We start from the raw sequence: 144179 nt of genomic DNA, 5'->3' as shown, positions 1-144179 counted from the left end.
CTACCCGCCAACCCGTCACAAGACCTAGGCCCATGCCTCTACTGACCCGGGACTGGCATGCCTAGCTAGGTCTGACCTCCCTCTACGTGCCACTATGCGTTGACCTGGTGTGATGCAAGATTACCTACCACTATCAATTGGTAGGAGAATTTTGTCTTAGACTCAGATACTCAGCCTACCAAGTCCCTACCCGCTACCCGTCACAAGACCTAGGCCCATGCCTCTACTGACCCGGGACTGGCATGCCTAGCTAGGTCTGACCTCTCTCTACACGTGCCACTATGCGTTGACCTGGTGTGATGCAAGATTACCTACCACTATCAATTTGTAGGAGAATTTTGTCTTAGACTCAGATACTCAGCCAACCAAGTCCCTACCCGCTACCCGTCACAAGACCTAGGCCCATGCCTCTACTGACCCGGGACTGGCATGCCTAGCTAGGTCTGACCTCCCTCTACACGTGCCACTATGCGTTGACCTGGTGTGATGCAAGATTACCTACCACTATCAATTGGCAGGAGAATTTTGTCTTAGACTCAGATACTCAGCCAACCAAGTCCCTACCCGCTACCCGTCACAAGACCTAGGCCCATGCCTCTACTGACCCGGGACTGGCATGCCTAGCTAGGTCTGACCTCCCTCTACGTGCCACTATGCGTTGACCTGGTGTGATGCAAGATTACCTACCACTATCAATTGGCAGGAGAATTTTGTCTTAGACTCAGATACTCAGCCAACCAAGTCCCTACCCGCTACCCGTCACAAGACCTAGGCCCATGCCTCTACTGACCCGGGACTGGCATGCCTAGCTAGGTCTGACCTCCCTCTACGTGCCACTATGCGTTGACCTGGTGTGATGCAAGATTACCTACCACTATCAATTGGCAGGAGAATTTTGTCTTAGACTCAGATACTAAGCCAACCAAGTCCCTACCCGCTACCCGTCACAAGACCTAGGCCCATGCCTCTACTGACCTGGGACTGGCATGCCTAGCTAGGTCTGACCTCCCTCTCCACGTGCCACTATGCGTTGACCTGGTGTGATGCAAGATTACCTACCACTATCAATTGGTAGGAGAATTTTGTCTTAGACTCAGATACTCAGCCTACCAAGTCCCTACCCGCTACCCGTCACAAGACCTAGGCCCATGCCTCTACTGACCTGGGACTGGCATGCCTAGCTAGGTCTGACCTCCCTCTACACGTGCCACTATGCGTTGACCTGGTGTGATGCAAGATTACCTACCACTATCAATTTGTAGGAGAATGTTGTCTTAGACTCAGATACTCGGCCAACCAAGTCCCTACCCGCTACCCGTCACAAGACCTAGGCCCATGCCTCTACTGACCTGGGACTGGCATGCCTAGCTAGGTCTGACCTCCCTCTACACGTGCCACTATGCGTTGACCTGGTGTGATGCAAGATTACCTACCACTATCAATTGGTAGGAGAATTTTGTCTTAGACTCAGATACTCAGCCTACCAAGTCCCCTACCTTCCTACCTGTCATCTAAAGACCTGAGCCCATGCCTCTACTAACCTGGGACTGGCATGCCTAGCCAGGTCTGACCTCCTCTACACGTGCTGACACTATGGTTGACCTTTTGTCTTTTTTTGATGCAAGATTACCCTATCCATTGGTCTTGGGAGGATTTTGTCTTCCAGCTCAGCCTTAAGTCTACCCGCTACCCGTCACAAGACCTAGGCCCATGCCTCTTAGACTCAGACTTAGACTCAGATACTAAGCCAACCAAGTCCCTACCCGCCAACCCGTCACAAGACCTAGGCCCATGCCTCTACTGACCTGGGACTGGCATGCCTAGCTAGGTCTGACCTCCCTCTACACGTGCCACTATGCGTTGACCTGGTGTGATGCAAGATTACCTACCACTATCAATTGGTAGGAGAATTTTGTCTTAGACTCAGATACTCAGCCAACCAAGTCCCTACCCGCTACCCGTCACAAGACCTAGGCCCATGCCTCTACTGCCCTGGGACTGGCATGCCTAGCTAGGTCTGACCTCCCTCTACACGTGCCACTATGCGTTGACCTGGTGTTATGCAAGATTACCTACCACTATCAATTTGTAGGAGAATTTTGTCTTAGACTCAGATACTCAGCCTACCAAGTCCCTACCCGCTACCCGTCACAAGACCTAGGCCCATGCCTCTACTGACCTGGGACTGGCATGCCTAGCTAGGTCTGACCTCCCTCTACACGTGCCACTATGCGTTGACCTGGTGTGATACACGTGCCACTATGCGTTGACCTGGTGTGATGCAAGATTACCTACCACTATCAATTGGTAGGAGAATTTTGTCTTAGACTCAGATACTCAGCCTACCAAGTCCCTACCCGCTACCCGTCACAAGACCTAGGCCCATGCCTCTACTGACCCGGGACTGGCATGCCTAGCTAGGTCTGACCTCCCTCTACGTGCCACTATGCGTTGACCTGGTGTGATGCAAGATTACCTACCACTATCAATTGGCAGGAGAATTTTGTCTTAGACTCAGATACTAAGCCAACCAAGTCCCTACCCGCCAACCCGTCACAAGACCTAGGCCCATGCCTCTACTGACCTGGGACTGGCATGCCTAGCTAGGTCTGACCTCCCTCTACACGTGCCACTATGCGTTGACCTGGTGTGATGCAAGATTACCTACCACTATCAATTGGTAGGAGAATTTTGTCTTAGACTCAGATACTCAGCCAACCAAGTCCCTACCCGCTACCCGTCACAAGACCTAGGCCCATGCCTCTACTGCCCTGGGACTGGCATGCCTAGCTAGGTCTGACCTCCCTCTACACGTGCCACTATGCGTTGACCTGGTGTTATGCAAGATTACCTACCACTATCAATTTGTAGGAGAATTTTGTCTTAGACTCAGATACTCAGCCTACCAAGTCCCTACCCGCTACCCGTCACAAGACCTAGGCCCATGCCTCTACTGACCTGGGACTGGCATGCCTAGCTAGGTCTGACCTCCCTCTACACGTGCCACTATGCGTTGACCTGGTGTGATACACGTGCCACTATGCGTTGACCTGGTGTGATGCGAAATTATCTACCACTATCAATTTGTAGGAGAATTTTGTCTTAGACTCAGATACTCAGCCAACCAAGTCCCTACCCGCTACCCGTCACAAGACCTAGGCCCATGCCTCTACTGACCCGGGACTGGCATGCCTAGCTAGGTCTGACCTCCCTCTACGTGCCACTATGCGTTGACCTGGTGTGATGCAAGATTACCTACCACTATCAATTGGCAGGAGAATGTTGTCTTAGACTCAGATACTCAGCCAATCAAGTCCCTACCCGCTACCCGTCACAAGACCTAGGCCCATGCCTCTACTGACCCGGGACTGGCATGCCTAGCTAGGTCTGACCTCCCTCTACACGTGCCACTATGCGTTGACCAGGTGTGATGCAAGATTACCTACCACTATCAATTGGTAGGAGAATTTTGTCTTAGACTCAGATACTCAGCCTACCAAGTCCCAAGTCCAAGTCATGCCTCTACTGACCTGGGACTGGCATGCCTAGCTAGGTCTGACCTCCCTCTACTCGTGCCACTATGCGTTGACCTGGTGTGATGCAAGATTACCTACCACTATCAATTGGTAGGAGAATTTTGTCTTAGACTCAGATACTCAGCCTACCAAGTCCCTACTCATAACCCGTCACAAGACCTAGGCCCATGCCTCTACTGACTGGTCTGACCTCCCTCGGGCCACTATGTTGACCTTTTGTCTTTTGTTGCCTTTGTCTTGGAGGATTTTGTCTTGACCAAGTCCTACCCTTTACCGTGCCTGAGACCCTAGGCCAGGCTGACCTGGTTTGCCAAGACAATGGGATGGGCCTCTCCTCACCGTCTTACTTATCAGTGACACTGGTGTGATGCAAGAATCATTTTGTCTTAGACTCAGATACTAAGCCAACCAAGTCCCTACCCACCAACCCGTCACAAGACCTAGGCCCATGCCTCTACTGACCCGGGACTGGCATGCCTAGCTAGGTCTGACCTCCCTCTACGTGCCACTATGCGTTGACCTGGTGTGATGCAAGATTACCTACCACTATCAATTGGTAGGAGAATTTGTCTTAGACTCAGATACTCAGCCTTCCAAGTCCCTACCGCTACCCGTCACAAGACCTAGGCCCATGCCTCTACTGACCCGGGACTGGCATGCCTAGCTAGGTCTGACCTCCCTCTACACGTGCCACTATGCGTTGACCTGGTGTGATGCAAGATTACCTACCACTATCAATTGGTAGGAGAATTTTGTCTTAGACTCAGATACTCAGTCCCTAACCCACCAACCCGTCACAAGACCTAGGCCCATGCCTCTACTGACCTGAGACTGGCATGCCTAGCTAGGTCTGACCTCCCTCTACGTGCCACTATGCGTTGACCTGGTGTGATGCAAGATTACCTACCACTATCAATTGGTAGGAGAATTTTGTCTTAGACTCAGATACTTAACCAAGTCCCTACCGCCTACCGTCACAAGACCCTAGGGGCCCATGCCTCTTCTGACCCAGGACTGGCATGCCTGGCTAAGTCTGACCTCCTCTACACGTGCCACTATGCGTTGACCTGGTGTGATGCAAGATTACCTACCACTATCAATTGGTAGGAGAATTTTGTCTTAGACTCAGATACTCAGCCAACCAAGTCCCTACCCGCTACCCGTCACAAGACCTAGGCCCATGCCTCTACTGACCTGGGACTGGCATGCCTAGCTAGGTCTGACCTCCCTCTACACGTGCCACTGTGCGTTGACCTGGTGTGATGCAAGATTACCTACCACTATCAATTTGTAGGAGAATTTTGTCTTAGACTCAGATACTCAGCCAACCAAGTCCCTACCCGCTACCCGTCACAAGACCTAGGCCCATGCCTCTACTGACCCGGGACTGGCATGCCTAGCTAGGTCTGACCTCTCTCTACACGTGCCACTATGCGTTGACCTGGTGTGATGCAAGATTACCTACCACTATCAATTGGCAGGAGAATTTTGTCTAAGACTCAGATACTCAGATACTGACCTGGGACTGGCATGCCTAGCTAGGTCTGATCTCCCTCTACACGTGCCACTATGCGTTGACCTGGTGTGATGCAAGATTACCTACCACTATCAATTGGTAGGAGAATTTTGTCTTAGACTCAGATACTCAGCCAACCAAGTCCCTACCCGCTACCCGTCACAAGACCTAGGCCCATGCCTCTACTGACCCGGGACTGGCATGCCTAGCTAGGTCTGACCTCCCTCTACACGTGCCACTATGCGTTGACCTGGTGTGATGCAAGATTACCTACCACTATCAATTGGTAGGAGAATTTTGTCTTAGACTCAGATACTCAGCCAACCAAGTCCCTACCCGCCAACCCGTCACAAGACCTAGGACCATGCCTCTACTGACCCGGGACTAGCATGCCTAGCTAGGTCTGACCTCTCTCTACGTGCCACTATGCGTTGACCTGGTGTGATGCAAGATTACCTACCACTATCAATTTGTAGGAGAATTTTGTCTTAGACTCAGATACTCGGCCAGCCAAGTCCCTACCCTACCCGTCCACAAGACCCTGGGCCCATGCCTCTGCAGACCCAGGACTAGCATGCCTAGCTAGGTCTGACCTCCCTCTACGTGTCACTATGCGTTGACCTGGTGTGATGCAAGATTACCTACCACTATCAATTTGTAGGAGAATTTTGTCTTAGACTCAGATACTCAACCAAGTCCCTACCCGCTACCCGTCACAAGACCTAGGCCCATGCCTCTACTGACCCGGGACTGGCATGCCTAGCTAGGTCTGACCTCCTCTACACGTGCCACTATGCGTTGACCTGGTGTGATGCAAGATTACCTACCACTATCAATTGGTAGGAGAATTTTGTCTTAGCCAGATACTCAGCCTACCAAGTCCCTACCCGCTACCCGTCACAAGACCTAGGCCCATGCCTCTACTGACCCGGGACTGGCATGCCTAGCTAGGTCTGACCTCCCTCTACACGTGCCACTATGCGTTGACCTGGTGTGATGCAAGATTACCTACCACTATCAATTGGTAGGAGAATTTTGTCTTAGACTCAGATACTCAGCCAACCAAGTCCCTACCCGCTACCCGTCACAAGCCCTAGGCCCATGCCTCTACTGACCTGGGACTGGCATGCCTAGCTAGGTCTGACCTCCCTCTACACGTGCCACTATGCGTTGACCTGGTGTGATGCAAGATTACCTACCACTATCAGAGTGAAACGCAAAATTGATGTTTGTCGCCATTCAAATTCAAAATAACGGACCGAAAATTCAAGATGGCAGCCGCTTCGGCAAACCAAACTCACATAAAATCGATGTATGGGTGTCTATCGATCGGTGCGATAAGTAGAGCATGAAAATCGATGTTTGACGCCATTTGAATTTCAAAATGGCGGACCGAAAATTCGAAAAATTAAAAAATCATACAATATGTGTCTATCGATCGGATACGATAAAGTGGTCATGAAAATCGATTTGACGCCATTTGAAATTCAAAATGGCAGACTGAAAATTAAAGATGGCCACCGCTTCGGCAAATAAAATCACATAAATCATATATATTGTCCATCGATCGGGTACGATGAGTAGAACATGAAAAACGATGTTGACGCCATTTTGAATTTCAAAGGCGGCGACCAATCAAGATGGCCGCTGAGCAACCAAAATCACATAAAATCAGCATATGGGTGTCTATCAGTCGGCGACGATGAGTGAAACATGGAAATTGATGTTTGCGCCATTTGAAATTCAAAATGGCGGAACGAAAATCAAGATGACCGCCGATTCGGCAAACAAAATCACATAAAATCATGCAATATGGGTGTCTATCGATTGGGCTCGATGAGTAGAACATGAAAATCGATGTTTGACGCCATTTTGAATTCAAAATGGCGGACCAAAAATTGAAGATGGCCACAACAAAATTCTATATAATACCATGCAATATGGGTGTCTATCGATTGGGCTGATGAGTAGAACATGAAAATCGATGTTTGACGCCATTTTAAAATTCAAAATGGCGGACCGAAAATTCAGTGGCCACCTTCGGCAACTAAAATCACATGAAATCATGCAATATGGTGTCTATCGATCGGTACGATGAGTAGAGCATGAAAATTGATGTTTGACGCCATTTTGAATCAAAATGGCGGGAAAATTCAAGATGGCCGCCGCTCACAAACAAAATCACATAAAATCATGCAATATGGGTGTCATCGATCGGTACGATGAGTAGAGCATGAAAATTGATGTTTCCGCCATTTTGAATTTCAAAACGGTGGACCGAAAATTCAAAATGGTCACCGCTTCGGCAATCAAAATCACATAAAATCATGCAATATGGTGTCTATCAATTGGGCCCGATTAGTAAAACACGAAATCGATGTTTGACGCCATTTTGAAATTCAAATGGCGGACCGAAATTCAAGATGGCCGCCGCTTCGGCAACCAAAATCCATAAAATCATGCAATATGGGTGTCTATCGATCGGGTACGATGAGTGAGCATGAAAATCGATGTTTGACGCCATTTTGAAATTCAAAATCGGACCGAAAATCAAGATCCCTTCGGCAAACAAAATCACATAAAATCATGCAATATGGGTGTTTATCGATTGGCTCGATTAGTAAAACACGAAAATCGATGTTGACGCCATTTGAAATTCAAAATGGCGGACCGAAAATTCAAGATGGCACCGCTTCGGCAACCAAAATCACATGAAATCATGCAATATGGGTGTCTATCGATTGGGCCATTAGTGCCAAAATCGATGTTTGACGCCATTTTGAAATCAAAATGGCGGACCGAAAATTCAAGATGGCCGCCGCTGGCAACCAAATCACATAAAATCATGCAATATGGTGTCTATCGATCGTGATGAGTGGATGAAATTGATGTTTGCCGCCATTTGAATTTCAAAACGGTGGACACAAAATTCAAAATGGCCACCGCTTTGGCAATCAAAATCACATAAAATCATGCAATATGGGTGTCTATCGATCGGGTACGATAGTGAGCATGGAAATTGATGTTTGACGCCATTTAAAATTCAAAATGGCGAACGAAAATTCAAGATGGCCGCCCTTCGGCAAACAAAAGCACATAAAATCATGCAATATGGGTCTCTATCGATCAGGTATGATGGTAGAGCATGAAAATCGATGTTTGACGCCATTTTGAAATTCAAAACGGCGGACTGAAAATTCAAGATGGCCTCTTCGGCAAACAAAATCACATAAAATCATGCAATATGGGTGTTTATCGATTGGGCTCGATTAGTAAAACACGAAAATCGATGTTGACGCCATTTTGAAATTCAAAATGGCGGACAGAAAATTCAAGATAATTGCCGCTTCGGCAACCAAAATCACATCAAATCTTGCAATATGGGTGTCTATCGATCGGGACAATAGTAGAGCATGAAATGATGTTTGACGATTTGAAATACAAAATGGCAGACCGAAAATTCAATTTGACGCCGCTTCACACAAAATCACTTAAAATCATGTACAGGTGTTGACTCGTTTTTCACTCTCAATTTTGTCACCCCCGATTTAATCGCGTTTTCGACCGATTTTATCACTCCGATTTTGTCACGTTTTCGACCATTTTGTCCCCAAAATTGTCATTCTTTTTATTTTCGTAAAATATACAAAAACAACAATGATTTTCATGAATTAACACCCCTGTAGCCAACGACTTCGAGTTCCGGGAAATATTCTGCAATTTCGACAAGAAATAATGGGTACCGTTCATGCATTTGGCCTTTCAAGGCATGAAATGATTCATATTGTGGAATGAATTAAAAAAATGAAATATTTTTTTCCAATTTTGTCACATCCCTGTGTTATCACTTTTAGCACCCAATCACAGGGTGATAAAATCAGATATTATTGAAAAACGGTATCTCTGATTGGGTACGATGAGTGGCACGGAAATCAATGTTTGACGCTTTTTAAAATTCAAAATGGCGGACCGAAAATTTAAGAAGACTCCGCTTCAACCAAAATCATATAAATTTATGCAATATGGGTGTCTATCGATCGGTATATGATGATAAAGCAAAATTAATGTTGACGTCATTTTAGATTATTTGCATTTATAATCGTGCTGTGCGTGTTCTGTCCGTAACACGGTAGATCACTTTATGATGTGTTGCGGTGTAAGATCTACCGAGCCTAGTCTAATCCATTTTTCTAGCTAGACAATAAGTTGTGTAATTAAGGTTCATCGTATTTAGTCTCTAAACAGCATCTCAGAAATAAAACATATAATAGTTCCTTGCAGACAGTTGAAAGACTCGAATTTCTTGTTTGAGGCTAGACTATGCAGCGGAAACAACTTTTCAAGCAATTAGTTAAACCTCGGTACCCGGTCCTAGGCTGAACGCTGCTGGAAAAATCGAGTAGGGTTTAAATACGACCTTTTTGCTGGTGAACAATGGTAGTGAGAGGACGGAGTTCTATACTGAACAAATTCTCTTGCTTGAGGGTCTTGTGCAGAGCTAAATCGAGTTTAAGAGTTTCTGGTGATATTCTAGAACAGACAAGGATGTAGGGCTCCGATGCATCCAAAACAGTATTACTGTTCTGTTTTTCTCAAGAAAGATTGATTTCTATTGATAAGGGCGCGCCTTCAATAGTTGCTCTCTATGAAGGGTCTAAATAGCGGGACCTTGTCATGTGGTTGAGAAAACAAAACAACAACTGTATCAAACCGATACTGCTGTCTTTCAATAGCACTGGAGTAATTCGACATGCACTTAAACACATAGGATACGGGTAACGCTACAATAGATCTAAGGTGGTCAGATGGCACACGAACAGGAAAAATAAAAAAAAATGCGTGTTCTGCCTATTAAATCTTAAATTAAAACATGCAGTCAACTTACATCGTTGTTTACTCTAAAGCATGTTCTGAGATAGCTGCATTGACCTAGCTGGTTCCATGATACAGCATTAATTGTTGGTGATTACGAAGTGTGCGATGTGGTACGTTGAAATTTATCTCTTAAAGTTTCGAGGTCGTTAATACTACCTTCCAATACATCAAATACTAACAACCGTTAAATTTTCTTTCCTTCGGCCGACGGCGTCTTCAATTTTATTGAAGGTTATGGCGGTTCACAACTCAAAAATGTTCGAAAGTTCAACTCCTATATGTCTATCAATTTCTTTTTGATGATTCAGATGGCAAAATTTTAGACAATTTGTAGGTGATTAAGGAGTGAGACAAAAGGCAATTTTGTTTATATGGCAATTTATATGAAAAATTGGTTTGAAGTATCCTTCAAATGTCAAAATCGTTATGAATTCAATGTACAATCCAACCTTCATTTTTGAGTCTATATAAACGAAACCTAGGTTAACGAATTGATTTTGAGTTCACATTCCATTAAGTTGAGGAAAATTACATCTTTTTAGCCTTATCTCTGTTCAAAAATCTAAATCAACTGAAAACAAATGAGTCAAGCGCAGGATTCGTTTATTAAGATTCAAAAGTAGTGAGTGGGTTGTACATTTAGTAAAACTATTGACATTAATGCCTTGCCTTTACCCATAAATCACCTAAAAATTGCCTAATATTCAGGACTCCTAAACCATCAAAAAAGAAGCTGATAGAGACTATGGAGATTCCCACCGCACCATAATACCGTTGTCTTCTTCGGACATGAAACATGAACAATGCTCGGGGAGGACTTCAAGCACTCAGTATTCAAGAGACGGTGTTTGGGACCATCTTGGCGGTGTGCGAAGACGGTGTGTGGCGGCGAATAATGATCCACGAGCTCCCAGCTCTACGGCGAGACCCAGTGTCCAGAAGGTAGCAAAAGCCGGAAGGGTACGATGGAAGGACATGTTAGAATGCCGGACAGCAACCCTGCAAAGATGATGTTCCGTTCAATCCGCAGGTACGAGACGGTTGGAGCGCAGCGAGCAGATGGCAGATCAGGTGCAAACGACTTGGCGAGCGTGGGGCGTATTCGAGGATTGAGATGCGGCTCCCCTTTGAAATTCAAATGTCATCAAACATCGATTTCTATGTTCTACTTGAGCCCAATCGATAGACACATATTGCATGGTTTTATATGAATTTTGTTGCCCAAGCGAAACATTTCAATTTTTTGTCCCATTTTGAAATTCAAAATGGCGTCAAACATCGATTTTCATGTTCTACTCATCGAGCCAATCGATGAACACACCATTGCTGTTTTTTTATGAATTTTGTTGCCCAAGCGGCGGCCATTTTCATTTTGGTCCGCCATTTTGAAATTCAAAATGGCGTCAAACATCGATTCTATGTTCTACTCATCGAGCCCAATCGATAGACACACATATTGCATGGTTTTATATAATTTTGTTGCCCAAGCGGCCATCTTCACATTTTGGTCCGCATAAATTCAAATGCGTCAAACATCGATTTTCATCACTCTCATCGAGCCCAATCAATAGACACCATATTGCATGGTTTTATGAATTTTGTTGCCCAAGCGGCCTCTCCATTTTGGTCCGTTATTTGAAATTCAAAATGGCGTCAAACATCATTTCATGTTCTACTCATCGAGCCCAATCGATAGACACCCATATTGCATGGTTTTATATGAATTTTGTTGCGAGCGGCGATTTTCAATTTGGTCCGCCATTTTGAAATTCAAAATCAAAATTCGATTTTCATGTTCTACCTCATCGAGCCCAATGATAGACACCCATATTAGGGTTTATAAATTTGTTGCTCAAGCGGCGGCCATCTTGACTTTTGGTCCGCCATTTTGAAATTCAAAACAGCGTCAAATATCGATTTTCATGTTCTACTCATCGAGCCCAATCGATGAACACCCATATTGCATGGTTTTATGAATTTTGTTCCCAAGCGTCGGCGATTTTCAATTTTGGTCCGCCATTTTGAAATTTAAAATGGCTCAAACATCGATTTTCATGTTCTCTCATCGAGCCCAATCTATAGACACCCTATTGCATGGGTTTATACGTGTTTCTCAAGCGGCCATCTTGAATTTTGGTCCGCCATGAATTCAAAATGGCGTAAAACATCATTTTCATGTTCTACTCTCGAGCCCAATCGATGAACCATATTGCATGGTTTATATGATTTTGCGAAGCGGCGATTCAATTTTAGTCCCATTTTGAAATTCAAAGGCGTCAAATCATTTTTGTTCTACATCGCAATCGATTATATAGCATGATTAAGATCATATGATTAATTTAAAACAGATTTCTCTTCAACCACCTTCCTGCCATGTTTCTGTTTGAATTTCCAGCAGCACTGCGTTCAATTGGACTGCTTTTGCCCAAACCCGAAAACCTGGTTTCTGAAATGATGTTCGGTTTGCTATGAACCGAGCACACGGTTCATGCTGTCGCAGACCTAACTTGAGCACCGGTAGGAACGGTGCTGACAGCCTCACGTTCGGTTTTCGAGAACAGCACCGTGTTGTGGTTCTGGTTTCGTGAACCGTGCAGAAAACCAAAACCGAACTACGCACTGAACCACACGAAGAATTTTGAACCACCAGCACTATGCAACGGTTGGTTCAGTTGCCCATCTCTGGCCCATGCTCTACTGACCCGGACTGGCAGTAGCTAGTCTGACTCCTCTACGTGCCACTATGCGTTGACCTGGTGGTGAGATTACCTACCACTATCAATTTGTAGGAGAATTTTGTCTTGAACTCAGATCTCAGCCAGCAAGTTGCAAGTTCTAGTCTAAATTTCTCTCACCTAAAGAGTCAAAGGACAACAAGGTCAACGCATGAGTGGCGTAGAGAGGTCAGACTAGCAGGCTGCCAGTTCCAGGTCAGTAGAGGCGCATCTGGGTCTTGTGACGTGCGGGTAGGGACTTGGTTGGCTGAGTATCATGGTCTAAGACAAATTCGCCTACCAATTGATAGTGGTGAGGTAATCTTGCATCACAGGTCAACATGAGGCACTGAGAGGAGGTCAGACCTAGCTAGGCATGCCAGTCCAGGTCAGTGAGGCATGGGCCTGAGGTCTTGTGACAGTGTGGCAGTGAGTGGAGTTGGCTGAGTATCTGAGTCTAACAAAATTCTCCTACCAATTGATAGTGGTAGGTAATCTTGCATCACTCCAGGTCCGCATAAGTGGCACGTAGAGGAGGTCAGACCTCAGCCAACCAGTCCAGGTCAGTAGAGGCATGGGCCTGGGTCTTGGGACGGGGTAGCAGGTAGAGACTTGGTGGCTGAGTATCTGAGTCTAAGAAAATTCTTCTACCAATTGATAGTGGTAGGTAATCTTGCATCACGGAGTCAACGCATAGTGGCACGTAGAGGGAGGTCAGACCTAGCTAGGCATGCCAGTCCCAGGTCAGTAGAGGCATGGGCCTAGGTCTTGTGACAGTGCTAGTGGGGTCTTGGTTGGCTGAGTATCTGAGTCTAAGACAAAATTCTCTACCAATTGATAGTGGTAGGTAATCTTGCATCACACGGTCAACCATAGTGGCACGTGAGGAGAGTCGAGACCTAGCTAGGCACCATCCAGGTCAGTAGAGCATGGGCCTAGGTCTTGTGACAGCGGAGTAGGTCTTGGTTGGCTGAGTATCTGAGTCTAAGACAAATTCTCCTAATTGATAGTGTAGGTAATCTTCATCACTCCAGGTCAACATTGGTGGCACGTGAGGGAGGTCAGACCTAGCATAGTCATGCCAGTCCAGGTCGAGTAGAGGCATGGGCCTAGGTCTTGCTGACAGGTAGCGGTGGGACTTTGGCTTAAATCTGAGTCAAGACAAAATTCTCTCTAGACAAAGGTCAACGACCAAGACAAAGTCAACGCATAGTGAAAGTAGAGGAGGTCAGACCTAGGCATGCCAGTTCCGGTCACAGAGGCAGGGCCTAGGTCTTGTGACAGGTTGGGTAGGGACGTGGTAAAAAGTTCTAGTCAAAATATATATTAACTCACATGTTGAAGCCGCATGACTCAATGCTAGGTAATCTTGAATCACACCAGGTCAACATAGTGGCACGTAGAGGAGGTCAGGCCTAGCTAGGCATGCCAGTCTCAGGTCAGTAGAGGCATGGCCTAGTCTTGTAACGGTGGCGGTGGTAGGGACTTTGGCTGAGTATCTGAGTCTAAGACAAAATTCTCCTACAAACAAAAAGGTCAACGACAAAAGACAAAAGTCAGCACCATAGTGGCACGTAGAGGAGGTCAGACCTAGCTACGCCAGTCCAGGGTCAGTAGAGGATGGCCTAGGTCTTGTGACGGGTTGGGGGTAGGAACTTGGCAAAAAGTCTAGGTCAAAATATATTAACCTACGCATGTTGACCATGCAGCTCATGACTCAATCTTAATCTTGAATCACACCAGTCAGCACATGAGTGGCCGTAGAGGGAGGTCAGACTACTAGGCCATGCCAGTCTCGAGTCAGTAGAGCGAGGCCCTGAGTCTTGTAACGGTGCAGGTGGGGACTTTGGCTGAGTATCTGAGTCTAGACAAAATTCTCCCTCAAACAAAGGTCAACGACAAAGACAAAAGTCTCAACGCATGTGGCAGTAGAGGGAGGTCAGACCTAATAGGCATGCCAATTCGGTCAGTAGAGGCATGGGTCCTAGGTCTTGTGACGTGGTTGCGGGTAGGGACTTGGTAAAAAGTCTAAGTCAAAATATAACTCACACGCATGTTGAAGCCGCGCATGGACTCAATGCTGGTAATCTTGAATCCAGGTCAACGCATAGTGGCACGTAGAGGAGGTCAGGCCTAGCTAGGCATGCCAGTCCAGGTCAGTAGAGGCATGGGCCTGAGTCTTGTGACGGGTAGCGGTTAGGGACTTGGTTGGCTGAGTATCTGAGTCTAAGACAAAATTCTCCTACCAAGAAAAAGGTCAACGACAAAAGACAAAGGTCAACGCATAGTGGCACGTAAAGGAGGTCAGACCTAGCTAGGCATGCCAGTCCAGGTCAGTAGACATGGGCCTGGGTCTGTGGGGGTGGCGTAGGGACTTGTTGGCTGAGTATGCAGGTCAAGACAAAATTCTCACCAAGAAAAAGGTCAACGACAAAGACAAAAGTCAACGCATGATGCAGTAGAGGAGGAGGTCAGACCTAGATAGGCATGCCAGTTCCGGTCAGTAGAGGCATGGGTCTAGGTCTTGTGACGGGTTGGCGGGTGAGGACGTAAAAAAGTCTAAGTCAAATATATTAACTACACGCATGTTGAAGCGCGCGCATGACTCAATGCTGGTAATCTTGAATCACCAGGTCACCATAGTGGCACGTAGAGGAGGTCAGACTAGCTAGGCATGCCAGTCCAGGTCAGTAGAGGCATGGCCTAGGTCTTGTAACGGGTAGCGGTAGGGACTTGGCTGAGTATCTGAGTCAGACAAAATTCTCACACCAAGACAAAGTCAACGACAAAAGACAAAAGGTCACACATAGTGGCACGTAGGAGGTCAGACCTGTGGCATGCCAGTCCAGGTCAGTAGAGGCATGGGCCTAGGTCTTGTGACGGGTAACAGGTAGGGACTTGTTTGGCTGAGTATCAGGTCAAAAATTCTCCTACAAGAACAAGGTCAACAAAAAGACAAAAGGTCAACCATAGTGGCACTAAAAGGAGGTCAGACCTACAAGGCATGCCGAGTCCCAGGTCAGTAGCATGGGCCTAGGTCTTGTGACAGGTAGCGGTAGGGACTTGGTTGGCTGAGTATCTGAGTCTAAGACAAAATTCTCCACCAATTGATAGGGTAGGTAATCTTGCATCACACCAGGTCAACGCTAGTGGCACGTAAAGGAGGGTCAGACCTAGCTAGGCATCCAGTCCCAGGTCAGTAGAGGCATGGGCCTAGGTCTTGTGACAGGTTGGCGGGTAGGACTTGGTTGGCTGAGTATCTGAGTCTAAGACAAAGTTCTCCTACAAGAAAAGGTCAACGACAAAGGTCAACGAAATGTGCAAGTAGAGGGATGTCAGACCTAGCTAGGCATGCCAGTCCAGGTCATGGAACTAGGCCTACGTCTTGTGACGGGTTGGCGGGTAGGGACTTGGTTGGCTAAGTATCTGAGTCTAAGACAAAATTCTCCTACCAATTGATAGTGGTAGGTAATCTTGCATCACACCAGGTCAACGCATAGTGGCACGTAGAGGCTCAGACCATGCCAGTCCAGGTCAGTAGAGGCATGGCCTGAGTCCTTGTGAAGGTTGGCGGGTGGGGGACTTGTTGGCTGATATCTGAGTCTAAGACAAGTTCTCCTCGCAAGACAAAAGGTCAACGACAAAAGGTCAACAAGTGGCAAGTAGGGGGATGTCAGACCTAGCTAGGCATGCCAGTCCCAGGTCAGTAGAGGAGCATGTAGGTCTTGTGACGGGTAGCGGGTAGGGACTTGGTTGGCTGAGTATCTGAGTCTTAGACAAAATTCTCCTACCAATTGATAGTGGTAGGTAATCTTGCATCACACCAGGTCAACGCATAGTGGCACGTAGAGGGAGGTCAGACAGCATACCAGTTCCAGGTCAGTAGAGGCATGGGCCTGGGTCTTGTGAGGTGCGGGACATTGTGGCTGAGTATCTGAGTCTAAGACAAAATTCTCCTACCAATTGATAGTGGTAGGTAATCTTGCATCACACCAGGTCAGCACATAGTGGCACGTAGAGAAGAGGTCAGACCTAGCTGAGGCATGCCAGTCCAGGTCAGTAGAGGCATGCCTGAGGTCTTGTGACGGCAGGTAGGGACTTGAGTTGGCTGAGTATCAGTCTAAGACAAAATTCTCCACGCAAGACAAAGGTCAACAAAGACAAAAAGTCAACGCATAGTGGCAATAGAGGGAGGTCAGACTATGGGACAGTAGAGGCATGGGCCTAGGCTTGTGACAGGTAGCGGTGAGACTTGGATGAGTATGCTCTGAGTCTAAGCAAAATTCTCCTACCATAGACAAAGGTCAACGAAAAACAAGGTCAACCATGGTGGCACGTAGAGAGGTCAGACCTAGCTAGGCATGCCAGTTCCAGGTCAGTGGGCATAGCTAGGTCTTGTGACGGGGTGTGGAGCTTGGTAAAAGTCTAGTCAAAATACATCTTACACGCATGTTGACTACGCATGACTGATCAATGCTAGGCATCACGCAGGTCAACGCATGTGGCACGTAAAGGGAGGTCAGACCAGCTAGGCATCCAGTCCCAGGTCAAGAGGCATGGGCCTGGGTCTTTGACGATAGCGGTGGGGACTTGGTTGGCTGGTATCTGAGTCTAAGACAGAAATTCTCCTACACAAGAAAGGTCCGACAAAGACAAAAGGTCAACCCATAGTGGCAAGTAGAGGAGGTCAGACTAGCCAGGACAGTAGAGGCATGGAGCCTAGGTCTTGTGACAGGTGTGTAGGACTTGGATGAGTATCTGAGTCTAAGACAAAATTCTCCTACCAGACAAAGGTCAACGACAAAAGACAAAAGGTCAACGCTAGTGGCACGTGAGGAGGTCAGACCTAGCTAAGCATCCAGTCCAGGTCAGTGGAGGCATGGGCCTAGGTCTTGTGACGGGTGTGGTAGGGACTTGGTTGGCTGAGTATCTGAGTCTAAGACAAAATTCTTAACATGGTGCCACGTGAGGGGCGTAGGCCTGGAGTCTTGTGACGGGTAGCGGGTAGGGACTTGTGGCTGAGTATCTGAGTCTAAGACAAAATTCTCCTTGATATGTGGTAGATCTGCATCAAACCAGATCAACGCATAGTGGCACGTAGAGGGAGGTCAGACCTAGCTAGGCATGCATCCAGTCAGTAGAGGCATGGGCCTAGGTCTTGTGACGGTGAGGGACTTGGTTGGCAGTATCTGAGTCTAAGACAAAATTCTCAACCAATTGATAGTGGTAGGAAATCTTGCATCACACCAGGTCAACGCATACACGAAAAAATAAATTGTGCTATCAAAATTATGCACTTTCATTCAGAAGAAGTATCAAATTTTTTTACGAACTAAAGTTAAATAACTTTAGACGAAGTTATGCGTTTTGTTAAAAAGTATTTCCATCTTTCTGAGTGTAATTTAAAAGTTTTTTCAATTTTAATCAGTATCTATTTCATAAATTTGACAACATGACGCGAGCTTCAAAAATCACCTGGCTGTCATGAAGCTACGATAGCTACGCGCAGTTTATTCAAATTGGAAAGGAACACTGCTTTCATTTGTGTTTACGTATTTTCGATATTCGAGACATAGAAATAATATCTATTTAAAAGCCAGAAATGGCTCGTTCGATGTTTTTACTGCATGTGGTAGGTACCTTCGGAAGATCTGATTAATTGAATATTAATGTTTTGTTTTACCATCCATTTCGATAGCCGCGGGCATATAATGATTCGACCTTGATAAAACTCAGGACATCGCATGGAACACTTCGTTGAATATCATACGATCACAGATGCGACCAGAGCCTGGGATTCCATGGCCTAAATCGTTCATGGAGTAACAGCAGCAGCGTTGAAAAATTGAGGAAGAAGTCTTCTAAGCAACGTTCTGCCACAACAAAATACTTTAAAATAATTGAATAAAGGTGTGTAATAAAACGCAAACATAGCTAATCATTACATTAAAATGAATTTGAAAGAAAAGGAAAATTGAAGAATGAGGGTTCTTTTTTGGTCAAATTTTAATTTGGAATAAAATAAACCCTCTCATTTTCACAGTGTGATTATTGGTTGACAGTTCTAAGTTTTGACTTGAATATTCAAACTTTATTTCAGAGCGATACGTAGCTTTAAACGATGGTGTTGTAAAGTTATCATACTTTTTTTTAAACATACACAACTCTCCTACGAAAAGAACTAACGCAACTTTTTGGTAGCAACCAGAGTTTCTAATTTTAATGATTTTTCTTTCTGTGAGTGGCACGTAAGGACCAGCCTAGCTAGGCATCCCAGTCCAGGTCAGTAGAGGCATGGGCCTAGGTCTTGTGACGGGTGGGCAGGTAGGGACGTGGTAAAAGAGTCGAAGTCAAAATATATCTACACGCATGTTAGGCGGTGACTCAATGTCTAAGCATCACAGGTCAACCATAGTGGCACGGTAGAGGAGGTCAGACCTAGCTAGGCATCCAGTCCACAGGTCAGTAGAGGCATGGGCTTAGGTCTTTGACGGGTAGCGGTAGGACTTGTTGGCTGAGTATCTGAGTCTAACAAATTCTCCTACCATGATGACAAAGGTCAACGACAAAAGACAAGGTCAACGCATGAGTGGCACAGTGGGGCAGTCAGACCTAGCTAGGCATGCCAGTTCAGGGTCAGTGAGGCATGGGCCTAGGTCTTGTGACGGAGGTTAGGCGAGGCAGGACGTGAGAAAAGTCGAAGTCAAAATTATAACTACACATTGAAGCGGGTAGGCTAATGCTAGGCATCACGCCAGGTCAACATAGTGCACTAAAGGGAGGTCAGACCTAGCTAGGCATGCCAGTCCCAGGTCAGTAGAGGCATGGGCCTAGGGTCTTGTGACGGGTAGCGGGTAGGAGACTTGGTTGTGAGTATCTGAGTCTAAGAAATTCTCCTACCAATTGATAGTGGTCAGGTAATCTTGCATCACGCAGGTCAACGCTAGTGGCACGTGAGGGAGGTCAGACCTAGCTAGGCATGCCAGTCCAGGTCAGAGAGGCATGGGCCTGGGTCTTGTGGACGAGGTAGGTAGGGACTTGGTTGGCTGGTATCTGAGTCTAAGACAAAATTCTCTACCAAGACAAAAGGTCAACGACAAAGACAAAAGGTCAACGCATAGTGATGCACGTGAGGGGAGGTCAGACCTAGCTAGGCATGCCAGTTCAGGGTCAGTAGAGGCATGGGCCTAGGTCTTGTGACGGGTTCGGGACACGGACAGTATTAAAAAAGTCAAAGTCAATATTAATACTACACGCATGTGAAGCCGGCGGCAATAGACTCAATGCTAGGCATCACGACCAGGTCAGCACATAGTGGCACATGAGGGAGGTCAGACCGCTGGCATCCAGTCCCAGGTCAGTGAGGCATGGGCCTAGGTCTTGTGACAGGTAGCGGTAGGGACTTGGTTGGCTGAGTATCTGAGTCGAACAAAATTCTCCTACCAATTGATAGTGGTCGTAATCTTGCATCACGCCAGTCAACGCATGGTATGGCGCGTGAAGGAGACCTAGGGCATGCCAGTCCCAGGTCAGTAGAGGCATGGGCCCTAGGTCTTGTGACGGTAGCAGGTAGGGACTTGGCTGGCTGAGTATCTGAGTCTAAGACAAAATTCTCCTACAATTGATAGTGGTAGGTAATCATCATCACCGGGTCAGCACATGTGTCACGAGAGGAGGTCAGACCTAGCTAGGCATGCCAGTCCAGGTCAGTAGAGCGATGGGCCTAGGTCTTGTGACGGTAGCGGTAGGGACTTTGGCTGATTATCTGAGTCTAAGACAAATTCTCAAGAAAAGGTCAACGACAAAGACAAAAGGTCAACACATAGTGGCACGTTGAGGAGGTCAGCCTCGCTAGGCATCCAGTCCCAGGTCAGTAGAGGCATGGGCCTGATCTTGTGACGGGTGTGGAGTAGGGACTTAGCTGAGTATCTGAGTCTAACAAATTCTCCTACCAATTGATAGTGGTAGGTAATCTTGCATCACACCAGGTCAACGCATAGTGTCGCATGAGGGAGGTCAGACCTAGCTAGGCATGCCAGTCCCGGTCAGTAGAGGCATGGGCCTAGGTTGACGGAATTGGCGGGCAGGGACGTGGTAAAAAGTCGAAGTCAAAATAATATTAACTACGCTGTTGAATGCGCGTCATGACTCAATCTAGGCATCACCCAGGTCAACATAGTATGGCACTGTAGAGGTCAGACCTAGCTCATGCCAGTCCAGGTCAGTAGAGGCATGGCCTGGGTCTTGTGACAGGTAGCGGTGATGGGACTTGGTGCTGAGTATCTGAGTCTAAGCAAAATTCTCTTCAAGTAGTGGTCGGTAATCTTATCACACGCCAGGTCAGCATAGTGGCACGTAGAGAGGAGGTCAGCCTAGCTGCCATCCAGTCAGGTCAGTAGAGGGCATGGGCCTAGGTCTTGTGACAGGTGGCAGGGAGGGACTTGGCTGGCTGAGTTCTGAGTCTAAGACAAAATTCTCCTACAATTGATAGTGGTAGGTAATCTTGCATCACCAGGTCAACGCATAGTGTCACATGAGAGGAGGTCAGACCTAGCTAGGCATGCAGTCCAGGTCAGTAGAGGCATGAGCTGGTCTTGTGACAGGTAGCGGGTAGGGACTTGGTGGCTGATTATCTGAGTCTAAGACAAAATTCTCCTACGCAAAAAAAGGTAACGCAAGACAAAGGTCAACGCATAGTGGCCTTGAGGGAGGTCAGACCTAGCTAGGCATGCCAGTCCAGGTCAGTAGAGGCATGGGCCTAGGTCTTGTGACAGGTTGGCGGGAGGGACGTGGTAAAAAGTCGAAGTCAAATATATTAACTTCCGCATCGTGAAGGGAGTCAAGACTCAATCTAGGCATCACACAGTCAACGCATAGTGGCACGTAAAGGGAGGTCAGACCTAGCTGCATGCCAGTCCAGTCAGTAGAGGCATGGGAGTCTTGTTGAGTGGCAGGTAGGAGGACTTCTGGCTGAGTATCTGAGTCTAGACAAAATTCTCCTCCAATTGATAGTGGTAGGTAATCTTGCATCACACCAGGTCAACACATGGTCACTGAGGAGAGTCAGACCTAGCTAGGCATGCCAGTCCAGGTCAGTAGAGGCATGGGCCTAGGTCTTGTGACGGTGGCGGTAGGGACTTGGTTGGCTGAGTATCTGAGTCTAACAAAATTCTCCTACCAATTGATAGTGTGTGGTAATCTTGCATCACACGAGTTAGCACGATAGTGGCACGTAGAGGAGGTCAGACCTAGCTAGGATGCCATCCCGGTCAGTAGAGCGATGGGCCTGGGTCTTGTGACAGGTGAGCAGGTAGGGACTTGGTTGGCTGAGTATCTGAGTCTAAAGACAAAATTCTCCCTACACAAAAGTGGTCAACTGCAAAAACAAAGGTCAACATAGTGGCACGTGAGAGGAGGTCAGACCTAAGGGCATGCCAGTTCGGTCAGTAGAGGCATGGGCCCTGAGGTCTTAGTGACGGGTTGGCGGTAGGGACTTGGTAAAAAGTCTAAGAATCAAAATATATTAACACGAGTTAACGGAAGACCTAGGGTCTCTTCAAAAATAATAAAGCCGAAATGAATTATATGATGGTTAGAACTAACTGATTTATTATATCGATTCTAATAATAAAAAAGCTATTTGTCCCTAAGCTAAGTGATGTCCCACGGTCGTGGTGTCGACTCAGCATCACGGGGTCCCATGGTTAGATGTTTATGAAAAAGTCACGTTACTGTCTTCCACGAAGACGGTTTAACTAGACCCCCTTAGAAATGAGGCTGCGTACAGATGGTCTCCTCGATACGTTGATCCTCGGTTCTCCTTCTTGTCTTTTCTCTGGCCATCGGATGTCTACCTTGGATCCTCAGACTAAAGAAAAGTGAAAAGCAACACTTATGATGATAAGTGACCGAACAGTCCTCATATTGTCCAATGTATCTTGGGCTTATGACGTTAAACGAATGGTTTCCATCTGCTCTATTAGTCTCCAAATGTAGATTGATGGAGATGGTCCAAGCTAGTGACAACTGTTCGTTGCTTTTCAATAGAATTCCATACAACGTGAGTAAATTGGTTACTGTTGTTCTAATTTGATGTGAAAGTTCTGTTATTAATGGTTACCTCATGCAGTTGGAAATTATAAGGTATATTTCCGAGAGGTTCCTTGTCGGTAAACCGATTGGTGTGTGAGAGTGAAATTCTCTTGAAGATTGATGAGGATATGTTGATTGCGATTGAAACGACTTCTTCCATCAGGTTAGGCAGGTATACCATTTGCGAATTTCCATTCAGAGGTTGGGCCACGCGGTATTATCTGGTGTTATGTCTGTTTTCTCGAAGATCTTTGGTTCAGGCTGTGAACGATATAATACTCTTTCATGAGTTAAGGTAGTAGCTATTAGAACAGTTTGTTGATGATTAAAACCTGTTGGAAGAACGAAAATCTTTCTAAAATCCTTGATCCAACTTGGTAGCTTTATCAGTAGAGCGATATCAGGGCGTTGGAACTTATTGAGTGGTGGCATGCGTCATTGCTTCAGCGATGTTCAGACTGTATATTTTCCTAGCTAAATCATTTATAACCGCAATCTCAGATGGACTCAAAACCCTATCATTAAGAGTCTCTATTTTGTAACATTGATTTCTCTTATCGGATAGTTTTCTTACAAAAATCAAGATTTAAATATATTTCAGAGAATATAATTCAGAGGATTTGGAATTGAACAGTTGATGGATTCTTTGTTTTGAAAAGAGCTTCTTTCATCTGTAGTGATATTTCTCTGTTTATTCTAACTTGTTGATTTATTGACTAATAAGGCTATTAATGGAGTTATTTATAATTTGTAAGTCATTTGCATCGGACCTACCTGCAAAAACTCCATGCCGTACCTAGACTATTCCATCTCTTTACTCTCTTACAGGCAAAATCTTTTTAGGTTGGAATCAATATCATTAAATTTCAGAATTAGAGTGGTGCGATTGTCTTCTATTTGTTTAAACTCTGATTTAAATTGTATTAGAATTGAAATGAGCTTAAATTAAAATGTGTATTAATAGTAATAGTCGATTTGCATTCTTCCTATCCTTGATGATAGATAAATAATGGATTTGGCTGTCCGTCTTTTGTAATGAAATCGTCTGCGTATTGCTGAGTCCAACGGGTATAGTACCGAAGTATCCTGAATAGAAACAAATAGACAGCTATCGAATTTTAAGTCATTTTGTGTACTCTGTTGTCTGATGTTATATTGTGCTTTTGCTGCGTTTTGATCTAACTTTTGTATCAGAATTCTTTAATCTTCGTCTTCGTTTTTTTTTCAAATATAGCTTGTCTGAGGGAATGTCATGGATGAAGTTTTCTTAGGATGTTCCAAGTCTTTTCTTGTTCCTTTTCAAATTTTGTATCTCTCGATTATGGTTTGAGGATTTAGAGCGGATGATATTCAATAGGGTGTATTTGTGCAAATGGGTGGAGTTGTATTTGATAACAGACATCTCAATTAGTTAGTGGGGGTTTTTTTGAGGATTTTCTGCTTTTGTTATTCTGATAAATTTCCCTGTAATGTGAATGAAATCTTTCCACAACACCGTTCATTTCCTTCGACCGAGTTGCTACCATAAGGGTAATTTTATTTTGTGAAAAGTTCTGTTCGCCAGACAGGAAAGATTTTCGTTGATTACAACGATTTCTGGTAATTGAATTTTGACGTACTCCTTTAATAGCAGGTACGATCTATAGCATCTTGATTCCAGGAAGAACTTGTACATGTTGAAAATTTATCGACGTATGTGAGAAATATCAATTTTTAAATATTATATCGATGAGACAATTTGAGAAAGGTACATTTTGGAATGGTGTTTTCTGAAGGGAAAGCGAATAGTTTTCCTATCATATTTGTTTTCTTGCAGCACAATTAGCAATTATAAGAAATTCATAATTTTTATCAATTGTGGAAAATAAAAATTTCATAAATTTGAATTTTATTCCTCTGAGCCCGATGAGCTCGATAATGTCTGTTTATAATATCCATTGTTATGGTCATCCGGACGTCGATTCAAAAAGATATTTTAGTTACTAGATAAGATTCGCTGTCGTCGCTGTCCGGAACATCTTTTGCTGGCAGGATAGGAGCTAAATGTCAAGAAGGAAAATCCATACGATTTGACAGGTATGTACCACACATGTTTCGGACAGCAGAACAAAGGAAGAAGCGACAATCTTTATCTATTAATATCTTTATCGACAACAAACCTTGAGTAAAACGAATTTTACAGATTTTCCCCGACCAAATGTTTTATATACTTCTTGAATTTTTCCCATTATATTTTCATCTGTTAATAAACCGTTTAATTTACTTGGTTGACGTGAGTCTTCAGAACCTGTAAAATAGATAATTAATATTTTGCATAAAGTATAACTCTTATAATTTGGAAAAGAATGAGATTTCTATCTTATCAGCACCTTTTTAATAATAAGCTGATGTTGGAAAACATTTAAAGGTGATTCTGTGATGATATGATATAAATTCTAGTTCTGCTGAATGTTGGGTTCGGTCTGACAATACAATTCACTAAGTGCTCGGCCAAACATTAGATTTCAGGTTTGAATTCAATTGTGTGTCATGTTCTTCTAAATATGACTTCCAACGCTTTAATTTAGCATTTGTATTTTTGGCGAGAGAGAAGAACGTTGAGTCTGGTCAAGATTTTAAAACTTGTCCCATACAAATAATTCCGAATGTTTGTACAAGCAATAGATTGTAACATCTCTTTTTCTGGCTCAGGTACTTCTCTTCTGATTTGGAAAAGCTCCTAAGATGCGAAGTGAATAGTTTTATCCATTTCCATTCTCACCTGGGATAATACAGCTCTATGGCATAATCAGAAGCGTCAGTTGTCAAAATAAATGGTTTGCTGTAGTCTGGATTATTAGAATATCAGAAGAGGACCTAAAGCTTTTCATTTTCATGAAGCAATTATTGTATTCAGTTAACTCAAGTTTTTTCTTCGAGGTGGCATCCTTCCCTCCTCAAAGGTTTGTAGAGGTTTTGCGATTTTCATAAAGTCTTTACAACCTTCTAATATCACATCATTCCTAAGAGATCTCAGATCACGAATAGTTTTGGTTCAGGAAACCGTTCGATAGCATCAATTTTCTTTTGGTTGGGCATCAATCCATTGGATGTGATAATGTAAAAATTCAATCTCCTTATGTAAAAATCCAGATTTGTCACTGAATTTTTAAATTTGATATTGAGTTTAAAATTATTTCAAGATTCTGAAGTACTTCTTCTAATGTCTTTCCAAATATGATAACGTCATCAATAGCAGATAACATATTTTTTGCAATGTGATTTCACAATACGTCATCGATTGCTCTTTGAAATATTGCGAGCATTTTTCAAACCAAACGCATACAGAGTGAACTTATTTGCCATTGTTGATAGAAATGCAGTTTTATTAATATCACTCTCCTTCATCTTTATCTGGTGAAAACCAGAGGCTAAATCGAGGTGATGAAATATTTCGACCCTTCACTGATCAATTACAATTGATTTCTGGCATCTTACCTATCTGAAATGTTTTCGTTAAGTTTCAGTAATCAATTACCACGAAACTTTTTTTCTCAGAACATCAGATTTCTTCGGTTATCCAGACTGGATAGATGGCAGCCGCGATGGCCTATTCCATCATGGAGAAGTTTATCAATTTGTTTATTTACTTCTGCAGCGTAAGCAGCGGGTATGGGTATATTTTCTGATGGATGGTTATCGTCACCGTATTTATCAGCATTCGACTACTGTACCACGTGAGCTTGGAGTCAGGTTTATGGAATGCCTCTTTGTGTCAGTTCAACATACTTAGCAACTGTTCCTTCTCAAGTGATGAAAGATGAGATGTTCTGAACGTGTTCTCTGTAGATCTAATCGACAGGCTGTCTGAGTCCATCTCGTGTTGTGGATTATGTTGGGACAGGTTATTTTTGTATTTGTGCATGTTTACATGAGGCGAATACAGAAGGAGTGGAATGTTTAATGTTTGTTATCTTTACTCAAATGCAACATACTTTTCAAGGTCAATTTGGCATTCAAAGCATTTAGTATTCCATTCAGCCAGTTCCATGAAAAAATGAATGGAAATTATGGAGGAGGAACTGAGCAGAATGATCAATTTTGGATGGAAAAAGTAATGTCAATTGCTTTGTCAGCAGTAAGACTTACTATTGGCACTGCCAATATCGTTTGCATTAAAGCGATATGGTTTCGCCAGAGAATAATGATTGCCAACATTGGGTGAATAAGATTTATATTTGCACCCGTATCGACTAAAAGGAACTCCCAATATTTGTTTTAACATAATATGGGGCATCGTTGGAACTACCATTTTGTTATTCTAAAATTGGCTCCCTGAGATTCGAGTTTGATTCTGGTAATCAGTTGAATACTTCTTCTTCTTCATATTCTAATTGAGGAGGCTTCATAAAGGAATCATCTAACAACAATTGCTCGTCGTACCAATCATGCTATTCAGGGTTTATATGTGATGTTTCGAGTGGATGCCCTGCTTGCTGTGGGGTGATATTGTGAGACGAAGGATATGGACGTTTTAAATTAAGCGGAGGCGTTGCTGTAATTCAAGGCTCCTGTTTTAAACTTTGATCAACTTCCATCGGTTGAGCTGGTTTGAGGGTAATTTGATCTAGAGTTTGGCTGAAATGAGTTTGTTCTAAATTGATTCGTTGGAACGTTTTTGTGCAAATAGTTTTTGTTGAAGAGTTCTGTGCGAATAGATTGGTTTGTGAGAAATTTTGTCTAGCTGGGTATGTGTTTGGAATGGATTGAAGAAAAACTTTTCTAATCCACGGATAAAGAGTCGATTGACTCGGAAGTAGAAATGTATGACAGCTGCAGTGGTTCATTTATTATCTGTTTGGATTTGTCTATTATCGGAAAGTAACTCATTCACTCGACTGTAGTAAAATTTGAACTCTATGTTAGCTTCCTAATAGAAGTTAATTGAAGTCAAGGGTTAATCGCTGGTCTTGTGTGGGATTAAGTATCCTTTATTTCGACCAGGATATGAACGTTATTCGCATTAAGAATATTGGCCGCCTACCATCGACCTTTCTTCGAGATAGTTCTCTCTAATACCACTTAGCTGATGCAGTTGCTCCTTTATCTCTATATCCGAAGAATGGATTCACATCTGAAATCCAGTCAACTAATTTTCGATCACCATAAAATGGTCTGATATCCCTCTAAGATCAAGGGATTTTTCAAATTTATAAATTCTTCAGGAGTCATTGAGATGTACTACTGAGGCCATTATTGAAATTATCTCCAGGTTAAATAAATCAAAACCACTGATCGTTTAATAACTTACAACTTATGAAAATAGTTAAATTACTAAAATCACTGGTCACTTTTTATTTTATAAACTTTTGATTTCAAAATTACTGATCACTTTGAAATTTTAATCACTTTAGAATTTTTTTAAAAAGTAAAGAAATCAGGTACCTTACATTAAATTTAGCAGTGCATCGCTGCTGGTTCCAGTTCGTGGTCCTTCTTGTCTTCGGTGGGGAAACGGGAGCAGGCACTTTGGGGATCCTTTTGCCGAAGCTACAGGACCCTAATGCCGATTGAGGTGAATCTGGTGTCTCAAGTTTCGCTTTGCTGGATTGTCGATGCTGGCTCTTGAACCAGAATATGATCAATTCACAGTACGGCTCTTTGAACCGTTGGCGGAGTTATTGTATATTGACTTAAAGATTTTCACTATTCACTGATCACCTGATTTGCAGCACGGCTCTTTCTACCGTTGATTATTTAGATCACTGCAGCTCTTTGAACCGTTGGCAGCTAATTGGAATAAACTCACTTAAAGATTTTCTTGATCACTACTTTTTATGAAGACTTTGAAACAAACACTTTTGAAGATTTTCACCGACCTTGAACTTATACTCTTCCCACTCATCTGGTCCTATTCGGCGCTCAGTTAACGGAAGACCTAGGGGTCTCTTCAAAACATCCGATAAGAATTATATGATGGTTGAACAAACTGATTTATTATACTCGATTCTAACAATAAAGACCTTTATCCCTAGCTAAACGATGACAGATCCCACGGTCGTGGTGTCGACTCACATCACGGGTCCAGTTAGATGTTTGAAAAAGTCACGTTACTGTCTTCCCCACGGAAGACGGGTGTTAATCATACGCATTATGGGACGCCATGGTCTCGGAGAAATTAGCGAAAACAGAGCTGTTCGCAGAAAATTTTGTGGTAATAACGACTTGGTGATCGGGATCGCTCTTCCCTCATCGACCGGTTCAAAGGTCACGTGGTCTCCCAGCTGACGGCTTTACAGAAAATCAAATCGACCACATCTGCATCAGCCGAAAATGGAAACGAGCCTTCTTGATGTACGGAATAAACGTAGTGCCGATACGTCTCCTGATCATCACCTCCTCATCGGCGAAATCGCCTGCCATGCATTGCGGATTCGTCGCAGGAGGAAAGAGTTGACGACGATTCAACACACGCCGACTGGAAGATGCCACGTGAAACGGTCCTTCGTTGAAGAACTGGAGACGCGTGCTGCAGATATTCCGGAAGGTGGCAGCGTGGAAGACAAATGGACCGCCATCAAAAGTCCTTCATCGCCACCGCGAGAACAATCTGGGTGAACTACGCGCAGAGAAAACAATGGATCACCGATGAGACCTGGAGGAAGATGAGAGAAGAGAAGCCAAAGCCGCGATAGAGCGATCGCCAAACCAGAAGTCTTAGCCCGTCAAGCGATACACGGCTCTTGGAAGGGAAGTAAAACGCTCATGTCGACGGGACAAGCAGGCGTGGCAGTCTCTCTGGCCGACGAAGGAGAGAGCCGCCGCACCCGAGGACATTCGCCTCCTACGATATCTCACGAGCCTTGGCAGAGGCGAATGAAATGCAACGATGCTCAGAAGGCGATGCGATCAGGTTATTGACCGACCAACTGACCAGCTGAAACGTCTGTTCGAGCACTTCGAACAACTTTTTCAGAATTGCCAACCACGGCCATCCACCACCTCGGCATGATCCTGGGATCCGACGTATAACACGTGTAATACCGAAGCTCCATCACTGCAGAGATTCAAACACCATCCAAAGCATGAAATCGAATAAACCCCAGGTTCGACCGCATATCAAGGGTAGATCCAAAGCTGACCCCATGACATCCGCTCAACTACTGCATCGTTTATTTCGTAATATCTGGTTGCAACTTTCCGGTCGACTATGAAAGGTATCTTAGTGAAGGTGCCCAAAGGGTGACCTGACGTATGCGATAACTGGCGAGGCATTATGTTGCTGTGTACCGTTCTCAAAGTTCTGTACGAAATTATCCTAGCGGATTCAGGAAAAGATCGATGCGACTCTCCGGCGCAGCAAGCGGATTCGTGCCGGAAGATCCTGTTGGACATATTGTTACGCTCACGCATCATTTGAGCAGGTCAACGAATCCAAGAGTCCCTTTACTTGGTCTTCATTGACTATGAAAAAGCTGATTCGTCAAATCAATCACGAGAATAGTGTGGGGCGCCCTGAACGCAAGGGGGTTCTAGAAAATCATCGGCCTCATCGAAGCAGTACGAGGCCTTTTCGTGAAGTGCTGCACAATGGGTCCTGTCACCCTATCCGGGTCGTACTGGTGTGAGGCAGGATGTATTCATCCGTTACTGTTCCTCATCGTAATCGATGAGATTCTGTAGAATGCGATTGACCGTGAACCAAACCCGGGCTTTTGGCAGCCTATGCGAGCACCTAAACGACTTCGAATTGTGCGGATGAGTTGACTCTGCAATGCGCTCTGATGGCAGAGTAAGTCAACGACCTTGCTGATCGCTCCTCCTCGGCAGTTTAGTCATCAACGTCAACAAAACCAAAATCGTTGGATACACGATGACTCCTTCCAGTTTCCTAGTAGCCGCAACCAGTGGAGAATGTTGGCTTCCAATATCTTGGTAGCCAAATGGCGTCGAATGGGTACCAAGATCGACTATAAACACGCAGATCAAGAAAGCAAGGGCTGCCTTTGCGAGTTTAAGAAATATCTGGAAAAACAGGCAGATAAGTGAACGCACAAATACGAATTTTCAACTCTACGTGAAATCTGTGCTGTTATACGCTAAGCGAAACATGGTGTGTATCAGTGGAGAACACTCAACGGCTGCGTGTTCATTAACAGATGCCTGCGGTATATAATTCGCCTGGTGACTCCACAACTGGATTCAAACAGGCTCCATCGTCGATTGTCACCAAAGGCCGATAACAACAGAAATTGGGATCGGAAGTGGGCTGGGTCGGCCACCTTTACGTAGGAAACGAAATCTAGGCAAGCATTGACTGGAACCAGCGGACATCGCAGCAGAGCGCGCCAGAGGGCTCATGGCGGCGAACCTCAATAAAAATAAAGATCGACCGAAATCTAACTGGCAACAGGTTAAGCGATAGCCGCATCGCTCAGGATGAATCTTTCGTCGGCCCTTTGCACCACCGGAGGTGCAGGATCCATAAGTAGTAATGGTCGTCTCTAATTGTTTCACCAAGTCTCACCCGCTACCCGTCACGAGACCTTGGCGCAAGCCAGAGGAGGAAAAATACCGGTTTCACAGCGGTACGGTTCAACAAAATTCAACACGTGTTCTCGGCTGCTGCACACAGTGTTTAGTAGGTACTCGCGTCAGTTCGGTTTCGGCTCGATTCAAATCTGAACCGTATGTTGTGTACGTACACGGAGCTCCGGTTCAGGTTTGGTTTTGCTGCACCGGTGCACGAGTTTCGCAAGTAGAAGTTGTGAACCTCAACACCGAACCCGGTTGTGTTGCGGTTGTGTGCTCATGTTCATATTATCAAGGAAAGCAAGTGTTTCCAGAAGTTTTATGTGATTACGACTGCTATATTCTATCTTTCTCGAAATTCAAAGTAAATGCAATATGGGTGTCTATCGATCGGGTACGATGAGTAGAGCATGAAAATCGATGTTTGACGCCATTTTGAAATTCAAAATGGCGGACCAAAAATTCAATATGGCCGCCGATTCGGCAAACAAAATCACATAAAATCATGCAATATGGGTGTCTATCGATCGGGTACGATGAGTAGAGTACGAAAATTTATATTTGAAGATATTTTGAAATTCAAAATGGCGGACCGAAAATTCAAGATGGCCGCCGCTTCGGCTACGAAACTCTGTTAAAATCATGCAATATGTGTGTCTATCTATTGGATACGATGAGTAGAGCACGAAGATTGATGTTTGACGCCTTTTTGAAATTCGAAATGGCGGACCGAAAATTCAATATGGCCGCCGATTCGGCAAACAAAATCACATAAAATCATGCAATATGGGTGTCTATCGATCGGGTACGATGAGTAGAGCATGAAAATTGATGTTTGTCGCCATTTTGAAATTCAAAATGGCGGACCGAAAATTCAAGATGGCCGCCGCTTCGGCAACCAAAATCACATAAAATCATGCAATATGGGTGTCTATCGATCGGGTACGATGAGTAGAGCATGAAAATCGATGTTTGACGCCATTTTGAAATTCAAAATGGCGGACCAAAAATTCAATATGGCCGCCGATTCGGCATACAAAATCACATAAAATCATGCAATATGGGTGTCTATCGATCGGGTACGATGAGTAGAGCATGAAAATTGATGTTTGTCGCCATTTTGAAATTCAAAATGGCGGACCGAAAATTCAAGATGGCCGCCGCTTCGGCAACCAAAATCACATAAAATCATGCAATATGGGTGTCTATCGATCGGGTACGATGAGTAGAGCATGAAAATCGATGTTTGACGCCATTTTGAAACTCAAAATGGCGGACCGAAAATTCAATATGGCCGCCGATTCGGCAAACAAAATCACATAAAATCATGCAATATGGGTGTCTATCGATCGGGTACGATGAGTAGAGCATGAAAATTGATGTTTGTCGCCATTTTGAAATTCAAAATGGCGGACCGAAAATTCAAGATGGCCGCCGCTTCGGCAACCAAAATCACATAAAATCATGCAATATGGGTGTCTATCGATCGGGTACGATGAGTAGAGCATGAAAATCGATGTTTGACGCCATTTTGAAATTCAAAATGGCGGACCGAAAATTCAAGATGGCCGCCGATTTGGCAAACAAAATTACATAAAATCATGCAATATGGGTGTCTATCGATCGGGTACGATGAGTAGAGCATGAAAATTGATGTTTGTCGCCATTTTGAAATTCAAAATGGCGGACCGAAAATTCAAGATGGCAGCCGCTTCGGCAACCAAAATCACATAAAATCATGCAATATGGGTGTCTATCGATCGGGTACGATGAGTAGAGCATGAAAATCGATGTTTGACGCCATTTCGAAATTCAAAATGGCGGACCGAAAATTCAATATGGCCGCCGATTCGGCAAACAAAATCACATAAAATCATGCAATATGGGTGTCTATCGATCGGGTACGATGAGTAGAGCATGAAAATTGATGTTTGTCGCCATTTTGAAATTCAAAATGGCGGACCGAAAATTCAAGATGGCAGCCGCTTCGGCAACCAAACTCACATAAAATCATGCAATATGGGTGTCTATCGATCGGGTACGATGAGTAGAGCATGAAAATCGATGTTTGACGCCATTTTGAAATTCAAAATGGCGGAACGAAAATTCAAGATGGCCGCCGATTTGGCAAACAAAATTACATAAAATCATGCAATATGGGTGTCTATCGATCGGGTCCGATGAGTAGAGCATGAAAATTGATGTTTGTCGCCATTTTGAAATTCAAAATGGCGGACCGAAAATTCAAGATGGCCGCCGCTTCGGCAACCAAAATCACATAAAATCATGCAATATGGGTGTCTATCGATCGGGTACGATGAGTAGAGCATGAAAATCGATGTTTGACGCCATTTTGAAATTCAAAATGGCGGACCAAAAATTCAATATGGCCGCCGATTCGGCATACAAAATCACATAAAATCATGCAATATGGGTGTCTATCGATCGGGTACGATGAGTAGAGCATGAAAATTGATGTTTGTCGCCATTTTCAAATTCAAAATAACGGACCGAAAATTCAAGATGGCAGCCGCTTCGGCAACCAAACTCACATAAAATCATGCAATATGGGTGTCTATCGATCGGGTGCGATAAGTAGAGCATGAAAATCGATGTTTGACGCCATTTGAATTTCAAAATGGCGGACCGAAAATTCAAGAAAATTAAAAAATCATGCAATATGGGTGTCTATCGATCGGATACGATAAGTAGTGCATGAAAATCGATGTTTGACGCCATTTTGAAATTCAAAATGGCAGACTGAAAATTCAAGATGGCCACCGCTTCGGCAAATAAAATCACATAAAATCATGCAATATGGGTGTCTATCGATCGGGTACGATGAGTAGAACATGAAAATCGATGTTTGACGCCATTTTGAATTTCAAAATGGCGGACCAAAAATTCAAGATGGCCGCCGCTTGAGCAACCAAAATCACATAAAATCATGCAATATGGGTGTCTTTCGATCGGCGACGATGAGTAGAGCATGGAAATTGATGTTTGACGCCATGAAATTCAAAATGGCGGAACGAAAATTCAAGATGGCCGCCGATTCGGCAAACAAAATCACATAAAATCATGCAATATGGGTGTCTATCGATTGGGCTCGATGAGTAGAACATGAAAATCGATGTTTGACGCCATTTTGAATTTCAAAATGGCGGACCAAAAATTGAAGATGGCCGCCGCTTGAGCAACAAAATTCATATAATACCATGCAATATGGGTGTCTATCGATTGGGCTCGATGAGTAGAACATGAAAATCGATGTTTGACGCCATTTTAAAATTCAAAATGGCGGACCGAAAATTCAAGATGGCCACCGCTTCGGCAACCAAAATCACATGAAATCATGCAATATGGGTGTCTATCGATCGGGTACGATGAGTAGAGCATGAAAATTGATGTTTGACGCCATTTTGAAATTCAAAATGGCGGACCGAAAATTCAAGATGGCCGCCGCTTCGGCAAACAAAATCACATAAAATCATGCAATATGGGTGTCTATCGATCGGGTACGATGAGTAGAGCATGAAAATTGATGGTTACCGCCATTTTGAATTTCAAAATGGTGGACCGAAAATTCAAGATGGCCACCGCTTCGGCAAACAAAATCACATAAAATCATGCAATATGGGTGTCTATCGATTGGGCTCGATTAGTAGAACACGAAAATCGATGTTTGACGCCATTTTGAAATTCAAAATGGCGGACCGAAAATTCAAGATGGCCGCCGCTTCGGCAACCAAAATCACATAAAATCATGCAATATGGGTGTCTATCGATCGGGTACGATGAGTAGAGCATGAAAATCGATGTTTGACGCCATTTTGAAATTCAAAATGGCGGACCGAAAATTCAAGATGGCCGCCGCTTCGGCAAACAAAAGCACATAAAATCATGCAATATGGGTGTCTATCGATTGGGCTCGATTAGTAAAACACGAAAATCGATGTTTGACGCCATTTTGAAATTCAAAATGGCGGACCAAAAATTCAAGATGGCCGCCGCTTGGGCAACAAAATTCATATAAAATCATGCAATATGGATGTCTATCGATTGGGCTCGATGAGTAGAACATGAAAATCGATGTTTGACGCCATTTTGAAATTCAAAATGGCGGACCGAAAATTCAAGATGGTCGCCGATTCGGCAACCAAAATCACATAAAATCATGCAATATGGGTGTCTATCGATCGGGTACGATGAGTAGAGCATGAAAATTGATGTTTGCCGCCATTTTGAAATTCAAAACGGCGGACCGAAAATTCAAAATGGCCACCGCTTCGGCAATCAAAATCACAAAAAAATCATGCAATATGGGTGTCTATCGATCGGGTACGATGAGTAGAGCATGAAAATCGATGTTTGACGCCATTTTGAAATTCAAAATGGCGGACCGAAAATTCAAGATGGCCGCCGCTTCGGCAAACAAAAGCACATGAAATCATGCAATATGGGTCTCTATCGATCAGGTACGATGAGTAGAGCATGAAAATCGATGTTTGACGTTATTTTGAAATTCAAAACGGCGGACTGAAAATTCAAGATGGCCGCCGCTTCGGCAAACTAAATCACATAAAATCATGCAATATGGGTGTCTATCGATTGGGCTCGATTAGTAAAACACTAAAATCGATGTTTGACGCCATTTTGAAATTCGAAATGGCGGACCGAAAATTCAAGATGGCCGCCGCTTCGGCAACCAAAATCACATAAAATCATGCAATATGGGAGTCTATCGATCGGGTACAATGAGTAGAGCATGAAAATTGATGTTTGACGCCATTTGGAAATACAAAATAGCAGACCGAAAATTCAATTTGGCCGCCGCTTCGCCAACCAAAATCACTTAAAATCATGTACAGTGTTGACTCGTTTTTTTCACTCTCCAATTTTGTCTACCCCCGATTTAATCGCGTTTTCGACCCGATTTTATCACGTCCCGATTTTGTCACGTTTTCGACCCGATTTTGTCACCCCAAAAAAATTGTCATTCTTTTTATTTTCGTAAATAATACCAAAAACAACAATGATTTTCATGAATTAACTTTCACCGCCTGTAGCTTATTACAAACGACTTCTGAGTTCCAGGGAAATATTCTGTAAGCAATTTCGACAAGAAATAATGGGTACCGTTCACGCATTTGGCCTTTCCAAGGCTTGAAATGATTCTTATTTGTGGAATGAATTTTACAAAAATGAAAATATTTTTTTTTCCAATTTTGTCACATACCCTGTGTTATCACTTTTAGCACCCCAAAATTCACCAGGAGGTGATAAAATCGGGATATTATTGTAAAACGGGTATCTTACGATTGGGTACGATGAGTAAAGCACGGAAATCGATGTTTGACGCTTTTTAAAATTCAAAATGGCGGACCGAAAATTTAAGAAGACCGCCGCTTCGGCAACCAAAATCATATAAATTTATGCAATATGGGTGTCTATCGATCGGGTATGATGAGTAGAGCACGAAAATTAATGTTTGACGTCATTTTAGATTGCTATTTGCATTTATAATCGTATAGACTATGCGTGTTCTGTCCCGTAACACGGTAGATCACTTTGGCGTAGTGTGTTGCGGTGTAAGATCTACCAAACAGAGCCCTAGTCTAATCCATTTTTCTAGCTAGGGCAATAAGTTGTGGTAATTAAGGATTCATCGTATTTAGTCCTCGCTACCAACAGCAGTCTCAGAAATAAAACATAATTAATGTTACCTTGCAGACAGTTGAAAGACTCGAATTTCTCTTGTTTGAGGCTAGACTATATGCAGCGGAAACAACTTTTCAAGCAATTAGTTAAAAAACCTCGGTACCCGGTCCTAGGCTGAACTGACTGCTGGAAAAATCGAGTAAGGGGTTTAAATACGTACTAACTCTTCTTGAACTGGTGAACAATGGTAGTGAGAGGAACACACGGAAGTTCTTATTACTGAACAAATTCTCTTGCTTGAAATGGTCTTGTAGACAGAGCTAAATCCCGGGTTTTAAGAGTTTCACTGGTGATATTCTAGAAGCAAGACAAGGATGTGGCTAGGGCTCCGATGCATGGCCAAAACAGTATTACTGTTCTGTTTTCTCAAGAAAGGATTGATTTCCTATTGATAAGGGCGCACCTTCAATGGGATTGCTCTCTATGAAGGGTCTAAATAGCGGGACCTTGTCATGGTGGTCTTGAGAAAACAAAACAACAACTGTATCGAAACCGATACTGCATTGCTTTTCAATAGCACTGGAGTAATTCGACATGCACTTAAACACTAAGGATACGGGTAACGCTACAATAGATCTAATAATTGGTCGCAGTGGCACACCCGAACAGAAAAAAAAAAAAAATGCGTGCTCTGCCTATTAAATCTTCAATTAAAAACATGCAGTCAACTTACATCGTTGTTTACTCTAAAGCATGTTCTGAGATAGCTGCATTGACCGTAGCTGGTTCCATGATACGGCACATTAATTGTTGGTGGATTACGAAGTGTGCGATGTGGGACGTTGAAATTTATATCTTGTAAAGTTTCGAGGTCGTTAATACTACCTTCCAACACATCAAATACTAACAACCGTTAAATTTTCTTTCCTTCGGGCCGACAGCGTCTTCAATTTTATTGGAATTATGGCGGTTCACAACTCAAAAATGTTCGAAAGTTCCAACTCCCATATGTCTATCAATTTCTTTTTGATGATTCAGGAGTGCTGGCAAAATTTTAGGCAATTTGTAGGTGATTAAGGGGTGAGACAAAAGGCAATTTTGTTTATATGGCAATTTATATGGAAAAAATTGGTTTGAAGTATCCTTCAAATGTCAAATCGTTATGAATTCAAATGTACAATCCCAACCTTCATTTTTGGAGTCTATATAAACGAAACCTGGGGTTTACGAATTGATTTTGAGTTCACATTCCTATGCTAAGTTGAGGAAAATTACATCTTTTTAGCCATTTATCTCTGTTCAAAAAACCTCTAAATCAACTCAAAACGAATGAGTCAAGCGCAGGTTTCGTTTATTAAGATTCCAAAAGTAGTGATTGGGGTTGTACATTTGAATTCAAAACTATTTGACATTTGTACATAAATTGCCTTTGTCCCACCCATAAAACACCTAAAAATTGCCTGAAATTCTGCCAGGACTCCTAAACCATCAAAAAGAAGCTGATAGACATATGGAGATTCCCCACCGCACCATAATACCGGTTGTCTTCTTCGGACATGAAACATGAACAATGCTCGAGGAGGACTTGCAAGCACTCGGAGTATTCAAGAGACGGGTGTTTAGGACCATCTTTGGCGGTGTGCCAGAAGACGGTGTGTGGCGGCGAATAATGATCCACGAGCTCGCCCAGCTTTACGGCGAACCCAGTATCCAGAAGGTAGCTAAAGCCGGAAGGGTACGATGGCAAGGACATGTTGCAAGAATGCCGGACAGCAACCCTGCAAAGATGATGTTCCGTTCCAATCCGGCAGGTACGAGACGGTGTGGAGCGCAGCGAGCGAGATGGGCAGATCAGGTGCAAAACGACTTGGCGAGCGTGGGGCGTATTCGAGGATGGAGAGATGCGGCCTCCCCCTTTTGAAATTCAAAATGTCATCAAACATCGATTTTCATGTTCTACTCATCGAGCCCAATCGATAGACACCCATATTGCATGGTTTTATATGAATTTTGTTGCCCAAGCGGCGGCCATTTTCAATTTTTTTGTCCGCCATTTTGAAATTCAAAATGGCGTCAAACATCGATTTTCATGTTCTACTCATCGAGCCCAATCGATAGACACCCATATTGCATGGTTTTATATGAATTTTGTTGCCCAAGCGGCGGCCATTTTCAATTTTTGGTCCGCCATTTTGAAATTCAAAATGGCGTCAAACATCGATTTTCATGTTCTACTCATCGAGCCCAATCGATAGACACCCATATTGCATGGTTTTATATGAATTTTGTTGCCCAAGCGGCGGCCATCTTCAATTTTTGGTCCGCCATTTTGAAATTCAAAATGGCGTCAAACATCGATTTTCATGTTCTACTCATCGAGCCCAATCGATAGACACCCATATTGCATGGTTTTATATGAATTTTGTTGCCCAAGCGGCGGCCATCTCCAATTTTTGGTCCGCCATTTTGAAATTCAAAATGGCGTCAAACATCGATTTTCATGTTCTACTCATCGAGCCCAATCGACAGACACTCATATTGCATGGTTTTAAATGAATTTTGTTGCCCAAGCGGCGGCGATTTTCAATTTTTAGTCCGCCATTTTGAAATTCAAAATGGCGTCAAACATCGATTTTCATGTTCTACTCATCGAGCCCAATCGATAGACACCCATATTGCATGGTTTTATATGAATTTTGTTGCTCAAGCGGCGGCCATCTTGACTTTTTGGTCCGCCATTTTGAAATTCAAAACAGCGTCAAATATCGATTTTCATGTTCTACTCATCGAGCCCAATCGATAGACACCCATATTGCATGGTTTTATATGAATTTTGTTGCCCAAGCGTCAGCGATTTTCAATTTTTGGTCCGCCATTTTGAAATTTAAAATGGCGTCAAACATCGATTTTCATGTTCTACTCATCGAGCCCAATCTATAGACACCCATATTGCATGGGTTTATACGAATTTTGTTGCCCAAGCGGCGGCCATTTTAAATTTTTGGTCCGCCATTTTGAAATTCAAAATGGCGTAAAACATCGATTTTCATGTTCTACTCATCCAGCCCAATCGATAGACACCCATATTGCATGGTTTTATATGAATTTTGTTGCCCAAGCGGCGGCGATTTTCAATTTTTAGTCCGCCATTTTGAAATTCAAAATGGCGTCAAACATCGATTTTCATGTTCTACTCATCGAGCCCAATCGATTAATACACATATTGCATGATTAAAGATCAATATGATTAAATATTTAAAACAGATTTCTCTTTCAACCACCGTTCGCACCCGTATGTTTCTGTTTGAATTTCCAGCAGCACTGCGTTCAATTGGACTGCTTTTTGCCCAAACCCGAAAACCTGGTTTCTGAAATACCGTGTTCGGTTTGCTAAAATTGAACCGAGCACACGGTTCAAATTGCGTGTACTCGAACCTAAACTTGAGCACCGGTATGAACGGTGCTGACAGCCTCGGTTCGGTTTTCGAGAACAGCACCCGTGTTGTGGTTCTGGTTTCGTGAACCGTGTGCAGGAAACCAAAACCGAACACGGGCTGCACCGCACACGAACCGCACACGAAGAATTTTGAACCATACCAGCACATGTACGCACCGGTTGGTTCAGTTGCCCATCTCTGGCCCATGCCTCTACTGACCCGGGACTGGCATGCCTAGCTAGATCTGACCTCCCTCTACGTGCCACTATGCGTTGACCTGGTGTGATGCAAGATTACCTACCACTATCAATTTGTAGGAGAATTTTGTCTTAGACTCAGATACTCAGCCAACCAAGTTGGCTAAGTATCTGAGTCTAAGACAAAATTCTCCTACGCAAGACAAAAGGTCAACGACAAAAGACAAAAGGTCAACGCATAGTGGCAAGTAGAGGGAGGTCAGACCTAGCTAGGCATGCCAGTCCCAGGTCAGTAAAGGCATGGGCCTAGGTCTTGTGACGGGTAGCGGGTAGGGACTTGGTTGGCTGAGTATCTGAGTCTAAGACAAAATTTGCCTACCAATTGATAGTGGTAGGTAATCTTGCATCACACCAGGTCAACGCATAGTGGCACGTAGAGGGAGGTCAGACCTAGCTAGGCATGCCAGTCCCGGGTCAGTAGAGGCATGGGCCTAGGTCTTGTGACGGGTAGCGGGTAGGGACTTGGTTGGCTGAGTATCTGAGTCTAAGACAAAATTCTCCTACCAATTGATAGTGGTAGGTAATCTTGCATCACTCCAGGTCAACGCATAGTGGCACGTAGAGGGAGGTCAGACCTAGCTAGGCATGCCAGTCCCGGGTCAGTAGAGGCATGGGCCTAGGTCTTGTGACGGGTAGCGGGTAGGAACTTGGTTGGCTGAGTATCTGAGTCTAAGACAAAATTCTTCTACCAATTGATAGTGGTAGGTAATCTTGCATCACTCCAGGTCAACGCATAGTGGCACGTAGAGGGAGGTCAGACCTAGCTAGGCATGCCAGTCCCAGGTCAGTAGAGGCATGGGCCTAGGTCTTGTGACGGGTAGCGGGTAGGGTCTTGGTTGGCTGAGTATCTGAGTCTAAGACAAAATTCTTCTACCAATTGATAGTGGTAGGTAATCTTGCATCACACCAGGTCAACGCATAGTGGCACGTAGAGGGAGGTCAGACCTAGCTAGGCATGCCAGTCCCGGGTCAGTAGAGGCATGGGCCTAGGTCTTGTGACGGGTAGCGGGTAGGGACTTGGTTGGCTGAGTATCTGAGTCTAAGACAAAATTCTCCTACCAATTGATAGTGGTAGGTAATCTTGCATCACTCCAGGTCAACGCATAGTGGCACGTAGAGGGAGGTCAGACCTAGCTAGGCATGCCAGTCCCGGGTCAGTAGAGGCATGGGCCTAGGTCTTGTGACGGGTAGCGGGTAGGGACTTTGGCTGAGTATCTGAGTCTAAGACAAAATTCTCCTACGCAAGACAAAAGGTCAACGACAAAAGACAAAATGTCAACGCATAGTGGCAAGTAGAGGGAGGTCAGACCTAGCTAGGCATGCCAGTTCCGGGTCAGTAGAGGCATGGGCCTAGGTCTTGTGACGGGTTGGCGGGTAGGGACGTGGTAAAAAAATGTCTAAGTCAAAATATATTAACTACACGCATGTTGAAGCCGCGCGGCGCATGACTCAATGCTAGGTAATCTTGCATCACGCCAGGTCAACGCATAGTGGCACGTAGAGGGAGGTCAGACCTAGCTAGGCATGCCAGTCTCGGGTCAGTAGAGGCATGGGCCTAGGTCTTGTAACGGGTAGCGGGTAGGGACTTTGGCTGAGTATCTGAGTCTAAGACAAAATTCTCCTACGCAAGACAAAAGGTCAACGACAAAAGACAAAAGGTCAACGCATAGTGGCACGTAGAGGGAGGTCAGACCTAGCTAGGCATGCCAGTCCCGGGTCAGTAGAGGCATGGGCCTAGGTCTTGTGACGGGTTGGCGGGTAGGGACTTGGTAAAAAAAGTCTAAGTCAAAATATATTAACTACACGCATGTTGAAGCCGCGCGGCGCATGACTCAATGCTAGGTAATCTTGCATCACGCCAGGTCAACGCATAGTGGCACGTAGAGGGAGGTCAGACCTAGCTAGGCATGCCAGTCCCGGGTCAGTAGAGGCATGGGCCTAGGTCTTGTAACGGGTAGCGGGTAGGGACTTTGGCTGAGTATCTGAGTCTAAGACAAAATTCTCCTACGCAAGACAAAAGGTCAACGACAAAAGACAAAAGGTCAACGCATAGTGGCAAGTAGAGGGAGGTCAGACTAGCCGGGTCAGTAGAGGCATGGGCCTAGGTCTTGTGACGGGTTGGCGGGTAGGGACTTGGTAAAAAAAAGTCTAAGTCAAAATATATTAACTACACGCATGTTGAAGCCGCGCGGCGCATGACTCAATGCTAGGTAATCTTGCATCACACCAGGTCAACGCATAGTGGCACGTAGAGGGAGGTCAGACCTAGCTAGGCATGCCAGTCCCGGGTCAGTAGAGGCATGGGCCTAGGTCTTGTGACGGGTAGCGGGTAGGGACTTGGTTGGCTGAGTATCTGAGTCTAAGACAAAATTCTCCTACGCAAGACAAAAGGTCAACGACAAAAGACAAAAGGTCAACGCATAGTGGCACGTAGAGGGAGGTCAGACCTAGCTAGGCATGCCAGTCCCGGGTCAGTAGAGGCATGGGCCTAGGTCTTGTGACGGGTAGCGGGTAGGGACTTGGTTGGCTGAGTATCTGAGTCTAAGACAAAATTCTCCTACGCAAGACAAAAGGTCAACGACAAAAGACAAAAGGTCAACGCATAGTGGCAAGTAGAGGGAGGTCAGACCTAGCTAGGCATGCCAGTCCCGGGTCAGTAGAGGCATGGGCCTAGGTCTTGTGACGGGTTGGCGGGTAGGGACTTGGTAAAAAAAAGTCTAAGTCAAAATATATTAACTACACGCATGTTGAAGCCGCGCGGCGCATGACTCAATGCTAGGTAATCTTGCATCACACCAGGTCAACGCATAGTGGCACGTAGAGGGAGGTCAGACCTAGCTATGCATGCCAAACCCGGGTCAGTAGAGGCATGGGCCTAGGTCTTGTAACGGGTAGCGGGTAGGGACTTTGGCTGAGTATCTGAGTCTAAGACAAAATTCTCCTACGCAAGACAAAAGGTCAACGACAAAAGACAAAAGGTCAACGCATAGTGGCACGTAGAGGGAGGTCAGACCTAGCTAGGCATGCCAGTCCCGGGTCAGTAGAGGCATGGGCCTAGGTCTTGTGACGGGTAGCGGGTAGGGACTTGGTTGGCTGAGTATCTGAGTCTAAGACAAAATTCTCCTACGCAAGACAAAAGGTCAACGACAAAAGACAAAAGGTCAACGCATAGTGGCACGTAGAGGGAGGTCAGACCTAGCTAGGCATGCCAGTCCCAGGTCAGTAGAGGCATGGGCCTAGGTCTTGTGACGGGTAGCGGGTAGGGACTTGGTTGGCTGAGTATCTGAGTCTAAGACAAAATTCTCCTACCAATTGATAGTGGTAGGTAATCTTGCATCACACCAGGTCAACGCATAGTGGCACGTAGAGGGAGGTCAGACCTAGCTAGGCATGCCAGTCCCGGGTCAGTAGAGGCATGGGCCTAGGTCTTGTGACGGGTTGGCGGGTAGGGACTTGGTTGGCTGAGTATCTGAGTCTAAGACAAAGTTCTCCTACGCAAGACAAAAGGTCAACGCATAGTGGCAAGTAGAGGGAGGTCAGACCTAGCTAGGCATGCCAGTCCCGGGTCAGTAGAGGCATGGGCCTAGGTCTTGTGACGGGTTGGCGGGTAGGGACTTGGTTGGCTGAGTATCTGAGTCTAAGACAAAATTCTCCTACAAATTGATAGTGGTAGGTAATCTTGCATCACACCAGGTCAACGCATAGTGGCACGTAGAGGGAGGTCAGACCCGGGTCAGTAGAGGCATGGGCCTAGGTCTTGTGACGGGTTGGCGGGTAGGGACTTGGTTGGCTGAGTATCTGAGTCTAAGACAAAATTCTCCTACGCGAAACAAAAGGTCAACGACAAAAGGTCAACGCATAGTGGCACGTAGAGGGAGGTCAGACCTAGCTAGGCATGCCAGTCCCGGGTCAGTAGAGGCATGGGCCTAGGTCTTGTGACGGGTAGCGGGTAGGGACTTGGTTGGCTGAGTATCTGAGTCTAAGACAAAATTCTCCTACCAATTGATAGTGGTAGGTAATCTTGCATCACACCAGGTCAACGCATAGTGGCAAGTAGAGGGAGGTCAGACCCGGGTCAGTAGAGGCATGGGCCTAGGTCTTGTGACGGGTAGCGGGTAGGGACTTGGTTGGCTGAGTATCTGAGTCTAAGACAAAATTCTCCTACCAATTGATAGTGGTAGGTAATCTTGCATCACACCAGGTCAACGCATAGTGGCACGTAGAGAGAGGTCAGACCTAGCTAGGCATGCCAGTCCCGGGTCAGTAGAGGCATGGGCCTAGGTCTTGTGACGGGTAGCGGGTAGGGACTTGGTTGGCTGAGTATCTGAGTCTAAGACAAAATTCTCCTACGCAAGACAAAAGGTCAACGACAAAAGACAAAAGGTCAACGCATAGTGGCAAGTAGAGGGAGGTCAGACCAGCCGGGTCAGTAGAGGCATGGGCCTAGGTCTTGTGACGGGTAGCGGGTAGGGACTTTGGATGAGTATCTGAGTCTAAGACAAAATTCTCCTACGCAAGACAAAAGGTCAACGACAAAAGACAAAAGGTCAACGCATAGTGGCACGTAGAGGGAGGTCAGACCTAGCTAGGCATGCCAGTCCCGGGTCAGTAGAGGCATGGGCCTAGGTCTTGTGACGGGTTGGCGGGTAGGGACTTGGTAAAAAAAAGTCTAAGTCAAAATATATTAACTACACGCATGTTGAAGCCGCGCGGCGCATGACTCAATGCTAGGCATCACGCCAGGTCAACGCATAGTGGCACGTAAAGGGAGGTCAGACCAAGCTAGGCATGCCAGTCCCAGGTCAGTAGAGGCATGGGCCTAGGTCTTGTGACGGGTAGCGGGTAGGGACTTGGTTGGCTGAGTATCTGAGTCTAAGACAAAATTCTACTACGCAAGACAAAAGGTCAACGACAAAAAAAAAGGTCAACGCATAGTGGCAAGTAGAGGGAGGTCAGACCCGGGTCAGTAGAGGCATGGGCCTAGGTCTTGTGACGGGTAGCGGGTAGGGACTTGGAGTCTAAGACAAAATCCTCCAAGACAAAAGGTCAACGACAAAAGACAAAAGGTCAACGCATAGTGGCACGTAGAGGGAGGTCAGACCTAGCTAGGCATGCCAGTCCCGGGTCAGTAGAGGCATGGGCCTAGATCTTGTGACGGGTAGCGTGAAGGGACTTGGTTGGCTGAGTATCTGAGTCTAAGACAAAATTCTCAACGCATAGTGCCACGTAGAGGGCATGGGCCTAGGTCTTGTGACGGGTAGCGGGTAGGGACTTGGTTGGCTGAGTATCTGAGTCTAAGACAAAATTCTCCTTGATAGTGGTAGGTAATCTTGCATCACACCAGATCAACGCATAGTGGCACGTAGAGGGAGGTCAGACCTAGCTAGGCATGCCAGTCCCGGGTCAGTAGAGGCATGGGCCTAGGTCTTGTGACGGGTAGGGACTTGGTTGGCTGAGTATCTGAGTCTAAGACAAAATTCTCCTACCAATTGATAGTGGTAGGTAATCTTGCATCACACCAGGTCAACGCATACACAGAAAAAAATAAAATTGTGCTATCAAAAATTATGCACTTTCATTCGGAAAAGTATCAAATTTTTGTTGAACTAAAAGTTAAATAACTTTGAACGAAAGTTATGCGTTTTATTTAAAAGTATTTTCCATCTTTTCTGAGTGTAATTTTAAAAGTTTTTTTTTCAATTTGAATCAGTTATCTATTTTCATATAATTTGACAACATGACGCGAGCTTCAAAAAATCACCTGGCTGTCAAATGAAGCTACGATAGCTACCGCGCAAGTTTACATTTTCAAATTTCCGGAAAGGAACACTTGCTTTCATTTTAGTTTTACGTATTTTACGCCATATTCGGACGACATAAGAAATAATATCTATTTAAAAGCCAGAAATGGCTTCCGGTTCGTGTTTTTACATGCATATGGTAAGTTACCTTCATAAAGAAGATCTGATTAATTGAATATTAATGTTTTGTTTACCATCCATTTCGATAGCCGCGGGCATATAATGATTCGACCTTGACAAACAAATCAGGACATCGTCGGAACGCCTGGTTGAATATCCATACGATCACAAGATGCGACGGAACCTGGGATTTCCCATGGCCTAAATCGTTCATGGAGTAACAGCAGCAGCGTTGAAAAATTCGAGGAAGAAGTCTTCTAAGCAACGTTCTGCCACAACAAAAATACTATTTAAAATAATTGAATAAAATTGTGTAATAAAAACGCAAACATAGCTAATCATTACATTAAAATGAATTTGAAAGGAAAGGGAAAATTGAAGAATGGGGAGGTTCTTTTTTGGTCAAATATTTAATTTTGGAATAAAAATAAACCACTCTCATTTTCCACAGTGTGATTATTTGGATTTGACAGTTCTAAAGTTTTGACTTGAATATTCAAACTTTTAATTTCAGAGCGATACGTAGCTTTTAAACGATGGGTGTTGTAAAAGTTATCATACTTTTATTTTAAACATACACAACTCTCTACGAAAAAGAACTAACGCAACTTTTTATTTTAACCAACGGTTTTCTTAATTTTATTAATGATTTTTCTTTCTGTGTAGTGGCACGTAGAGGACCTAGCTAGGCATGCCAGTCCCGGGTCAGTAGAGGCATGGGCCTAGGTCATGTGACGGGTTGGCGGGTAGGGACGTGGTAAAAAAAGTCGAAGTCAAAATATATTAACTACACGCATGTTGAAGCCGCGCGGCGCATGACTCAATGCTAGGCATCACGCCAGGTCAACGCATAGTGGCACGTAGAGGGAGGTCAGACCTAGCTAGGCATGCCAGTCCCAGGTCAGTAGAGGCATGGGCTTAGGTCTTGTGACGGGTAGCGGGTAGGGACTTGGTTGGCTGAGTATCTGAGTCTAAGACAAAATTCTCCAAGACAAAAGGTCAACGACAAAAGACAAAAGGTCAACGCATAGTGGCACGTAGAGGGCGGTCAGACCTAGCTAGGCATGCCAGTTCAGGGTCAGTAGCGGCATGGGCCTAGGTCTTGTGACGGGTTGGCGGGTAGGGACCTGGTAAAAAAAAGTCTAAGTCAAAATATATTAACTACACGCATGTTGATGCCGCGCGGCGTATGACTGCATCACTCCAGGTCAACGCATAGTGGCAAGTAGAGGGAGGTCAGACCTAGCTAGGCATGCCAGTCCCAGGTCAGTAGAGGCATGGGCCTAGGTCTTGTGACGGGTAGCGGGTAGGGACTTGGTTGGCTGAGTATCTGAGTCTAAGACAAAATTCTCCTACCAATTGATAGTGGTAGGTAATCTTGCATCACGCCAGGTCAACGCATAGTGGCACGTAGAGGGAGGTCAGACCTAGCTAGGCATGCCAGTCCCAGGTCAGTAGAGGCATGGGCCTAGGTCTTGTGACGGGTAGCGGGTAGGGACTTGGTTGGCTGAGTATCTGAGTCTAAGACAAAATTCTCCTACGCAAGACAAAAGGTCAACGACAAAAGACAAAAGGTCAACGCATAGTGGCACGTAGAGGGAGGTCAGACCTAGCTAGGCATGCCAGTTCAGGGTCAGTAGAGGCATGGGCCTAGGTCTTGTGACGGGTTGGCGGGCAGGGACGTGGTAAAAAAAGTCGAAGTCAAAATATATTAACTACACGCATGTTGAAGCCGCGCGGCGCATGACTCAATGCTAGGCATCACGCCAGGTCAACGCATAGTGGCACGTAAAGGGAGGTCAGACCTAGCTAGGCATGCCAGTCCCAGGTCAGTAGAGGCATGGGCCTAGGTCTTGTGACGGGTAGCGGGTAGGGACTTGGTTGGCTGAGTATCTGAGTCTAAGACAAAATTCTCCTACCAATTGATAGTGGTAGGTAATCTTGCATCACGCCAGGTCAACGCATAGTGGCACGTAGAGGGAGGTCAGACCTAGCTAGGCATGCCAGTCCCAGGTCAGTAGAGGCATGGGCCTAGGTCTTGTGGCGGGTAGCGGGTAGGGACTTGGCTGGCTGAGTATCTGAGTCTAAGACAAAATTCTCCTACCAATTGATAGTGGTAGGTAATCTTGCATCACACCAGGTCAACGCATAGTGTCACATAGAGGAGGTCAGACCTAGCTAGGCATGCCAGTCCCGGGTCAGTAGAGGCATGGGCCTAGGTCTTGTGACGGGTAGCGGGTAGGGACTTTGGCTGAGTATCTGAGTCTAAGACAAAATTCTCCTACGCAAGACAAAAGGTCAACGACAAAAGACAAAAGGTCAACGCATAGTGGCACGTAGAGGGAGGTCAGACCTAGCTAGGCATGCCAGTCCCAGGTCAGTAGAGGCATGGGCCTAGGTCTTGTGACGGGTAGCGGGTAGGGACTTGGTTGGCTGAGTATCTGAGTCTAAGACAAAATTCTCCTACCAATTGATAGTGGTAGGTAATCTTGCATCACACCAGGTCAACGCATAGTGGCACGTAGAGGGAGGTCAGACCTAGCTAGGCATGCCAGTCCCGGGTCAGTAGAGGCATGGGCCTAGGTCTTGTGACGGGTTGGCGGGTAGGGACGTGGTAAAAAAAAGTCGAAGTCAAAATATATTAACTACACGCATGTTGAAGCCGCGCGGCGCATGACTCAATGCTAGGCATCACACCAGGTCAACGCATAGTGGCACGTAGAGGGAGGTCAGACCTAGCTAGGCATGCCAGTCCCAGGTCAGTAGAGGCATGGGCCTAGGTCTTGTGACGGGTAGCGGGTAGGGACTTGGTTGGCTGAGTATCTGAGTCTAAGACAAAATTCTCCTACCAATTGATAGTGGATCTTGCATCACGCCAGGTCAACGCATAGCGGCACGTAGAGGGAGGTCAGACCTAGCTAGGCATGCCAGTCCCGGGTCAGTAGAGGCATGGGCCTAGGTCTTGTGACGGGTAGTGGGTAGGGACTTGGTTGGCTGAGTATCTGAGTCTAAGACAAAATTCTCCTACCAATTGATAGTGGTAGGTAATCTTGCATCACACCAGGTCAACGCATAGTGGCACGTAGAGGGAGGTCAGACCTAGCTAGGCATGCCAGTCCCGGGTCAGTAGAGGCATGGGCCTAGGTCTTGTGACGGGTAACGGGTAGGGACTTGGAGTCTAAGACAAAATTCTCCAAGACAAAAGGTCAACGACAAAAGACAAAAGGTCAACGCATAGTGGCACGTGTAGAGGGAGGTCAGACCTAGCTAGGCATGCCAGTCCCGGGTCAGTAGAGGCATGGGCCTAGGTCTTGTCAAAATAAGTCAAAAGTCAAAATATATTAACTACACGCATGTTGAAGCCGCGCGGCGCATGACTCAATGCTAGGCATGCCAGTCCCAGGTCAGTAGAGGCATGGGCCTAGGTCTTGTGACGGGTAGCGGGTAGGGACTTGGTTGGCTGAGTATCTGAGTCTAAGACAAAATTCTCCTACCAATTGATAGTGGTAGGTAATCTTTCAGCACACCAGCGCAACGCACAGTGTCACCTAGAGGGAGGTCAGACCTAGCTAGGCATGCCAGTCCCGGGTCAGTAGAGGCATGGGCCTAGGTCTTGTGACGGGTAGCGGGTAGGGACTTGGTTGGCTGAGTATCTGAGTCTAAGACAAAATTCTCCTACCAATTGATAGTGGTAGGTAATCTTGCATCACACCAGGTTAACGCATAGTGGCACGTAGAGGGAGGTCAGACCTAGCTAGGCATGCCAGTCCCGGGTCAGTAGAGGCATGGGCCTAGGTCTTGTGACGGGTAGCGGGTAGGGACTTGGTTGGCTGAGTATCTGAGTCTAAGACAAAATTCTCCTACGCAAGACAAAAGGTCAACGACAAAAGACAAAAGGTCAACGCATAGTGGCACGTAGAGGGAGGTCAGACCTAGCTAGGCATGCCAGTCCCGGGTCAGTAGAGGCATGGGCCTAGGTCTTGTGACGGGTTGGCGGGTAGGGACGTGGTAAAAAGAAGTCGAAGTCAAAATATATTAACTACACGAGTTAACGGAAGACCTAGGGTCTCTTCAAAAAATAATAAAGCCGAAACGAATTATATGATGGTTAGAACTAAACTGATTTATTATATCGATTCTAATAATAAAGAAACCTATTTGTCCCTAGCTAAACGATGACAGTCCCACGGTCGTGGTGTCGACTCAGCATCACGGGGTCCCACGGTTAGATGTTTATGAAAAAGTCACGTTACTGTCTTCCCACGGAAGACGGGTGTTAACTAGACCCCCCTTAGAAATGAGGCTCCGTACGAATGGTCTCCTCGAGTACGTTGATCTCGGTTTCGTCCTTCTTGGTCTTTTCCTCTGGCTTTATCCGGATGTCTACCTTAGATCCTCTAAGACAAAGAAATGAAAAGAAAACAACACTTATGATGATAAGAGTGACCGACAGTCCTCCGAATATTGTCCAATGTGGCCATTGGAAGCTTGTGGCGTTTAAACGAATGGTTTCCATCTGCTTTCTAGTCTCCAAATGTAGATTATGGAGATGGTCCAAGCTTAAGTTGACAACTGTTCGTTGCTTTTCAATAGGAATTCCATACAACGGTAAGTAAATTGGTTTACCTGTTGTATTTCTAATTTGATGTGAAAAGGTTCTGTTATTAATGGTTACCTCGCAGTTGGAGAATTATATAAGGTATGTTCCTGAGAGGTTCCTTGTCGGTAAACCACAGTTGGTGTGTAGAGTGAAATTCTCTTGAAGATTGATGAGGATATGTTGATTGTCGATTGAAACGACTTCTTCCATCGGGTTGGCAAGGTATACGCATTTGGCAGATTTTCCATTCAGAAGGTTGGGCACACATGCGGTATTATCTGGTGTTATGTCTGTTGTCTCGAAGATCTTTGGTTCCAGGCTGTGAACGATATAATACTCATTTCCATGGTTAAGGTAGTAGCTATTAGGAACATGGATTTGTTGATGATTAAACCATGTTGGAAGAACGAAAATCTTTCTAAAAATCCTTGGATCCAACTTTGGTAGCTTTATCAGTAGAGCGATATCGAGGGCGTTGGTAACTATTGAGGTGGTGGCATAGGTCAGTGCTTCAGCGATGTTCCAGACTGTTTTCCCTAGCTAAATCATTTATAAGCAAATCAATCTCAGATGGACTCAAACCCCTATCATTAAGAGCTCCTATTTTCACTAACATTATTGTCTCTCTTATCTGGGATAGTTTTTCATACAAAAAATCAAGATTTAAATATATGTTCAAAGAGTATAATTCAGAGGATTTAGAATTGAACAATTTGATGGATTCCTTTGTTTTGAAAAGAGCTTCTTTCATCTGTAGTGATATTTCTCTGTTTATTCTAACTTGTTGATTGTTATTGACAATAAGGCTATTAATGGAGTTATTTATAATTTGTAAGTCATTTGCATCCGGACTACCTGCCAAAAACTTCCATGCCGTACCTAGACTATTCCATCTCTTTACTCTCTTTACAGGTAACAATCTTTTTAGGTTGGAATCAATATCATTAAATTTTGTCAGAATTAGAGTGGTGAACTGATTGTCTTCTATTTGTTTAAACTCTGATTTAAGAATTTGTATTTGTAATTGAAATGAGCTTAAATTAAAATGGTGTATGTAATAGTAATAGTCGATTTGCATTCTTCCATATCCTTGATGATAGATAAATAATGGTTGGTTGTCCGTCTTTTGTACTGAAATCGTCTGCGTATTGCTGAGTCCAACGAGGTATAGTACCGGAAGTATCCTGAATAGAAACAAATACGAGTTAGCCCTATCGAATTTTTAAGTCATTTTTGTGTACTCGTCTGTTGTCTGATGTTATTATTGTACTTTTGTTAACGTTTTTGAGTCTAACTTTTTTGTATCGGGGTACTGTCTTTAATCTTCGTCTCGTTTTTTCAAATATAGCCTTGTCTGAGGGAATGTCACATGGATGAAGTTTTCTATTAGGATGTTCCAAGTCTTTTCTTGTTTCCTTTTCAAATTTTTGTATACTGTCTCGATTATGGTTGAGGATTTAGAGCTTGGGATGATAATTTCAGAATGGGGTGTATTTTGTGCAAGAATGGATGGTGGAGTTGTATTTGATAACAGACATCTCAATTAGTTGGTGGGGTTTTGTTTGAGGATTTTCTGCTTTTGTTATTCGATAAATTTCCTGTAATGTGGAATGAAATCTTTCCACAACACCGTTCATTTCGCTTCGACCGGTTGCTACTACATAAGGAGTAATTTTATTTTGGTTGAAAAAGTTCACCAGTTCGCCAGACAGGAAAGATTTTTCGTTGTCCATTACAACGATTTCTGGTAATTTGAATTTTGACAGTACTCCTTTAATAGCAGGTACAAGATCTATAACGGCTCTTGATTCCACAGGAAGAACTTGTGCATATTTAGAAAATTTATCGACGTATGTGAGAAATATCAATTTTTCGATAAACATTATATCGATGTGGACAATTTGGAAAGGTGCATTTGGAATGGGTGTTTTCTGAAGAGGAAAGCGAATAGGTTTTCTATCATATTTGTTTTCTTGGCACAATTGGCAATTATTAAGAAATTCGCGAAGTTTTTTGCTCAATTGTGGAAAATAAAATTTCCTTAAAATTTGAATTTTATTTTCCTCTAGGCCACGATGAGCTCGATAATGCTCTGTTTTTATAATATCCCATTGTGTATGGTCATCCGGGACGTCGATCAAAAAGATATTTTAGTTACTAGATAAAGATTGTCGCTGTCGTCGCTGTCCGGAACATCTTTTGCTGGCGAGGATAGGGGAGCTAAATGTCAAAGAAGGAAAATCCATACGATTTGACAGGTATGTACCACACATGTTTCGGACAGCAGAACAAAGTGAACAGTAGCGACAATCTTTATCTAGTAACTAAAATATCTTTTGTCGATCAGCAAACCTTGAGTAAAACGAATTTTTAACAGATTTTCCCGACCGAAATGTTTTTTATATACTTCTTGAATTTTTCCCATTATATTTTCATCTGTTAATAAACCGTTTAATTTACTTGGGTTGACGTGAGTCTTCAGAACCTGTAAAATAGAATTGTCATTAATATTTTGCATAAAAATTGTAACTCTGGTATAATTTGGAAAAGGATGAGATATTTCTATCTTATCAGCACCTTGTTTAATGATAAGCTGATGTTGGAAAACATTTAAAGGTGATTCTGTGGAGATGATATACATATCATCACTAGTGTCTGCTGAATGTTGGGTTCCGGTCATTGACAATACAATTCGACTAAGTGCGTCGGCCACAACATTAGATTTACCAGGTTTGTATTCAATTGTGTAGTCATGTTCTTCTAAATATGACTTCCAACGCTTTAATTTAGCATTTGTATTTTTTGGCGAGAGAGAGAACGTTAAAGGTTGGTGATCTGTCAAGATTTTAAAACTTGTCCCGTACAAATAATTCCGGAATGTTTGTAAAGCCCAATAGATTGCCAACATCTCTTTTTCTGGCTCAGAGTACTTCTCTTCTGATTTGGAAAGGCTCCTAGATGCGAAGTGAATAGGTTTATCATTTCCATTCTCCACCTGGGATAATACAGCTCCTATGGCATAATCAGAAGCGTCAGTTGTCAAAATAAATGGTTTGCTGTAGTCTGGATATATTAGAATATCCGAAGAGGACAGCAAGCTTTTCATTTTCATGAAGCAATTATGTTCGCATTCAGTTAACTCAAGTTTTTTCTTCGAGTGGCATCCTTCCCCTCTCAAAAGGTTTGTAAGAGGTTTTGCGATTTTCGCGAAGTCTTTTACGAACCTTCTATAGTATCCCATCATTCCTAGGAATGATCTCAGATCCTTAATAGTTTTAGGTTCAGGAAACCGTTCGATAGCATCAATTTTCTTTTGGTTGGGCATCAATCCATTGGATGTGATAATGTAACCCAAAAATTCAATCTCCTTATGTAAAAATTCAGATTTGTCCAGCTGAATTTTTAAATTTGTATCATGTAGGGCTGTTAAAATTATTTCAAGATTCTGAAGTACTTCTTCTAATGTCTTTCCAAATATGATAACGTCATCAATGTAGACGTAACATATTTTGCCAATGTGATTTCGCAATACGTCATCGATTGCTCTTTGAAATATTGCGGGAGCATTTTTCAAACCAAACGGCATACGAGTGAACTCATATTTGCCATTGTTGATAGAAAATGCAGTTTTATTAATATCACTCTCCTTCATCTTTATCTGGTGAAAACCAGAGGCTAAATCGAGGGTGATGAAATATTTCTGACCCTTCAGCTGATCAATTACATAATTGATTTCTGGCATCGGGTACCTATCTGAAATGGTTTTCTCGTTAAGTTTCCGGTAATCAATTACCATACGAAACTTTTTTTCTCCAGAAGCATCAGATTTCTTCGGGACTATCCAGACTGGATAGATCGCTGACCGCGATGGCCTTATTATTCCATCATGGAGAAGTTTATCAATTTGTTTATTTACTTCTGCAGCGTAAGCAGCGGGGTATGGGTATATTTTCTGATGGATGGGGGTATCGTCAACCGTATTTATACAGCATTCGACTACTGTGCTACACGTGAGCTTGGAGTCAGGTTTATGGAATGCCTCTTTGTGTCGGTTCAACATACTTAGCAACTGTTCCTTCTCAAGTGATGAAAGATGAGATGTTCTGAACGTGTGCTCTGTATGATCTAATCGACAGGCTGTCTGAGTCTCGTGTTGTGGATTATGTTGGGACAGGTTATTTATTGTATTTGTGCATGTTTGCTGAGGCGAATACTGAAGGAGTGGAATGTTTAATGTTTCGTTATCTTTACTCAAATGCAACATACTTTTTCCAAGGTCAATTTTGGCATTCAAAGCATTTAGTATTCCTGTTCCAATGATTCCATGAAAAAATGAATGGAAATTATGGAGGAGGAACTGAGCAGAATGATCAATTTTGGGATGGAAAAAAGTAATGTCAATTGCTTTGTCAGCATTGAACTTGCCATTGGCACTGCCAATATCGTTTGCATTAAAGCGATATGGTTTCGCCAGAGAATAATGATTTGCCAACATTGGGTGAATAAGATTTATATTTGCACCCGTATCGACTAAAAAAGGGAACTCCCCAATATTTGTTTTTAACATAATATAGGGCATCGTTGGAACTACCATTTTGGGTGCCATTCTAAAAAATTGGCTCCCTGAGATTCGGAGTTTGATTCTGGATGATCAGTTACAGATACTTCTTCTTCTTCATATTCTAATTGAGGAGGCTCATAACAAAAGGAATCATCATAACAAAGCAATTGGTCGTCGTACCAATCGTAGCATTCAGGGTTTATATGTGATGTTTCGAGTGGATGCGCCTGCCTTTTGGCATTGGGGTGATATTGTTGAGACGGAGGATATGGACGTTTTAAATTAAGCGGAGGGCGGTTGCTGTAATTCAAGGCTCCTGTTTTTAAACTTTGATCAACTTCCATCGGTTGAGCTGGTTTAGGCGGGTAATTTGATCTAAATTGATTTGGCTGAAATGAGTTTGCTCTAAATTGATTCGGTTGGAACGTTTTTTGTGCAAATGGATTTTGTTGAAACGGATTCTGTGCGAATGGATTGGTTTGTGAGAAATTTTGTCTAGCTGGGTATGTGTTTTGGAATGGATTTAGAAGAAAAGGCTTTTCTAATCCACGGATAAAGGAGTCGATTGACTTCTCCCGGAAGTATGTGATATGAGCAGCTGCGCTTAGTTTCATTTTATTATCTGTTTGGATTTGTGCTATTATCAGGAAAGTAACTCATTCACTCGACTGTAGTAAGAATTTAGACTCTCATTGTTAAGCTTCCTAATAGAAGTTAATTGAAAGTCAAGGGTCTTAATGTCCCTTTGGTCTTTGTAATATAGGATTAAAGTATCCTTTATTTCCGACCAGGATGTGAGAACGTTATTCGCATTAAGAATATTGGCCGCCTCACCATCGACCTTTCTTCGAATAGTTCTCTCTAATACACTTAGCTGAGCTGCAGTTGCTCCTTTATCTCTATATGCCCGAAGAATGGATTCCACATCTGAAATCCAGTCAACTAATTTTGTCGGATCACCATAAAATGGTCTGATATCCCTTACCAGATCAGGGATTTTTCCGAAATTTATAAATTCTTCAGGAGTCATTGGAGATGTGCTACTGAGAGCCATTATTGAAATTATCTCCAGGTTAAATAAATCAAAACCACTGATCGTTTAATAACTATACAACTTTATGAAAATAAGTTAAATTATTCAAAATCACTGGTCACTTTATTATTTTATAAACTTTTGATTTCAAAATTACTGATCACTTTAGAATTTTAATCACTTTAGAATTTTTTTAAAAAGTAAAGAAATCGGGGTACTTACATTAAATTTAGCAGGTGCATCGCTGCTGGTTCCAGTTCGTGGACCTTCGTCTTCGGTGGGGGAAACGGGAGCAGGCACTTTGGGGTGATCCTTTTTGCCAGAAGCTACTAAGGACCCTAATGCCGATTGAGGTGAATCCTCGGTGTCTCAAGTTTCGCTTTGCTGGTGTCGATGCTGGCTCTTTGAACCAGAATATGATCAATTCACAGTACGGCTCTTTGAACCGTTGGCGGAGTTATTTGTAATTGACTCACTTAAAGATTTTCACTATTCACTGATCACCTTGATTTGCAGCACGGCTCTTTCTACCGTTGATTATTTTTAGATCACAGTACGGCTCTTTGAACCGTTGGCGGAGCTATTTGTAATTAACTCACTTAAAGATTTTCACTGATCACTACTTTTTTATGAAGACTTTTGAAACAAACACTTTTTGAAGATTTTTCACCGACACTTGAACTTATACTCTTCCCACTCGCGACTACGGGTCCCTATTCGGGCGCCAGTTAACGGAAGACCTAGGGTCTCTTCAAAAAATAATAAAGCCGAAACGAATTATATGATGGTTGGAACTAAACTGATTTATTATATCGATTCTAATAATAAAGAAACCTATTTATCCCTAGCTAAACGATGACAGTCCCACGGTCGTGGTGTCGACTCAGCATCACGGGGTCCCACGGTTAGATGTTTACGAAAAAGTCACGTTACTGTCTTCCCACGGAAGACGGGTGTTAACTAGCGCATTATGGGACGCCATGGTCTCGGAGAAATTAGCGAAAACGGAGAGCTGTTCGCAGAATTTTGTGGTAATAACGACTTGGTGATCGGGGGATCGCTCTTCCCTCATCGACCGGTTCACAAGGTCACGTGGGTCTCCCGTGACGGCTTTACAGAAAATCAAATCGACCACATCTGCATCAGCCGAAAATGGAAACGGAGCCTTCTTGATGTACGGAATAAACGTAGTGCCGATATCGCGTCTGATCATCACCTCCTCATCGGCGAAATACGCCTGCGCATTGCGCGGATTCGTCGGCAGGAGGAAAGAGTTGGACGACGATTCAACACACGCCGACTGGAAGATGCCACGGTGAAACGGTCCTTCGTTGAAGAACTGGAGACGCGTGCTGCAGATATTCCGGAAGGTGGCAGCGTGGAAGACAAATGGACCGCCATCAAGAATGCCTTCATCGCCACCAGCGAGAACAATCTGGGTGAACTACGCACCCAGAGAAAACAATGGATCACCGATGAGACCTGGAGGAAGATAGAGGAGCGAAGAGAAGCCAAAGCCGCGATAGAGCGATCGAAAACCAGAGGAGCCAAAGTCTTAGCCCGTCAACGATACACGGCTCTTGAGAAGGAAGTAAAACGCTCATGTCGACGGGACAAGCGAGCGTGGGCAGTCTCTCTGGCCGACGAAGGAGAGAGAGCCGCCGCAACCGGGGACATTCGCCTCCTCTACGATATCTCACGACGCTTAAGCGGGGCGAAGATGAATGCAACGATGCCTGTGAAAGACGCGAATGATCAGTTATTGACCGACCCAACTGACCAGCTGAAACGCTGGTTCGAGCACTTCGAACAACTTTTTCAAGTGCCAACCAGGCCATCACCACCTCGGCATGATCTGCCTAGGATCCGACGTATAACACGTGTCAATACCGAAGCTCCATCACTGCTAGAGATTCAAACAGCCATCCAAAGCATGAAATCGAATAAAGCCCCAGGGGTCGACCGCATATTAGCCGAGATGCTCAAAGCTGACCCCATGACATCCGCTCAACTACTGCATCGTTTATTTCGTAATATCTGGGACACCGCAACTTTCTCGGTCGACTGGATGCAAGGTATCTTAGTGAAGGTGCCCAAAAAGGGTGACCTGACTGTATGCGATAACTGGCGACGCATTATGTTACTGTGTACCGTTCTCAAAGTTCTGTGCAAAATTATCCTAGCCCGGATTCAGGAAAAGATCGATGCAACTCTCCGGCGGCAGCAAGCCGGATTCCGTGCCGGAAGATCCTGTGTGGACCACATTGTGACGCTCCGCATCATTCTGGAGCAGGTCAACGAATTCCAGGAGTCCCTTTACTTGGTATTCATTGACTACGAAAAGCTTTCGACCGTCTCAATCACGAGAATATGTGGGGCGCCCTGAGACGCAAGGGGGGTTCCTGAGAAAATCATCGGCCTCATCGAAGCACAGTACGAGGCCTTTTCGTGTAGAGTGCTGCACAATGGGGTCCTGTCCGACCCTATCCGGGTCGTAGCTGGTGTGAGGCAAGGATGTATTCTATCACCGTTACTGTTCCTCATCGTAATCGATGAGATTCTGGTAGATGCGATTGACCGTGAACCAAACCGCGGGCTGTTATGGCAGCCTATAACCATGGAGCACCAAAACGACTTCGAATTGGCGGATGACGTTGCACTACTCGCGCAACGGCGCTCTGATATGCAGAGTAAGCTCAACGACCTTGCCGATCGCTCCTCCTCGGCAGGTTTAGTCATCAACGTCAACAAAACCAAATCGTTGGATGTAAACACGGTGACTCCTTCCAGTTTCACAGTAGCCGGGCAACCAGTGGAGAATGTTGAAAGCTTCCAATATCTTGGTAGCCAAATGGCGTCAGACGGCGGTACCAAGATCGACATAGGCGCACGGATCAAGAAAGCAAGGGCTGCCTTTGCGAGTTTAAGAAATATCTGGAAAAACAGGCAGATAAGTGAACGCACCAAAATACGAATTTTCAACTCTAACGTGAAATCTGTGCTGTTATACGCTAGCGAAACATGGTGTGTATCAGTGGAGAACACTCAACGGCTGCAGGTGTTCATTAACAGATGCCTGCGGTATATAATTCGCCTGGTGCCTGGTGGCCTCACAACTGGATCTCAAACAACGAGCTCCATCGTCGTTGTCACCAAATGCCGATAGCAACAGAAATTCGGGATCTGAAGTGGGGCTGGCTCGGCCACACTTTACGTAGGGGCGGAAACGAAATCTGTAAACAAACATTAGACTGGAACCCAGCGGGACATCGCAGCAGAGGCAGACCCAGAGGCTCATGGCGGCGAAGCCTCAATAAAGAAATAAAAGAAGTCGACCGAAATCTAACCTGGCAACAGGTTAAAGCGATAGCCGGGCATCGCTCAGGATGGGAATCTTTCAAGTCGGCCCTTTGCACCACCGGAGGTGTACAGGATCCATAAGTAAGTAAGTAAGTCAGATACTCAGCCAACCAAGTTCCTACCCGCTACCCGTCACAAGACCTAGGCCCATGCCTCTACTGACCCGGGACTGGCATGCCTAGCTAGGTCTGACCTCCCTCTACGTGCCACTATGCGTTGACCTGGTGTGATGCAAGATTACCTACCACTATCAATTGGTAGAAGAATTTTGTCTTAGACTCAGATACTCAGCCAACCAAGTCCCTACCCGCTACCCGTCACAAGACCTAGGCCCATGCCTCTACTGACCCGGGACTGGCATGCCTAGCTAGGTCTGACCTCCCTCTACGTGCCACTATGCGTTGACCTGGTGTGATGCAAGATTACCTACCACTATCAATTGGTAGGAGAATTTTGTCTTAGACTCAGATACTCAGCCAACCAAGTCCCTACCCGCTACCCGTCACAAGACCTAGGCCCATGCCTCTACTGACCTGGGACTGGCATGCCTAGCTAGGTCTGACCTCCCTCTACGTGCCACTATGCGTTGACCTGGTGTGATGCAAGATTACCTAGCATTGAGTCATGCGCCGCGCGGCTTCAACATGCGTGTAGTTAATATATTTTGACTTAGACTTTTTTTTACCAAGTCCCTACCCGCTACCCGTCACAAGACCTAGGCCCATGCCTCTACTGACCCGGGACTGGCATGCCTAGCTAGGTCTGACCTCCCTCTACGTGCCACTATGCGTTGACCTGGTGTGATGCAAGATTACCTAGCATTGAGTCAGATGCGGAGAGGGTTCCACATGCGTGTAGTTAATATATTTTGACTTGGACTTTTTTTTACCAAGTCCCTACCCGCCAACCCGTCACAAGACCTAGGCCCATGCCTCTACTGACCCGGGACTGGCATGCCTAGCTAGGTCTGACCTCCCTCTACGTGCCACTATGCGTTGACCTGGTGTGATGCAAGATTACCTAGCATTGAGTCATGCGCCGCGCAGCTTCAACATGCGTGTAGTTAATATATTTTGACTTAGACTTTTTTTTACCAAGTCCCTACCCGCCAACCCGTCACAAGACCTAGGCCCATGCCTCTACTGACCCGGGACTGGCATGCCTAGCTAGGTCTGACCTCCCTCTACGTGCCACTATGCGTTGACCTGGTGTGATGCAAGATTACCTACCACTATCAATTGGTAGGAGAATTTTGTCTTAGACTCAGATACTCAGCCAACCAAGTCCCTACCCGCTACCCGTCACAAGACCTAGGCCCATGCCTCTACTGACCCGGGACTGGCATGCCTAGCTAGGTCTGACCTCCCTCTACGTGCCACTATGCGTTGACCTGGTGTGATGCAGGATTACCTACCACTATCAATTGGTAGGAGAATTTTGTCTCTCAGATACTCAGCCAACCAAGTCCCTACCCGCTACCCGTCACAAGACCTAGGCCCATGCCTCTACTGACCCGGGACTGGCATGCCTAGCTAGGTCTGACCTCCCTCTACGTGCCACTATGCGTTGACCTGGTGTGATGCAAGATTACCTACCACTATCAATTGGTAGGAGAATTTTGTCTTAGACTCAGATACTCAGCCAACCAAGTCCCTACCCGCCAACCCGTCACAAGACCTAGGCCCATGCCTCTACTGACCCGGGACTGGCATGCCTAGCTAGGTCTGACCTCCCTCTACGTGCCACTATGCGTTGACCTGGTGTGATGCAAGATTACCTACCACTATCAATTGGTAGGAGAATTTTGTCTTAGACTCAGATACTCAGCCAACCAAGTCCCTACCCGCTACCCGTCACAAGACCTAGGCCCATGCCTCTACTGACCTGGGACTGGCATGCCTAGCTAGGTCTGACCTCCCTCTACGTGCCACTATGCGTTGACCTGGTGTGATGCAAGATTACCTACCACTATCAATTGGTAGGAGAATTTTGTCTTGAACTCAGATACTCAGCCAACCAAGTCCCTACCCGCTACCCGTCACAAGACCTAGGCCCATGCCTCTACTGACCCGGGACTGGCATGCCTAGCTAGGTCTGACCTCCCTCTACACGTGCCACTATGCGTTGACCTGGTGTGATGCAAGATTACCTACCACTATCAATTGGTAGGAGAATTTTGTCTTAGACTCAGATACTCAGCCAACCAAGTCCCTACCCGCTACCCGTCACAAGACCTAGGCCCATGCCTCTACTGACCTGGGACTGGCATGCCTAGCTAGGTCTGACCTCCCTCTACGTGCCACTATGCGTTGACCTGGTGTGATGCAAGATTACCTACCACTATCAATTGGTAGGAGAATTTTGTCTTAGACTCAGATACTCAGCCAACCAAGTCCCTACCCGCTACCCGTCACAAGACCTAGGCCCATGCCTCTACTGACCTGGGACTGGCATGCCTAGCTAGGTCTGACCTCCCTCTACGTGCCACTATGCGTTGACCTGGTGTGATGCAAGATTACCTACCACTATCAATTGGTAGGAGAATTTTGTCTTAGACTCAGATACTCAGCCAACCAAGTCCCTACCCGCTACCCGTCACAAGACCTAGGCCCATGCCTCTACTGACCTGGGACTGGCATGCCTAGCTAGGTCTGACCTCCCTCTACACGTGCCACTATGCGTTGACCTGGTGTGATGCAAGATTACCTACCACTATCAATTGGTAGGAGAATTTTGTCTTAGACTCAGATACTCAGCCAACCAAGTCCCTACCCGCTACCCGTCACAAGACCTAGGCCCATGCCTCTACTGACCCAGGACTGGCATGCCTAGCTAGGTCTGACCTCCCTCTACGTGCCACTATGCGTTGACCTGGTGTGATGCAAGATTACCTACCACTATCAATTGGTAGGAGGGTTTTGCCTCGGGCTCAGATACTCAGCCAACCAAGTCCCTACCCGCTACCCGTCACAAGACCTAGGCCCATGCCTCTACTGACCCGGGACTGGCATGCCTAGCTAGGTCTGACCTCCCTCTACGTGCCACTATGCGTTGACCTGGTGTGATGCAAGATTACCTACCACTATCAATTGGTAGGAGAATTTTGTCTTAGACTCAGATACTCAGCCAACCAAGTCCCTACCCGCTACCCGTCACAAGACCTAGGCCCATGCCTCTACTGACCCGGGACTGGCATGCCTAGCTAGGTCTGACCTCCCTCTACGTGCCACTATGCGTTGACCTGGTGTGATGCAAGATTACCTACCACTATCAATTGGTAGGAGAATTTTGTCTTAGACTCAGATACTCAGCCAACCAAGTCCCTACCCGCTACCCGTCACAAGACCTAGGCCCATGCCTCTACTGACCTGGGACTGGCATGCCTAGCTAGGTCTGACCTCCCTCTACGTGCCACTATGCGTTGACCTGGTGTGATGCAAGATTACCTACCACTATCAATTGGTAGGAGAATTTTGTCTTGGACTCAGATACTCAGCCAACCAAGTCCCTACCCGCTACCCGTCACAAGACCTAGGCCCATGCCTCTACTGACCCGGGACTGGCATGCCTAGCTAGGTCTGACCTCCCTCTACACGTGCCACTATGCGTTGACCTGGTGTGATGCAAGATTACCTACCACTATCAATTGGTAGGAGAATTTTGTCTTAGACTCAGATACTCAGCCAACCAAGTCCCTACCCGCTACCCGTCACAAGACCTAGGCCCATGCCTCTACTGACCTGGGACTGGCATGCCTAGCTAGGTCTGACCTCCCTCTACACGTGCCACTATGCGTTGACCTGGTGTGATGCAAGATTACCTACCACTATCAATTGGTAGGAGAATTTTGTCTTAGACTCAGATACTCAGCCAACCAAGTCCCTACCCGCTACCCGTCACAAGACCTAGGCCCATGCCTCTACTGACCTGGGACTGGCATGCCTAGCTAGGTCTGACCTCCCTCTACGTGCCACTATGCGTTGACCTGGTGTGATGCAAGATTACCTACCACTATCAATTGGTAGGAGAATTTTGTCTTAGACTCAGATACTCAGCCAACCAAGTCCCTACCCGCTACCCGTCACAAGACCTAGGCCCATGCCTCTACTGACCTGGGACTGGCATGCCTAGCTAGGTCTGACCTCCCTCTACGTGCCACTATGCGTTGACCTGGTGTGATGCAAGATTACCTACCTCTATCAATTGGTAGGAGAATTTTGTCTTAGACTCAGATACTCAACCAAAGTCCCTACCCGCTACCCGTCACAAGACCTAGGCCCATGCCTCTACTGACCCGGGACTGGCATGCCTAGCTAGGTCTGACCTCCCTCTACGTGCCACTATGCGTTGACCTGGTGTGATGCAAGATTACCTACCACTATCAATTGGTAGGAGAATTTTGTCTTGAGCGCAGATACTCAGCCAACCAAGTCCCTACCCGCTACCCGTCACAAGACCTAGGCCCATGCCTCTACTGACCCGGGACTGGCATGCCTAGCTAGGTCTGACCTCCCTCTACACGTGCCACTATGCGTTGACCTGGTGTGATGCAAGATTACCTACCACTATCAATTGGTAGGAGAATTTTGTCTTAGACTCAGATACTCAGCCAACCAAGTCCCTACCCGCTACCCGTCACAAGACCTAGGCCCATGCCTCTACTGACCCGGGACTGGCATGCCTAGCTAGGTCTGACCTCCCTCTACGTGCCACTATGCGTTGACCTTGTCTTTGTCGTTGACCTTCAGGTGAGATTGTCTTTAGACTCAGATACTTAGCCAACTTGGTGGCTGAGATCTGAGTCTAAGACAAAATTCTCCTACAATTGATAGTGGAGGTAATCTGCATCACACCAGGTCAACGCATAGTGGCACGTAGAGGGAGTCAGATCTAGCTAGGCATGCCAGTCCGGGTCAGTAGAGGTCATGGGCCAGAGATGGCAAATGAACCAACCGTTGCGTACATGTGCTGGTATGGTTCAACTTCGTGTGCGGTTCGTGTGGTGCAGCCCGTGTTCGGTTTTGGTTTCTGCACGGTTCACGAAACCAGAACCACAACACGGTGCTGTTCTCGAAAACCGAACCGAGGCTGTCAGCACCGTTCATACCGGTGCTCAAGTTTAGGTTCAGAACGCAATTTGAACCGTGTGCTCGGTTCAATTTAGCAAACCGAACACGGTATTTCAGAAACCAGGTTTTCGGGTTTGGGCAAAAAGCAGTCAATTGAACGCAGTGCTGCTGGAAACAAACAGAAACATACGGTGCGAACGGTGGTTGAAGAGAAATCTGTTTTAAATATTTAATATATTGATCTTTAATCATGCAATATATGTATTAATCGATTGCTCGATGAGTAGAACATAAATCGATGTTTGACGCCATTTTGAATTTCAAAATGGCGGACTAAAATTGAAAATCGCCGCCGCTTGGGCAACAAAATTCATATAAAATAGCTATAGGGTGTCTATCGATTGGGCTCGATGAGGTATGAAAATCGATGTTTACGCCATTTGAATTTCAAATGGGACTGCAAGATGCCGCCGCTTGAGCAACAAAATTCGTATAAACCCATGCTATGGGTGTCATAGATTGGGCTCGATGAGAAATGATATGTTTGACGCCATTTAAATTTCAGGCGGACCAAAATCGCTTGGGCAAAAATTACGCCGTATATATTCGATGGCTGCCGTGAGAACATGAAAATCGTATGCCATTTGATCAATGGGACCAAAAATGAAAATGCCGCCGTCATAAACAAAATTACGATATTGACGCCATTTTGAATTGAAACGGACCGATTGAGATGGCAGCCGCTTGGGCAACAAATTCAAACCATGCAATATGGGTGTTCATTGATTAGTACATGCTGTTGACGCATTTTGAATTTCAAAATGCGGACCAAAATTGAAGATGCGCGCTTGGCAAAAAATTCATATAAACCACAAATATGGGTGTCTATCGATTGGGCTCGATGAGTAGAACATGAAAATCGATGTTTGACGCCATTTTGAATTTCAAAATGGCGGACCAAAATGAAATGGCCGCCGCTTGGGCAACAAAATTCATAAAAACATGCAATATGGGTGTTCTATCGATTGGGCTCGATGAGTAGAACATCGAAAATCGATGTTTGAGCCATTTGAATTTCAAAATGGCGGACAAAAATGAAAATTGCCGTCGGGCAACAAAATTCATATAAAACCATGCAATATGGGTGTCTATCGATTGGGCTGATGAGTAGAACATGGAAAATCGATGTTTGATGACATTTTGAATTTCAAAAAGGGGGAGGCCGCATTCCCAATCCCTCGAATACGCCCCACGCTCGCCAAGTCGTTTTGCACCTGATCTGCCCATCTGCTCGCTGCGCTCCACACCGTCTCGTACCTGCCGGATTGGAACGGAACATCATCTTTGCAGGGTTGCTGTCCGGCATTCTTGCAACATGTCCTTCCATCGTACCCTTCCGGCTTTAGCTACCTTCTGGACATCTGCGCTGTAGAGCGGCGAGCTCGTGGATCATTATTGCCGCCACACACCGTCTTCTGGCACACCGCCAAAGATGGTCCTAAACCCGTCTCTTGAATACTCGAGTGCTTGAAGTCCTCCTCGAGCATTGTTCATGTTTGCATCGAAGAAACCGGTATTATGGTGCGGTGGGGAATCTCCATATGTCTATCAGCTTCTTTTGATGGTTTAGGAGTCCTGGCAGAATATTAGGCAATTTTTAGGTGATTTATGGGTGGGGCAAAGGCAATTTATGTACAAATGTCAAATAGTTTTGAATTCAATTGTACAACCCCAATCTCTACTTTTGGAATCTTAATAAACGAATCCTGCGCTTGCTCATTTGTTTTCAGTTGATTTAGAGATTTTTGAACAGAGATAAATGGCTAAAAGATGTAATTTTCCTCAACTTAGCACAGGAATGTGAACTCAAAATCAATTCGTTAACCTGGTTTCGTTTATATAGACTCAAAATGAAGGTTGGATTGTACATTTGAATTCATACGATTTGACATTTGAAGGATACTTCAAACCAATTTTTCCATATAAATTGATATAAACAAAATTGCCTTTTGTCTCACTCTTAATCACCTACAAATTGCTCAAAATTTTGCCAGCACTCTGAATCATCAAAAAGAAATTGATAGACATATGGAGTTGAACTTTCGAACATTTTTGAGTTGTGAACCGCCATAATTCCAATAAAATGAAGACGCTGTCGCGAAGGAAAGAAAATTTAACGGTTGTTAGTATTTGATAGTTGTAGTATTAACGACCTCGAAACTTTACAAGATATAAATTTCAACGTACCACATCGCACACTTCGTAATCCACCAATAAATGTGCCGTATCATGGAACCAGCATGGTCAATGCAGCTATCTCAGAACATGCTTTAGAGTAAACAACGATGTAAGTTGACTGCATGTTTTAATTTAAGATTTAATAGGCAGAACACGCATTTTTTTTATTTTTCCTGTTCGGTGTGCCACTGCGACCAATTATTAGATCTATTGGCGTTACTCATCCTTAGTGTTTAAGTGCATGTCGAATTACTCCAGTGCTATTGAAAAGCAATGCAGTATCGGTTTCGATACAGTTGTTGTTTTTTTCTCAAGACCACCATGACAAGGTCCCGCTATTTAGACCCTTCATAGAGAGCAATCCCATTGAAGGCGCGCCCTTATCAATGAAATCAATCCTTTCTTGAGAAAACAGAACAGTAATACGCCTATGCATCGGACCTAGCCACATCCTTGTCTTGCTTCTAGAATATCACCATGAAACTCTTAAACCCGATTTAGCTCTGTCTACAAGACATTTCAAGCAAGAGAATTTGTTAGTAATAAGAACTTCCGTGTGCCTCTCACTACCATTGTTCACCAGTTCAAGAAGAGTTAGTATGTATTTAAACCCTTACTCGATTTTTCCAGCAGCGTCTAGCCTAGGACCGGGTACCGAGGTTTTTAACTAATTGGTTGAAAGTTGTTTCCGCTGCATATAGTCTAGCCTCAAACAAGAGAAATTCGAGTCTTTCAACTGTCTGCAAGACAAGAACATTAATTATGTTTTATTTCTGAGACTGCTGTTGGTAGCGAGGACTAAATACGATGAATCCTTAATTACCACAACTTATTGCCCTAGCTAGAAAAATGGATTAGACTAGGGCTCTGTTTGGTAGATCTTACACCGCAACACACTACGCCAAAGTGATCTACGTGTTACGGGACAGAACACGCACAGTCTATACGATTATAAATGCAAATAACAATCTAAAATGACGTCAAACAAATTCGTGCCTCATCATACCGATCGATAGACACCCATATTGCATAAATTTATATGATTTTGGTTCAGCGGCAGTCTTCTTAAATTTTCGGTCCGCCATTTTGAATTTAAAAGCGTCAAACATTGATTTCCGTGCTTTACTCATCGTACCAATCAAGATACCGTTTTACAATAATATCGATTTTATCACCCCTGGTGAATTTGGGTGCTAAAAGTGATAACACAGGGTATGTGACAAAATTGGAAAAAATTTTCATTTTTTAATTCATTCCACAAATGAATTTCATGCCTTGGAAAGGCAAATGCATGAAGGTACCCATTATTTCTTGTCGAAATTGCTTACAGAATATTTCCCTGGAACGAGTCGTTTGTATAGCTACAGGCGGTGAAAGACATGAAAATCATTGTTGTTTTTGGTATATTTACGAAAATAAAAAGAATGACAATTTTTGGGTGACAAAATCGGTCGAAAACTGACAAAATCGGGACGTGATAAAATCGCGAAAACGCGATTAAACGGGGGTAGACAAAATTGGAGTGAAAAAACGAGTCAACACTGTACATGATTTTAGGTGATTTTGGTTGGCGAAGCGGCGCAAATTGAATTTTCGGTCTGCATTTTGTATTTCAAATGGCGTCAAACATCAATTTTCATGCTCTACTCATTGTACCCGATCGATAGACTCCCATATTGCATGATTTTATGTGATTTTGGTTGCCGAAGCGGCGGCCATCTTGATCTGTCCGCCATTTTGAATTTCAAAATGGCGTCAACATCGATTTTCGTGTTTTATAATCGAGCCCAATCGATAAACACCCATATTGCATGATTTTATGTGATTTTGTTTGCCGGGGCGGCCATCTTGAATTTTCAGTCCGCCGTTTTGAATTTCAAAATGGCGTCAAACATCGATTTTCATGCTCTACTCATCATACCTGATCGATAGAGACCATATTGATGATTTTATGTGCTTTGTGTTTGCCAAGCGGCGGCATCTTGATTTTCGTTCCGCCATTTGAATTTTAAAATGGCGTCAAAGATCAATTTCCATGCTCTACTCATCGTACCCGATCTATAGACACCATATTGCATGATTTTATGTGATTTTGATTGCCAAAGCGGTGGCCATTTTGAATTTTCGGTCAGTTTTGAAATTCAAAATGGCGGCAAACATCAATTTTCATGCTCTACTCATCGTACCCGATCGATAGACACCATATTGCATGATTTTATGTGATTTTGGTTGAAGCGGCGGCCATCTTGAATTTTCGGTCCGCCATTTTGAATTTCAAAATGGCGTCAAACATCGATTTTCGTGTTTTACTAATCGGGCCCAATCGATAGACACCCATTGCTGATTTCTGTGATTTTGGTTGCCGAAGCGGTGCCATCTTGATTTTCGGTCCGCCATTTTGAATTTCAAAATGGCGTCACATCGATTTTCGTGTTTTACTAATCGAGCCCAATCGATAAACACCCATATTGCATGATTTATGATTTTGTTTGCCGAAGCGGCGGCCATCTTGATTTTCGGTCCGCCATTTTGAATTTCAAAATGGCGTCAAACATCGATTTTCATGCTCTACTCATCGTACCCGATCGATAGACACCCATATTGATGATTTATGTGATTTTGGTTGCCGAAGCGGCAGCCATCTTGAATTTTCGGTCCGCCATTTGAATTTCAAAATGGCGTCAAACATCGATTTTCGTGTTCTACTTATCGAGCCCAATCGATAGACACCCATATTGCATGATTTTATGTGATTTTGGTTGCCGAAGCGGTGACCATTTTGAATTTTCGGTCCACCGTTTTGAAATTCAAAATGGCGGCAAACATCAATTTTCATGCTCTACTCATCGTACCGATCGATAGACACCCATATTGCATGATTTTATGTGATTTTGTTTGCCGAAGCGGCGGCCATCTTGAATTTTCGGTCCGCCATTTTGAATTTCAAAATGGCGTCAAACATCAATTTTCATGCTCTACTATCATCGATCGATAGACACCCATATTGCATGATTTCCTGTGATTTTAGTTGCCGAAGCGGTTCCATCTTGAATTTTCGGTCCGCCATTTTGAATTTTAAAATGGCGTCAAACATCGATTTTCATGTTCTACTCATCGAGCCCAATCGATGACACCCATATTTGCTGGTATTATATGAATTTTGTTGCTCAAGCGGCGGCCATCTTCATTTTGGTCCGCCATTTGAAATTAAAATGGCGTCAAACATCGATTTTCTATGTTCTACTCATCGAGCCCAATCGATAGACACACCATATTGTGATTTTATGTGATTTTGTTTGCCGAATCGGCGGCATCTTGAATTTTCGTTCCGCCATTTTGAATTTCAAATTCGTCAAACATCAATTTCATGTCTACTCATCGTCGCCGATCGATAGACACCATATTGATGATTTTATGTGATTTTGGTTGCTGCTGGCGGCCATCTTGATTGGTCCGCCATTTTGAAATTCAAAATGGCGTCAAACATCGTTTTCATGTTCTACTCATCGTACCCGATCGATAGACACATATTGATGATTTTATGATTTTTATTTGCCGAAGCGGTGGCCATCTTGATTTTCAGTCTGCCATTTTGAATTTCAAATGGCGTCAAACATCGATTTTCATGCACCACTTATCGTATCCGATCGATAGACACCCATATTGCATGATTTTTTAATTTTCTTGAATTTTCGGTCCGCCATTTTGAAATTCAAATGGCGTCAAACATCGATTTCATGCTCTCTTATCGCACCCGATCGATAGACACCCATATTGCATGATTTTATGTGAGTTTGTTGCCGAAGCGGCTGCCATCTTGAATTTTCGGTCCGTTATTTTGAATTTGAAAATGGCGACAAACATCAATTTTCATGCTCTACTCATCGTACCCGATCGATAGACACATATTGCATGATTTATGTATTTTGTTTGCCGAATCGGCGGCCATATTGAATTTTGGTCGGCATTTTGAATTTCAAAATGGCGTCAAACATCGATTTTCATGCTCTACTCATCGTACCGATCGATAGACACCCATATTGCATGATTTTATGTGATTTTGGTTGCGAAGCGGCGCATCTTGAATTTTCGGTCCGCATTTTGAATTTCAAAATGGCGACAAACATCAATTTTCATGCTCTACTCATCGGACCCGATCGATAGACACCCATATTAGCGATTTTATGTAATTTTGTTTGCCAAATCGGCGGCCATCTTGAATTTTCGTTCCGCCATTTTGAATTTCAAAATGGCGTCAAACTATCGATTTTCATGCTCTACTCATCGTACCCGATCGATAGACACCATATTGCATGAGGAGTTTGTGCCGGCCGCCATCTTGAATTTTCGGTCCGCCATTTTGAATTTCAAAAGACGACAAACATCAATTTTCATGCTCTACTTATCGTACCCGATCGATAGAAACCCATATTGCATGATTTATGTGATTTTGTTTGCCGAATCGGCGGCCATATTGAATTTTCGTCCGCCATTTTGAATTTCGAAATGGCGTCAAACATCGATTTTCATGCTCTACTCATCGTACCCGATCGATAGACACCCATATTGATGATTTTATGTGATTTTGGTTGCCGAAGCGGCTGATCTTGAATTTTCCGCCATTTTGAATTTCAAAATGGCGACAAACATCAATTTTCATGCTCACTACTCATTCCGATCGATAGACACCATATTGCATGATTTTATGTAATTTTGTTTGCCAAATCGGCGGCCATCTTGAATTTTCGTTCCGCCATTTTGAATTTCAAAATGGCGTCAAACATCGATTTTCATGCTCTACTCATCGTACCGATCGATAGACACCCATATTGCATGATTTTATGTTTGTTGCCGAAGCGGCTGCCATCTTGATCGTGGCCCCATTTTGAATTTCAAAATGGCGACAAACATCATTTTCATGCTCTACTCATCGTACCCGATCGATATACACCCATATTGCATGATTTTATGTGATTTTGTTTGCGAATCGGCGGCCATATTGAATTTTCGGTCCGCATTTTGAATTTCAAAATGGCGTCAAACATCGATTTTCATGCTCTACTCATCGTACCCGATCGATAGACACCCATATTGCATGATTTTATGTGATTTTGGTTGCCAAGCGGCTGCCATCTTGAATTTTCGGTCCGCCATTTTGATTTCAAAATGGCGACAAACATCAATTTCATGCTCACTCATCGTACCCGATCGATAGACACCCATATTGCATGATTTTATGTGATTTTGTTTGCCGAATCGGCGCCATATTGATTTTCGGTCCGCCATTTTGAATTTCAAAATGGCGTCAAACATCGATTTTCATGCTCACTCATCGTACCCGATCGAGATACACCCATATTCGATTTTATGTGATTTTGGTTGCCGAAGCGGCGGCCATCTTGAATTTTGGTCCGCCATTTTGAATTTCAAAATGGCGACAAACATCAATTTTCATGCTCTACTCATCGTACCCGATCGATAGACACCCATATTGCATGATTTTATGTAATTTGTTTGCCAAATCGGGCCATCTTGAATTTTCGTTCCGCCATTTTGAATTTCAAAATGGCGTCAAACATCGATTTTCATGCTCTACTCACGTACCGATCGATAGACACCCATATTGCATGATTTTATGTGAGTTTGGTTGCCGAAGCGGCGGCCATCTTGAATTTCGGTCCGCCATTTTGAATTTCAAAATGGCGACAAACATCAATTTTATCTCATCATCCGATCGATAGACACCCTACGATTTTATGTGATTTTGTTTGCCGAATCGGCGGCCATATTGAATTTTGGTCGCCATTTTGAATTTCAAAATGGCGTCAAACATCGATTTTTTATCTCTACTCATCGTACCGATCGATAGACACCCATATTGCATTTACTTTGAATTTCGAGAAAGATAGAATAATAGTCGTAATCACATAAAACTCTGGAAACTTGCTTCTTGATAATATGAACATGACACAACCGCAACACAACAGGTTCGGTGTTGAGTTCACAACTTCTACTTGCGAAACTCGTGCACCGTGCAGCAAAACCAAACCTGAACGGAGCTCCGTGTACAACACACGGTTCAGATTTCTGAACCGAACCGAAACCGAAGAGCAGTACTGAACACTGTGCAGCAGCCGAGAACACGTGTTGAGTTTTGTTGAACCGTACCGGTGGAAACCGGTTTTTCCACCATCGGATGGGCCTAGGTCTTGTGACGGTAGCGGGTGAGACTTGGTGAAACAATTAGCGGCAGTCAACGGAGCCTGTAATGCTCCACTTTTATAGTGCTATATGGAATAAGATTTACTCCACTGTGCTCTTTAGTTCTTACTATTCTATATGCTTATGAGTGATGGTCGGAATGTAGGAACGACTATAATTTGCTTTTAGATGACCCATCTTTTCCTCTCTTTGGATGAAGAAATGGAGTAAACTATAAAAACGTAACTCAATCTTAGGCTGGTTTCGAAGCCGACGACATGAATCTTCAAGCTCCAGAGCGCTGATTAGTTAGAAAAGCGGATACGAATTTGGATCTGCTGAACCCTCTGATTGATTAGAACTGTAAAGGTGAGATTCAGAAATGCCAAAACGCAATGAAATCAGATCTCTGTACAAAACGAATTGGAACTATAAGAAGAAGCAAAAATATGTTTGAACTTCAGTACCGATGCATGGCCAAAATCAGTATAATATCTCACTTATTGTTGAGCCGAAACTGATTCAGAAGCGCGCCTTTGAGAGTACCTTAATACCTTAATCTAAAGAGGCCTTACATTAAGCTTGGGAAAATATCTGAATAAAAAAGACTACTTCATTTCTTCTCAATAGAGAAATGGAGCAGAAAGACATGCACTAAACAAATGACACGGGTATACTACAAAAGTTCAATGAAACAAACAAGTGGTTCACACAGAAAAAAAAAACATTTCGCTCCGGCCATTTGGGGCCACACAATGTTGAGCAGCATTCTCTGGGAAAATAAATGCTAGAGTGCTTTTCACCGTCGTCTCACTGCACATTTCGACTGTTGACACTCTCAGGAGTGAACCAATGCGTCTTTTCACAACGAGATGTGATTGTCCACTGAAAGGGATTGTTCGGAAACTATCATCAACGCATTTCTTTCACTGAAACTGTATTTTTGTTTCTATTGTTTATACTCGCCATTACATTTTTTTTTAGTTTTGTAACGTATCTTATTCACATTCACTTCTCGTATGCTAGCTAGTTTTTATTTACTACTAGTTCACAGTTGCTTTTATTTCTTCTTTCTCCGTTAACCCAGTGAGAATCGAGATATTTAGAATCTAGCCTTCAAACAACCAAACTATATTTCATCATTGATTTATGGGTAAAACGAATGTAAGGTTGCTAAAAAGCCAAATAAAAACGAGTGCATACTGCTGTTCGACATGAATTGAACCCTAGCGAAAAGCATACTCTCGTACATATTCGGCAAAGTCCAATTTGGACAGATTTTTCTTCTAGAGCAAATACAAACGTGAGTTACAAATTGGTATGTGTATGTTTGTAATTATTCTAATTTATAGCAATTCGATTGTGGTCTCTAATTCTAAAACCAAAGTGGTGGTCACCCAGAAACAATCAATAGAACAACAGTCGACGTATCACCAATCTTTTTCTTTTGGTTGCAATAATATATGCCTTTCATTTCCTTCCTATCGTACGAATAAATGTGCTCTAGTTTGACAAAAAAAAAATGTCCAGTTTTAGATAGCAATGCAAACGGAATATCTTCAACTAGTTTTTAGAACACTGACAAACAATGAGAATAGTACTACCAAATTCGGAGCTCTAAAAATCCCCAAACAATAGAGGGGTAGCTTTGCGTTCATTTGTAAGGTAAGGTTTTGTTAATGCAATTGCAGAGATGGTAATGTCATTTAAAACAAAACAAATCGACCCTTCACAGCGACCTACACGCAAGACCATATGGAATCGCAAACAAAAAAAAACTCCTTTTACTCATCTGTTCCCGCTCGTTCGCTCAGTCGACAGTAATGGTTGTTACAAGTTATGGTAGAATCAGTAGTTGGCGTTTGGATTGGGGAGTTTACTTATTTCGCTTTCCCTTCACCACGACCGGACGGTTCTTAATGAGACCTTTCCTCCGCTTGGAGGTTTTACGCGACACGAAGTCACCGGCCGGGACAACCCGTTCGTCCGCCTTCAAGGCGGGCCGGTTGAATTCGTGCGGTTTCTTCACTCGGTAGATACGCACCAGCCAGTGCTCACTGGTGTACGCTTCCTCCAGATAGGTTAGCTCGAAATCTTTGTTCCCGATGACGGCATTTCGGGTGCGGTCGTACCCTGCTGGACCTCTGTAATTGAACGAAATGAGTTTCAGTTGTGTTCTACGAAATCCTGCGATATATGCACTTACCTATAGTCCAGTTTCAGTTCTCCGAATTTGTAGTAACTCAGCTTATACATCAAACAGTTCAACAGGGCCGGAGCTCCTTCGGCGTCAATTCGAAACTCTCCCCGATCGGTGAAGTAATCGCTCTCTCTAATGTCTTTCGGATGTTCGCCTTCCGCAATCCTCACCATCCACAGGAACTTGTTAATGTCGTCGCCACTGTAGCCGATCACACCTCCGAAGATTACCAGCACGTAGTCCACATCCAGCGAGGTCATAATTTCGTAGGCTTTGTCCTCCGGGGATGACATGGCCTTACCCACCAAGGCGATGTGACTGTTGTTCCACGTATTATTGTCCACTAACGTTGTTCTATTGGCCATCCCCGCTATCTGATACCCGTAATCCCACCAGGACATAACACGAGCGTCCGGAGCAGTGTTTTGCCAGAGCCAGTAGTAAGCCTCACGGAAGTCATCAAGGATGTTGCGGGTTCTAGAAAAGGGCAGGGTTTATGTTGCATAATGTTAACTGGGTTCGGGTTCAAAACTGACAATGGAGACACTTACCCATCATTGCTATTGTAGAAAGCAAGCACAATCGAGGGACTGCTGTAGGCATTAGATGTGACCCAGGTACAGTGCACGGCAAACATCATCAGAAGCATCAAAATCGCCACAATTACAATGCTTTTCACATTCGATCCCATTCCTGTATTCTGCTCGCCGTGGGCTCCATGGGCCGAGCTGTCATGCTTCGGTCGGTGCTTCAATTTTCCAGCCTGTAATTTTATGTATTTCCATTTAAAACCTTCCAAATAATTCCTACAACTCCATTTTACCTTGTCGTAGAGTTGCTTTTTTTCGCCGGCCCCCTCTTCCTGCTCCGAATCATTCGCGTCTTTGTTGTTCGGAGTTACATCTTCCTTCAAGTACACTTCCAACAGTCCGGAGAATGCCACGCCAGCCAGAATACAAACCACCGGGGTCAGAGTCAGCATCAACCGCACCATTACTCCGGCGAAATAGACGGCACTGATCGCATACAGCACCACAAACACACGTTCGTCGTTGATCTTCTTGATGCAGTACCACAGTCCAACCGGGAAGGTGCAAACCAGAATGTGCAAATCGAAAAAGAACGAAAACCACGTCGTCGGCTGGTGTTCCGATACGGAAGCGATGATTGGGATGTGAATTTTGGCATACCCGGTGTCCCAAAGGGAGTAGAAACGTCCACTCCAGGGAGCAATCACTCCCAGCATTGTCAGCAATACGACACCAGCAAACACAAGGCCAGCCGCGGCCAAACCTCCAATGATAAACAGTTTCTTGAACTCCTGCTTGGAGAGGACCGTCTGGAGATGCTTCAGAGCGGCGACAGCGAAGAGCAACAAGAACACACCAGATGCAGCCATGTGTTCACTCGTTCGAATCGGTTGGAATCCAACGAACGGAATCTGCATCGACAGGATCAAACCCAGAATGTAGAACGTAGTGTACGAGGTGAACAGCCGTGGTGAGTAGCGTCCCATGATGAGCAGAACAAACACGTGCAGAGGAATCAGATTGATGATGAACACGTAGCCTCCCCAGGCGGAAACCATGTAGAAGTAGGACAACGCAGCGCATGCGGCCCAGTAGACGCTTCCTGTTTTGACAGACTTTACCCAGAGGTAGTAAGTAAACTGGAGAGCAAAGATAGCAATGCCCTCGTTATCATAAGATCCGGCCACGGAACGGCTAATGTATCCGGGTACGATGGCAATGAAACTAGCCGCAAACAGCCCAGCCCCAGCCGACCAGAGCTCCTTGGTCAACAGGTAGGTCGAGATGGCCGTCAGTCCGCTGAAGATGGGTGCCAAGAACACACAAATGTCCCGAATGTGCACCGGAATGTTCAACGTATGCAACAGCCAATGGATCCCGCCGGAAGTGATCATCAGTCCGGGATAGACAGTTCCGCCAACGATACGACCCAGCGGATACCAGGCCGATTCATCGAACCAGTTCAGGAACTTGTAGAATCCATTCTCGACCATATGCGCGGTGGCACGGTAGTTGAACCTGCAAGAGCAATAAAAATAAACTGTTAGAGCATGGCGTTAACTAGCGGTGATTCGGATTCATCGAGACCGAGAGCAGGGCTGGTGGCGATGAATGTCGTTCAAAATAGTGACTTTTGTATGCAGTTGGGTATAGAACTACAAGCTGCATTAGCATTGTTACGGTATAATTCGTAAATAGCAAACTAGTGTTTTATTATTGAAATCCTTATCTAAAATGGTATCAGAAATCAAGAAAAGGCAAAAACAAGCATGAGGCCAGTGAAACTCTCATTAGTACCACGGAGTTGGATATTGAGGATGGTATTCGTTGGATCAGCCAGAAGCTAGTAATGTGACCATGGTACCTCACATTAAGTAACACACCCAGCGACACGGGACCGGGTAGTAAGTCACAAGTGGTGTCACAAAATTATGTTGAGAACTACAACAACATTACCGTTGTTCGATATGAGCTGGAAGTTTTCTGTATAACAGCCAAAGAATTTTAAAAAATCATCTAATTGATTCCTAGACGGTGAACTATTTTTACTCTCAAAGCTGATAAATCTTTGGTAGGACCATTTATTTGAAAAATATAAAGTAATTAAAATAATGAAGAAATTTAAAAATACAATTAAACCCGTTATCCAACTATGGTTTAATAACAAATTTAAATGACGATTTTGAGGCTAGCATTCTAAGAAAAAAATTTAAAGTCCAATAAAACCATGGTCTCTTATTAGAAATGGGTGTCCTACGAAAGGCGGAAAGCACACAAGGCGGAATACGAAAGGCAGAATGAACGAAAAGCGGAATGATACAAAAGGCGGAATCTCAAAAAGCAGAATAAATTGCATTAAACTGTTTTAACTTATGCGGACATTTTGAACCAACAGATCAAATGGCGTGATTCTCCTTTTGCTATATAAAGATATACTTTGGCCGTTGATCGGCCAGATGCATGTTTTCTTATTGTTTAGCGGGGAGACCTTCCGTACCTCAGGGATAAGGCATATGACTTTGTACGAAGCATACCATGCTGAAGGTGACTGAAATCGAATCTCTATATGGTCTGTTTTTGGGTTTCAAATTTTCTCCCCTATCCGACCGAAGCATGGCAATCGTACACTTAATAACTCTGGATGTGCTAGATACTAAGCTAAGAGGCTGTTAGTGTTTCAGTTGTGAGATGAGATTTCAATAGATAGAAAGGGGCTACCCCGTTTTGCATAAACTCTTTTGATATTAAGCCGTTTGGCATATTGGTCATTTAGCATAATAGTCGTTTTGCATCATGGTCGTTTGGCATAACGCAATGAAAATAATCTGATTTTCAATAATCATATTCTTTACGCAACTTAAAGCTGGACTTCAACTTAGACTTCTTGGTATTTACAAAGAAAAAGGCAAGATGCATGCTTTCAAAGAAGGCATCATCAACTCTTTTGCATTATCCAAAGCAATCGCGTATATTTTAAGAAGAAATAATCTCCTACCTTTTTGCATTGCACCGAACAAATGCGTGCTAGTTTCATGGGAAAAAGAAAAGAACCTAAATCGTTGATAAGAATATCAATTATTAAAGTGTGGCCATCTAAATTGAAAGAACAGCTGATGTGCAGATGAAGGGAAAAATCACATTGTAATTATAATTTATATAAATGCCAATAATAACTATTCTGAAAGAATTTTTTTTTTTTTTCGAGAGTTGACCAGTTGTAGTCTTAATAGACTGGTATCTCGGCTGGGCTCTCCATGTGATACACAATACTAGCAGACGACTCAAGCTATGTTGCTCACTAGGTCACTGCGGCCTGGGTTTGTATTGTGATCATACCGATACATTATTCTTTCTATCTACAGTCTGTCAATTATAAACCGAACAAATAATGGAAGCTCAACATGTACATAGATGTTTTCTGAATAAGTAGTTAACATGTAAATTTAATTATTAGTTACTTGGAGCCGACATTCAATACCTAATAGTAGTCTATGTTGACAACGGGTGGTACTGTTGCCATTTCCAAGTAACAATTTCGAATAAAGATGTAATGATATCATTCTGGTAGGGTAGTTTCAAAACAGATTAATTTAAGTACTATTGTAATAAATGGACACATTGAGGAGCTTCCCTTATTTTAACACGGTTGAGTATCGGATGTTTGTCAATACGTCGTCGAGTTAATTGTATCCTATCAGTCACAGTAATGTCATATGTTAAAGTTTCAGTAGTCTAATAGTGATCATTATACAAAATTTCTGTCCATTTTTTCCGTAATTGCTTTTTTTTTGGTCAAGTTCTATTCCCTTTTCTAATATTCAATTTATGTATGAATAAATATTATTAAAATAATGAGGTCTAAAATTCAGTTATTCAGATTCAGGGTATACAATATTCAATATAATAGTGGATGAACGCATCATATGGTCTATCCTCATTTCCGTAAGTGGTCAAGTTATTAGTCTTGTAGCAATAATAGTGGTACTAGTTATTCTCTATCTTGTGAGTGCAATGGTCTCAATTAACTATTCTAAACAGAACTCTGTCTCTTGTCTTTCTGTCCACCGATGGTCATGTATTTATTTTCGGTTTTATTATTTATTTGATATCATTAAATTTCAGTCATTTATTTTACTATCGGTCATTTATTTTATTATAAGGTAAAAGGTCAGCGAATTTGTCTTAATACGAGAAACACTAAGTCATGTCCCCTATATATCCGCTAATTTTTCTAACTAACCTAATAGAAGGAAGAGAGAAACAGTTTTTTGCGTTGATCCATGCAGCTAGAGAGACTAAAATAAAAAGATTATCGAGAAGATATAATAGATACATTCACTATCTCCAATGCCAAATTAGTAAATCTACAAATTCTACTTTTCACTACTAAAATTCTACTTCAGCTATTATACGGGTACAAAATGAATTATTGTTAGCTACTACTACAAGTATAAATAGATGTATGCTATTTGGATAAGCGTTTGTTTCAGGGTCTTGTTAGTATTAGAGTTATGTTAGTTAGACCCCTACTGAGCCCTGCCGGCACCTCCAAATTTACCAATAGGCAGTTGTTGTTAGATCGTGCGACACTAACCATTAGTTAACTTGGAGGCATGGTACCTCAAGTGTTTGGTATAACTGTTGACCTTATTTAAGTAAGATGTGATAAAAGTTTCTCTACGGAGCTTATTTTCAAACCATTACCATTAAAATAACGATATTCTTGTGAAGGAGATATAAAAATGGAAAAATATCTTAATTTTTTAATTTAGTGTTGAATTTAACCTTTGTTTGAAAAAAGCACTCTATTAAACAACAAAAATAAAAATAAAATAAAAATCTTTTTAAGACACTTGAAATATCAACGTCAAGCCCCTTATCCATGGACAGGGAACTATTCTGAAAGAATTGTAATTTTTCTGAGAATATATTATTTTTAATCAATTATACCAAACGATCATTATGCCAAACAGCTATTATGCCAAATAACGTGCCCCGATAGAAAGTAGACAAATATACGGAGGGCCGTGCTTTTAAAGAAGGAAGGGTATTATCCTCCTGCAACTTAGACCGGGCAGATGCGAGCCTTCAAAAATAAAATAAGTCCTCCTTTCCCTCAAGCAGGCGCCTGTGTGAAATTAAGAAATGACAGAATTCTGCCTTTTGAAATTCCGCCTTTCGTATTTCCGCCTTTTGAAAAATGATATATTCCGCCTTTTGTTACAAGTATAAAAAAGTCTGCCTTTCGAGATTCTGCCTTTTATGATTCCGCCTTCCGTGTTTCCGCCTTTTGTTAGAGTCCCGTTAATCTTTATTCTTTGAATATTACTTACTAATATTTTCGAAAAGATGTACTTTATTTACTTCGACTATATAAATTTGTCATCGGATAATATTTTTTTATTTATTTTATCATCAGACTAAGGCCGGAGTGGCCTGTGCTGCACATAAAAGACTTCTCCATTCAGCTCGGTCCATGGCTGCACTTCGCCAACCACGCAGTCTGCGGAGGGTCCGCAAGTCGTCCTCCACCTGATCGATCCACCTTGCCCGCTGTGCACCTCGCCTTCTTGTTCTCGTCGGATCGTTGTCGAGAACCATTTTCACCGGATTACTGTCCGACATTCTGGCTACGTGCCCGGCCCACCGCAGTCTTCCGATTTTCGCGGTGTGAACGATGGATGGTTCTCCCAACAGCTGATGCAACTCGTGGTTCATTCGCCTCCTCCACGTACCGTCCGCCATCTGCACCCCACCATAGATGGTACGCAACACTTTCCTTTCGAAAACTCCCAGTGCGCGTTGGTCCTCCACGAGCATCGTCCAGGTCTCGTGTCCGTAGAGAACTACCGGTCTTATAAGCGTTTTGTAGATTGTCAGTTTGGTACGCCGGCGAACCCTATTCGATCGGAGCGTCTTGCGGAGTCCAAAGTACGTACGATTTCCAGCCACTATGCGTCTCCGAATTTCTCTGCTGGTATCGTTATCGGCGGTCACCAGTGAGCCCAAGTACACGAATTCTTCAACCACCTCGATTTCGTCACCACCGATAGAAACTCGTAATGGGTGGCTCACATTGACCTCTCTTGAGCCTCTTCCTATCATGTACTTCGTCTTCGACGTGTTGATGACTAGTCCAATCCGTTTAGCTTCGCTTTTCAGTCTGATGTAGGCTTCCTCCATCCACTCAAAGTTACGTGCCATGATATCAATGTCGTCGGCGAAACCAAATAACTGGACGGACTTCGTGAAAATCGTACCACTCGTGTCAATCCCTGCTCTTCGTATTACTCCCTCCAAAGCGATGTTGAATAGCAGACACGAAAGACCATCACCTTGCCGTAACCCTCACGAAGGGACTCGAGAATGACCCTGATACTCGAACTACGCACATCACCCGATCCATCGTCGCCTTGATCAACCGTATCAGTTTATCCGGAAATCCGTTTTCGTGCATTAGCTGCCATAGCTGGTCCCGATCGATTGTATCATATGCGGCTTTGAAGTCGATAAATAGATGATGTGTGGGCACGTTGTATTCGCGGCATTTCTGCAATGCCTGACGTATGGCGAACACCTGGTCTGTGGTAGAGCGTTCACCCATAAATCCCGCCTGGTACTGCCCCACGAACTCTCTTGCTATTGGTGTTAGTCGACGGCATAAAATTTGGGAGAGTACCTTGTAGGCGGCGTTCAGCAATGTGATTGCGCGGTAGTTGCTACAATCCAGCTTATCGCCCTTTTTGTAGATGGGACACACGACACCTTCCATCCACTCCTGCGGCAGAACCTCATCCTCCCAAACCTTGGTAATCACCCAATGCAGCGCTCTAGCCAGTGCTTCAACACCGTGCTAACAGCTCTCCTGGTAGTTGGTCAACTCCAGGGGCTTTGTTGTTTTTCAGCCGGCCGATCTCCTCCTGGATTTCCTGGATATTCGGAGCCGGAAGTCGCATGTCCTGCGCGCGTGCTCCTAGGTTCATTACCATACCGCCACCGTTGTCTGCCATATCGCCATTCAGGTGCTCTTCGTAGTGCTGCCACCACCTTTTGGATCACCTCACGCTCGTTCGTAAGAAGCTTCCCGTTTATGTCCTTACACATATCGGGCTGTGGCACGTGGCCCTTACGTGAACGGTTCAACTTCTCATAGAACTGTTGAACAGTTCACGTAAGGGCCACAGCCCGATATGTGTAAGGACATCGGATAATATTACAGTCCCCGAATAATGTTTTGTAATATCAAATGGAGCGGATCCAATATACCTCACCGATAGTGTGGAGGTCAGATAACAAAATCGTTCAAAAATGTCTCTTATAATTCAGTTTTCTTGTCCTCAGGTACATTAAATCTTTTCTACAAGCATTCTATGTAGATGGAACAGTGACCTATTCTCACCCCCATTTTACCAATCGTCACCCCCGGCGGCGGTAGCCTTTTACATCCCAAAAATGCGTATGCTTCTTATGGATCCGGCTATGGTTTGATCACTCAATCTTCGAAGCGTTATAACTTTTTTCTGGACGTTCCGGCAACGTACCTTTTTCGGCAAACTTTCTCTGCATCCTTCGGGTTATACTTTAACGCAATGTGCCACTTAGTTTATGATCTGAACCCTCTAGAAGTAAAAATGCAAAAATATACGTTCTCCCATACTAATTTTCTAACAAACTTCAAACGCCATGCGGAAAGCGAGGAAGCATCCAATCCACTATGGTCCAGGATACAGATTTACGCGGAAAGATGAATTTTACGCCAAAACTATATTTTTTAGAAAAAACTGACTGGGTGGCCCATCATATAAAAAAATTAAAGAATATTTTTTTTATTTCTTGGAATATTGACATGTTATGTTCTACAAAGTTGTAGCGTAGCTTATTCCAATCAATTTTGCTAAAAAAACTTTTTCTGTAGCTCTTAAGTTGGCTGATTTAGAGCAATTTTACCTAATTGGATTAGGGTGTACCTCAAAAAAACAGTATTTTTGATCTATTTTTTTTGTTTTAGATTTCTCGAAAAAGTCGTCTTCAGGTGACTTTTAGAGGTCGAAAAAATGCAACTTTTGATGGGTAAATATGCACAATATCTTTTTCCGATCAAAAGTTATAATCGTTTTTCTGTCAAAATTACATTTTTTTCATAAGTTGATATCTCCAGTTAGGGCAGACCAAAAAAAATATGTTTACACGGCATTTGAAAGATAAATTAATATTCTTTATTATGTCAAAAAAATGGGGATATGTTATTTTTTTATCTCAAGTTTTACCAATTTTACTAAAATCATGTTTTTTCAAATAAATTAATATAACTCAACAACGGAAAAAGATACAGACGATATTCTTATAGCAACACGCGTTTTGAAAAGCCTCAAAAGTCTTCAGAAGATGACATTCGTGAGAAATGAAAAATAAAAAATTTACAGCTCTAACACTTTTTATAAGTTTTATCATTATCATCGTATTGCAAGTGTAAGGAAGAAAGATGCAATTTCGGTCTGAAGTATAATTTTAAGAAACAAAATTTGTTCTACAAAGTTTTTCTGGATACTTGGGCCCTTATTATAGAGTTACCGAAAAATAGAGTGGGCCATTTTATAAAAATGTAAAATCTTCATTTTTTTTATTTTGCGGAATATTGACGTAAAATGTTCTACAAAGTTGTAGCGCAGCTTTTTCAACTTTGCTATATAAACTTTTTATGTAGCTCTTAAGCTCACTTGTTTAGAGTAATTTTACTTACCAGGATTAGGGTGTCCCTCAAAAAACAAGATTTAAGATCTGCTCTTTTCATTTTTTATTTTTCACGGTTGTCACCTTCTGAAGACTTTTGGGGCTTTTAAAAACGCGTGTTTTGCTATAAGAATATCGTCTGTATCTTCTTCCGTTGTCGAGTTATATCAATTTATTTGAAAAAACATGATTTTAGTAAAATTGGTGAAACTTGAGATAAAAAAATAACATATCCCCAATTTTTTGACATAATGAAGAATATTAATTTCTCTTTTAAATGCCGTGTAAACATATTTTTTTGGTCTGCTCTAACCGGAGATATCAACTTATGAAAAAAATGTAATTTTGACAGAAAAATGATTATAACTTTTGATCGGAAAAAGATATTGTGCATATTTACCCATCAAAAGTTGCATTTTTTTGAGCTCTAAAAGTCACCTGAAGACGACTTTTTCGAGAAATCTGAAACAAAAAAATTAGATCAAAAATACTGTTTTTTTGAGGTACACCCTAATCTAATTAGGTAAAATTGCTCTAAATCAGCCAACTTAAGAGCTACAGAAAAAGTTTTTTTGGCAAAATTGATTGGAATTAGCTGCGTTACAACTTTGTAAAACATAACATGTCAATATTCTGAGAAATAAAAAAAATATTTTCTATTTTTTTTATATGATGGGCCACCCTATTTTTTGGTAGAACCATAATGATGGCCTTACTATTTCGAACAATTTTGTAGAACAACAGTTTTTTCTAAAAAAATATAGTTTTGGCGTAAAATTCATCTTTCCGCGTAAATCTGTATCCTGGACCATAGTGCAATCGGACCCAAATTCTACACAGTTGTTAAGGGCCCAGAATGGCTTCGAAAAACCATTGATTGAAAAAAAATGACCATGACGCCCCACTCTATTGTATATGTAGTTAATAACTAGGTCGTGAGTGACAAATTGTTAGACAGAATTAAGTTTGATTTGAAAAAAAAATCCAGCAAGTTCTACACTATTTTGTAGGGAACAATGATTTTCCTACAACCTCTGTATGTAAAAATGTTTATTAACGATTGAAAATCATGTAAATAATTGATAGATATCAAATAATTTCGACTTACTTAATTCTTAAATAGGTCTAACCCCTAATTTGGAAAACTTTTAAAAATTGAAAAACAATATTCTGTACAAGAACCAACCAAAACCTGTATGATAACTGGGCATATGCGAAATTGTTAGATTCTTATACAAAAAAAATAGCTCACAAACAAATTGTAAGGTCTCATACAATATTAATAAAAGAATCTAGCATTTTTGCATACGCCGAGTTCTTCTACAGGGTTTGGTAGGATCTTATACAGAATTGTTAGATAATCTAACAATCACCGGTTGGGTGATACAGTATATAGTTTTTAAAATTTAAGGCTCGACGTAAGACACGAAGGAATTTTTTTGAAGCCCCTTCAAAATAAACCAAGGGGTTTCTTATACTTAATCAAGGAATTTTAGTAAACAATAATTTCTAAATGAGAGACTTGAACACATCAAATTTTGCATCGGTATTACATAAACTCACAATTAACCATAGCACAGATTCTTGCCGGAGGCCAAAGAATCATTGTTAAACCTTAATTGTTTGTTCAGGCTTCCAAACTTTTTTTAATAAACGTTAGTTCAAATTCAAAACATCAAAATATTTAAAATTTAACAGTTATTTTAAATTCAAAGTTTTTTATGCAATTTTAAATGTATCAAAACATCATCAGAATAGATTTTGTGAAATCTTCAAGTATTGATCGTTTGAGCAGTTCCTCGCTCACTATTGGTTTCTTCGAAACATCAGGGCCATGTAGCATAATCAGACTAATAACATTAGCTACAAGTTACAAGTCGAAAAATTACAAGTACTTGAAATTTGTGTTGCATAAACGTGATTCGCCAACTAATAATATTAGTCTTTTTCTTATTGGCATTACATCCCCACACTGGGACAGAGCCGCCTCGCAGCTTAGTGTTCTTTTTTAAGCACTTCCACAGTTATTAACTGCGAGGTTTCTAGGCCAAGTTACCATTTTTGCATTCGTATATCATGAGGCTAACACGGTGATACTTTTATGCCCAGGGAAGTCGAGACAATTTCCAATCCGAAAATTGCCTAGACCGGCACCGGGAATCGAACCCAGCCACCCTCAGCATGGTCTTGCTTTGTAGCCGCGCGTCTTACCGCACGGCTAAGGAGGGCCTCAATAATATTAGAACATACTTGTATTATTAGTAAGGTTGAAATGACAAGTCTGTCAGGTTCATTTACCTGTCAAAATTCATCCGACAGTTCACTGCCATTGCTGAGATAAATGATTTGTTTATGTTTTTCTGCAAGTTTGTGCATAGAATACTGCGATAGGAATACACGGAACACGAATTTATTATCCTTCTCTCTGTTAATCTATTGATTCCGCGGTTCAATCCGGTTTTGTGGTATTGCCATATTTTACAAAGAGAAAGTAATGCACACTGGAGTGGTTTGTTACGTGGTTTTTATAGGCGGATTTAGGGATTGACATGGGTGTTAATTTGGGCGATTGAACGTATCTTTCATGAAAAATCTAATCTCGCTAGACTCGTTTGACGCGGGTTTTAATTTACGTGTATTGCGGGACTTATGCGGGTTTGTATTTTGTTTTTAGTCCAATTATGAAATGTAGGCGATTTTATTAAAAAAAATATATTATAAATTATAAATAATTTATTAAAAATTTAAGTGGTTTTTCCTCTCTTTTCCATGATTGTTGTCAAAAATAGGGCAAGATGCATGGCCCCACCCGAGATTGTTCAGTACAACAACCCACATTTGAGTTGAATAAAGTCAACTTTAGGTAAACTAAAGTTACTAAACTCTGCTTTGGGTAATATGTTTTACGTGGATTGAGGTAAACTACATAGTGTTAGGAGCAGGTATCTGGCACCCCCAATTCTACCCACTACGTTTGACAATAGCCAACATCTTTGAGTTGCCCATTGAGGTCTCCAAGCAGATTTTACCAACACTATCACAGAGTGAATTTTTTTACTGCACACTGAATCAAAATGAAAATTATCATTTTCACCTGATGTCTGGTTCAAATTTGCGATATTTTTCTTAGTGTTTCCACGCATTGTTTGTTGTTTTCTACCAGCAAACAAGAAAAATATGACAGTTCTAACAGCAAACAAAGGAAAATTTTGTAAACACAGCACCAACACTGATGGGGATGGAGAGGGCTATTGTTCGGTTGAAATTGGGTTTCCCACTGACAATTCTATTTTGTAAACAAACTATTGTTCCGAACTTCCGCTTCGCAGACCCCTGGTTAGAAGAGTCATTTTACGCAAAATTGGGTTATTGAGCCAAAGTACGGTTTAAGCGAAAACAAACCTCTTTTGAGTAGTTAGCGCCCCACCATTTGATTGCTTGATGTCAGCACTATAAAGTATTTCTGCTTTCTCCAGAGTTATTTGAAAAATTTCATAATTCTCAGTTTTGTATTGGAACGAGAAATTTATTCTTAGTGCATAGTATTTCACTGTATGGTAATTTAAAGCACTTTGAATAATATTTTCTTTCTCTTTTGAGTCGTTAAAAACAGTAAAACGATGTATATTTACTTTGCACAGCTGAAATAATGAAATAAAAGCTACTTGTAAATTGATACTTGTAGATTAATTATGCAACGAAAAAATACAAGTTACAAGCTACTCTACTAATGTTATTAGTAAAATTTCGATTATGCTACAGGCCCCAGAGGAAGTTCATGTAAAATTAAAAAGATTCAATCTAAATAAGTTTTATTGATTATGGAGATTATAGCTTGGAAAACTATTGGGCAGAGCTAATAAAAGACGCGTGTGTTCTAGGTAAAGGACAAACTAGTAATGAATTAGTATAATATTAAACATGGGTAATGGGTTGCTACGAATGTAGATTTGCATCTGCTAACACTCCTCCTCAGCCCATGGGACGTTGTAAATCCATAGCTTCACGACTTAAATTCATCTTTGCAGCTGGTAATGGTTTGGTCAATCCGTTCCTTCATTTTTTCCTGTTTGACGCTCGGCCATGTTTTGGAAGTTTTTGAATTTTTTAAAATTTTACGAGTTTTATCGTCCGTAAATGAGCTCCTCCCAAAGATGTTTCTTCCATTGGCCCGCAAATGTCTGAGTGGACCAGTTTGAATACCTGCTTGGCCCGTGATCCAACGTGTTTGAAAGGCAATTGTGTTTTCTTTCCAACGGCACAAATTTTACAACTTCCATCGTTCGTGCCATCGTAGTTGACACCACTTGCAAGCCCATTCTTGAGTTTTGCCAATCCTCTAGGACTCAGATGTCCCATGCGTTGATGCCACAGCTTGGCAGTCGCTCGAGATGAACACGTCAGCACTTCAGAGTATTTTTGCACTAACTTAAACAACCCATTCGAACGGCATCCAGTAGCGATTCATTTTCCGCTGGGGTTTATAACTTCGCTACATTTTTCATCAAATTTTTGTTCGCCGCGTAGATACTGCCTTCCGTTTCACACATGTTTTCTAACAGATTTCCGTTGTTGGTAAGATGTTTGGCAGATCCCGATGCAAGATACCAATTGATGTCCATGGCAGCTTCACGAACAGACAGAACAGTGCCAAAAAGCATCTCCTTTATTTTCTTGTTGATTTCGCTTCGGTGGTAATTTAGCTTGACAATTTTTCGCTATGGTACCATATTTTTCACAACGTCGACATCTCGGTCCTTTACCCTTTACGTTGGTACTCGCGTTGCTTTGGTAACCGTGTAAATATTTCTTTGCCGAAATAAACGGCGCTCACAAATCCGTCTCCTGGGGCAACTTGGTTTTGATGATGTCACCTGTTATGTGTATTCCAGTCCCATCACCATGGGTCGATATTCCTGCGGTACCCCTGTCAACAGCATGCTGTTGCTGTATGCTGCAGCATACCAATCCATCGGTCGTCAAGAGGAAAGCCGATTCCAATCAGCTGGGGAGCAGTCGAAATCATCCGATTTACATACGCCTCCATTTATCCAGAGTTTTGCAAATTCGTCGTGATGAGCTTGTACATATAGTAATGCCCACTGGCGGGTCAAACCAGTGTCTTCGAAGGTGTTCCTCAGCTTCGTCTAGACTTCCGCCGCCATTTTGACTTCTTCAACGTGAATGTAGTTCACCGGATCGATCAACAGTATTATTTTACCTCGCAGCAGCTTTTTTTTACAGCTGGGATTGTTCCGTCTGGATTGAGTGTCGGCTCCACCGCTTCCTAGGGATCTTCCACTTCCAGATAGGTCTTGACTGCAAACTTCTACGTTCTCCAGTTCTCGCGACAAACCAGCCGCTTAATGGCTCTGTGTGTTGAAACTCTGCGGCTGCGCTTCTTCTCGCACGCCATCACAGGATCCACCACTTTTACGGACCCTACGTATTTTTCACTCCATGGAGATTGCAATCTAACTTTTTCACTTCCGCATCCGCTAGGTACGTTTCTCTGGGCCCATAACCTATTGGGCAGAGCTAATAAAAGACCCGTGTATTCTGAGTAACGGACAAACTAGTAATGAATTAGTATACCTATTGTAATTACAAATATTAAACATATGTCATAAGTTGCTACGAATGTAGATTTGCATCTGCTATCAAAAACTAACTAACAATACCGTTCGAAAATCAAAAGGTTTGCAGTTGGCCTTTCGAATATGTATAACCCTCTCTTTCCCACGCCTTTTTTCAAAGATTTCATTTGGAAGGAATCACCTATGGAAAAAATGCTAGAACAAAAGTTATTCGGTATGGCTCAAATTAGTGCAAAACAAAAAAAAAGTTTTTGATTGTAAATCAATAGTTACTAGATTGTTTTCAATAGTTTCACTATTTTCACTCAAAATTGATTATATTTGCAATCTAGTTAAACCATAGGGCCCATGCCCACGTAGCGTTTTTTCACGCTGCGTGCACGCCGCGTTCACGCAAGGTACCCAGCATGAAATGGAGTAATGCACACGTAAACGTGTGCACGACTACATTTGATGCCGGGTTGTTGTTAATAAAGTTGTGCCAAATACTGATTTTCGTTGTTGATATAATTCGATGTTTACCCTGAGACAAATCCTTGATAAATTCCGGGAGTACAACTTGCAGACACATCATCTGTTTATTGATTTCAAGGCGGCGTACGATTCAGTGAAACGGAATGAATTATGGCAAATTATGTTTGAACATGGTTTTCCGGCGAAACTGATACGGTTGATTCGTATAACGTTGGACGGATTGAAATCAAGTGTAATGGTTGCGGATGAAATATCGACGTCATTTGTTACCTTAGATGGATTAAAGCAGGGTGATGCACTCTCGAACCTACTGTTCAATATAGCGCTCCAGGGAGCGATTAGGAGAGCTGGTGTGCAAAGAAGCGGTACCATTATCACAAAATCGCATATGCTCCTGGGATTTGCGGACGATATCGATATTATCGGAATTGATCGCCGTGCCGTGGAAGAGGCTTTTGCGCCTTTTAAGAGGGAGACAGCGAGGATTGGACTCACGATCAATACCAGCAAAACGAAGTACATGGTCGCTGGCAATCAACGTGGGTTCATTAGTGGTGGTGGTAGCGAAATAGTGCTGGATGGTGAAAAATTTGAAGTGGTAGAAGAATTTGTGTATCTTGGAACATTAGTGACGTGCGATAATGATGTTACCCGCGAGGTGAAAAGGCGTATTGCAGCTGCAAATAGGGCTTATTACGGAAATCGTAACCAGCTTAAGTCCCGTAGTCTGCAAACGAAAACAAAATTCGCGCTGTATACTACTCTGATTCTTCCGGTGGCTTTATACGGCCATGAGACATGGACGTTAAAGGAGGCTGATCGGAGAGCTCTCGGAGTGTTTGAGCGTAAGGTGCTGCGGACAATACTCGGCGGTAAACAGGAGAACGGTACTTGGCGGCACCGCATGAATCACGAATTGTACCAGGTGTAAAAAGGGCTGGATATTATTAAGCTTATACAACACGGCAGACCACGGTGGGCTGGTCACGTTGTTCGTATGCCGGAAGAACGACAAGCGAAGATAATATTTAGTAGAGAACCCGGAAGAGGCCGCAGGCTTCGTGGAAGGCCGCGTACACGATGGCTTTTTGCAGTTGAAGAGGACCTGAGGGCGCTCAATGTTCAGGGCGACTGGAAGCGATTGGCCCAGGATCGAGTCCAGTGGAGAAGGATACTCCATTCGGCGTAGGTTCATCGAAGAGCTGTAGCCCATCAACTCAACAACTGATAATTCGATGAATGTTGAAAAGTGCAAAATTTGATGGAGCTCTACAGCTACCATGGGGAGGAAAGAGTTAAGTTCTTGATCGCATTTTGCTTACCTCACAGTATAAAAAAGATACTTTTAAAGTGACCTACCCGAAAAAAGTGACCAAGTCACTAAAAAGTGACCCGCTACCAGGCCTGTAATTTGGCCGAAAATAATAGTAGGTACAAATAATCTTTATTTTAAGCTTTTTTACAATAGGCAATGCTTTAGTGAGCATTTTCCGAAAAATAGTGACTTTAGTGACTTTTGGGTGCAAATAGTGACTTTTCAAGTGACTAGACTCAAAATAGTGACCAAGTCTCTTAAAAGCGACTCGCTACCACGCCTGTGTTATACGTCTTCGACCGTGTCGAAAAAAAACACGATTGCCGCACGTTTCCAATTTCCATGCTCTGTATACACACCAGGAATTCCTCCGAAAGCTCCTCCAGGGATTCTTCCGGAAGTTCCTCCATGAATTTCTTCGGAAGTTTCTCCAAGAATGTTGCCAAAAAAATCTACAAGAATGCCTCGGAAAGTATAATCTGAAATTTCTCTGGTATTTCCTCAAGGTTTTCTTTTGGAAATTTCCGCAGCAATACCTCAAGAAGTACCTCCAAGCATTCATCCAGAAGTTCCCTAAGAATTCCTACAAAAGTTTCTTCAGGAAATCCACCGGAAATGTCTTCAGTATGTTGTGTTCAGTGTATATAGGTAAATATAAGACTATGTACAATAAATAGAATTTAATGTGTAAATCCAATAAACTGAAATTAGAATTGTAAGCTAACAGTCGTAACTCCTCGGGAGGTTTTGTAAACACAAAACGAAGAATAAATGTTCTCTTTCGATTCTGGACGTTGGACAGTAAACATCGTTTTTCTATTAGCTTATCCAAAACTTCTGCTCATCCTTTGCATCTGGGCCAGCTTTTGGTAAATTATATCACCGTTGAGTTTTCAGGTTGTTGAATCAGGTAAGGTAGAAGTAAGATCAAGGACAAAACACAAAACAGTAATTGTTCCGGGAGATAAAACAAAACGCACTGATTCTTGTTAGCAAATCGCCAAATATACGTTGCGATACAGCTTAAAGCTGAAATTTATTCTATGTTAAAAGTTGAACAAATATTATAAGAGTTAACTTACATTTATCAGTGTCGAAATCAAATGTTTGAACTAAAACTAATAATTGATTTTACTGGTGTAGAGAACAAACTTTTTTCCATCCGGCTCGATGCACGTTCTATTGAAAAATGGCTGCAGGTAGATTTTTCAAACTCAAACCACTTCCGCTTAGCATACGTACGATGATCTGACAGCTTTGTTGTATTGGGCGTTCATCGGCAAGCTGATCTATGCTGTCAGTTGCCGACATCGTCCCCCCCGTAACACTGGTCATCGCCACCAGTTTTACCCTCTTTAGCCACATCCAACACAGCCAATTTTGATACCGACCTTCTCAGTAACCCCTTCGCAGTTTGAACTAGTGCCTGCCTAACTCGACCATCTCCACTCACAATCACTTCTAGTACTCGTCCTCTCTCCCAGTGACCTCTAGTTGAGCCATCCAAAATAAATACTAAATCTCCCTCGGATATAGGCTTAACATCTGCAAACCATTTTTCTCGTCTTGTAAGAGTTGGCAAATACTCTCTCAACCAACGTGTCCAAAACACCTGCAGTTTCCGTTGTATTTCATTCCACGATCCTTTCAAAGCCCCAGCGAAATCATCCGGTTCCATTCCTGGTTGTCGACTCCCTGTAGAACTGCCCAATAAAAAATGGTTAGGAGTAAGCGATTCACTTTCTTCAGAGTCAATGGGAAGATATGTTAAAGGTCTGCTGTTCACGATCCACTCCGCTTCAACCACCATTGTTTGGAGTCCTTCATCATCCAACTTTGGATCGATATACGCAGATTGCATTGCCGTTTTTACCGCACGAACCATTCTCTCCCAGGCACCGCCCATATGTGGGGTACCTGGGGGAATGAATAGCCACTTCGTAGCTGTACCAGTGAAACTAGCCGCCAAATCACCATTGATGCGATCCCGTTGTTCTCTTAGTAATCTATCTGCTCCTTGGAAGTTAGTACCATTGTCTGAATATATTTCAGACGGTACTCCACGACGACATATAAATCGTCGTACGCACTTGATACACGATTCAGAGGATAAATCATGAGCGACTTCTACATGCACCGCACGTACGGTAAGACATGTAAAAGGGCGATCCAGCGCTTAACGTTACTTCTGCCCACTTTCACCAAAAGGTCTAAAATAATCGAGGCCCACATAGGTGAACGGTTTCGTGAAAGATGACAAACGTGCTAATGGGGTGGTGCCATCCTAGGAACCTCTGGTTTCGTCTTTTGTATTTTGCACCATTGACAGTTCCTAGCAACATGCCTAGCAACCGTTCGCAACTGAGATATATGGAACTGCTGCCGTAACTCGTTCACCACCGTTTCGGTATTTCCGTGTCGAAAGGTGCAATGAAACGCTTCAATAAGAAGTAGGGTGACTCAATGCTTCCTAGGCATGATAACAGGAAGCTTAACATCTTCTGAAATAATAGGTGCTGCTCCGATTCTTCCGTCAACACGAAGGATGCCAAATTGATCCAAAAAAGGGGAAAGATTATATATTTTACTCTCTTTTTGCAGTTGTTGTGGTTTCATTTCAGGGTGCATCTGGTTATTAGTAAGTACAACCATTTCGTCTGGGTAAGACATCCATTGTACCATGCGGGTCACATACGTTTCCCCTCGCTGTAGCTCCGATTGTTTCAAATGACCGCTTTCTAAGATCTCGTTACTTCGCTTTCTTTTCAGGTTGTCAACGTACCGGTATACATACGCTATTGTCCGTACAATTCGCTTCCATTTGGAAAATCTTTCGAAGTTCAACAAAGACTCTGGAATCTTGATTCCTTGATGAACATAGCATGAACGCAATTCTTCTGTGGTGTTGTGTAATCCAGGTTGTTGGGGCCACTGACTCTCTGGACTTCTCAAGAACTTAGGCCCAATGAACCATTCGCTATTTGGCTTCAATCTCACTTCTGGTCCTGATCCCCATTTGGTTGCAGCATCAGCGGGATTCATTCCACTCGGTACCCAACGCCAATCTTCAATGTTAGTAGCTGTTAATAACTCACCAATTCTGTAAGCAACATACTGCTTATATCGACGATGATCCGCCCGGATCCATGCTAAGACAGTTGACGAATCACTCCAAAGAAATCTTCTTTTTACGATCACGGTATGGCTATCCAGAACAAAGCGCATCATACGTGTACCTAACACAGCGGCCTGCAATTCCATGCGTGGGATTGACATTGGTTTAGTGGGGCAACTTTTGCCATTGCCGCAACTAATGAACAGACCGCAGTACCATCAGCGCCAATCACACGGAAATATGCAACAGCAGAAAAAGCTTGCTCGCTGGCATCCACGAAAATATGCAGCTCAAGATTATCGTACGCAGCATTTTGGAAATAACATCGCGGTATTGTCAACTTTCTTACGATTGGAAACAGAGCTGTCCACATATGCCAGTTTTCACATAATTCGTCGCACACCTCGTCATCCCATTGCAACCCCGAACGCCAAGCCTCTTGCAGCAGAATTTTACCGTGAATCGAAAACACACTCAGTATTCCCAGCGGATCAAAAAAAGCCATTAGACACTTCAGCATTTTACGCTTAGTTGGCCGTTCTCCACCCTCCAGCATAGCTTGGATGTCATCCTTCATCGTTACGGGGAAACTCAAGGCATCAGCTTTTGTTGACCAAAGCATACCAAGTACACGTTCGAATTTATCGTTCTTGTCCACTATGAGCAGTTTCTCACCATCATGTACCTCTGCCTCTCCTAATTGGTCCAACACGGATTTGCTGTTAGACAGCCAGTTTCGTAATTGAAAACCGCCTTCCTCATGAATCATTCTCACTTCATCTGACACTCGAGCAGCTTCTTCTTCGGATTCGAAGCTATCCAAAAAATCATCAACGTAATGATTTTTTATAATGCCAATAGCCGCACGTGGGTAACGATCTGCAAACTCTTCAGCATTTTTGTTTTTGACATATTGTGCTATTGCTGGTGCGCAGGATGATCCAAAAATAATTACATCCTTCAAATATACTTCTGGCGGGCTGGAGGGATCTGCTCACCAGAGAAAACAGTGGGAAGGTTTATCAGTGTCCCGCAACAAGATTTGGTGGAACATTTCTTTTAGATCTGCCACCACTGCAATTGAGAACTTACGAAATCGAGCAAACGCCGCCGGTAACTATGTTAACTGATCGGGTCCTTTGGAGAGGAACGAGTTGAGCGAAACACCGTCGACAGTAGCCGCCGCGTCCCTGATAATGCAGGTTTTACCAGGCTTACGTGGGTTAACCACTACCCCCAATGGTAAAAACCAGACTTTTCTCGGATCCATGTTATCCAGTTCCACTTTACTTGCACGATGCGCATAACCTTTAGATTGGTACTGCATTATTTGCTGATGCAGGTTCTCTTTAAGCTGCTGATTTTAGACATTCTTCTTTCCAGACATTCGAGTCGACGTAAAGCCATCCCATACGTTTCTGGAAACTCCGCATGATCGTACTTCCATAAAAGACCTACTTCAAACTTCTTCCCAATGCGCTTAGTCGTTGTGTTCAAAATCTTCTTGGCCCTTGTCTCCTCATGTGAATCTATTGTCATCGGAGGTTGACTCCTATTTCTTCCATAGCAAAATAATTTTCACTGTTTCATGTAGCGTTTTATTTCCTCACATTCACATGAATGATAATTCAACGATTGTTGCAGTTTCGAATCACCTTTACCTCCGAAAACACACCACCCCAATCTCGTACGTACTGCCACAGGTTCTCCAAATTTTCCCTCTTTCGTTTTCAATGGGACAGACAGATGTAGATTGTTAACCCCACTAGCAAACGAGGCATGGCCCTTTCGTAGCTTTTAACTGGAATTCCATGGAGATGTTGAAACCGTTCGATAAGTTCCTCAAAGCGAAGATTCTGCTGAGGAGAGCAAGCTCCCTCACTGTCTGAACGTCATTCACTTGGAAACTTTTTCCGTTAATTCCAGATATGACTAGCTGTACGATTCTCGAATCCGACTCTACCCTTGACATATTACCCGTCCACTTGAGACACAACGGTTCGTTGGTTCCTATTGCCCCAAGTTGTTCAGCAAGGCTGTCTTCTATCAACGTCAGCGATGACCCATCATCAAGAAACGCGTATGTATCAATAGTCTCGCGAGGACCGTACAAGGTGACCGGAATGATCCGGAATAATACTTGTTGTTTGACTTGCAAGTGGGTGTGATTCTCTGCGGGAACCGGGGTACTCAAAGTTGGTGCATATTTATTAGCGTGAAGCAGCAGCCGATGGTGACGATATTCACATTCGTTGATACCACACACTGATGCATTCCTACAGCTCCTTCTTCCATGTGCATTCAAGCAGCTTCGATAGAGTCCATTGGCTTGAACAGCTTTCCAACGTTCATCTACGGATAGAGATACAAACAATTCGCAATCGCTGACTCGATGAGCAGATTCTTTACAAATATAACAAACTCGTTGCTGATCCTGCCCTTTGCATTTCCTCAGTACTATGAGCGAATAGTGATCCTCTTGACGATTTAGATTTTGACTTCTCAGAAACACTACTTTTCGCTGCCCCAGTATACAATGTAACTTTACTCGCAGACACCACTACACTAGACATGAACTCACCGAACGTCTTCAAATTAACTACCGGATACTGCTGCATATATCCAGCCCACTCAAGCTGCACATGAGCAGGAAGTTTGTCAACAAGTTCCATTAAAAGGGTTGGGTTTGACATGTGTGCTTCTTGTCTTGCTGCTTTGTACCGCCAAACCAAAGTCGATTAGGCTGTCCAATCGCTCAGATTTTTTTTTTTTTTTTTGTTTATTATAGACTCTTTAAAATTTTATTCGAGTCTGTCAAAAGTTTACAGAGTTTATTTACACTGCCTAAAGTACTAAGTTGTATGGCATCGATCGTTTTCGAGCGGTTTCATCTTCATCAAGGTGTTTCCATCTTCTTCTTCAAGGTTTCACTTTGGGGTCAAATCGCGTCGATCAGCGATATTTCTTTAAAGAACTCCAGTACTCTTTTTGCTTGACTGTTGTCGTCGGCTAATGCTTCCCTCATGTTTGGTTGGAGTCCGATTTTCTTTCTTGCGTCGTCGTATCCAGGGCACTGAACGATAATGTGTTTAATGGTGAGTGGGTGGTTACATTTTACGCACTTTGGTGGGTCTTCCTTTTCCAGTAAGTATGCATGTGTTAGCCGGCTGTGGCCTATTCGTAGTCTGCTGAGTATGACATCTTCTTTGCGATTTCCTGTTAGCGCCTCTTTGAATGGTTTGGTAGTGTTTTTATCTCTCTAAGTTTGTTGTGGGGTGTTGAATTCCATTCGGATTCCCATTTTAGTCATACTATTTTAATGATGGTTTTATTTCGCGGTGATCAACTGTTTTCCGCGTAATTGTGCTCATCTCTAGCGCACTCTTTGCTTCTTTGTCCGCTTTCTCATTTCCTGGGATGCCTATGTGACTAGGGACCCACATGAATGTTACCGATGTACCTTTCTTCCCTATGTTGGTGTACAGATGAACTATCTCGTCTTTCAAGCTGGTTCTGATTTTCTTCTTTTCTAGTGATGTGACAACACTTAAAGAGTCGGTGCAAATAATATATGCGCCTACTCTTTCCTGGTTTGAAATCCAGTTTAGGGCCTCTATTATTGCAAGGCTCTCCACACTATAAATACTGAGTAGACTATGGGTTCGCTTTGCATGTGATTCCTTCGTCGGTTACTATGCTGTATCGCGATTTAGAGTCGTTTTTGATCCGTCCGTGTATATCAGCTTGCAGAACTTATATTTGGTTTGAATTCTTTCAGCAAACAGTTTTTTTAATTTCATTTGGGTTTATCCATTTCTACAAGCGGACATCTATTAGAATATCTTATCCTATCCATGGCGGAGTTTTTGGTATATTTAGGGATTTGCTTGGTGGTAGAGGAATTCCAATATTTTCGATAATATTCTTGTTTCTTGTTCTGATATTGTTTGGCTCTGATGCTCTGATGCAATTCTCCTGAGCTGTTGTTATTCTCTTCGTCTGTTGCACTATTTGTTAAAGCCTGTTCATTGTTTGTTTGCTTTGTTGCGAAGATAGCGAGTCTTTGACTGAAGAAACTTCTAAGACTTGGTATACCCGATTCGGCTTGTAGGCTTTCTATTGGGCTGGTTTGAAAAGCTCCTGTTATTATTCGCAGTCCTTGGTTATGTATGCTCTCTAGCTGCTTCATTGTAGATTCACAGGTTGAGGAGATGATTGGCGCGCCGTACAGCATTTTCTCTAGTACAGCTGATTTGTATATTTTTGATAAAGTTTGCCGGTCTGCACCCCATTGTTTGGTGGTTGTGCAACGTAAAAACTGTATTCTTTGCTGGCATGCTGCCTTTATTTCTTCGATGTGTATTTTGAATGTTAGATGTTGGTCTGAGTGTTACTCCAAGACATTTATGACTGAGCTTGTACGGTATTATGTCGTTGTTAATTTTAAGGTTTACGTTGGCTTTTTTTTGATCTCGCTTTTTTGAATACTACGGTTGCACTTTTTCGGCTGAGATCTTGAATCCAGTGTGGGTTTCCCAAGCTTCAATTTTTTTCAAAGCAAGTTGCAGGTTGTTAGCTATTTTCTTCTGGTTACTGTCGCTGGAGATCAAAGCTACGTCATCTGCATAAAGTAAAGACTTGGACGTTTGGTGGTAGGTCTGAGCATATGGTGTCTATAGCTATCAAGAACAGGGTCACGCTTATAACTGATCCTTGACACAAACCATTTTCCATTAGGGTGTCGCGGGAGTATGTGCCGTTTACTTTAACTTTGAAGCTCCTTTTCATCAGCATTTGTTGAAGATATTTGATGAGGTTTCCTCCTATTTTCCATTCGTTTATTCTATTCAGAACTAATCTGCGCCAGGTTGTGTCGTAGGCTTTTTAATATCCAGAAAAACTGCTTGTGTTAGCCGCTTTTTATGCATTGCTTCTCTCACGATGTTGTCAAAATGGCCCAGATAATCGGTAGTAGATCTACCTTTCCTAAAGGCATACTGGTGTTGATTGATTAGATTTTTTCTTCTAAGATGAACATTAGCCTGTTGTTGATCATTCTTTCCATGATCTTTCCAAGACAACTGTTTAGGTAAATAGGTCTATAGTTTCCAGGGTTGTTTCTTTCCCTTTTCCTTTGTAAATAGGTACTACGAATGATTTGGTCCAACTAACTGGATACATGGATTCATTCCACAACCAGTTGTATGTTTTCAGCAAGAGGTTCTTATATTCTACTGGCAAATGAGTGATCATGGCATAGTGTATGTTGTCTGGACCAGGAGATGACCCTTTTAATCCTTCCATTGCCTCTGCTAGTTCGTTTTTGGAGAATGGCGCGTTGTACTCTGCAGTATCCTCATTTCTTATTTCGAGAGGTGTTTGCTCGATCCTGTTCTTCAATGGTATAAAGTTTTGATTGTACTCTTTATCGCTTGATATTTTTCCAAAGTGGTCGGCTAGGCTGTTTGCTATTTCAATGTTTGTGTTCATGCGTTGGCCGTTAAAGTTGATTTCTCTGATAGCTGATGATTGGTATTTTCCCTGAATTTTCCTAAAATTGCTCCACATCTCTTTGGCCGGAGTATGAACGTTGAATTTGCTGACGAATTCTTTCCAAGAGCTAGTTTTTGCTTCTATGATGATGATTTTTTGTGCTCTGTCATTGGCGTCTTGATATTCGCATATTAGTTGCGGGCTTGGAGGTTTGTTCTTGTTATTTTTAAGTTTACGTAGAGCTTTTCTTCTAGTTTTTACAGCTGTGGCTACTTCTTTGCTCCACCATGGCACACGTTTTCCAGCAGTTGTTGGTTTAGTTTTTGGAATTGATTGTTCTGCTGCTATTATTATTTGTTTAGTTATTTCTTCTACTTGATCGATGACATCATTTTCGTCTCAATGTTAATGTTATTTTGGAATTTTTCCCAATCCGCATCTTCTATTTTCCATCTTGGAATACGATCACTTGCTGGCGATTTTGACGGTGTCGACATAATTAGTGGAATATGATCACTTCCGTGTGAATCCTCACAGACGGTAAGTTCCAGTATTCCCGCTAGTTGATTAGAGCAGAGGCAAATGTCGATACAAGATCCGATTCCTGTGCCGCTGTTTATGTAGGTTTTCTCACCGTTGTTCAGAACTATCAGGTTCTTCTCGTTTATTATTGATTCTATTGTTGTACCTCTAGTGCTGATATTTTCCGATCCCCATAAGGGATGATGGGCATTTATGTCACCTACCAGGATGAAAGGTTCAGGAATTTGTTCTATTAAAGCCATAATATCCTCTTTTGTGATCTGTTCCCCCGGAGGGAGGTATACGTTTAGTAAGTTTGCGTTTAGTGGTGCTCCGATGTTAACTGCAATTGCTTCTAGATCTGTATCAATATCTATGATTTGACTATCGATGTCGTTACTGCGATTATTACACCGCCTGCTGCTCTTGCTCCGTTTGTTCTTGGACGATGGTATGTTGAATATCCTCTGATTTCTGATTGGTTGTCATTTTGGCACATAGTTTCTTGAAGGCAAATAGCTATTGTATTGTAAGTGCTTGCAAGGATGTTGAGGTCAGGCCTTCTTCCTCTTAAGCCTCTTACATTCCATGAAATTATATGGTGTTCACTGCTGATTGTACTTGAGTGGTCTTGTGTTGTTTGTGCTATTTTGTAATGCTTTTTGGTTTTGCTATTATTTTCTAGGATTTCATTTTCTCGTTTCCGTCATCTGAGTTATTTTCTGGGTCTGTGGAAATATATCCTACTTCTTCGGTAACTGCTTTCATTTTGTTTCCTTTTTTTTCCTTGGAGGTGAACTTGGCTGCTTCTCTTGACTTCTTGTGTGCTTAGTTGGGTTCTTCTGTCCGCTATGGGAGGGTGCGTACAAATTTAATGTTGCTTGTAGTTTACTGTTGTCTTTTTTCAGACTTTCAAGTTCGTTCTCGGCTGCTTTTCTTCTTGTTTTCTCCTCTTTGTAGACTGATACCAGATGTTCGAATTTGTGGTTCAGTGCTTTGTATTTTTCCTCCATGGATTCCATCTTTTTCTCGTTTTCATTTGTGACTTTTTTTGATTTCTTCTTTGTATTCCTTCAGCTTCACTTCGAACTGATTTTTGATGTCAGCTCTGATATTTTCTTCAAGAGTTTTCTTTTCTTCGTTTAGTTGTTTCACTTGGTCGGCGTAAGTATTCGAGCTTTGATCTTCTATCATTTTTCTGGCTTCCCAGAAAGACAAGTTTTATCCACTTTGATTTTTATTATATCCTTTTCTCTTTTTAAGACGGGGCATCCATTAAAGAACGCTCCGTGCTCGTTTCCACAATTTATACACTTTTCTCGGTTTTCATTCTTCATGATAGTTATTTCCACATTTCCGCACTTTTTCTCACTTGAACAGTTTCTTCCAATGTGGCCAAACTTTAGGCACTTGAAGTAACGGCATCAGTTTGGATACCATGGTCTTGTTTCCAGCACAGTGTATCCAATTTTAACTTCTTTGGGGGTGTTTTTCCTTTAAGCGTAAGTACGAAAACTCCCATCGAGTTTTAACATTGTCGCGCATTTTCATCAACTGTTTGACTTCCGTAACTCTTTGGGAGGATAGGTTTTCCAGAAGCTCGTCGTCACTCACTTCCTTCAAGTCCTCGGCAGACTATCACTACTTTGCTCGAATTTAAAGTTTTGTGCTCGTACACTTTGACGGTAATTTCGTCACACAATTTTTCAATTTTAGCCAGGTTTTTTGCCTGATGTTCGTTCCTCACCGTCACTAGAATTTTTCCATCCTTCGTTTTCTTTTGCGCTGGTTCCGCTTCCACAGTAACTTTGGATTGTTTTTTCCACAAGTATCGGGACACTCCGTGGAAATTTTTATCCTCTTCCATCCTTTCCATCACCATTATCATTTCTCTGGGGTTTCAGAGGTTTCCAGTCGGGGAAATTGGATGCACTCATCCGGCAAGTTGGTGTCGCCGGTGGCGCAGGGTTTATTTTAGAGTTCAGAGCCCTATGTATGTTGTTTACGCTTCGGTCGACGGCACTAGTAATTGGTGATTCGACACTTTCACGGTCTCGGTCGGGGGTAATATGATACTTTCGCGATCGCGGTAGTTGGTTTAATTAATTGCCAGTAAGCGTCTATACTCGACCGGGGCAGAACTCGGACTGGCTCAGATTTCGGAGCAGGTACCGCACGAACTTTGTCTAGAAGAACGTGAACTAATAGTTCTGGTCGACCGTAGAGTAGTTGGAGAGTTTGGAGCACTTGAGGACAGACTCTGGGAGTAATGAAACGACTCTTTACAGACTCATATGCATTGCCTTTAAGGCAGCGTTGAAGGCGGGACAAATTCTTCCACATTGCTGAATCCACAAGCAGCTGTAGAATTTGTATAGCTGCTTATGAATATAGACCAATCAGCTTGAGGGTCACCACTAAACGGTGGTAAATCACGCGGCAGAACTTGTCTGGCAGCTAACTGCGAGGAGCTGAGAACAAAATTATCGATTGTAGGCTGATCTTGGGTGATCATCCTGACTGTTGGGTCAGAAGGAAGTTCCTGAAACCCACATTCCCGAATTGTGATACCATGTCTTGGAACGTCTGATTATAACTCAGGTGATATGTATTGGCTTGGGTAGGATTAGGTGTGGCTTACCTGGTTGTGTTGGGGGAAGGAACTGCTTCGCTACTTACTGCACCACCTATCCGTAAAGATGGTAAATGACGTGGTATGACGCCTTCCGGACTTTGTTCAGCAACTTGTTTACCAGATGACATGGGGTAAGAAGTAGCTGCTGCGTTTCTCAGTACTGAATCCGTTCGATGGAGGTGAGGGTTTTCTGGTGTGATGGTTTCAAAATCTTTACGCTTTTCCCATAGTCCAAATCGATTGACAGGTCGCTCCAACTCTGTCGGATTTGTGTTTGAAACCGCGCTAGTAATTTGTTGCCGCTGGTCCCAGTTTATATCCGCCGGATGAGTATGAACTTTCTGTACTTTCAATGATAGCGACGTAGACGGCGATGCTGCATTTCGGACACTAGCTACAGGTTGCAAAATCCGCGTAGCTGCTACTTGGTCTTGACCTTCGGCGCCCTCTGCTAGATTCGCTGGATTGGCTAGCCACTGCTTTTTACATGATTCATGCTCGTTCGTCTGCTCACTCTGCTACCGGTTGCTATGATTATCTTCCTCCTCATCGTCGATTAGTTTTTTGATTGCAACAGCTCATATTTCTCTTGAAGAAATTGTTTTTCTGCTTCTAATTCACGCTTCTCAATGGCTCTTCGTTCTTCCAGCTGTTTGAGCTTCAAATCAATCCTTGCTGCACGAACACTAGCTGAGGTAGAGAGGAGCCGCTGGCGGCGGATTAGAATTTTGACAATTATTACAGGCCCACTCGTCACTCGGAAATTGATGGCGTCACTGATGCACACCTCATGTGCCACCAGCTGTTGCATTCGTCGCATTGCACTAAGATCATCGAAAGAATCCGGCCGGTCGCATGCAATGCAGTTTTGCTCCTCAGCGCTGGATTCAGCAGAAGTACGCTTTGCTCCTTCACGTTTTCTTGCTTGCATGATAAATCTTTAAGTTTTTGTTCCGGGAGATAAAACAAAACGCACTGATTCTTGTTAGCAAATCGCCAATTATACGTTGCGATACAGCTTAAAGCTGAAATTTATTCTATGTTAAAAGTTGAACAAATATTATAAGAGTTAACTTACATTTATCAGTGTCGAAACCAAATGTTTGAATTAAAACTAATAATTGATTTTACTGGTGTAGAAAACAAACTTTTTTCCATCCGGCTCGATGCACGTTCTATTGAAAAATGGCTGCAGTAGATTTTTCAAACTCAAACCACTTCCGCTTAGCATACGTACGCTGATCTGACAGCTTTGTTGTATTGGGCGTTCATCGGCAAGCTGATCTATGCTGTCAGTTGCCGACAGTAATTCCTCAGGAATTCATCCTGAAGTTTAAAAATTTCCTTTTTAAGGAATACCTGCAGGGATGAGGAGTACTATACCAGATAAATGGTGGAGATACGTCGACGACATTTTCAGAATCATCAACCGGAAAGACCTAACTAGGATTTTCGAAACGATAAACAACGTGCATAAGGACAAATCCACGAGGAAAAAAATTTAAATCGAAGGAACAAATGCAACATTAGGCTTCGATATCTACATGAAGCCCACCAACACCATGAGAGTCAGCCCATTTACATCGAACCATTCGTATCAACATAAAATGGCAGCATTTCATCACGTGATCCACAGAATGCTGACGGAAAAACAAAGGAGCCACAACACATTTAGGATACAACGAAAATCAACAGATATAAGGAGAGGACTCTCGGGAGAGGACAATACAAGCAATTATCAACAAAATAAAAGGGAACCTATGGAGAAACGAACTGACAACACTAACACCGATCGATGAACCGCTAAAGAGAGTGTCAGTACCCTATGATCAACACATCACCAACCAGCTACGCAATCGACTGAGGAAATTCGGCATCGATTTAGTTTTCTCCAGCAGAAGCGATCAACTTGAGACTTTGTTGGGCTCCACAAAAGGTTTATGAAATTAATTGTTCACAGTGTGATATGTAAGTCAAGCAAAAACATCTTTAGATATCAGGTTCGAAGAACATATTGCAGAAGTAAGTAAGACTGAGAGAGAAACTGATAAGGGATTGAATTATGAATTTAGATCAATTATGACATCAAACAATCAAATTTTAAAAAAATGCCTTTTCCCCGTGGAAACTTTATGTTGCCGACAGCTTGGAAATCTACCGACAGATACAAACTCGGTTGTTGAATAAAGATCAAGAAAATTGTAGCTCTTCAAGTTTATACCTTAGCATTAAGCGTAACAAGCGAGTAGAAGTAAGCACCGTAGAAGAAGAAGTTAATGTACCTAGATAGTACCTACGCCTAGTGTAAATAGTAAATCGAGACAAGTACGAGATACTGAAGGCGGCCTTACTGTTGAGATCGAAATACGTATCTGTCAAAGGTACAATAAAGTAGTGGAATTAAATGGAATAGTACAAACTTCTCTTATGACAAGTCAAATTTCCAATCCAAAAGTTTCCTGGGCTGAACAGAAAATTGAACCCACCTTCAGCATGGTCTTGTCTTAGAGCCGCACGGATAAGAAAAAGCCCTTATTTTAAAGCTATAAATATTACATTCCAGTACTACTTTGGTTAGTTCAATGAAATGATTGACGTTTTCAACAAAAGTGTACCAAGTTTGATGTGGTAGCCGAAAAGAAACCGCCATTAGTAACGAATGCTGATTGAATCAATTGTTGAAAATTTTCGAGCATTCTTTGAACTGTAGTCTTAAACGCAACTAATCCTATGAGGTACTTAATATATAACTTATTCATCTATACAAATACGCATTTTTAAACTCAACTATGTCATATTTAGCATACAAATTTAATTAAAGTATATTGGAAATAATTACGTGAAACTTTTACATTTAAAATGCTTAGGTGAGGCGGAACTGACAAAAAATTCTGAGATTATGCAGTTTCTCAATTTATTAGTGGAGAACTCGTAAAATGGTACCAAAAGTTATTCAATAAACTAAAAATATAACCAGAAATAGTATGATCGAATGCCGATAAAGAACAACGAATGGCTTGAGAATATTTTAGAAAGTGATCTGGTCATTAATTACCATAATACACACGCACCCACAGTCCTCTAACACCCTTGCTACGACACTGAGCATACCTGTCCAACTAATAACAGAAGCCCCATTCATTGATTGAAAATTTCGAAAGGTGTAGGTACTGCTGCTTCTCATCAGAACAAAACATTCGAACGCAAGGTACACGTAATCCAGACACTGCTTCTTCTTCCTTCCCATCCCACGAAATCGATGTGCCCCCTCGAAAAAGAGTAAACATCCAACTCACCATGGATCGAACTCGTGGATGATGCTCTCGAAGCGGATCACGGCAAACAATCGGCTGGAGAATCCGCACAGCCAGGCCAGCAGCAGCACGGCGAAAGTAATCAGGCTCGAGTAGCCGGCCGTTTTCCGATAGTTTATCTTGCCCATTTTTTTTCCTTCGATCCAAACCCCCGTCCCGTTGTCAATCACGTCTCGACAGCACAAATTAGTGGTTTACAGATTTTCTTCCCTCTCTCAAACGAAAGTATCGCCGGCTTTTGACCGCAGCCGCGTTCAATAAAAACCGTACACAATATTCACAGAATTAACACCGATTAGATGGCCATTTCAATGACTGGAAAAAACTGCACTTTCTTCCGACCGTCCGTTTTCCGGCACTCACTCGGAAACTTTTGAGAAAATTTTTGAGGAGTGTTGTCTTGTCGGTCGGCGAAAAAAGCGATGACGATGACACGTAGTTGTTTGTCAAACCAACCGGGCAGGGTTATGAGCACTGCTCAATCGAACAACAGTAGCGCCGGTTACAAATTTGGCTGACGAAGAGCTAACTTCGCACATCAATCCAGGGGTGGCATTGCGCATCTCGAATCGAATCACTCGATTCGTATTGTCTGATTTTGTCAAAATTGCACGCGGCGAACCCTTCAGGAAAGGTACCGCCGCGCTTTCTGCACCCCGTTTACTTGATTCTTATGGGTGAATAGCATTGCGGTGTATCGTTTGGCGCGGCCGTACCTTTCGACAGTCATTCGCCGCGTGAAGTTTTGTGCAAATACCCATTTGGAAACATTACAAAAGCCGCGCAGTGTATCACATTCAGAGAATCTGACAATACCCCGAATAGAATGAAATTATACAACTATTTTTCTAGTTATCGTTTTTTAGATTATAGTGAATTGAAATTGAATTATTGATGGAATCATAAAAATATCGAACGTTAATTACACCATGAATAATATTTATGATAAGCGTTTATAATAATTTGATTTTTAGACGATACGCTGAACGGGTTGTTAAGTATCGTTACTATTCGGAAAATGTCAACATTTCCATACATTTTTGTTAAGCGATTTTACCAGATATCGTTAATTTATCATCATTATTTTTCTTGTTATGATACGGATTATAATTGATTTGAACAAAGAAGATAATTAGTATGATTTTTCGGAAAAAGATGTATAGATGAAATAATGATTCAGTGGTTAATCCAAATTGAAAGGTGTATAATAAACATTCAGTTATATGATAACCTTATTATAGGATGTATCATGCTGTTCTATGAGCAACGATACTGAATATGATAGTTAAAGGAGGTGCTTTCCAGTTATTAATAAATCATTGAGCATTTAACAAGTTTTATTTACATTGTATTATCTTTTTTATATTTTTTTAACTGTTTTCTTATACTATTCAAAAAGATCACCGGGATGTATGTGATTCTCTTATTATCGATGCAACACCGAGCCGTACCGGTCTCATAATTCCTAAAATTGTTTCTTTTTAAGTTTTTCTAGCTTTAAGTTCACTTGTTAAACTTCTACCTCATGATTATTTGAAAGCTATGCGCTTTTGTGCGTTACTTGGATAACCTTCCATCTTCCATCAGTGACTCTTCGCAAATTTCGATCGTGCTGCTTGATCCTGTGAACAAAAATCAAAGAAAGCAATGAATAAACATATTGGTGTTGAGTCCAGCGGTGAGCATTTTTTATGCCTGTTTTCTTGATAGGCATACCCCGGAAATAAGACCATTTTAACTAATCAAATTTTGGTAGTAGAAAAGAATAAATCTAATAACGAGATCACGTCAAAATTTGAAATAGACTTCTGATCCATCATCTTGCGCTTCATAGGCAATTCTTACCGTTTTTTCGCGGCTCAACCAAATCCGATCGTACAATGACATACACTTCGAGTTTTTTTTTGCATCTGAAAATAAACAACAAATATATAATATTTATATTTTATATAATATTGTTTCCACTTACATGAATTCTGATCCGTTTTATTTTCGTTTTCGGGCATACATATTTCGTTTTATATGCTCCACCTCGTGCTCCACATCGTTGTTGACTTTGTAACTAAAACTTAAATGGCAGTTGGAACTGATGCCGGTGCATTTGTCACTACTTCACTGAAAAAGAAAACAACTAAGTTTTTGTGTTGGTGAAAAGTTATCCAAATTATTTATGGTATGATATGTTTACAATGAAATGATATCAAGTAATCCTTATTACAGCATGTATAATCTGCAAATAATTGTATATGATCGGGTTGTTATTTCTGTCAATCAAAAAATTATACAAGTATCATACAGTTTATAATGGTTACAAGTGGAATGGAAAGCTAATAATATCAACCATTAGGCGTACAATTTATTTCTATTCGGGACGTTTTTGCATTCGTTTCGAAAAAATTGCGGCATTATGTATTTCATTCGACTTCATTCAGTCGCAGTACAAGATTTCGAATGGTGCTGTACTAGCTCAATCGAGTATGTTCTGTCAAACGAAATGTAAACAGAGAGAATAAGAGATAGCTGTCTCCATGTTTAGTATGCCGCCTGCTGGAGAGACAACCTTCAGCGCATGGCGAATGTGAGTAAACAGAGAGGTAAAGAGTAATTTCATCTGCGTGTAGCATGTTGCCTGTTGAAAAGGAGTCCTTCGGGGCATGAATTGGCAGTTAATTTATAAACAAGCAAAATGTGCTCAATTACTATAAAAAGCAATATTCCTTCCCCTCGGATATGTTACCTTGCCGCGGTGGGTCGGCTTAAGCCCCAAACGCAATACAACGGAACGGCGACGGAAACGGAAAATCTGACAGAAAATATATGGGCTAACTGTCCAAATTTGCCGTTTCTGTCGCCGTTCCGTTATATTGCGTTGGGGCTTTTACGCCATTAGCACTGAGATGGCAACACTACTAAAAATCCACACATATTTATTGGCAAAAATCCATAGATTTTACTTATGATGTATCAGCACACATAACCATTCTCCACGCGAACTACTTATAAAATATATATCCAAATAAACTTTATGTGTGGTCTCGAATTAGCAATTATTTAATTTATGTGTGGTTCCATATCGATTATATTAGGGTGGAGCTATTGCAAAAATTTATAACGGCGACACATATATCTTATATAGATATTTTTGGCAGTGAACCAAAGACATATCCTGTCGTGGTGGTGACTATTTTTGTTTGGTGCCGCGTTACGTATCTGGCATTGACGCACTAATTTACGGCATTTGCATGTGATCCAACGGACATCGTTGTCGTATTCCAGCCGAAAACGGCTGAATGGAATCCGCCGTTGAAGAGCGGTGCGACTGTTCGTTTTAAAATTCGACAACAAACTGCCGGTGCAATCTTCGTCGTTGCTACTCAACCCGATGGCGCTACCAACACCATCTCATACGGCGGTGGCAGCAATGCGCTAGCATTGCCATACCCTGCCGCGCAACCTCTATCAGCCCCTCACAAGCTACCGATTCATTCAAAATTCAATATGTTCCTCTCAATACTCTCAAATACCCAGTCATGCACAGATTCTTTCACGATAGAGATCAATATAAGTGCATATGCAAAATTGAGAGTTCGAATCAGAGTCTCAAGTATAACTTGTCACATTGTACAGTAAATTGGGGCACGCATGAAATATGTGATTTCACGATTGGTACATTTGATTGCTTATGTTTAATGTACTATCCAGTCTAGAATCACTTATCCAAACTAAAATCATTAGCCGCTTACTCTGAATACTACATCTTTCTCCTTCCCTACTCTTTCAACTTTATAAGAATATGATTTCAATTTTATAAATATTTCAAAATAAAGAAAAATCATACCTAAATTGCTTCAAAATAAATTAAATCATTTCATAATATTGTAGTACCATCAACATCCAATGCAAAGAAGAACAAACTTGACGGTACTTAACGTCACATTTTAGCTAAAAACTAATAATGATTGTGGGTTACATTTCATTGAATTTTTTTTTGAGTTCTACTTGCCCCTGCACAATTCGGAATACACAAAACATGCCTCGGAGTCCTGATCCGTACTCGCAAAGAGCAATCCTCTATAGAACTTGCAAACGTAGTCCTACGTCACCATTCTTTGGAGTTTACTCACTCTGGAATAAATAAAAAAAACGCCGCGGAGTCCATTTGCAAAATGTATTCCTTCATCGAGAAGCCACAGACGTAATCCTACGTCAACATGTCTCAGTTATACTCCTGAAATTTTCGATAGTTGCAACAGTTTTACAGTTATCGGACCGCTAAACTTCAAACCGATGTCAGACTCAATGACAGCTGCATTGCGCTGCACATTTAGATGCACTTTTCTTGCATTTGACGTCGATTGACAACCGTTTGACGTCTAGAGTGTGTTGCGGTTATCGAACGGCATTCGAAAACTGAAAAGTAACCCTTTTGCAGTTATCGAACGGCTACTATACTAGGAATGTATATTCACTCAGATGAGGTTGACCCGATTTTGTCACTCCCAGATTTTGTCTACCCTGATTTTGCCTTAACCCAGTGGTTCTGAAACTTTTTCTTGAGAGGTACCCCTTTGTGTTTTTGGATTAATTGAAATTACCCCTATGTAAAGTGGTCAACATACGTAGTTCGACGTCAACATGCCTCGGAGTTTTACTCACATTCACAAAATAAATGCGTCAGGTCTGCATTCGCAAAGTGTACTCCTCTATAGAATGCCCAGATGCAGTCCTACGTCGAAATGTATCTGATGTTTACTCGCTCCGGAATGAACACAAAATGCCTTGGAGTCCTGATTTGCATTTTCAAAGTGTACTCTTCTTTTGAATACACAGACGAACCCCTACTCCAACATGCCTCAGGAGTCCCACGCTCCGGAATAAACACGAAAATGCCTCAGGTCCTTCACATTCGCAAAGTGTAATCCTCTATAGAATACACAGCCGTAGTCCTACGTCTACGGAATGAACACAAAATGTCTTGGAATCCCTTCTTCGCATTTGCAAAGTGGTCACAGACGTAGTTCGATGCCAACATGCCTCCAGGTTCTAATCGCATTCATAAAATAAAATGCCTCAGAGACCTGCTCGTTCCGGAATAAACAAAAAAGTGCCTCGAAGACCTGCTCGCTCCGGAATAAACAAAAAAAAATGCCTCAGCGACCTGCTCGTTTCGGAATAAGCAAAAAATGCCCTCGAAACCTGCTCGTTCAGAATAAACAAAAAAAATGCCTTGGAGACCTGCTCGCTCTGGATTAACAAAAAAATGCCTCAGAGACCTGCTCGCTCCGGAATAAATAAAAAGAATGCCTCGAAACCTGCTCGTTCCGGAATAAACAAAAACTGCCTCAGAGACCTGCTCGCTCCGGTATCTTTTATTTTATCCTCAGAGACCTGCTCGCCCGGGGATCATGTTTTATTAAAGCACTCGAAGACCTGCTTTCGCTTCGGTATTTTTTCTATGATTTCGGAGACCCTGCTCGCTCGAAATCCACAACGAGAGCATACTCTACCATTTAGTAACCTTTAGCACATTAATGGATGTGGCAAGCACCATTTTCATGCGCCTAGTTACAACCATAAAACTCATCATCTACCGACTGCGACATGTCGTATTCCAGCCGAAACGGCTGAATGGAACTCCCGCTACGTTGAAAGATGCGGTGCGACTGTTCGTTTTAAGAAATTCGACAACAAACCGACGGTGCAATCTTCGTCGTTGCTACTCAACCGATGGCGCTACCAACATTCATCTCATGCCGGCAATTGGTGGCAGCAATGTAGCTAGACATTGCCATACTCCTGTCGCGCAACCTCAATCAGCCCCTCACAAGCTACCGATTCATTCAAAATTCAATATGTTCCTCTCAATACTCTCAAATACCCAGTCATCGGTAGCTTGTGAGGGGCTGATAGAGGTTGCGCGGCAGGGTATGGCAATGCTAGCGCATTGCTGCCACCGCCGTATGAGATGGTGTTAGGCGCCATCGTCGAGTAGCAACGACGAAGATTGCACCGTCAGTTTGTTGTCGAATTTTAAACGAACAGTCGCACCGCTCTTCAACGGCGGGATTCCATTCAGCCGTTTTCGGCTGAACATACGTCGCAGTCGGTAGTGTTTAGTTTTATATTTGTAACTAGCGCATGAAAATGGTGCTTGCCATCCATTAATGTGCTAGTTACTAAATGGTAAGTATGCTCTCATGTTGTGGATTTCGGAGCGAGCAGGTCTCCGAAATCATAGAAAAAATAAAAATACCGAAGCGAGCAGGTCTTCGAGTGTTGAATAAAACATGATCCCTGAGCGAGGTCTCCTGAGGATAAAATAAAAGATACCGGAGCGAGCAGGTCTCTGAGGCAGTTTTTGTTTATTCCGAACGAGTAGGTTCTTCGAGGTTTTTTTTGTTTATTCCGAGCGAGCAGGTTCCGAGGTATTTTTTTTAGATCTATAGGTTTGCGGCATTTTTGTTTATTCTGGAGCGAGCAGGTCTCTGAGGCATTTTTTTTTTGTTTATTCCGGAGCGAGCAGGTCTTCGAGGCACTTTTTTGTTTATTCCGAACGAGCAGGTCTCTGAGGCATTTATTTTGTGAATGATGATTAGAACTCGAGGCATGTTGGCATCGAACTTCGTCTGTGACCACTTTTGCAAATGCGAAGAAGGATTCCAAGACATTTTGTGTTCATTCCGTAGATGGTGGACTACGGCTGTGTATTCTATAGAGGAGTACACTTTGCGAATGTGAAGGAATCCTGACGCATTTATTTTGTGAATGGAGTAAAACTCCGAGTAAAGCGACGTCGAACTACGTATGTGACCACTTTATAGGGGTACCTCAATGAATACAAAACACAAAGGGTACTCTCAAGGAAAAGGTTGAGAACCACTGGGTTAGGCAAATCAGGGTAGACAAAATCTGGGAGTGACAAAATCGGGTCAACTCATCTGAGTGAATATACGCATTCCTAGTATAGTAGCCGTTCGATAACTGCAAAATGTTTACTTTTTCAGTTTCGAATGCCGTTCGATAACTGCAACACACTCTAGACGTCAAACGGTTGTCAATCGACGTCAAATGCAAGAAAAATGTAATCGAAATGTGCAGCGCACGTAGCTACGCTGAGTCTGACATCGGTTTGCTGGCGTCCGGATAACTAAACTGTTGCAACTATCGAAAATTCTTGTGGCAGCACCTGAGACATGCTGACGTAGGATTACGTCTGTGGCTTCTATGAAGGAATACATTTGCAAAATGACCTCATGGCGTTTTTTTTATTTATTCCAGAGTGAGTAAAACTCAAAGAATGTTGACGTAGGACTACGTTTGCAAGTTCTATAGAGGATTGCCTGCGAGTACCGAAACAGACCTGAGGCATTTTTGTGTATTCCGAATTGTGTAGTACAAGTAGAATTAAAAAAAATAAAATGTGCCCACAATCATTATTAGTTTTTAGCAAAAATATGGACGGTTTCTAACATATCAAGTTTGTTCTTCTTTGCATTAGATGTTGATGGTACTACAATATTAAGAATTGTTTTAATTTATTTTGAAGCCAATTTGGGTATGATTTTTCTTTATAATGAAATATTTATAAAATTGAAATCATATTCTCACAAAGTTGAAAGTAGGGAAGGAGAAAGATGTAGTATTCAGAGTAAGCGGTTAATATTTAGTTTGTATAAGTGATTCTAGACCATACTGCACAGGCCACTTCGGCCTTAGTCTGAATAAATAAATAATAATTGTTATCGGTATTTGATGGCTTTTATGTTGCTCGGCACACAATATCCACCGTAAGGACATCATCTGCGGTATCTATGTCTATATACAATACCTTTCATAGAAAACACCTGAACACCTCTGCCGACAGCCGATCGACCTAGGGAGCCCCTTTAGATTTCATGCTTCGGATGGCTGCTTTTTGAAAAACACTGGCTGAGACTTGAAGAAGCTGTTCGAAGTGCTCGAACCAACATTTAAGCTGTCCAAGTCAGAGAGTAATAGAGGCAATAATCTCCGGTTGATGCAGCTATCCTTTCCTCATCGATCAGGAAGTCCACCCATGCCCGCTTGTCCTGTCTACAGCAGCGCCAGACTCCCACTTGATAGAGATACATACCGTTGACGGGACTTGTACTTATCTCTGTAGTATTCAGTAGCTGTTATCCAATTCAAATTTCATCGCTCTAGATATAAATATATCAACATTAATTATACAATCATTACACCAATTCTACATGAATTGCCAGTCCCCAATGTGCCCTACTATCTAGTACGGTTTAGAATAATTATTGTTATGTTGCACAATCACCTTGCTGCAGTTTGGTATGACAATGAGGTGTTGTGTTGATTTTGTTTGCAAAACCATACTTTCAGTTTATTGACGACTTTTGCAACGCTCGTATCGGCGGACTTCCTGATCGATGAAGAAAGGATAGCTGCAGCAACCGGAGATTATTGCCTCTATTACTCACTGACTTGGACAGCTGAAATGTTGGTTCGAGCACTTCGAACTTCGAACAGATTCTTCAAGTCTCAGCCAGTGTTTTTCAAAAAGTAGCCATCCGAAGCATGAAATCTAAAGGGGCTCCCTAGGTCGATCGGCTGACGGCAGAGGTGTTCAGGTGTTTTCTATGAAACGTATTGTATATAGACATAGATAACGCAGATGATTGGGCTTATTCCACGATTAGAGTGAAGTGAGGTGAGAAGAGCTACTTCACTCTCACTTTGTTCTTTTCTTTAGCGATTCCGACACTTCGACTCGAGTGACGTGAGTAGTTCATTCCATCACGAGAAATGAAGTAACACTACGTCAAATTGCGTTCATTAGTCAAACTGTCGAATCGATGAACCACGCCATTTTCGATTATGGCGCATAAAGTTTTGAGGAAAGAACTGTATACTCAAAGGAATAAAACATATATTTCACAAAAAATAATCGAAAGCGTTGAGATCGTGTTTATTTTATCGGATTGAAATATATTTCTGCAGTAAAATTGAAGTTATTTGCAAATTTTGTAGAAAAAAAAAAATCATTCGCCATAATTAATAATAGGTCAACTGCTGTATACTTTTACGTGGAACAAATTATATGATAGTTTCGTGTTCGAAGTTTCTATTATTTTTTGATAAAACAGAAATTCCTGATGTAGCTAAGTTATTTGTACTTTTGGTATTTAATTGTTCATTCAATTTGAAATCAAATACTGTTCTAGGTGCGTAGAAAACTTCACGATTAACAACTTAACCATGAGCTGCTTTGACTTCTGGTTTGATAGCGATTCCGAGGGTGATAATATGACTAACGAAGATTTATGCACAGTTAGAGTTGAGCGTCGAAAGCTTCGAGATGCATCAAATCCTCTAGATTTGCCATCTAATACGTAAGTTTCAGTAAATTCTCTGTGATTATAGAAATGGGTCAACGCTCTCATAGTTAGTTTATAGATTTTGAAACAAAAATTGAACAGTTGTCTTCTTAAGTGCATTGCAACCGTCGAGCAGTGACCCATTTTCACCCACATATGCCTCATAATCGATAAAGCTAACAATCAAAACCCAATATTCAGGTTCGTGGAGTATTTCCGAGTTTCCAAAGATTTATTCAGACACCATTTTATATTCTCGATGGAAATTTGGGAGTAGGATCGTCCACAGTTTTACCTATCATTAAACTAGCGGCTGCCCTCAGATTTTTCGCTGAAGGCAGCTATCAAAAAGGAGCTGGAAATGACCTCTTCGTTGGAGTTGCTCAGCCAACAATGTCAAAAATGTTGTCTAAAATTATCGATGTTTTTGAGGAACAAATTTGCAAAACAGCGATTAAGTTTCCTACGAATGACGATGAAAAAAATGCAATTAAAATGGGTTTTTTCGAGAAGTCTGGAATTCCTGGTGTCATTAATTGTGTTGATGGAAGTCACATAAAAATAATCAAGCAGAAACATGATGTGCAGCATCTATATTCCAATCGTAAAGGTTATCACAGTCTGAACGTTATGATGGTATGTATGCTTAGTTTATCAATTTTGTACGAAGAAAATAATTTTAACTGAACCTTAGGTTTGTGACCATAAGATGATCATTCGATACGTCGATGCAAACCATCCTGGGTCTTCACATGACTCATTTATTTGGAACACAAGCGCTCTAAATCAAATGCTGGAAACACATTCCATTAATGGCGATCGGAATTCATGGATCTTAGGTGAGTACTAATGGGTTTCCGGTTAGCGTTGCCAACAAGAGCGTAGGATTGCTAATCGGGAGATGGCGAGTGGATTCTATATTTCCTGAGCATAGTGTGCATTGTACACAAACAAGATACAAACTCTTGCAATAGGGCATAGAAAGGCTTTCGATAAATAACTAAGAAAATGCTTATAGAACACATTGAAAAACTAGCAAAGTTATAGTTGGGATGTAGTACCATTGAAGGAGGTAAAGAAGAAAAAGAGCTACAGTCACATTATGCTCATATGGAATAATTTTAACTGAATTGAAGTTTAAGAAATTTGTTTTTAAATCCTTGAAAAATGATTACTTAATTTATATAAGAATAAACCAATTTATTTTCTATTCGACAGGTGATGCCGGCTACCCTTTGAAACCATATTTGATCACGCCTTATAGAATATCGGGAAACATGCAGCATAAAGTAACCGAAGATCTTTCCCCGCAAGATTATCCATCTTTAAAGGGCGATAGACTCAACTCATGGCAACCCACGGAGTACCCCGATGCGACTGTTTTTTATGAATTTCACGAAAAATTTTAACGAGTCTGTGAAGGACGATAGACCGCGTTGACCACCCCAAAGGAAAATACGGTGAAAATTTCAGGAAATTTTGAGAACTTGTCGAGGAAATTCGAAGAAATTATTCATGAAATGGAGAAATTTTCCTTTTCAATACGGTTTAATTTCCTTTGGAAACCCGGATAAAAAATATCATCAAAGTATACATTAGGGGCCATCCACAAAGTACGTCACGCTCCTAGGGGGGAGGGGGGGTTCCGAGCAGCGTGACGACTCATACAAAAATTTTAGAAGTTTAATACAAGAAGTGTGACGAAGGGGGGAGGGGGGGTTGTAAATCGCCAAATTTTGCGTGACGTACTTTATGGATCTTCCCTTATTTTATTGTTACAGCACTATTTAAAACATGTAGCGATGTAAAATAATTTGATGTAAGGCAGTGCGATGTATTTCGTTGTACATGCCAAATGAATATGATAAATTAGTTTTCTTTAATTAATTAAATTATAAAAAAAACATCTCAAATTTCACTCTGATTTGCATTATTTTATTTTTCCTAATTGAAATTGATATAAACACTTTTTTACAGGGTTTTTAGGGGTTTGCACTGGGCAGTGGCCAGCCTGGAAGTTCTGCGGTACTCTGCGAAAAGGCTGTTTCTCGAGTTTTTTTCTGGTTAATGATCACCGAGATAATTTCTACATCAGTGCCACACTTCATCTGTGAGGGATATCAGGCGTGAAGATGATGATAATGCCAGCATAGGCAAAGCATGTTCTTCTAGAACACGCCGCACAGAGCCAGGGCCTTGTCTTGCGGCATGGATACAGTTGAAAAACCAGGTCATGTAGCCCACGTTTTATAGCGTTTGAGTTGATCCAGTTGAATATTACCAGAAGGCCGCTGTAGCACTCTCGGCCGATCGTTAAGTTCTCCGCTACAGCGGTAAACACATAATCGATTCCCTGTAAGATGCTTTGGATATCTTGTATCTCACTTACTTTTATGAGGATCAGAGTAGAAAAGTAATCTGAAAACGGAATGGTTACGATTGATGATACACTCAACCCTCTTTTATTTGCAGTTTTTATACGTCACTTGTTTTACAGCCTCCTTTTACGACACGTGTGACGTAAAAAAGAATTTGAAACATTATTGACATCCAAAAGTAAGCCTTTCAAGAAGGCACTCTTAGAAACTCCAAAGAACAAAAGCAGATGCTTTGTATATTCATCATTTGCCTTCAACAATTGTTCCATTCCAGCTGTTCCAAGCTGTTCAGGCCTTTTGTTAAGCCACCCCAAATTTCGGAAAAGTTCTGCTTAGAGATTTGCATCCCTTCGCAGAACTTCAATCCTTTGGCAACATGTGGATTTTCCTCCATTCTCGTCACCAGCAACTGGAATTGCTTCCTGTTTGTGATTCGTATCCTGAAATTTTTGTTTCATTTAGACCGGGTTATATATAGATAGAAACAAATAAAACTTACTTTTTCACCTCCATTGCTACTCGACAGATGAAAACATCACGACTGTAGTCGTTACTTGAAAGTCACCCCACAGCGACATCCGTCGTTGAAAATCGACTGTCAGAATACAGTGAGTTCATTCCTAGTTCATTCACAACGACTCTTCTCACTGAATTCGACTCAGGGAACCGCCCAGACAAGCCGAGTCTACTCACCTCACGTCACTCTAATCGTGGAATAGACCTAGATGTCTAAAATTTGTAATTCGGACGACCTAACGGTGGATATTGTGTGCCGAGCAACATAAAAGCCATCAAATACCAATAACAATTATTATTTATTTATTCAGACTAATGCCGAAGTGGCCTGTACAGTACTGTCGTATTCCAGCCGAAAACGGCTGAATGGAATCCGCCGTTGAAGAGCGGTGCGACTGTTCGTTTTACTTTTATTGAACTTAGTATCGCAGCGCATTGCTACCAACACCATCCCATCTCATACGGCGGTAAGGCAGTACGCCAGCATTGCCATACTCCTGCCGCGCAACCTCTATCAGCCCCTCAGCAAGCTACCGATTCATTCAAAATTCAATATGTTTTCCTCTCATACTCCTCAAATACCCAGTCATGCACAGATTCTTTCACGATAGAGATCAATATAAGTGCATATGCAAAATTGAGAGTTCGAATCAAGTCTAAGTATAACTTGTCACATTGTACGGTAATTGGGGCACGCGAAATATGTGATTTCACCATTGGTATATTTGATTGCTTATGTTTAATGTACTATCCGCAATTCATAGTCTAGAATCACTTATACAAACTAAAATCATTAGCCGCTTACTCTGAATACTACAATCGTGTCTTGGAGCCTTGAATGGTAGTGCAGTCAGGCAGAGGCCTTTTCATCAGTGATAATGATGTGAGTTCTCTTCTTTTCGGCAATACTTTTCTGATGCGTTCCCTGTGACGCTGAGTCGTAGCCACGCTTACATTTAGCTAGCTAGGTATTTATTGAAAACAAAAGTATTCCAGATATCTGTAGGAATCGACTGCTGGATTCACTGAGTAGAAGTTTTTTCAAAACTATGAACGTGGTGCCAGTTTTATTTTGTTATGCCTCACTTCGAAGAGCAATAATAAAAAATACCACACATTATAATGATGGTATATAAACAATCTTATAACGGCTTCATTCTCGATAATTTTTACAAACAGATAGGCAATAGGCGTGATGAAGCTTTAGCTTGCCACCTAAAAGTGAATCCTATACCTGACCTTGATTAGAACTTAATAGATAATCACCGTAATTAATCAACGATAAAGCTACATGTTAGAACAGTTTAAAGCTATAGGCAACCTTGACAAAAAAATATAATGCAACAAACTAAGTTCTTTAGCAGTTTCCACTTTTACATTATACAACTTACATTGAGTTTGTAGTGTCGACACAGCTTAAAAACATTGACGAAACAATGACTTAGGTAAACAAAGTGATTTGACGAACGCATAACCTACACGTAAAAAAATAACCTTATATGTTTTGGCAAAAAACCATTCGAAAATACTTATACTCTTTATTATGCCACCTAATGAATGATCCCATACCAAAAAGCTAATAACATTCATAAGTTAATGAATGTATGTGACTAATGCGATGTATAAGTTTTTTCTTATACATATCATTAAGAGCCTACTTTGGCAAAAAGGTATTAGAAATATTAATAATAAATAACATTAAATTTTTTTACGTGTACACTCAGAGCAAACAAAGTCATTTAATTTTCATTCTGCTTAAATAAAAGTTGAAAATAGAACACTAATTCGCAATATTTTTTTTATATTTTCAATGTGGTCACAAAAAGCTAACACATTAAATAACTTATAATTGTACTATATGACTAAGTGGTCTTCAAACCACATCAGATGCTTCTAAGGCAAAAAAGAAGACATTGCATTTTAAACATTGCTTTTAATAACTAGAAAAACGTTGTACTAGAAATCTTGAAATTATCATTTTAGCCTTTGATCATTGACTAGTTTGCATTCAATTACATTTTGCATTAGTGTCGAGTCGATTCCAAATCCGAACCTCTCTCTCTATTATCGGCTTTGGATTGACTTGCGCTCTCATTGCCCCATCAAACGCTGCAAAATGAAAATGAAATGAAATTACTATAAAAAGCAATATTATTTATTGAGCAGTTGCAACCGATTAAAACATTATGCCGATACGATATGTTTTGTAAATTGAGATATAGTTACGACACAAATTATAAGTTTTATGTTTATTCAAGTTTATGCCACATATCCAATTTTGAGCTAAATAATTTAAAGCTAAAGAAGGATTCGATAATAAATTACTTTGATGTTTCCATGTGTTTTAGTTAAATGCACTTGGGTCATTTCTTGCGCATTTTTTCTCAACTCAACTATTTTTACGTAGATTTTGGAATATACACGTTTTTACGCAGATTTCCCCAAAGATTTTTTCACGCGGTTTACGTGAAATACGCGAAATACGTGAAAACTGCAAAAAAAACGATTTTAGTTGAAGTCGTTTTTATGCGGATTTCGGGATAATTAGATATTGCATATGGTCAGGAAGCTATAAAAGTAGATATACTAATGACATTCTTTCCTTCAAGATACAATAATTAAACATTTATTCTCTTCCCGTAAGCAGAAATAATAACAAATTTAATTAAAAACTTCCAGCAAGAAATTATTCTCGATTAACATTCGAAAGCTATAAAGGTGACGAGTGTTTTTCATTCGACTTGAGTCGTTTTCAGTGTGCTATCGAGCTTCCATGATGCCAAAACATCTCGTTATTCTTGTACCTCCTCGAGCATACTCGAACGATGAGTCGTTTTCGAGATCGAATCGAAAGCCATAATGCCAAATATGTTCGACTCGATAGAATTACGTTCGAATCGAGATGCGCAATGCCACCCCAGTTTTCCCGAGCCGGTGACAATTAAGGATCCTATAATGAGAGATATGCAAATACTTTTCCAGATGATTTAGCAACGCTGTTACTTTTGTTAGCAAACGCTTCCAGCACTTGCCGCAGCGCAAAATGTTGAAGCTTGTGTATGACTTTGCATTTAATAACAATTTGGAATATGTTTGTCTGTCCACAAACAGCTTTTAAATAAGCATTACAATGATCGTTCGCTAATTGGGGCACGACCTCACCCCAACTAGCGAATGCCGTTCGCTAATTGGGGCGCTTTGACAAGCGTCAATGTTGTTTACTTTTTGCATTGAACAAAAGAAAATTTTACGCGCCAGAAAATATCGATCCTGCTTTTTAATTGGGTTTAGCTGCTTTTTAATTGGGTTTCGCCCCAATTAGCGAACCCCCAACTAAAAAGCGCCCCAACTAGAAAAACCCCAATTAGCGAACGTTCACTGTACATAAATTAGATTACTTCTACTCGCGAAAGTAAAACAAATTGTTTATTCGATGAAACTTTTCTTAAAATCTATCTCAATACCTCTCAACCTCGTCTCAATCTGCAACAATAACAATGTTCATTTGGCTCACGTTTTGACAGTTCTCAATGCTCGATTGGCTTACAATGGCCACTTTCGCATATCTCTCATTATAGGATCCCTAGTGACAATACTTGAAACGCAGTATTGTCTATCCGGAATAAATTTATACCGCTTTTTATACCGAAGTTGGATTTTTCTCCAGATACAGGCAACTTTCTCAACTTCGGAAGTAGTGCGCTGGATTCGCCTAAAGATGCGCTAAACAACGCATCAATTAGTTTGACAAATAAAACTTCGGAAGAAAGTTTGGTTCGGAAGTCCCGATTTCCGAATTCTAACTTGGTGCTACGCCGACAATATATGAAAAAAAATATAGCCCGGGACATCTTGGCTACGATCTGGCGATGGGCTGTCAATAGCCTGAGTTTTCCAAAAGGCAATCTCACACCTCGGGAATTTGGTCCGCGGATTTTTTCCCCATGTATTTTTGCATATGCGATCGCATCGATCTGGGAGCTGCGGATAGAGACGAAACGACTGTCAAAAAATCTCCAAAGCAATCTGTCAAAAAGTATCCATCGCATCGAGAGAGTTTTTGAGCATTCTGAGCGCAGCCGAGAGAGTACACGCGCAGACAGACGTTTAAGCTCATACATTTGAATTCGATTTTCTTGTGTAAATTTTCAAATCTAAATACGTTGGAATTGCATAGCACGCTAGCGCCGCCTATACAACTTATTGCTACATGAAAACTGACGTTTTGCCGATCGCCTTCTATCTCACCCACGTTTGCCACCCACCGAACCATGGAAGCAAAACAGAAACACTCAACAAAGATCTCCCCGCACGGCCGCAACAATCTTTTTTTATCTAAACGACTTTACAATCGACTTAAACAAGGTAGCTAAGCAAATCACTTTACTTGCAGTTCTTGCCAGCATATAGTAAAGAAATTGTGAAACACCGTGTATGTTGTTACCATCTTTTCGGAACATCTCGTTGGATATTTTACCTAGATCCTTGCTTTACATGCGTTTTTTGCGATTGTGCATGGTCCGAAAATTGTAGATTTTTTCATTGCAAATCCAACGAATAGTCCAGTCAATTAGGGCATGGAAAAGGATTTAAAATCAAAAATGAAGTAACTTGTCATGAGTAACATATATCATCTCGGGCGTGCTGAGCATTTTTCGATTCATTTTTCAACAGCGCGTGTGTGCGTGATCATGCATTTTTATGAAGAGTCTCATCCAGCAGATCCGATCAAGAAACTAAAATATTTTGATGAATTAAAAATCAAAACAAAACGGCAAATAACGTTTGCCGGGTTTGCCGTTTTGACATGTGGCGCCATCTCTTCGCTTATTGCCACTTGGAAACCCGACGGCCATGTTTTTTACACAAGTTAGCGAGTCGAACTTGAACGTCTGTCTGCGGTACACGTGTATATCAATTCATACTAATTATAGTTCATTTCTAAAAAAAAATAAATTATTTTGTGTCATTTCAAACCTATCGAGGAATTTTAATAAGTTAACACAAGACAAAATTTTCAAAACGACTTATCTGCTTTTGTAAACAAAGATTCAAACGACGATTTGACGAATCTGATAGCTCTCTCACGCAAACCATCACCATCAATAGGTAGGTGAAGGATGCCGTTACCTGTTGGTGGTGTTGGTATGCGTGGGAGAGCTATCAGATTCGTGAAATCTTCGTTTGAATCTTTGTTTACAAAAGCAGATAAGTCGTTTTGAAAATTTTGTCTTGAACAGCATGATTTAATTTTACGATCGGCACAATAATTTATGCAATTCAGTAAATCGACGAAATCTTTGAAATTATTTTTTAAAAGATAAACATAATGATAATTCGATGTGAGAAAATCGTAGCGTGTACATTGAACGCCTAGAGGAAATTTTCGGGCTTCAAGCAAAATATCTTGAAAATTAGAATCGATCGAGTCCGCAGCTCCCAGGCATCGATGTTTTCTGGATTTAAACACGGAAAATAAAAATCCCGGCCCCATTTAAAATGCACGGGGACCAAAATCCGGCAGAAAATTTTCCTGAGGTGTTGGAGCCGGGATTTTGATTTTCCGTGCCCAAATCCCGAAAACATCGCATACCTGGGAAAAAAAATCCGCGGACCAAATTCCTGAGGTGTGAGGCTATCTTTAAATATGATTTAAGCAATCGCGGAGTGTTGCTGTTCCGTGTATGCTTGTAAAGGGCTAACGCTGATGCACTCGGCTAAATTCACTTCCTTCAACAAAAATGACAACACTGCGATGACAGCTGATTTTCGCGCCAAATCAACGCAAACAGTCCAAGAGCCCGGTACCGATACCGAACAAGCGCGCGTTTTACGGCAACATCCAATTTTTTGGAGATATCAGTTGGTGTGACCACGAAAGTTCAGGGCAAAAACGTAAAATAGTCCACAAATTTAAGTTCAAAGTAGCCCCGATTGTGTTTGAGTCTAATCTGTTCAAGTGAATTCATTAGAAAGCATGGAGGGATTCGACGATGCAGGAGTATTCTTCTCGGACAACTTTGGCGACGACGGGCAGCAGCAGAACTCGAATCAGATCAACCTGCAGCAGCTGAAGAAAAAGTACCGAGAATTCATCCGGACCTTCTGCGAGGCCAATTTCAGTTATAAATATCGGTAAGCTTTTGATATGGCATTTTATTTTAGTTGGGATGAAGATCATTTTGTCTTTTGTGCAATTACAGAGATACCTTGAAGCGGAACTATCTGCTGGGACGATACTATCTGGAGGTGGAAATCGAAGACTTAACGGGATTCGATGAAACCCTGGCGGATAAGCTTTACAAGCAGCCGACGGAACATTTGCAAATTTTCGAGGAAGCAGCTAGAGAAGTGGCTGATGAAATCACGGCTCCCAGACCGGTAGATGAGGAGCAGATTCATGACATTCAAATTCTGCTCACTTCCGGTGCCAATCCGACAAATATTCGCGACATGAAGTCGGAATGTGTTTCGCGGTTGGTCAAGATCGGCGGTATAATTATTGCAGCCTCCGGGATCAAGGCTAAGGCGACCAGAATTTCAATTCAGTGTCGTTCCTGCAGCAATGTGATTCCGAATCTGCCGGTCAACCCAGGTTTGGAGGGTTACCAGCTTCCAAGAAAGTGTACCACGGAACAGACCGGTCGCCCAAGCTGCCCTTTAGACCCCTATTTCATCATGCCGGACAAGTGCAAATGTGTTGACTTTCAGGTAAGAGTATTGCAATAATGTTGCTAATGTCTCAAACTTTATCCAATCCCTAGAAGAATCTTATACGAATATTTTATTGTTAATACTTAATGTTCCATTTTCCAGGTGCTGAAGCTGCAAGAATTGCCGGATTTTATTCCCCAAGGAGAGATCCCTCGGCACATGCAGCTGTTTTGCGATCGTACCCTTTGCGAGCGAGTGGTTCCGGGTAATCGAGTTCTGATTCATGGAATCTTCTCGATTCGCAAAATTGGAAAGCCAAGTAGACAGGATGGTCGCGAGAAGGCCATCATTGGTGTTCGAGCTCCGTACATGAGGGTGGTTGGAATCACGGTTGACACCGAGGGCATGGGATCTATTTCGCGGTTCAGCAACATCACGACCGAGGAGGAGTCGCTGTTCCGCAAGTTGGGGGCCAATCCGAACATTTACGACACCCTGGCTGAAAGTTTGGCTCCGAGCATTTTCGGCTCGCAGGATATAAAAAAGGCTATCGTGTGTCTGTTGTTTGGAGGATCGAGAAAGCGTATGCCGGATGGGTTGAACCGTCGTGGTGACATCAACATTTTGCTTCTCGGAGATCCCGGTACGGCAAAGTCTCAGTTGTTGAAGTTCGTGGAGAAGGTAGCACCGATTGCAGTTTACACGTCCGGCAAAGGATCCAGTGCTGCTGGTTTGACGGCTTCGGTGATCAGAGATCCGGCGACGCGCAACTTCGTAATGGAAGGAGGTGCCATGGTACTGGCTGATGGCGGTGTGGTCTGTATTGATGAGTTTGATAAGATGAAGGAAGACGATCGCGTCGCTATTCACGAAGCTATGGAACAGCAAACGATTTCCATCGCCAAGGCTGGCATCACGACCACTCTTAACTCGCGTTGTTCCGTCCTGGCCGCTGCCAATTCCATCTTCGGTCGCTGGGACGATACCAAGGGTGAGGAGAACATTGATTTTATGCCAACGATCCTGTCCCGTTTCGACATGATCTTCATCGTGAAGGACGTTCACGATCAAACCAGGGATATTACGTTGGCCAAGCACGTCATGAATGTCCACATGAATGCCAACAAGACAACGCTGGAAACGCAAGAAGGGGAGATTCCGTTGGCTCAATTCAAAAAGTACATCAACTACTGCCGGATGCATTGTGGACCTCGCTTGAACGAGGAAGCAGCTGAGAAGCTCAAGTCCCGCTATGTGCTGATGCGCAGCGGTGCTGGTGAACATGAACGCATGGCGGACAAGCGCCTCTCTATCCCGATCACCGTTCGTCAGCTGGAAGCCATCATCCGTATTTCGGAGTCTCTTGCAAAGATGCAACTTCAGCCGTTCGCCACTGAAGCGCATGTCACGGAAGCGTTGCGCTTGTTCCAGGTGTCAACCCTTGATGCCGCCATGTCCGGTTCGCTGGCCGGAGCGGAAGGCTTCTCCACTGAAGAGGACACCGAAGTGCTGCACCGGATCGAGAAGCAGCTAAAACGTCGCTTTGCCATCGGCTCCCAGGTTTCGGAGCAGAGTATCATTCAGGACTTTGCCAGACAAACCTATCCAGAGCGGGCAATTCTGAAGGTGATCCACACCATGATCAGGCGCGGTGAGCTGCAGCATCGCCTCCAGCGCAAAATGTTGTACCGATTATCGTGAGCCGGTGATGTGGGCTAACTGTGTACCTTTTTCATTATATTTTTAGTTGCGTTTTGACCCATTTTTATATTACATAATTTTAGGATTAATTTGAATAAAAAAAAATCTTAAATTGATTATTGGTTCCTCGAATTGCCTAGTCCTGGATGGCTACCATTCTGTTTCTGAACGTGCACCGCGGACCAGCCATGCATTCGACGTTGCTTTGTTGATGTTTTCCAGCTCCAGTTGATGGAGGAGCGATGCGTTCTTCTAAAAGATATTTTAGTTACTAGATAAAGATTGTCGCTTCGGTTCCCTTTGTTCTGCTGTCCGAAACATGTGGTACATACCGGTCAAATCATATGGATTTTCCTTCTTTGACATTTAGCTCCCCTACCCTCGCCAGCAAAAGATGTTCCGGACAGCGACGACAGTGACAATCTTTATCTAGTAACTAAAATATCTTTTGTTCTCCTGCTTCCACAATGCGATCCCATCAACAGTTTAGATGTCGCAATTCAGCCTAATAGTCTTTCTGTACCAGAAATGGGCACTTAATCCGTGGACAGCTTCACGCACAGGGCGAAGATGTTTGTACGGAACTGCTGGCTCTGGAAAACACATATGGGAGACGGAATATACTTTTTCCATTTCCGATGTATCCCAGTCAAAAATAAATAAACTGGCGTGGTTTTCTCAATTCATCGCCAACCACGCAGTCTGCGCGGGGCCCGCAAATCGTCTTCCACCTGAACCATCTACCTTGCCCGCTGTGTACGTCGCCTTCTTGTTCCCGTCAGAACACTCTGCGCGTTTCGAAGAGACTCAAGAATGCCCCCGAAACTCAAACTAATCCGTATCAGTTTATCCTGAAATCCATTTTCGTGCATTAGCTGCCATAGTTGGCCCCGATCGATTGCATCATATGCGGCTTTGAAGTCAATAAATAGATGATCTGTGGGCACGTTGTACTCGCGGCATGTTTGCAATACCTGACGTACGGAAAACACCTGGTCTGTGGAAGAGCGTTCAACCATAAATCCGGCCTGGTACTAACCCACGAACTCTTTTGCGATTGGTGTTAGCGGTTTTAGCCGATAAGAGTATATCTTGTAGGCGGCATTCAGCAATGTGATTGCGCGGTAGTTGCTTCAACCCAGCTTATCGCCCTTTTTGTAGATGGGACACACGACACCTTCCATCCACTCCTGCGGCAGAACCTCATCCTCCCAAACCTTGATAATCACCCAGTGCAGAGCTCTAGCCAGTGCCTCACCACCGTGTTTAAACAGCTCTCCTGGTAGTTGGTCAACTCCAGGGGCTTTGTTGTTTTTCAGCCGGCCGATCTCCTCATGGATTTCCTGGAGATTCAAAGCCGGAAGCCGTATGTCCTGCACTCGTGCTCCCATATTAATTAACATACCGCCACCGTTGTGTACAACATCGCCATTCAGGTGCTCTCCGTAATGCTGACGGATTGGATCACTTCACGCTCGTTCGTAAAAAGGTTCCCGTTCATGCTCTTACACATTTCGGGCTGTGGCACGTGGCCCTTACGTGAACGGTTTTGTTACGTCCAATCAAAACATTACTCCACTTCGAGTATACAGTCCACCCATACAGACATTTGTAGTCACCCTCACATACAAACACACACACATTATATACACCATTTTTGTAAGAACAATTTTTATGTTGGAATAAAGTGAGCTTTCAACCCGTACGGACGCAAGAATTTTTTTTGGTTCCCGTCTTAGATCATCCAAGTTGTCCCAAGTGAGCTATTCGGAGGAACATTTGGTCCCATCGACCGGATTAGTGGACACTTCGATGGTGATCGGTTGCCGTTGACGGGATGCGGAAATAGCCGTGGAAAGCAAAAACTACGACGCGTGTGCTACGCACAAGCGATAAACGACGCGTTTCGGCGTGCTCTTTGTGGACGCCATATTGGCGATTCGAATGTTCGTGAACGATAAAACGCACCGGCGTTTTCTTTGTGGACGCGATAATTTGGCGATTCGGTTTCGGCGCGTTTCGGCGTGTTCCTCGTAGACGCCATTTTGGCGATTCGAATATTTGTTAACGCGATTTGACTTTATCTGTAGACGCCATATCTTGGCGAATCGATTGATCGCACACGTAAAACGGCGTGTTCTCGCGGACGCCGAGTTTTGTGAACGCTACTGAGCAGTAGCATGAAGCGAACGCCAGTGCGTATACGAAAAAAGCAAAGTGACGACAGTGCAACGCGGAAGAAAGATCGGATTCGAATCCGCTCTCCGTGAGCAATCAGAAAAAAACAGCACAAAGAAGGAGAAGAGAAGAAGAAAATGGAAGCGAAGATTCAAACATTGGTGAAGAAACGTGAAATAGTAAGAAGAAAAGATGCAAAGGTTTTTGTGGCGGTGTTGGATCCAGAATGGAGCCAATAACAAACAAGAACCACTCATTCCAGATGCAAGTGGAAACGATGTTATGATTTCAATGACTTCCAAAACGAAATCTACGACTTTCCTCTTAGCGAAGAGCGCCAAACGCAAGAAGAAAAATGGGTGTACAGGTTCGTGCTAATTGGGCACGGGCGACCTCAACGCCCCATTGCGAATGCCGTTCGCTAATTGGGGCGTTTTGACAAGCGTCAATATTTGTTTACTTTTGCATTGAACAAAGGTAAAATTTTACGCGCAGAAAATATCGATCCCGCCACAAACACGGAAACAAAATGTCAACGCGTTTTTGACATCACATTATGACGTTTAGCTGCTGCTTTTTAATTGGGTTTCGACCCAATTAATCAGTAGGAACCCCAACTAAAACGCCCCAACTAGAAAAACCCCAATTAGCGAACAGTCACTGTATATCGAATTCGAGCAGGTTTATAGCGACTTGATTGTTCAGCTGACACAGATGATCGAAGATACGATGAAAGTTGATCTTCAGCTAGCCCCCTCTCGACCACAGCCACAGAATCAGGTAATGCAATCGAATCTTCCGCCGTTGAAGGTACCATTGCCTATACTTTCGACGGTTCATATGAGAATTGGTACGCCTTCCGCAGTATGTTTGAGAATATTATGGCCCGTTACAACGCAGAATCGCCGGCTATTAAGCTCTACCACCTTCGAAACGCGTTGGTAGGAAAAGCAGCAGGTATAATAGACCAGGATATCATCAATAACAATGATTATGCCGAAGCCTGGAAAACGCTTCGAAATAGATTCGAGGATAAACGGCTCATTGTCAACAAGCACATTGAAGCTATTCTAAGCCTTCCAAAAATTACTAAGGAAAGTGCTGTTGATCTACGAAGAATGATCGATATTTGCAACAAAAATGTCGATGCACTCACCAAACCTGCCAGTCGTTGGGTTGGGTGAGATGGTTATCTTGAATATTCTAACATTAAAAATGGATTACGAGACACGGAAGGTTTGGGTGAGCTTCCCAAGTACACAAATATGTTGGACTTCTTGAATGACAGATCCAAAGCTTTGGAGAAAATTCAACCAACAACAAAGACGTTCACTGAGCCGGCGAAGCTAAATCGATCGGCAGTAAAGACAGAGTTGAAAGGTCATGCGCTCATCACTGCGTTCATTGCAAAAACCGCATCCATTTTGGAAATGTGATGCATTCAAGAAGGCTGATTTTATTACGCAAAAATCCATCATGCTTCAATTGTCTACAAAGAGGACATACAGCAATCGATTGTAAATTAACACATACGTGTAAGAAGTGTACCCAGAGACATCAGCTACGTTGCTTCACCAGGGAGAACCGAAATCAATCAACCACACCCCTGCACAAAGAAAATCAGCAAAAAAGGACGATGTAGAATCCAGTTCCCACCATTAAATGGAGTACAACCACCACGCTTTGCACCGTGGGTAAAACAGAACAGACACAGGGTCTACCAATTGCGACGGCCGTGGTATACGTTCATGGAAAAGGCCACTCGAAATTTGCTTGTCGAGCTTCGCTGGACTCAGCTTCCCACTTACACTTTGTTACGGAACAGTTTGCCACTGTTTGAAACGAAAGCCTGCATGCTGTGTCATCTCTGGAATCAATGGACAGCAAGTTAACATCAAGTTCAAACTTCATACGTTTTATGTCCTTGAGAATTACTTAGAGTCAGGCTTGGAGTCTTGCTATTAACCGTGATATCGGGGAGTTCAGGCAAGAAACGACTGATCGGTTACGAGTCTACAGAACTAATAATCCTTTTATTCGTGTTATATGGTCCGATGCCTCGCTTGTACCTTGAAGGTAAACATCGCAGGCGAGATTTCTGACATTACTCGTTCTTATCGAATGCGCAGGGTCGTACATAACAATTCTCCCTTCAGGAGAAGTTCTATCTTACTATATCTTGACATTTGTCAAATCTTTGATCGAATTCATAAACTAGAAAATGAGTTGTTAACATATAACAAAATCATATAATCAATTCGAAATTCAATTTTGAACTATATGCTTTATCTGTATCATCGTATGGCCTTTGAAATTATTTATAATAACAATAATCATCACTTTTGTTCGATTTCTTTTTACGTTTAGATTTTTCTAACACTTGGGCTTTTCCTCAACGTTTTGGTGCTTCCGCTTTTTCACTGCTTCCCCTGGAAAGCCCACGCCTTCAAATCTTCACGGCCTTCCTCTTGTTCTGTCGGCGCCTCTGGCATATGGTTCGTCTGTACGCCGGGCTCTAGCCTACGTATTAAAGATCGTTCGGCCTTTTGCCAGGATGCCGCGTCCTTGAATCTTGATCTGCTCCCGATGCACCATTACGTTTGTGCTTCCAATCCGTATCTGTGTCACTTTCGTCCTCCGAATCCACCGTCCGCATTCTGCTTAGCAATTCGTTGATGTGTCTATCCGCTGATGGCCCCAGCTTTGTAGCCAGCTATCACCCAAATTTACTGCATCGCAATGCAAGTTTTTTAATTTAAAGCATTTTTTTTAATATGTCTCTTAACGCCACAGTAGTTGCAGACCATCTGTGAATAATCAGGACGCTGCCTTCCATTTACGTTTTCCCTTCTTCCTCGCGAACTAGAATAATACCGTCCCCTTTCTGCCTGCCCTGTCCTTTCGTAAGGTCTGTAGCCTAACCTGCTCTTTACTGGACCACGGCTGCTCCCAGCTGCTTCATCTCTCTGGTGTGGGAAGTTATCACTGAGGCTTCCCACGGTACACAGCGGAACCGACACAACTCCCGGCGGGGTATTTCGGACGCGTAAAGTGGACGAGAAAACACAAGCGATTCGCTCTCCGCGGTGGTCGTTTTATTTACTATTTACATACATACACATGACAACAACAACATATATTCACAGGGCTGGTGAGGGATGACAAACATCGCAAACATAAATTAGACTGACCCAACATTCAACACTCCTCCCCTCCACGGTTTCATCACTGAGTTAACACAAAGTCCATAGTTTACATACACAAAGTCAATAGAGTTTTATTTGGCTTTTGCACACAGTCGTTTCAGAACTTCCCTACACCATCTCCTCCTGCTTGGTCTTCTTTACCGCTTCGTTGTCTTCTTGATTCATCCGGCACTTAGCATCGGTATTGATCTTCAGTCCACACAGTCATCGTAAAGTTTTCTTCTTCTTCTAAGCTCCTCCTCAACAGAACGCTCGTCTGAATTTCTGAGCTTCCTGCGGCTCTCACAGCATACAATCCACCACAAAGTTGGGCAACAGCTTCCACTTTCTTCTTGCTTACAATTTCGCATCTGGACTTCACAAAGTTCACATTTAGTCCGTTTTGTGCTAGCTTCCGGACCGAAATCAAACCACTGTCCAGTCCCGGAACATACAGCACACATCTTTCACGATCACTTCATTTACTTTTCCGTTACCATCGATGCACTTCAACAGACCTTTCCTATTCCGGCGGATTGTGCCGTGGGTGGACCATTCGCCAAGGTCACATCCAGCTTTACGCTTTCGTCCATCTCGCTGAAAAAATCCAGGTTGCTGGTCATGTGGCTCGAGCAGCCACTATCCACATACCAGCTCTTCTGCTGCCGCTTCCTCCACGCCGAAACATATTCAGTTCCCTCTTCGCTGCCGTTTTCGCTTCCGGCTCGTTCATCTTCTCTGCAGCACTGGGCAATTCACACGGATGTCCCTGGTTTCCAGCACTGGTAGCATATCCGCTTTATCATTCGCTGTCTACCTCTGTTCAGCACTTTCAGCGCTCGGTCATCGCACTCACCGGAAACCCCTCGCTTCTCCATTCGTCGGTGGTATTCGTCCAACAGCCGCTGCTTCACGAACTCAATCGTCTGGTCGGCATACGACAGCCTATCGAAAAGCTCTTCGATTTTGAACAAGTGCTCCTCCATATCCGCACCTTCTTCGTAGTTCAGGCTACAGAGCTTCTTCAAAAGCGACACTCGCGACGTAACTGTAGCCTTTTCGTGGTACTTTTTAAGCTTTTTCCACACTTCGACCGCCGATTTGGCGTCTCTCACCAAACGGCAGCAATCTGATTATCTTCCACATTCAGAATAATCATTGCCCTCGCCTTCTGATCTTCTTTCGACCATGCTGCGGTCACTGGCTCCGGTTTCTTCTCGTTAACCGTATGCCACGGTCGACACTGATCAGAAGCATTTCCTATTTAATCTTCCATGTTTGGTAATTCTATTACCCAAACGCGCAATCAGAAAACTTTCTTACCTCATTTCTATTCCGATCGTTTTTCTGGCTGACAGCCTGTACTCAAATTAATCGAACGCGAACACACAGTCACTTCGATCACCACTGCTACAATTACGGCCTGTAGCCTGACTCGCGGCACAAATGGTAGTTTTCAGTACGGCCAACACCTTTGGCTTCTGAACTCGGCCGACAACTGGATAACAGCCTAACCAGCCCTACTAAATACCAGACCCAGAGACAGGTGCTGCTTTCACTTGCTTCCAAACAATTTTTGCTGCATTTACCACCCCAACAGTCCGGAACGAATGTATTCCCTTGCCGAACAAATGACACAAAAGGAATTGCGCGAGACAGCTTCAACACTCCACGACTGTTTTATGAGCAACTTTTCACCCAGATTTCGCTGTTTTCTTCCACTTGCACTGGGCCCAATAACCTGTGGGAAGTTATCACTGAGGCTTCCAATGCACGGTACACACATCGCGAACTGACACAACTCCCAGGGTATTTCGGACGCGTAAAGTGGACGAGAAAACACAACGATTCGCTCTCCGCGGTGGTCGTTTATTTACTATTTACATACATACAATAGACAACAACAACATATATTCACAGGGCTGGTGAGGGATGACAAACATCGCAAACATAAATTAGACTGGCCCAACATTCAACATCTGGTACCTATCTGCTAAACTGTAAACTTTTGCCATTCTACCCAACGCAGTCCCATATTCTGGTCTGGGCAGTTGTCCGGATCGCAGCAACCATTGCAGAATCCTGGGAATTTCAGCCGTGCCCGCATTTGCCTTTCGCTACTTCCCATGTAGCAACTATTTTTTTCAGCTGAAGTTTAAGCTTAACTTTTCCTCACTAAGGAGTCTCTGTCGTAAATGTTTCTCTGCAACCTGCAATAATGCGATCAAGAACTGCGACCTCCTAAAATTATCGAAGTTACAAACTCCGCTTGCGGAGTGCAAGGACGAAATCCTTAAAGTAGTCTCTCATCAGGTTGTTGCACTCTGATGCTTAATTTATATCTTTGCACTATGAGCGAATCTGCCTTTGTCTAAGCGGTTTTTCAACTTGGCTACCTAGATCATCAAATGGAATTTCATCAGTTCCCCGGGATATAAAAGTTTAATTTCTTCAAAATTATCAGGCCACTAAGGGTTATAAAATATTTTTTCGTCATCAGTTATCTTATTCCTACTTTAAAAATATCTGAGTCGTGTAAACCAATCATTGAAAAGCTGTTACCCTGCGATATGGTTCAACTATGCAGAAGCCATAGCGAGAGTGACTCAATCGATGCGTGGCCGTTGCCAAACTCGCGACCTTTGCTACACGTGAAGGAGGAAGACCGATGGAAAACTTTACGCTGAAAACTTTTGGATATCAAAGGTTCTGAATTCGGTCCGACAGCCTTGCTGATCTTCACCGTCCTTTGGCTTACGGTGAATGAAGGTTAACCACAAATGCGCCTTTCAACGAAACTAATCAACAGCTTGTAATCTGGAATTCACACCAAATAGCCTTTCGTTTCCTCCGATTTATAAGCCTTCAACCACTGCGACTCACCAGGCGGTTGCGATATGCTCACTGTAGTATTATAGATTGTACGATTTCACAGCAACGGCTGGTTTCTTTATCACACTTCACTAAGCACGCGTATTCTTAGATTATCCTTCGTCCGCCACTTTTTATGTCCTTGAGAATTACTTTAGAGTCAGGCTTGAGTCTTGCTATTAACCGTGATATCGGGGAGTTCGAGCGCAAAACGACTGATCGGTTACGAGTCTACAGAACTAATAATCCTTTATTCGTGTTACATGGTCCGATGCCTCGCTTGTACCCGAAGGTAAACATCGCAGGCGAGATTTCTGACATTTCGTTCTTATCGAATGCGCAGGGGTCGTACATAACAATACGAAGGTGGAATCGAGAATTAGCGAGTTTTCTACGAATCCATTAGAGCTGCTAATAGTTCCAAAAATAACTGGAGACCTTCCCTTGGCTAAATTCGACGCGAAGATTGTACACATTCCGACTGGCGTTGTTCTGGCAGATCCAGCATTCAATTTGCCAGACAGAGTTGATCTATTGATTGGTTCCGAAGTTTTCTTCAAGCTTCTGAAATCGGGTCAACATGAATTCGAGGATCATCATCCTTTTCTTCAAGAAACACAATTCGGTTGGACTGTAAGGGCATCTTTAGTAGAGTTATAAACTGTATGGGAGTTAGGAAATGAAATTGAAACTGTAAAAATGCCATCTTCAACAGACGTTATAGTTTTCAAAATTCGAACAGTTTCGTCGGGGAATTTATAACTGAATACTGTTTTAGTTGTATTTTTTGCACGAATGCAACAGATTATACTCGAGTTTTATTTCGTTCAAAACAATAGAAGATGACGTCATCAGCTACAAAAAATACTATTTCATCGACATCATAACAGTATGACATTTGAATTGGTCTCGGAAGATTATTTTTTCGTTTTCCAGTATAAAACATGTGGAGCTTATAACTGCTACTGAATATGCATTTCGTGTTTTATATCTTTGACAGTTATAAAATGTAAAACTCGGGAAATAAATGTAACTATAACTGTAACATTACTAAAGATGCCCTAAGCGGACTAGTTCCTATCGGATTCCACACTGTAAGAAACAGTTTAACAAAAGATATTTTAGTTACTAGATAAAGATTGTCGCTGTCGTCGCTGTCCGGAACATCTTTTGCTGGCGAGGATAGGGGAGCTAAATGTCAAAGAAGGAAAATCCATACGATTTGACAGGTATGTACCACACATGTTTCGGACAGCAGAACAAAGGGAACCGAAGCGACAATCTTTATCTAGTAACTAAAATATCTTTTAGTTTAACCAATATGGTTGAAGAAGACAATTTGAACAGAATTCTCTTCAAATTTTACGAGGTGGAAACATGCACGGAAACATCGATCAACGGAAAGGAAGAAGAGTCCTGCTTGGCTCATTTCAAAGCGACTTACCAGCGGAATTTGGCAGGGCGCTACATTGTGAGGATTCCATTCAACGATTTAAAATTGAAGCTGGGTGATTCCCGGATTATGGCGTTTCTTATCACTCGAGAGGCGGTTAGATCGAGACCCTTTGTTGAAGGAGCAGTATAAGGGCATTTATTTGTGAGTATGAGCACTTGAATCATTTACGCGAGATGACACCCATCGATCAGTGAGGATGCAGGCAGTGCCTTCTACCTGCCTCACCATTGCATCTTGAAGCCATCGAGTAGCACCGCAGCTACGCCACAGCGTTGTCTTCGACGGATCACCGGAGAGCAGTACTGGTGTTTCCATCAATCAAGCACAGCGTGCCGGTCCCACAGTACAAAAGACCTTACTTCCATTTCAGCTCAACTTCTGATCGTACCCGTTACGCGCTATTAGCGCCGACATTCTAAGAATGTATCGACAGGTGGCGATACATCCTGACGATCAACCATATCAACGGATACTTTGGAGAGAGAATAGTGATCAGCCATTGAAGGTGCTATAGTTGGACTTAACAGTGACGTACGGTTTGAAGTCGTCACCACTTTTGTATAACTATGTCTTACTACAACTAAGTAGAAGATGATGGTCAAGCGTTTCCCCTGGCAGCGCACGCTATCAGTAGGTCAAGTGTTACATTGACGATATGCTTTCAGGCGCTGAAAGCGTCCCCAAACTATTTGATTTGAAAGAGCAAATGGACGATCTATTGGCCAAGGGAGGATTCAGCCTCCATAAGATCTGTCGTCAAACTCCATTGAACTACTGGAAGCGACTCCGGAACATCAGCGTGAAAATAGTCTGGATATCACAGACAAAACCAACAATATTCCAATTAAAACTCTGGGAATCGCATGGCAATCACTCAACAATATCTTCAGAAGAAGTATTCCAACGCGAATGAACCAACGATAGGCTAACTAAACGAAGTATCCTCAGTGAAATCGCCCAAAATTTTCGATCCTCTTGGATTACTTGGGCCGAGATTTTGACTACAAGCAAAACTTTTGATGCGGGAGTTAATTGAATCAAAATATGGGACGATCCGGTACCACCAAACATTGCAGTACTGGAGCTCATTCCGCGAAGAATTAAATTCACTTCTGGCGGCATGGATTTACCTGGGCGTTTTATCGTGGACGGTGCTGAAATTGAGCTTCATGGGTTTTCGGATGCATCCGATCAAGCGTGTGGCGCTTGTGTCTACGCGAGGTTCAATTTTACACGATGGAACATCACAACTAGTGTTGATGTGCAGTAAGTCAAAAATTTTGTCAGAAGAAGAAGAGGAAAAGCCTAAACGATATCCACTCACGCGCAGAATTAGAAGCTGCATTGTTGCTTGCCAATTTGCTCAAGAAAGGTAACTTCAGCGCTTGATTGTACTTTGCTTCAACGACTTTATGGAGTGACTCACAAATCATGCTTGTTTTTTGGATAACCAGAAAACCAGAGCAACTACTAGTTTACGTAGCAAAACCGAGTGAGAAAATCAGAAATATCACCAGTGAGACTGATTGGCGAGTACATACCTTCATCATCAAATCCAGCTGACCTCATTGCAAGAGGTATCACACCGAAGCAAATAATCGATCACAAACTTTGGTGGACTGGGCCACCAATTTTGTGCATCATCGAATCACTTCAACTTCTGACGGACGATAAATTGCCAGAGTTGAAGCACACATCTTTAGCAGCAACTAAAACTGCAACTTACAGATTAGAAATATTCGATCGTGTCAGTCAGTATTCAATTGTTGAACGAGCAATGGCTTACACGGAAACAAATTCATTTATATTGAAACAAAAATACCGCTTGTTACTTTTAAATAAAGATTTATTTTTGAGTTTACCTTGAATATTGTTATTTCGACAAGAATTGTCATGCTGATTTCAACTAGAGAATATTATTGTTTTCAAAATATAGTTAAATTGAGCTTTTCCGAAAAGCTCAAAAGGTAATTACAGATATACATTTGATGATGGCCTATTGATTAATGAAAATAAACAAGCTTCATCAAAACAGGCTTTTTTTCATCTGTATGTAATAAGCAGACATCGTAATTGACATAATAAAACATATGGATATTTAAACCGTCTAAGACGAATTAAGTACTGTCCATTTAATTCCACCAGTTAATTTTCGTTATCTTTGCAGATACGTATTTCGACCACAACTGTGTGGTCGTCTTCGACTTGACCTTGACTTAAGTCGACTTCGGTCGGACTCGGTCGAAGTCGAGTCAGTCAAGTACATAAGATTACCACGATTTGACGGTTGTGGTCGAAATACGTATCTGCAAACTAGAATAAATTAAAAATGAACAGTGTAACGAAACATGGATGAAAATTTAATTGTCTTAGACGGTTTCAATAACTATTCCACTAAACGAGCTTAATATATTTTTCTGATATGGATATTTTAAAATTGTAATTTTATTGCGTGGATGGGTGAAAATAGCATTAACAATGTCAAAAATAAACTTGTTTTTAAACATTGGATGGGACATTTCAGTAAGTTTTACTTGAAATGTGTTGTGGTAAACAAAGTTGTGTATCTGTGGAAAAATTTGATAATCCAGGAAATGGACAAGATTTTGCCGGTGGGAAAGTTAATGTTTCCGATAAGGTACGTTGCTGCAATTTCTGATGATCATAGACTCTCAAAAGTTTATTATAATGTTGGTTTCAGATGCCGAAAACTGCGCGGTGGACAAAACAGAATCCACCATTCAGAGGAACTAGAATGGGGAACATGAAAATCTGTGGAAATGATTTTCTACGTTCCGTTCGACATTGGGGTGAAGATTGGAAATGACGTAAGTACGCTATTCATTCTCATAAATAAATATTTCAGCAAATTCAGTTTTGTTTCAGATCTCATCAGCACACTCGGGATCACTGCCGATTTGTATTCACGGAGATGGAATGAGAGAGAATAAATGAAATATGTTTCTCCAAATTCTCATGAAAGAAAACATGTATTTGAAATTTGAATTTCTATTTTAGATCGCCATTCAAACGAAATTTATTTGAAATGAAAATAAAAAACAATAAAAACTATTATTAAAATCAAAATCTTACCACTATTTATTTCAAAAATAAATATTATAATATCCAAAAGAAATTTCTTTTAAAAACAACAATATTATTATTACATTGAAGACGGTATAGGAGCTTTTCAATATCGGTAAGCTTTTGAAGCTTTTATGAAAACAACAATACAATGTCAAATTCTTGTTGAATTTATATCAAATATGTTTACATTTACAAGAGATTTTTCTGCGTGTATGTGGTCAGATTTACTGATTACATTCGAAGTCGTCGAAGTCAATTGACGAAAGGGTCGCTTACTGTGAACGAACTCAAACGGGCCACACTTTTGATCGTTCGATTAGTGCAGGTTGAAGTTTTCCAATCCGAAATTCAACTGCTGAAAAAGGATCACACTTCTCGACACCCACTCCGTTGTCTGAACCCCTTCATTGATATCAACGATTGAATTCTCCGAGTGGGCGGCAGAAATAAACATGCAATCATTCCGTATGATAGTAAGCACCAGATGTTACTACCGGAGAGACATCCACTAACTGTTACCCTTATACGGCATCTCCACAAGCGCAATCATCATCTCGGCCAGCGTGGATTGTTAGCTGTTGTACGGCAGCGCTTCTGGCCCTTACGAGCAAAGAACGTTATCAAGAAGATCATTCACCATTGCATTCCGTGTTTTAGAATGCGACCATCACGAGCTACTCAGCTTATGGGGAATCTTCCGGACTATAGGGTCCAACCCGCGCCGATTTTTTCTACAACCGGAGTCGATTTCGCTGGTCCATTCCTTTTCAAATCATTGACGCAGGCAAGGAAACCCATGTACACCAAGGGGTATATTTGCGTTTTTGTATGTATGAGTACACGTGCGTTGCATCTAGAACCAGTATCGAACCTGACGAGTGAAGCATTCTTGGCGGCGCAACAACGATTCGTGAGCCGTCGCGGTTTGCCTAGTAAGATGATATCTGATAACGCCACCAACTTTGAAGGAGCGTGTAATGAGCTTGAGCGCCTATCGGCACTTTTCAAGGAAGAACAGTTGCAGAAAAAACTAGATCAGTTTTGTACTCAACGAAGTATTGAATGGTCTTTTATTCCGCCTAGAAGTCCTCATATTGGTGGAATTCGGGAGACAGGTGTAAAGTCGGTTAAGTTACATCTTAAGCTGATTTTAGCCGAGCACAGATTGACGTTCGAGGAATGTGCCACGGTACTCTCCCAAATTGAAGCTATCTTGAATTCAAGACCTTTAGTTCCGTCATCGGATGATCCGAACGATATCACGGCAATTACTCCTGCACATTTTATCATCGGACGCGAGTGTCAGGCCATTCTCGAGCCATCATATTCGCGAAGTCGAAGCAAATTTTGCTCTTCCCTCCTATGAGAAACCCCATTGCTATCTGTCAGAGTTTGAGTGAAACATGCGGCCGCCATCTCCTCCTCTCTGTTGCTCTACTGTAAAAGCCCATAAAGAACTGTCATTGTTTGTGTGAAGAATTTTGCTTCGACTTCGCGAATGGTAATATCCCAGTTGGACGTTTGTCACGAATGCAATTTCTACAGGACCTGAAACAAAAATTTTGGAAAATATGGATGACAGATTATTTGCAAGAACTTCAACGCCGACAAAAGGACTACAAGATCACCCGATTCAAGCCTGATGCTCTCGTGTTAATTGTCGACGAGAATCACCCTCCTCTTCAGTGGTCATTGGCACGGATCATTGACATGCATCCAGGAACCGATGGTCTCACGCGTGTGGTGACCCTGAGGACGAATGCCGGGTTCGCTAAGCGAGCAGTTAAAAAAAATTGTTTGCTTCCTTTGGATGGTGAAGATTTGGTGACGATTGATGTTACGTCCAATCAAAACATTACTCCACTTCGAGTATACAGTCCACCCATACAGACATTTGTAGTCACCCTCACACACAAACACACACACATTATATACACCATTTTTGTAAGAACAATTTTTATGTTAGAATAAAGTAAGCTTTCAACCCGTACGGACGCAAGAAATTTTCTTTGGTTCCCATCTTAGATCATCCAAGTTGTCCCAAGTGAGCTATTCGGAGGAACAGGTTTAATTTCTCATAGTATTTTCGTGCGTTGTTAGCGCGATACAGACGGAGCGTCTCTTCACGGTCTCGATCTTCTTGCTGGCGCTTTTTCCTCCGAAAAAACGTGTTTCGTCTGTTCCGCGCCCGTTTGTATCGTGCCTCGTTCGCCCTCGTGTGATGTTGCAGAAATCTCGCCCATGCTCAGTGATGGGAAATGTCAAAAAAATGTCATGGCATTGCTATTACTAATTTCGTAATAACTTTTTCCAAAAGTAATTTACAGTTCGGATTTTTTGATCAACATGTAGTACTTAAAGGGTCCTAGAACTTTGTCGAACAGATCATTGTTCTAAATACAAAGTGTGAGCCATGCGAGCGAGATTAAAGAAATGTCACGGAATGTCATGACATTAATGTCATCTGACACTAATTCGGCTCTCACGCCGCCAATATCATATTTAGAGAAATTACCTATTAGAAAAAGTTTTCGGGTCATTTGAAGGCTACATGTTTATATGCAAAACATTATTGTAAATGATTTGTGAGAAAAGTTATTAGCAAGTTAGTCCCATGACATCGATATGACATTTCCCGTCACTGCCATGCTACATTTTTCTCTTCTACTAACTGCTCACATTCGCCATCATACCAGTCGTTTCTCTGATCCGGGGGCAGCGTGCCTAGTTACGGTGCTTCCCGTGCTTCCAATGGCGGATCGACGCTGCGCCTAGCTGCTCTTCCGTTGGGAGTGCCACTTCCAGCTGCTGCGTGTACCCAAGCAACCAGAAGTTCAGATTTTACTTAAATTTACTCTTATCTGAAATAATTGGTTCACTATGGTTCACATCAAGTTCCAAGCATCCTTAACGGAACTTTAAAGTTCACTTAAAGTTCCGTTACATACAAAAAATTACTTAAAATGAGAGCTGATTAAGCCAAAATAGCCCTTCTTATCCGAACTTCTGGTTGCTTGGGTAGTCTTGGGCTAGTCTACCAATGTTAAGCCGCTATGCGTTCGACTACGACGCGTGTTGTACACCGTCGAGAGTTTTGAGCGCAGACATTCTGCAACGAGGTAGTGGTCGGATTCAATATTCGCACTGCGGTAAGTGCGTACGTTCGTGATGTCGGAGAAGAATTTACCATCGATTAGAACGTGGTCGAATTGGTTTTCCGAAGTTTATGCATCGTTGGCCGTTATCATTCGATACGGTGTACAGACTATCCGGTCTGATGA

General features: G+C 42.7%; 2 protein-coding genes, 1 long non-coding RNA gene and 1 pseudogene across 3 annotated transcripts; 3 read left to right on the top strand and 1 right to left on the bottom strand.

Annotated features, from left to right (window-relative positions):
• Positions 1 to 74502: 74502 nt before the first annotated feature.
• Positions 74503 to 107946, bottom strand: LOC134220274 (dolichyl-diphosphooligosaccharide--protein glycosyltransferase subunit STT3B). The gene is made up of 5 exons (XM_062699287.1): positions 107490 to 107946; positions 76606 to 77830; positions 76334 to 76545; positions 75789 to 76259; positions 74503 to 75726 (listed from the first exon to the last, which is right to left on the bottom strand). The coding sequence occupies exons 1-5, from the start codon at positions 107633 to 107635 to the stop codon at positions 75459 to 75461; spliced, it is 2322 nt and encodes a 773-aa protein (XP_062555271.1). The 5' UTR covers positions 107636 to 107946; the 3' UTR covers positions 74503 to 75458.
• Positions 107947 to 116753: 8807 nt separating this feature from the next.
• LOC134205934 (putative nuclease HARBI1) lies at positions 116754 to 118281 on the top strand (annotated as a pseudogene).
• Positions 118282 to 125560: 7279 nt separating this feature from the next.
• On the top strand, positions 125561 to 128237 carry LOC134220267 (DNA replication licensing factor Mcm5). Its single transcript, XM_062699272.1, has 3 exons — positions 125561 to 125901; positions 125970 to 126477; positions 126583 to 128237. The coding sequence occupies exons 1-3, from the start codon at positions 125744 to 125746 to the stop codon at positions 128119 to 128121; spliced, it is 2205 nt and encodes a 734-aa protein (XP_062555256.1). The 5' UTR covers positions 125561 to 125743; the 3' UTR covers positions 128122 to 128237.
• Positions 128238 to 140296: 12059 nt separating this feature from the next.
• LOC134208043 (uncharacterized) lies at positions 140297 to 140873 on the top strand. Its single transcript, XR_009978473.1, has 3 exons — positions 140297 to 140449; positions 140513 to 140639; positions 140698 to 140873. It is a non-coding gene; the product is annotated as an uncharacterized LOC134208043 (long non-coding RNA).
• The last annotated feature ends 3306 nt before the right edge of the window (positions 140874 to 144179 follow it).

Source organism: Armigeres subalbatus, chromosome 1, assembly GCF_024139115.2.
Source record: "Armigeres subalbatus isolate Guangzhou_Male chromosome 1, GZ_Asu_2, whole genome shotgun sequence".
Taxonomy (NCBI): domain Eukaryota; kingdom Metazoa; phylum Arthropoda; class Insecta; order Diptera; family Culicidae; genus Armigeres; species Armigeres subalbatus.
Note: the sequence above shows the minus strand (reverse complement) of the source record. Positions and strands in the feature narration are given on the sequence as shown.

What these genes read in the sequence shown, in the direction of transcription:
- LOC134220274 (XM_062699287.1), bottom strand. Translation starts at nt 107,635, where the DNA reads ATGGGCAAGATAAACTATCGGAAAACGGCCGGCTACTCGAGCCTGATT. An exon ending in AAAAGCAACTCTACGACAAG is followed by an intron (nt 76,546 to 76,605) that starts GTAAAATGGAGT and finishes ATAAAATTACAG; the next exon opens with GCTGGAAAATTGAAGCACCG. An exon ending in TTCTACAATAGCAATGATGG is followed by an intron (nt 76,260 to 76,333) that starts GTAAGTGTCTCC and finishes GCCCTTTTCTAG; the next exon opens with AACCCGCAACATCCTTGATG.
- LOC134220267 (XM_062699272.1), top strand. Translation starts at nt 125,744, where the DNA reads ATGGAGGGATTCGACGATGCAGGAGTATTCTTCTCGGACAACTTTGGC. An exon ending in AATTTCAGTTATAAATATCG is followed by an intron (nt 125,902 to 125,969) that starts GTAAGCTTTTGA and finishes GTGCAATTACAG; the next exon opens with AGATACCTTGAAGCGGAACT. An exon ending in GCAAATGTGTTGACTTTCAG is followed by an intron (nt 126,478 to 126,582) that starts GTAAGAGTATTG and finishes TCCATTTTCCAG; the next exon opens with GTGCTGAAGCTGCAAGAATT.